Raw genomic sequence first — 144,179 nt, 5'->3', positions numbered from 1 at the left:
ACTCGACCCAGGAACTGCGGACGACAGGCTCTCGACTCGACCCAGGAACTGCGGACGACAGGCTCTCAACTCGACTCATTCTCGGCGGCCCAGAACAAGCATAGCCTACTGCTGAGGTGACGTACCAGCAGTGAGTAGATGAAAGCCAGAGTTTTTATGCTGCCGGCTCGAATGAGGTTCAGGTGCCCTAATCAAAGAGCCCAGTGGAACACGGGGAAAAGGAAATTAACTGAAATGAGGAGTCAACGGACCGGACCATGACAGGACGTGTGTGATTGGAGTGCCAGTGGGCAAAAATTAACCAACATGTCCAGGTGCCATTGGGACCTTTTTGATGTCCCTGAGTGACCATTTGACCATGTCAATGTGGACCTTGCTGGTCTTCTCCCCCCTCCCCCCACCCCCCCCCCCACGGGGATTCAAGCACCTTCTTACCTTGGTGGCCCATACCAGCAGGTGGCCAGAGGTCATCCCTCTAGCATCAATGACGGCCGCAAAGTGTTCACCAGCACCTGCGTTGTCTGGTTTGGCATTTCCTCTGACCGTGGTCCCCAACTTATATCAGATCTCTGGGCTGTGATGGCCCAGAACCTCTGCATTATGCTACATCACACCACGGCGTATCACCAATCACCAACAGTTCAATGGCCTATGTGAGTGGCTTCACCGCTTCTTAAAGGCTGCTCTGAGGGCTTCCCTGATGGATGAGAGTTAGCATGGTCATCTCCCGTGTGTTCTGCTGGGGCTCAGAACAACTCTGAAAGAGGACCTGCAGTCGTCCGTGGCTGAGTTTGTATACCAGCAACTATTGTGAGTGCAAGCTGATTTTATTCTTGATGCCACGACTGACTGGTCGATTTCTCAACAGCATTCCACCCTCTGTGGTAAATTCAGTTCCTTCGCACCTGTTGCCTCCTCCCATCATGGCGGACAGCTCGCCTGGGTTCCTATTGACCTACACTCCACCACGTTTGTTTCTGCTGCTATGACGCACATCAACAGACTCTTTGGCCCCCCTACAATAGCCCATTTCACATTTTGGAATGGGGAGAAAAGACTCTTATCAAAGATAAGAGGGTAAACCTGAACATATTTTGGTAGATCTTTACCTTGCCCTGCTGTCACAGCATCACCATGAGCGTGTCAATGTACCTCGGGACGAGCCAGAGGCCTCTGCTGTTCCTCCACCTATGGGACGTAGGACCTGAGCCAGGTGTCTCGTCCGAGTTTCAGACAGGCTCACAATGCCGGTTTTAGTGAATTCTGGGGGGACCTGTGTCAGGTAGTGTAATCGGTGGAAATGTACATAATTCACAACCACCAACATTGAGTTGTGGTTTCACTTTAAGAGGCAGGTCTGATGATATAATGTAATTATGTGAAGTTTTTGTTAACCGTGCTTTGTGTTCAGTATCTGGAGTACAATAAATGAGTTGTTACAGTTTCCCTTAAACATAAAATACTTCTGCTGTTTTTATTTGCGAAAACCTACAGTGGCAAGAGGAGAGCTCATGCTCTCTTCTCACTTCTACCATTGGGCAAGAGATACAGGAGCCTTAGGTTCCACACCACTAGGTTCAGGAGCAGTTGTTATCCTACAACCATCAAGCTCCTGAACCAGTGTTATAACTTCACACACTTCTAGGCTGAACTGACTCCACAACCCAGAAACTAACTTTTAAGTACTTAATTGTTTGTTTCTATTTTGTTAATTATTTACTCAATTTGTCTTCTTTTTCACTTTGGGGGTGTTTTTCTGTCTTTGTTATTTATAGTTTGTCATAAATTCAGTGGTATCCCTTTATTTTCCTGTAAATGCCTATGTCCACCATGGTAAGGAGATGCGTGAAACCACGGAAGGTGGGGGGGGGGGGCGGTGGAGGAGACCAACAAGGTCCACATTGACGTGGTCAAGTTAGTACTTGGAGAGATATTTGTACTATGATTAGACAAGGCACTGACTTCAAGAGTCAGGAACGTTATGTTGCAGCTTCAAAAACACAAGCTAGGTGGCAGCTGGAGTATTACATTCAATTCTTGGAGTTCCATTACGGGGAAAGATGCAGAGGCTTTGGAAAGAGTGTAGGAGAGGTTTACCAGGATGCTGCCTGGGTTTGTGTGCATGTGGTTATAGAGTTATAGAGAAGTACAGTACATATGCCCTTGGGCCCATCTAGTTCATGCTGAAACTATTTAACTGCTTACACCCATTGACCTGCTCCAGTACCATACCCCTCAATACCCCTACCATCCTTGTACTGTACCTGGCCAAACTTCTCCTAAACATTGAAATCGAGCTGGCATGCACCACTTGTCCTGGCAGCTCATTTCACACTCTCACAGCTCTCTGAGTGAAGAATTTTACTCTCACATTCCCTTTAAACTTTCCATAACCCATAACCTCTGGTTGTAGTCCCACCCAAACTCAGTGGGGAAAGCTTGCTTGCACTTACCCTATCTATACCCCTATCAAATCTCCTCTCTATCTTCCATGTTCTATAGAATGAAGTTCCTATCCTATTCAATCTTTCCTTTTAACTCAGGTCCTCCAGACCTGACAACATCCTTGTAAATTTTCTCTGTACTCTTTCAACCTTGTTTACATCTTTCCTGTAGGTAGGTGACCAAAATTGCACACAATACTCCAAAATAGGTTCACCAACATCTTACACAACTTGAACATAACATCCCATCTTCTGTACTCAATACATTGATTAATGAAGGCCAACGTGCCAAAAGCTTTCTTTACGATCCTACCTACATGTGATGCCACTTTCAATGAATTATGTACCTGTATTCCCACATCCCTTTATTCTACAACACTCCTCAGTGCCCTATTGTTCACTATGTAAGACCTACCCTGGTTGGTCCTGCCAAAGTGCAAAATCTTGCACTTGTCTGTATTAATTTTCATTTGCCATTTTTCAGCTCATTTTTCCAACTGATGCAGATCCCTCTGCAAGACATGATAGTCTTCCTTGCTGTTCACTACACACCCAATCTTGGTGTCATCCACAAATTTGTTGATCCAGTTAACCACATTGATATAGATGTCAAGAAACAATGGACCCAGCTCCAATCCCTCCGGCACACCACTAGTCACAGGCCTCCAGTCAGAGAAGCAACCATCTACTACCACTTGGCTTCTCCCACAAAGCCAATGTCTAATCCAATTTACTACCTCATCCAGAATGCTGAGTGTCTGGACTTTCCTGACCAGCCTTCCATGTGGGACTTTGTCAGATGCCTTACTAAAGTCCATGTAGACAACACCTACTGCCTTGCCTTCATCCACTTTCCTGGTAAATTCCTCAAAAAAGGAAAGCGATCTAAGGAGAGGTTAGACGAACTTGGTTTGTTTCCTCTGAAATGGATTAGGCTGAAGAGAAACCTGATTGAAGTTTATAAAATTATGAGAAGCATAGAGCAGGCAGTCAGAATCTTATTCCCAGGGTCAAAAAATAAGGAAGCGTGTAGGATTGGGGATGAGTTCAAAGGATATGAGCAGGGCATTTTTTTATGCAAAGAATATTAGGTGCCTGGAATGTGCTGCCAGAGGTTGTGGTGGAGGCAGATATGATATATGTATTTAAGAGGGTCTTAAATAGACATGTGAATAGGCAGAGATATGGAGCATGTTCAGCTAGAGGTGACTGGTTTGGCACAACATTGTGGGCCAAAGGGCCATACTGTTCTATGTTTGATGTGCATAAGTCATATTTGTTTTTGCCATCAGTTCAGGCACAAACTGCACCAACAATTTTAGTGTTAAGAAATTTATCCCCTTGTATTTCTGTTTATATTTATGGTTGAATATCAAATCTATATTGAAACTCCAATACCAGATTATTATCATATTTTTGTTTTTAAATTTGTTCTTTAATATGATTCAGCATGGTAATCTGATGACAATAGACATTTTAAATAGAGTTTCCAGTCATTATTGATTAATAACCTACTTATTAAAAACTAAACCATTTTAATAAGTTATTGATTAATTTACTTTTGCCACTATTACTTCCTTGATAACTAAAGCATATGTACCTTTAAAACAAGTTCATTAATATCCTGGAAAATAAAAATAGTTTGATTTTTTTGAGCTTCCGTGTGCAGTTAATAAAAATGCTTCACCCTACCATCCCTTTTCTGCCTCAGTGGAACAAACCAATGCAGAACACAATGCAAGTGTTGCCTAAACAACCTCCACATTGTACACTGTACATGCCCCTGAAAACATTGGTTCCGAATTTATGCTCCCAAGTTCATACCAAATAACATTATAATTAGCTATGTCTATAAAATAAGTGAACAGAATTAGGCCATTTTGCCCATCATGTCTGCTCTGACATTTCATCATGGCTGATCCATTTTTTCCCCAATATATCAACCTCTGCCTTAAATATATCCAACGACGGCCTCCACAGCTGGCTGTGGCAATAAATTCCACAGATTCACCACTCTCTGGCTAAAGAAATTCCTCCTCATCTCCATTCTAAAAGGACACCCCTCTATTCTGAGACTGTGTCCTCTGGTCTTAGACTCTCCCACCATATGAAACATCCTCTCCACATCAACTCTATCAAGGCCTTTCACCATTCGATAGGTTTCAATGAGGTCACACCTCATTCTTCTGAATTCTAGTGAATACAGGCCAAGAGCCATCAAACACACTTCATATGTCATCATCGTCATGGCTATCCCTCAAGGTCGAGGATGATGGTCTTTGTTCTGAAGAAGTGGCCCACAGAGTGAAGACGCCTGTGTGTGTATTTGTTTAACGGGTACTTAATGTTGCATTCCAACAAGCACGCGATACTTCACAAATCAACCAAGTGATTCCAATGGCATGGAAACCACAACGATTGGAGCTGATGGATTTGTTGCAGCCTTCATCAGTCTTCACAGCCATTGAGTTCGAAGTAACTTTGTCCACCTGTTCCATCGTTGAGGTCTTGGTTGGATTGTTCTTTGTCAGGGACCTCACCCTCAACCTTACCGCCATGGGTGACCATACCAGGAGCATAGCTCCAGACAGCATTGCTCTCGGGATCACAGGACCACACAAGCTTCTCCACCACAACAAGGTGACAATCTACGGAGAAGACTTCATATGACAAGCCATTCAATTCTGGAATCATTTTCGTGAACCTCCTTTGAACCTTCTCCAGTGTCAACACATCTTTTCTAACAACACACACAAAATGCTGGTGGAACGCAGCAGGCCAGTCAGCATCCATAGGAAGAAGCACAGAAACATTTTGGGCCGAGACCCTTCGTCAAGACTAACTGAAAGAAGAAATAGTAAGAGATTTGAAAGTGGGAGGGGTAGGGGGAGATCTGAAATGATAGGAGAAAACAGAAGGGGGAGGTATGGAGCTAAGAGCTGCAAAGTTGATTGGCAAAAGGGATACAAGGCTGGAGAAGGGAGAGGATCATGGGATGGGAGGCCTAGGGAGAAAGAAAGAGGGAGGGGACCCCAGAGGGGGAGGGAGGAGGGGGAAAGAAAGATGAAGGGCCCAAAACTGCTCACAATTCTCCATGAGGCCTCATCAGTCCTTTATATTACTCCCTTGTTTTTAAATTCTAGTCCCCTTGAAATAAATGCTGACATTGCATTTGCCTTCCTCACCACAGACTCAATCTGCAAATTAAACTTCAGGGAATCCTGCACCAGGACCCTCAAGTCTCTTTGCACCTTGGGTTCTCTCCATTTAGAAAATATTCAACCCTTTCATTTCTTCTACTAAAGTGCATGACCATACACTTCCTGACACTATGTTCCATCCTCCATTTCTTTGCTCATTGACCTAATCTGTTTAAGTCCTTATGAAGCCTCCCTACTTCCACAAAACTACCTGCCCCTCCACCTATCTTCGTATCATCTGCAGTCTTTGCAGAAAAGCCATCCATTCTGCCAGCCAAATCATTAACATATAATGTAAAAGGAATCGGTCCTAACACAGACCCCTGTGGAACACCACCAGTCACTGGCAGCCAACCAGAAAAGGCTCCCTTTATTCCCTCTCTTTGCCTCCTGCCAATCAGCCACTGTTTTATCCAAGCTAGGAAGAGAGATGATGACTTCTGCTCATCAACACTGGTATCACCATACCAGGCAGTGCATTCCAGGAGCTTGCCTCTCACATCTCCTTTCAACTTGCTCCTCTCACCTTGAATGCATGTCCTCTGGGATTACACATTTCAACCCCAAGAAAAAGATACTGTGTGTCCACTCTATCTCTGCCTCTCAGAATATTATAAACCTCTATCAGATCTCACCTCAGCCTCTGTTGCTCCAGAGAAAACAACCTGAGTTTGTCCCACTTCTTGTTATAGATTAGATTAGATTCAACTTTATTGTCATTGTGCCGAGTACAGACACAAAGCCAATGAAATGCAGTTAGCATCTAACCAGAAATGCAAAGAATAGTGTTATTTACAAAATACTGTGAATAAAAAGTAAGTGCTACAGCACACAAATATAAAAGTACTGAGACAGTACAATACGGATGCAATACTGCTTAGTGCTGTGATGTGAGGTTCAGCAGGGTCACAGCCTCAGGGAAGAAACTCTTCCTGTGCCTGCTGGTGCGGGAGCAGAGGCTCCTGTAGCGTCTACCGGATGGGAGGGGAGTAAAAAGTCCATGGTTGGGGTGAGATGCATCCTTGATAATGCTTTTCACCCTGCCCAGGCAGCATTTATGGCAGATTTTCTCAATGGTGGGAAATTGAGTGCCGATAATCCACTGGGCAGTTTTCACCACACGCTGTAGGGCTTTGTGGTCCAATACAGGACAATTGCCATACCACACTGAGATGCAGTTGGTGAGTATGCTCTTAATGGTACAGTGGTAAAAGTCAGACAGTATCCTGGGACAGAGGTGAGCTTTCTTGATGCTCCGCAGGAAATAAAGGCACTGTTGTGCCTTTTTGATCAGGATGGAGGAGTTCAGGGACCAGGTGAGATCCTCAGAAATGTGGACACCAAGGAATTTGAAGCTTGATACACGCTCCACTACAGCTCTGTTGATGTAGATGGGGACGTGAGTGTGGCTCCTAGCATGCCTGAAGTCCACAGTGATCTCCTTGGTCTTCTGGGTGTTAAGGGCCAGGTTGTTGTCGGCACACCACACAGCCAGGTGCTGGAGCCCGTCCCTGTAGGCCGTCTCGTCATCCCCTCTGAGCACATAGCACATGGCCTCTAATCCAGGCATCATGCTGGTAAACCATTTTTGCACCCTCTCCAAAGCCTCAAAATCCTTCCTATAATAGGGCAACCAGAAGTGATTGCAATACTCCAGATGTGGCCTAACGAGAGTTTTATAAAGCTGCAACATAACTTCCTGACTTTTGAACTCAATGGCTCAACTAATAATACCTTCTTAACCACTCTATCACCTGTGCAACCACTTTCAGGGAGCGATGAACTTAGACCTCTGCTCTTCAACACTGGTAAGGGTCTTGCCCTTAACAGTGTATTGGCTCTTTACTTTTGAATGTCCAAGGTGTAACATTTCACATTTGGTAGGGTTAAACTCCACCTGCCACTTCATTGCCCATATCTGCAAATGATCAATATCCTGTTGTGTTCTTTGCCAGTCTTATACACTATCCACAACTTCACCAATCTTGGTTTCTACAAAATTACTAACCCATCCATTTCCATTTTCATCCAGATCATTTACATGCAATACATCACAAACAGCAGAGGTCCCAGCACAGATCCCTGCAGAATATCATCAAACACATACCACCAGTTAGAATAAGTCCCTTCAACCACTACCCTCTATCTTCTATGGGCAAGCCAATTCTGAATCCTAATGGCCAATTCACCATGGGTCCCATACAGATTAATCTTCTGGATGACCCTCCCAGGAGGGACCTTGTTAAACACCTTAATAAAATCCAAGTAGACAATATCCACAGCTCTACCTCTACCTCATCAAAAATCTGAAATCAAGTTTGTAAGACACAACTTGCCCTGTACAAAGCCATGCTGGCTCTCCCTAATCAGGCCATGATGTTCCAAATGCTCATAAATCATATTCTGAATAACCTTCTCCAGTAACTTTCCTTAGACTAACATGAGACTCACTGGTCTATAGTTTCCAGGATTATTCCTGGTCCCTTTGGTGAATAATGGAACTCACCATTTCTTCAGGACCTCACCTGTTGTTAGAGAGGACACAAAGATATTGATCGAGGCCCCTGCAATCTCATCTCTTGCCTCTCTCAATAATCTGGGGCATGTACCATCAGGTCCTGGTGACTTAGCCACTTTAATGCTCTTTAATAGACCCAACGCTACCTCCTTCCTTTACCTCGAAATGCCCTAATGTATTAATATGTTTGGCACTGATCTCCCTATCCTCCAGGTCCTTATCTTTGGTAAATACTGACGTATAATCCTCATTTAGGACTTCACTCACATTCTCCTCGTCCAAGTAAATATTCCCTCTTTATCCGTGTGTGGTCCTACCCACACCACCCACTCCCTAGTTGTCCTCTTGCTCATTATATTAATATAGAATGCCTTGGGATTCTCTTTAATCCTACTTGCCAAGGACTTTTCATGGCCCCTTTTGGCTTTCCTAATTCCCTTCTTAATTTCCTTTCTTGTTTCTTTATAATCCTCATGGGCCCTGTTTGATTCTAGCTTCTTAAGCTTTACATACTTTTCCCTTTTCTTCGTGACTAAATTCATCACCTGCCTCAACATCTAAGGTTCTCTTACCTTGTCATCTTTGTCCTTCCTTCTGACTGGAACATACCTGTCCCGTACTTTGTGCAGTTGGTCTTTAAACACGTTCTACATGTCAGATGTGGACTTGTCCCAAAACAGTTGTTCCCAATTAACTCTCCCTAGTTTCTACCTAATGCTCTCACAACTTGCCCTGCACCAGTTTAATTCTTATCCTTATCTATAGCTATCTTAAAACTTATGAGCTGTGGTCACGGATCACTTACTGAAAGGTAGGTCACCTAGCCAGGCCCACAACCCAAGACTAGGTCCAGTACAGCCCTTCCTTTTGTTGGACTATCTGCATATTGATTTAAGAAACCCTTTTGGATGCACCTGACAAAATCTGTGTCATCTAAACCTCTTGCACTAAGAATGTCCCAGTTTATTACAGAAGCTGAAATCCCCCATGACAAGAACCCTATTGATTATACGTCGTTCCTTAATCTACCTGCATATCTGTTCCTCAATGTGCCAGTGGCTATCTGGAGGCCTGCAGTACAATCCCATCAATGTAAACGCACCCTTCTAGTTTTTGAATTCTACCCATATAGACTCAGTGGACAAGCTCTCCAATATGTTCCCTCTAAATGCAGCTGTGATTTTGCCCCTGTTAGTAGCGCAACTCCCACCCCTCTTTTACCTCCCTCTCTGTCTTTTCTAAAACATCGAAACTAGGGACATTAAGCACTCTTTCTAGTCCCTCCCTCAATGAAGTCTCTGTAAATGGACACAACATCATAGTTCCATGTTGTTGTGTTTTTAGTATTTCATTAATATTTGAGTAACATTGTAAATATATTGTTTGATTAAGCATCCTTGTTCATTTAAATAATTCATTACGGGTTATATGTAAAAATCAGTGAACTGCATACGTCATCACAGCACCACGTGTTACATGTACAACTCATTTAAAGTAAATACTATGTTAGATACTGTACATTATTCTGTACTCCCTTGTTTTTTTATTTTGATGGTTTGGAGTTACAAAACATAGCAGATATCCTGATCTATGCTCTAAATTCATCACCTTTACCCATAATACTCCTAGCATTAAAATACACACTATCAATCAATAGACAATAGGGGCAGGAGTAGGCCATTCGGCCCTTCGAGCCAGCACCGCCATTCACTGTGATCATGGCTGATCATCCACAATCAGTATCCAGTTCCTGCCTTATCCCCATAACCTTTGATTCCGCTATCTTTAAGAGCTCTATCCATCTCTTTCTTGAAAGCATCCAGAGACTTGGCCTCCACAGCCTTCTGGGGCAGAGCATTCCATATATCCACCACTCTCTGGGTGAAAAAGTTTTTCCTCAACTCTGTTCTAAATGGTCTACCCCTTATTCTCAAACTGTGGCCTCTGGTTCTGGACTCACCCATCAGCGGAAACATGCTTCCTGCCTCCAGCATGTCCAATCCCTTAATAATCTTATATGTTTCAATAAGATCCTCTCTCAGCCTTCTAATCTATTACTTTTCTCTTGTCTGTTTTTATTAGCTTTAGCATCCACCTCCCTCTCCATCCCATCAGAGTAAATGCACCTTTCTGATTTCTGACCTAGTGCTCTTGTTCCCATCCCTCTACCAAACTAGTTTAAACCCTCTTGAGTAGCACTAGTGAACCTCCCGACCAGGATATTGGTTCCCCTCTAGTTTAGATACAACCTATCCCTCTTGTACAGGTCACTCCTGCCCCAGAAGAGTTTCCAATGGTCCACATATCTGAAATCCTGCCCCTGCAGCAGTTCATCAGCCAACCGTTCATCTGTAGTATCATCCTATTCCTGCCCCAACTAGAGATTACTACCTTCAGCCTCTTTCCTAACTCCTTATTCTCACTGCATTCTTCTGGACTTCTTTCCCTATGTTTTCTATGTCATTGGTGCCAATATTCTCCATGACCTCTGGCTTCTCAGCCTCCCCCTTGAGAATATTCTGTAACTGCTCGGTGAAATCCTGCCCCTGAGGATCCGGGAGGCAACACATTATCTTGGCAGCCACAGAATCTCCTAACTGTTGAGTCTCCTATCACTATTGCACTTCCTGACTTTACCCTTCCCAGCTGAGCCTCAGGGCCGGCCACAGTGTCACTGGTCTGGCTGTTACTGCTGAGCTTGGATAGGATATCCACACCCATCCCAGAAGCATCCAAAGAGATATACTTGCGGCTGAGGGAACTCTGCACTGACTGCTTACTCCCGTTACTTCTCCTGCTGGTCGCACATCTACTATCTGAAGCTTGCAGTCTGGGTTTGACCAGCTCAGTAAAAGTTTCATCTGTGAGGTCTTCAGCCTCATGGGTGGCTCTGAATACATCCAGCTCCCGATCAGTTTCTTGGCCTGGTCAGTCAGGAGCTGAAGTCAGGCACATTTCCCACTGATGTAGTCACCAGGGAGACTGTTATGTCTCCTGAAATCACCACCTTATCTACCATCCTACCTATAACAAGGGTTTACAGACAACAAAAAAAAGCTTATCTGTTCTTTCCTGTGCCTCCTCTGTGAAACCTTTGAGTTTTATATTCATTTACAAAGTCTCTTCTCACCAAGTTTGGCTATAATTTCTCAAGCCCAATTTCTGCAATCAAATACTGTAAATAATTCCAAATGATTCAAGATCTTTAGCCTGTTCTTGACAAAGCCTGATGAGCCAAAGCCTGACCACTTTAACACTGTCCCACTCCAACAGTGACCACTCTCTCAATAGCCACTCCACTTACACCTCACTTCTTTTTATTGGCTTCTGCCAAGTGCCAAATAAACCCCAATGATTGAAGACTGCCAGAGAGTCTCATAAAGGCCTCATAATGTTTTAATCCTCACATCACCTCTCCCACAAGCAAGTACTCACAATGATTAAAGGCTGCTGAAAGCTCCCCAAAAAATCCTGAGCTGTTTTTAAAACTTGCACCACCTCTCCTACACGTGAGTGCTCACAATGATTGAAGGCTGCTGAGAAAAACAGTGAGCTTCCAGCACCCACACTCCCTGTATAAAGCAAAAACTTTTTCTAACATCTGCCCCAAAATTTCCTCTGCTCACCTTAAATGGATGTCCTCTGTTATTGCCCATTGCCACCTGGGAAAGAAGTACTGCTGTCCTCTATGCCTCTCATAATCTTATCAACCTCTATTAAGTTACCTTTCATTCTTCATCACTCCAAAGAGAAAAGCCCTAGCTCACTCAACCTTTCCTCATAAAGCATGTTCTGTAACTCAGGGAGCATTCTGGCAAATCTCTAAAGCTTCCACATCTTTCCTATAAAGAGGCAACACATCAAATTGACAAATGTAGTCCTGAGGCTGAGTTTACGGTGTGTGAACAGGTGAGAGAAAAGATGTCAATTACCTTGACAACCTTTGATGAGCCCGTAGCGATATCACCATTGCGCATGTCCGATCAGCCTTCCTAAGAGTGAAACCATGGAAGGCATTTGGCTCAGGCGCAGCACCCAGCCATGTCCTCAGATCCTATGTGGATCAGCTGATGGGGCTATTCACAACTTTTCCCGATTCCAGTCTGAGGTTCCCAGCTACATTAGGAAGACCATTACTATCCCAGTGCCAAAGAGAAACAAAGTAACATGCCATTACAAATGCCGGCCAGTGGCCTTGACATCCATCAACATGAGATCTTCAAGTGACTGGTCATGGCGGATATCAACTCCTGCTGACCTCGACAACTACAATTCAGGTACCACCTGGTGGATGCTATCTTCCTGGCATTACACTCATCTTGAGAATATCTGGATAACAATATTCATTTCACACTCCTACTAAATAGCCCCATCTTAGCAACATAACTCCAAACAAACATAAACTCTCAGACTTAGGACGCTGTTGCAAAAGCATTCTTCATTTCCTGACCAATAGACCAGAATCAGTAAGTATAGGTGACAACATCTCCTCCATGATTATCTTCAATATCAGTACTCCACAAGGCTGCATTTTTAGCCGCTTACTTTACTCCCCATACACACTTGGGAGGTTAAAAAGTTTTGATTTGTCACTGAACACACCGACAAACTTCCACAGATGTGCTGTTGAAAGCATCTGTAATGCCCTGGTTCAGACTTGTGCTGCTATGCTGTAGGTATTTCATTTTAGCAGTTCTGTAAGAACAGTCTGTTCTGCTTTTAGCATGTTTGTTTTTTTTTGCTGAGTTAAGGGGCTTTGTTGTTCAACTTCAGCATGCATTGTCAGCCAATCAGGATAGTGGAATTGGGAGAAGGTTCTAGAGAACGCTGGGCAGAGAGTTTTTTTTTTGTAACAGAAGTCCAGGTACAACATATGAAGGGCTGACTTAAGAACAAAAAAGCAATTCTGGATGAAGGGACAGAATTAAATGCACACCAGCTCTGGCAGGGCTGTAGACTATTACTTTCCACAAAGCAAAACCTAGCATCAAAAATTACTGTGATGCTTCACTCCAGATGAGCTCCATGCATTTTATGCACACTTTGAGAGGGAGAATAAAATTAAGCTTGTGCAAATCCCTGCAGCATCTGGCAACCCTGTGATATCTGTCTCAGAAACTGCCATCAGAGCACTTTTCAAGAGGGTGAACCCTTGCAGGGCGGTAGGGCACTGAAAATTTTTGCCAACCAACTGGTTGGAGTATTCAAGGACATCTTCAATCTCTCACTGCTGCATCTGGAGATTCCTACCTGCCTCAAAAGGCCATCAATCATACCAGTGCCCAAGAAGAGCAGGGTGAGCTGACTATTGCCCAGTAGCATTCACATGGACTGTGAAGAAGTTGGTCATGGCTAGAATTAACTCCTACCTGAGCACGGGCCTGGAGCCACTGCAATTTGCCTGTTGCCAGAATAAGTCTACAGCTCACTGATTCTTCACACAACCTTGGACTATCTCGACAATAGCAATGCCTACATCAGGCTTCTGTTTATCGATTACAGCTCAGCATTCAACACCATCATACCCTCAGCACTAATCAACAAGCTGAGCTCCTGTACCTCCCTCTGCAACTGGATCTTTGACTTCCTTATTAGGAGATTACAGTCAGTCTGGATTGGTAATAATATCTCTTCCTCACTGACAACCAACACAGGCAGACCTCAAGGATGCATGCTTAGTCCACTACTCTACTTTCTCTACACCCATGACTGTGTGGGTAGGCACAGCTCAAATGGAGATGACACAACTGTAGTTTGAGAATGTCAGATGGTAACATGGTTGTGTATAGGAGTGACATAGATCAGAAGGGTGAGTGGTGTCACAAGAACATCAGTAAGAGTAAGAAACAGATTGGGGACTTCAGGAAGAGGAAGTCAGGAGAACAATTGCCATCCTTACTGAGGGGTCAGAAATGGAATGGGTGAGCAGTTTCAAGTTCCTAGCCATCCACATTTCTGAAATGGCTATTTATCATTCAGATTTTGAGGAGATTTGGTACATGACCAAAAAATTGGGCAAATTTCTACAGTTGTACTGTGGAGTGTATTCTGATGGGCGAATCACAGTCTGGTGTGGAGGGGCCACTGCACAGGATCAGAAAAAGCTGCAGGTGTTGTAAACTCAGCCAGCTCCATTGTAGCCACTAGCTTCCCCGCCATCCAGCACATCTTCCAAAGGTGATGTCTCAAAAAGGCAGCATCCATCATTAAGGACTCCTAACAACCTGGACAAGTCCTTTTCTCCTCGCTACTGTCAGGGGAGAGATAAAGGAGCCCGAAAATACGCATTCAATGTTTTAGGAACTGCTTCTTCCCCTCCCTCGTCAGATTTCTGAACGGTACCTGAACACCACCTCACTTTCTGTTCTCGTACTTTACTTATTGATCTTTGTATATTTCTCAGGGTGTGACTTACAGTAATTTTTATACATTGAACTGTACTGTTGCCGCAAAACAACAAATTTCATGGCATATGTCGATGATAATAAATGTGATCCTGATTCTGGTGCCAGCTTTTTGTAGCTACCATTGGACAGGAGGTACAGAATCCAATATTAGCTACTTTCCTTCAGCCATTTGGTTCTCCAACAAACCTGATCTACAGAGTTTAACGACAATGCAACTATTTTGATCACTTAGCATTCAAATCGGTCTTTTGTTCTCATTTTGTCTCTTCCAGTAAAGATTAGGTACAGTGGATGCTTAGAGTCATAGAACAGTACAGCACAGAAACAGGCCTTTTGGCCCATCTACTCTGTGCTGAAACATCAATCAGCCTAGTCCACTCAACCAGATCTTAGCCCTCCATACCCCTCTCATCCATGTACCGATCCAAATGTCTCTTAAATGTTGAGATCAATCCCACATATACCACTTGCTCTGGCAGCTTGTTTCACACTCTCACCACTTTCCGAGTGAAGAAATTCCCTTCATATTCCCATTTCACCCTTAACCTATGACCTTTAGTTCAAGTCTCATCCAACCTCAGTGGAAAAAGCCAGCTTGCATTTACCCTATCTATACCCTTCACAATTTTGTATACCTCTATCAAATCTCCCCTTAATCTTCTACATTCTCGAGAATAAAGACCTAACCTTTCCCTATAACTCTGGTCCTCAAGTCCTAGTAAAATACTTGTAAATTTTCTCTGCACTCTTTCAATCTTACTTACATTTTTCCTGTAGGTAGATGACCAAACCTGTTCACAATACTCCAAATTAGGCCTCACCAATGTTTGTATTCTCAAAATTTCACTTTTGAAGGCCTCCCACTTACCAAGTATACATTTGCCAGAAGACAACCTATGCAGACTTTCAAGATCCTTTTTGATACCATCCACATTGGTCTTTCTCCAATTTAGAATCTCAACCCAAGGACTAAACCTATCCTTTTCTGTAGTTACCTAGAAACTAATGGCATTATGATCACTAGATACAAAGTGTTCCCCTATAAAAACTTCAGTCCCCTGCCCTGTCTCGCTCCCTGATAGGAGATCTAGTATCACACGCTCTCTAGTTGAGAGTTCTATGTACTGATGAAGGGCTCCTTCCTGAACACATTTGACAAATTCTATCCCATCTAGTCCTTTTACAGTATGGAAGTTCCAGTGAATATGTGGAAAGTTAAAATCACCTGCTATCACAACCTTATGTTTCCTGCAGCAGTCTGCGACCCTCTACAAATTTGCTCCTCTAAATCTGGCAGATTATTGGGTGGTCTATAATATAATCCCATTAACATGTTCATACCTTTTTTATTCCTCAGTTTTACCCATAAAGCCTCAGTAGATGAGCTCTCCAGTCTGTCCTGATTGAGCACTGCCGTGACATTTTCCCTGACTAGTACTGCCACACCTCCTGCTCTACCATGCCTGAAACAATGGCCAACCCAGCCCCTCCTGCAACCAATTCTCACTAATATCTACAATGTCATAATTCCATGGGCTGATCCATGCCCCAAGTTCATATACAGTTCCTACAATACTCCTAGGATTGAAGCAAACACAACTCAGAGCATTAGTCCCACTTTTGATTCCTAAGCTTGCATGTAGGCTTAACAACCAATTTTTCCACAACCACTGTACTATCTGTTCTGGCACGCTGGTTTAATTTATGTGTTTTTGTAAATGCTACTTATGTGCTTCTGATGTGCTTCTGATGCTGCAGTAAGTCTTTATCGTACCTGTGGAGGCATGCACGTGTGCATATGACAATGAAGTGACCTTATTTTTGATTGTATGGCCGAATTCTCTTCTAACTCCATTGACAATTTGCAAATGACACCACTATAAAGGGCTGAATCTCAAACTATTAGACAGAGACGGTGACGTGAGTCAAGGCAACAACCTCTCCTTCCCTCAATGTCAGCAAAACAATGGACTTTAGACAATGGAGTGGAGTGCACACCCCTGTCTGTTTCAGTGGTGCTGAGGTGATAATGGTTGGGAGCATCAAGTTTCTAGGTGTAAATGTCACCAACAGTTTGTGCAGATCTTCCCCGGTCCAACCATGTAAGTGCCGTGACCAAGAAAGCAAACCAGTGCCTCTACTTCTTCAGAAGCCTAAGGAAATTTAGCATTCCCCCCAACAACTTACCAATTTTTACATGTGCACCATAGGAAGCATCTTATCTGGATGCATTACAGCTTGGTCAAGTAACTGTTCTGCCTAAGACACAAAAAACTGCAGAGAGTTGTGAACACAGCTTAGTTCATCACGGAAATCAGCCTCCCCCCCTCCCCCACCATGGACTCTGACCACACTTCCCGCTGCCTCAGTAAAGCAGCCAACATAATCAAAGATCCCACTCACCCCATCAGACAGATCATAGAACAACCTGATGACATGTATTACCAAACTCAAGCAACAACTTCAATCCCACTGGTTATCACACTCTTAAGCAAAACTCTCAGATTCAGATTTAATCGTCACATGTATAGGCATCCGTTAGTCTCATGAGACCATGGATTTGCACCTTGGAAGGTTTCCAGGGCGCAGGTCTGGGCAAGGTTGTATGGAAGACTGGCAGTTACCCATGCTGCAAGTCTCCCCTCTCCACACCACCGATGTTGTCCAAGGGAAGGGCATACCGCTTGGCACTGGTGTCATCGCAGAGTAATGTGTGGTTAAGTGCTTTGCTCGAGGACACACACGCTGCCTCAGCCAAGGTTCGAACTAGCGACCTTCAACCAGTGACATGTATGTCAAAACATAAATGTGAAATGTGTTGTTTGCATTAACAACCAGCACACCCAAGGATAAATTGGGGACAGGCCGCAAGTATCACTACATATTCCAGCACCAACATAGCATGCTCACAATGTTCATCACAACAGCCCAACAATACATCAACAACAATAACAACACAACACACAACAATGTAACAGCATAACAACACAACACAGCAACACAACACAACAACACAACTCAACAACTCAACAACACAACAATGCAACAGCACAATACAGCAACACAACACAACAACATAATAACACATCACAAAAACACAACACAATAGCACAACATCACAACAACACAACATCACAACAACGCAAAACAACGCAACAACACAATGACACAACATTACAACGGCACAACACAAGACAACAATACAACAACACAAGAACACAACATCACAACACAAGACAACAATACAACAACACAAGAACACAACATCACAACACAAGACAACAATACAACAACACAAGAACACAACATCACAACGCAAGACAACAGCACAACAACACAAGAACACAACATCACAACACAAGACAACAATACAACAACACAAGAACACAACATCACAACACAAGACAACAGCACAACAACACAAGAACACAACATCACAACACAAGACAACAGCACAACAACACAAGAACACAACATCACAACACAAGACAACAGCACAACAACACAACATCACTGCAGCACAAGAACAAAACAATATAACAGCAATTGTCTGGATTGTACTTTGCGTTGCACATTTATAATGGGTAATTTGTCATGTGGGTTGGGGCGTGGTAGAAGCGAATGAGTCTAGTTACATATTGTCACTTTGTCTAGTTCTCTTTAGTCTGGAGCCAGAGATTAGGCCAGAATAATATTTTTTGTCGACTGCTTCAATACACTGAAATACGCTAAGATTGCTGATGCTACCACTTAGCCCACTAATTTCCTTATATTGCTAGTTTTAGTTTCATTAGATTTTTTTATCATTACAAGGTTGTTTATCTTTGCTCATTTCTTAATAAAGGATTAAATGAACTCTTTTGAATTTGGAACTTTGTTATTTTGGAGCAAATCATACAATGTCAACCCCCATGCTTAGTCTCTGAGCGTTTACTATTTGTTTTCAAGTAACCACTACACTTTGTCAACAAAAAAAATAGTTAAACCAAACGAACAGCAGTCTACGACTAAGGATCGCCTCGGACCTGTTGGCGAAAATGGAATTGCAACACTGAGAAAACAGAGCAGCTTGCAGCAAGTAACGGCATTTTGTTGATTCATGGTTTGAATACAGTTTTGAATACTCAGTGCTACCTGTCCACTGGGGACCATTGCTTGATCATGTGGTGTCTGCCTGAGGTTTGTCACTTTGTTTTATTGAACTGAAATATTCCAGTTGCAAATATTTGAATTTAACGCTGCTTGTATGGTCTAGTTTTAGTGCTGTAGGTGCACAGATAGTTTGTTGACTATATTTATTGAATCAAATATCACTGGTGCTCCAGGAGATCAAAGAGTTCACTACGAGTGACGCAGCTAGAATAAGTAACAAGAGTGAATCGAAGTTTGAAACTGATGTCAGTGACCCTCATATTGGGAATGTCAAAAGAGAAATTAAATTTACTGTGAAAGCTTTTACAGGTAGAATTGCAAGTCTTCAAAGGGAATATAAAACTACTGCGAAAAAGAATTAAGGGTTTAATACCATCATTAAGGATCTTATGGGAAATAAGGAAAGTGCCTTACAAGTAATCTTACCTTGAGGACTTGACTAGTCTATCTGAAGCTGTTGCTAAGCAACATCACATGTTGTTGTCACTAATTTCTGAGGTTGAGCAAAATTAAAGTTTCACCAACATTGAATACCTTAGTAGTGCAATCATAGAGAATGTTAAACAATGGTTAACCCAAGCATGCAATGTTGAAGGTCATGTTGTTGAAACAAGTGAAAATGCTTCTCAAGTTCCAAGGCATGTTTTGACTACACATATAGTGGATGATGTGTTGCCAACATTTGAAATGAACACAGGGGCACTGTTTTGTCCTGTGTGTGAGATGTGGAAATTCTGGAGAAGTCCCCACTTCCCAGATAACCACATCTGCATCAGTTGCACCAAGCTGCAGCTCCTCAAAAAACATACTAAGGAAATGAAGCTGTAGCTCAATGACTTTTGGCTCAGACAGTAGACTGAAGAATTGATAGATAGGAGGTAGTCACCCCTAGATTGCAAGAGGCAAATAACTGGGTGACTGTCAGGAGAAGGAAGGGAAATGGGCAGCCCCCCTGTGGCCGTTCCTCTCAATAATAAGTGTACGAATTTAGATACTGTTGAGGGGGGGGGTGACCTACCAGGGGAAGCCTCAGTGATTGGGTCTCTGGCAGTGAGTCTGGCACTGTGGCTCAGAAGAGAAGGGAGGTGAAGAGGACTGCAGTAGTGATAGGAGATTGCATAGTGAGGGGAATAGGAAAAAGGTTCTATGGACATGATAGAGACACCCAGAGGGTATGTTGCCTCCCAGGTGCCGGGGTCAGGGATGTTTTGAATCAGGTTCATGGTATTCTAAAGGGGGACGGTGAGTAGGCAGAAGTCTTGGTATGTATTGGCACCAATGACATAGGTAGGAAAGGAGGGGAGATACTGAGGAGAGATTTTAGGGAGCTAGGTTTAAAGCTGAGAAACAACCACTCCAGGGTAGTAATATCGGGGTTGTGGCCTATGCCATGTGCCAGTGAGGGTAAGAATAGAATAACCTGACAGGTGAATGCATGGCTGAGGAACTGTTGCAGGGGGCAGGAGCTCAGATTTAAGTGTCATTGAGGTCTCCTCTTGGGAAGGTATGGCTTGTGAAATAGAGACAGGTTACACCTGAAACGGAGGGGGACCAATATCCTTGTGGTCAGGTTTGCTAGAGCTGTTCAGGAGGGTTTAAATCAATTTGGCAGAGGGTTGGGAACTGGAGTGATAGGGCTGAGGTTGGTTTACAAACAGAGGCAGTGTGTAGTGAGACTTCAGGAAAGGAGAGGCTGATGATAGGGCAACCTGTGTTCACCCTTTTCAATTTTATTCACCTTTTACTGCAATGTAAAAGGTGAATAAAATTGAAAAGGGTGAACACAGGTTGGAAGGTATTATATTTGAATGTGTGCAGTATATGGAATAAGGTAGGTGAACTTATAGCACAGTTATAGATAGACATTTATGATGTTGTAGGCATCACTGAATTGTGGCTGGGAGCTTAATTGTCCAAGGATACACATTGTTTCAAAAGGACAGCAGATAGACCGACGGCGTGGCATGACTGTTAGTAAAAAATAAAAGCAAATCGTTAGAAAGAGGTGACTTACTATAGGGTCAGAAGGTTTTGAATTGTGGTGGATAGAGCTGAAGAACTGTGAGGGTTAAAAGACCCTGATGAGAGTTATATATAGACCCTAAACAGTAATAAAGAAGTGGTCAACAAATTGCAATAGAAAATGAATGCCAAAAGGACAATGTTACAATAGACATGGGGGATTTCAATATGCAGGTAGATTGGGAAAATCAGATTGGTGCTGGATCCCAAGAGGGGGAGTTTCTAGAATGCTTACAAGATGTCTTTATAGAGCAGCTCATGGTTGAGCTCACTAGGTGATCAGCTATTCTGGATTGGGCATTGTGCAATGAGCTCAAAGTAAAGGAAACCTTAGGGGTAAGTAATCATAATATGATGGAGTTCACCCTGCAATTTGAGAAGGAGAAGCTAAAGTCAGATGTTTCAGTATTACAGTGGACTAAAGAGAATCCAGAGCCATGAGAGAAGAGCTGGCCAAAATTGATCGAAAAAGAACACCGGCAGGGATGATGGCAGAGCAGCAATGGCTGGAATTTCTGGGAGAAATTTGGAAGGCGCAGGATGTATACATTCCAAAGAGTAAGAAGTACTCTAAAGTCAGGATGACACAAATGTAGCTAACAGGAGAAGTCAACACCAACATAAAAACCAAAGAGAGGGAATATAACACAGCAAATATTAGTGGGAAGTTAGAGGATTGGAAGCTATTAAAAACCAACAGAAGACAACTAAAAAGTAATTAAGAAGGAAAAGATGAAAGCTAGCCAATAATATTAAAGAGGATACCAAAAGTTTCTTCAGATACATAAAATGTAAAAGAGAGGCTGGAGAGGTGGTGATGGGTGACAAGGAAATAGTGGATGAACGGAAAAAGTATTTTGCATCAGTCTTCGCTGTGGAAGTTTGAACATGTCGGGGGGCAGAAGAGTATGAAGTTGTCATTACTAGGGTGAAGGTTCTTGGGAAACTGAAAAGTCTGAAGGTAGGTAAGTCCCCTGGTTCAGCTGGTGTACACCCCAGGGTTCTGATGAGGTGGCTGAAAAGATTGTGGAGGCATTAATAATGATCTTTCAAGAACCATTTGATTTTGGTATGATTCCTGAAGAATGGAAAATTGCAAATGTCACTCCACTCTTCAAGAAGAGAGAGAGGCAAAAGAAAGGAAATTATAGGCCAGTTAGTCTGACCTTAGTGGTTGGGAAGATGATGGAGTTGATTGTTAAGGTGTTGTTTCAGGGTACTTGGAGGCTCATGATAAAATAGACTGTAGTCAGCATTTTTTCCTCGAGGGAAAATCTTGCCTAACAAATCTGTTGGAATTCTTTGAAGGAATAACAAGCTCGATAAACAAAGGAGAATTGGTGGAGGTGGTCACAAGGCCTTCGACAAGGTGCCAATCATGAGGCTGCTTAACAAGTTAAGAGCCCATGGTACTACAGGAAATATATTAGCCTGAATAAAGCATTAGCTGATTGGCAGAAAACAAAGAGTGGGAATAAAGAGAGCCTTTTCTGGTTGGCTGCTGGTGACTTGTGCTTTTCCACAGGGTTCTGTGGTGTGACAGCTTCTTTTAACATTATACGTCAATGACTTGGATGATAGAATGGATGGTTTTGTGGAAACGTTTGCAAATGATACTAAGATAGGCGGAGGGGCAGGTAGCTTTGAGGAAGTAGAGAGGCTACAGAAGGATGTAAATGGATTAGGAGAATGGGCAAAGAAGTGGCAGATAGAAATGTGTGTCAGGAAGAATAGTTTCATCCACTTTGGTAGAAGAAATAAAATGGTAGACAATTTTATAAATGGAGAGAAAATTCAAAAATCTGAGATGCAGAGGGATTTGGGAGTCCTTGTGCAGGATTCCCTAAAGGTTAGTTTGCAGGTTGAGTCAGTGCTGAGGAAGGCAAATGTGATGTTATCATTGAGTTCGAGAGGACTAGAATATAAAAGGATGTAATGTTGTGGCTTTATAAAGCACTTGTAAGGCCTCACTCGGAGTATTTTGACCAGTTTTGGGCCCCTTATCTAAGAAAGCATGTGCTGATATTGAAGAGGGTTGAAAGGAGATCCATGAAAATTATTCCAGCATTGAAAGGCTTGTCATATGAAGAGCGTTTGATGGCTCTGTGCCTGTATTCACTGGAATTTAGAAGAATGAGAGGTGAACTGATTGAAACTTTTTGAATGTTGAAAGGTCTCAACTGTGTGGATGTGGAGAGGAAGTTTTCTATGATGGGGGTGTCTAGGATCAGAGGACACAGCCCCAGAATACAGGGGCATCCTTTTACAATAGAGATTAGCCATAGAGTAGTGAATCCGTGGAATTCATTGCCACAGGCAGCTGTGGAGGCCAAGTCATTGGGCGTATTTAAGGCAGAGGTTGATATATTCTTGAGTAGTCAGGGCATGATGGGATACAGGGAGAAGGCAGGAGATTAGGGCTGAGAGGGAAAATAGATCACCATGATGAAATGGCAGAGCAGACTTAGTGGGCCAAATGGCTTAATTCAGCTCCTATATCTTCTGGCCTTATGGTCTTATGATGTAAACACAAGTGAAAGTGCATCAAATATCTGTTCTCTGAGTTCATCTTCTGTACCTACTACCTTCTCTGCATGCATTAAAACAGGCTGATTTTGCTGCATTCATCACACATCAATGATTACTGAAGGACAAACATGCCCTAGGGGAGCAAGAGGAACAGCTGAGGAGAAGGAAGGAGCCACTGTGGAGGAGGAAGGAACAGCTGTGGAGAAGGAAGGAACGGCTGTGGAGAAGGAAGGAACGGCTGTGGAGAAGGAAGGAGCCACTGTGGAGGAGGAAGGAACAGCTGTGGAGAAGGAAGGAGCCACTGTGGAGGAGGAAGGAACAGCTGTGGAGAAGGAAGAAGCCACCGTGGAGAAGGAAGGAACTGTTGTCACTAACAATTGTAGGTCTCCTTTTTTTCAGCTTTCACGGGGACAAGGCAAGGCTGTCCATTAAGTCCTTTGTTGTTTAATTTAATATTAGAACCCCCTGCTATTGCTGTTCGTGAGGCTAAAAATATCCATGAGATTTTTGTGAATGAGACCATGCATAAGGTCTCTCTTTACGCTGATGATTTATTGGTTTATATATCTCACCCTGACGAATCCATTCCTGCCTTGCTAAAATTATTTAATGAATTTGGAGGTTTTTCAGGATATAAAATAAATTTTAGTAAAAGTGAATTGTTTCCTTTAAATGATTCTGTTTCTATATATGATAATACTCCTTTTAAAGTTACAGGCTCTTTTAGATATCTAGGTATTATAATTACTAACAAATATAAGGATCTTTATAAAGCCAATTTTGTTCCCTTACTAGACTCTATGAAGTATTTATTTAGTATATGGAATCCACTTACATTTTCACTTGTTGGTTGTACTCATATAGTTAAAATGATGATTTTACTGAAATTTTTATATTTATTTCAGAATATTCCTGTTTTTTTGACTAGGAAGCTTTTTGATCGGATTGATTCTATTATTTTATCTGTTATTTGGAATAATAAAAGACCAAGAATCAGTAAATGTCATCTACAAAAATTGAAAAAGGATGGAGGTCTTGCTTTGCCTAATCTAAGAATGTATTATTGTGCTGTTAATGTGCGATATATGCCTTTTTGGTTATATTGGGTTGATAAGAGTGATCGGCCAATTTGGGTAGACCTGGAACTGAAAGTTGTAAAACAATTTTATTTAACCTCATTATTGGGAGCTCCTTTACCTATGCAATTAGTTAAAGTTGTTAACTTAACCCTATATCCTGTGATTAAGTATCCTTTACAAATTTGGCTCCAATTCCGCAATTTTTTTAATCTTAAAAAATTTAAACTTTGTAGCTTAATTTACCGAAATTACTTTTTTAAGCCTTCTTTGACTGATCCAATTTTTTTTGCTTTGAAAAAATAAAGGTATTAATTCTTTTTTGGATTTATTTAAAGAAGATAGATTGATGTCTTTTGAACAATTAATTGTTAACAATTAATTGCTCCCACTTTGTCACAATTCTCTTTCATACTCACACTTTCTGCAATACCTTCAAGTTAGACAATTTTTACAAAAATATTTAAGTAATTTTCCTTACATATTGGAGGCTGACCTGTTAGATACTATTATGAGTATGAATCCTTTGATTAAGGGTTCTATTGGAAGAATTTATAATTTACTATTACAATGGGATATGCGTCCTTTATCTAAGATTAAACAGGATTGGGAAAAGGAACTTAATTTGACTTTTATGATGAGGATTGGATGCGGATATTGAAGTTGGTTAACTCTTCTTCAATTTGTGCTAGCCATTCATTGATTCAATTTAAAATTGTACATCGTTATCATTTGACAAAGGAGAGACTTTCTAAAATCTTTTCTAATATTGATAGTCATCGTGATAGGTGTAAAACTGAGATAGCTACACTGACACATATGTTTTGGTCTTGTTCTATATTGGAACAGTTCTGGAAGTGGGTTTTTTCAACAATTTCTAAAGCACTTAAAATTAATTTACAACCTAATAAATTAACTGTGCCTTTTGGAATAATTCCTCAAAATATTCATGGTATTTCTGTGTCTGACCAACATGTTATTGCACTTGTTACATTGATAGCTAGGAGGGCCACTTTGTTGAAGTGAAAGGATACATCAGCTCCCACTTTGTCACAATGGTTCTCTCAAGTAATGCCATGTTTTAATTCAGAGAAAATTAGAAGTCGAACCTTTGAACCTTTATTTGATTTTGAGAAAAGATGGGGCTCATTTGCTCGTTATTATCATTTGAGTTAATTGATATAATTTTTCCACGATCTAATTGTAATTTTTTTAGTATATTTTCTTTTCTTGTTGGTGGTTTGATGTTTATTTTTAGAAGCTTTTTGTATGACGCATGGCTCCGGGGTTGTACACCTAATGGGTTTTTTTTTTCTCACTTTTCTGCTTGGTAGGTTTTTTTTGTTATCACAATTTTTTTTTTCAATCTTTAAGATAATTTTTTTTGAGGCATTATAAGTGTTGTTACTTCAATGTACTCATGTTATTTTTCCTGTAATATATGACAATAAAAAGATTTGAAAAGAAAGAAAGGAAGGAACAGCTGTGTAGAAGGAAGAAGCCACTGTAGAGAAGGAAGGAACAGCTGTGGAGAAGGAAGAAGCCACTGTGGAGAAGGAAGAAGCCACTGTGGAGAAGGAAGAAGCCACTGTGGAGAAGGAAGGAACAGCTGTGGAAAAGGAAGAAGCCACTGTGGAGAAGGAAGAAGCCACTGTGGAGAAGGAAGGAGCCACTGTGGAGAAGGAAGAAGCCACTGTGGAGGAGGAAGAAGCCACTGTGGAGGAGGAAGAAGCCACTGTGGAGGAGGAAGAAGCCACTGTGGAGGAGGAAGGAACAGCTGTGGAGAAGGAAGAAGCCACTGTGGAGAAGGAAGGAACAGCTGTGGAGAAGGAAGAAGCCACTGTGGAGAAGGAAGGAACAGCTGTGGAGAAGGAAGAAGCCACTGTGGAGAAGGAAGGAACAGCTGTGGAAAAGGAAGAAGCCACTGTGGAGAAGGAAGAAACCACTGTGGAGGAGGAAGAAGCCACTGTGGAGGAGGAAGAAGCCACTGTGGAGGAGGAAGAAGCCACTGTGGAGGAGGAAGGAACAGCTGTGGAGAAGGAAGAAGCCACTGTGGAGAAGGAAGAAGCCACTGTGGAGAAGGAAGAAGCCGCTGTGGAGGAGGAAGAAGCCACTGTGGAGAAGGAAGGAACAGCTGATGTTGCAGGAACTGCTGCACAGATGGCTGAAGGTAATGTGCTAAGGGCTTCCAGAGTGGTGAATGCTAAAAGTGCTCCAGCAGGACAGTCCTGTGGTGAGCGTTCCTATATCGAAGTCAGTTTCCATCCCTCATACGGAGTTCATCACTGTTACGATGACAAGCTGTATAGACACAGATTCCCTCATTAATGCACTTCAATGCTTTACAGCAAGATGAGGACAGGTTCATGAACTGTGCTCTGATAATGTAACAAACCTTCCTACAAAGATCCTGCAGGATCTTCATAACACTCCTCAAGGTTTCTGAGGAGTCATAGATGGAGCTAACTGTGGAGAGGATTCCCCTTTCTGGAGAGTAGATTAAATCTAAGGAAGAGGTTTAAGAAGGATTTGTCATTTCACACTGACTACACAGCTTTCATGAAGAATGTCATCTCCAAAGGCTATCTTGGATGGTAATCTTAAACTTGAAAGTATCAGACTGAATGCACCATCACTCTCTGTCAAGTCAAAATCATGAAGCTTCTGGAGCAGTAGCTGCTTAAACCTCTGCCTCTTGGTTATAGGCTTGTCCAGACTCTGTTCTTGGTTTTGATGTGCACCAGCCGTACGAATCCTCTAGATTTTGGCATGTTAACCTCTTTCTTTCTCAAAGGTAAACTAATCTGTAGTGGCCATCCACCAGTTTTGCAGATTTGCAACAAGCTCCATGAACTTGTGGTCTTTTCTTCACACACCAACTTGTTCATCCTGACGGCATTCAGGGAAATCTGCCCTGAAGAGCTGCTGCCTTTTTTCAGCTGAGCTTGAGTTGAGAGAAGCCATTAAGAAGTGGAATTATTCATAAATCAGTGATGTTCTTCTTCAGAAAGAAATGAAGTAGATTTTAACCCCTTCACACTCCCCCCCCCCCCTAAAAGAAAGGCATCTATGCTAGTCGTAAATGGAAGCAGGTCCAGTACATGTCAAACTTGTTCTGGAAACAGTGAATGGGTCAAAGATAGTAAAGATCACTCTGTACTGGCTAAGTGCTGGTAACCTCTGCCCCAGATGATTGTTGCAGGACTTGTATGGAAGAAGAAGAAAGAGGACATCTGTATGAATGTTAAGATTTCATGTCTCCTGTTTTTAGCAGCATATAGTTGTAATTATTATAGTGTAATAATTAGGGGCTGGGATATGGAAACCTTGTATCTATTTTCTACCTGTCTGTGTTGTATTATGGGTAATTTGTCATGTGATAGAACAGAAGAGTATAGTTACGTCTTCACACTTTGTCTAGTTCAGTTTAGTTTAGTTAGAGCCAGGGAGTCAGCCAGGGTGATTTTTTTTGTTGACGGCTTAGATATGCTTCAGAATGCTAAGATCACTAATGCAATCACTAACCCTGCCACTTATTTTGTTATATTGTTAGTCTTAGTATCATTCGTTTTTTGTCATTACAAGATTTTTTGTCTTTGCTGGTTTCTTATTAAAGGATTATAAGTATTCTTTGGAATTTGGTAATTTTGGAGCATACCATACAGTGTCAATCCCCATGTTCAGTCTCAGAGCGGTCTTAGTTTGTTCTCAAGTAACTGCTACAGCAACCATGAAATATAATTACTAGATGTGGCTGTGAAGCAGGATTAATTAATGGTATCTTTCGCTAAGGAAGAATGATTGTATCAAGAAAGTTTATATTCAGTTTGAGTGTGCAAATTGGGCCTAAACTTAAATAAAGATAGTTGAAAATGGGTAGTTGTCTATGAAGAACTTGGAAAATAAGTTAAAAGATAAAAATGCAGATAAGTAGTGGAAGACATATAAGGAGATGTGTTATAATTTCTAATCACAATCTATTTCAGTGATAAATAAAGACCAAGGGAATGATAATCCTTCTATGAAAAACCAAGGAAATTTGGGATAGCATCAAATTAGTATTGGCCAGAAATTTGGAGAAATTACATTAAACCAGTGAAAGACAAGAATGCAGACTGAGCAAGTAAGCTGGCAAGAAATGTAAACACCAACAGGAATGTCTGCTACATGCTGTATATAATGGGGAAGAAGGAAATGTCGGATTCTTTGAGGAAATATGTTACAGTTTTATATATAGTTTGTAAACAAGTAATAGGACGATATTCTGATGGATCATTTGATTTTTCTCCTTTAGGTAAGAGATGTGTTTGGGCAGTTTTTCAGGATTTTTAAGAAAATTGGTGATAAGTATTCATAGGTACAGATGAAAGCAAGAAAAATTTTTATACCAATAATTATGAATATTGTCACTGCTGGTACTTTTCCAGTTGTGGGTATGTTTTTTATATCTGCTTTTAACAAATCTACTGTAACTTCAGGTGTTTGCAAGTCCTCAATAGTGTGAGTGCATTCTGTTTCCTCACTAATCCAGTTTGCTTCTTGATTGTGCATCACTCTGTTTGACTGGATATTAGACCAAAAGTTCATTATCGCTGTGTTTGTTGGTTGTTCTGTGCTAGATTTGGTGACATTTTGGTGTGTCAAATTTATTTTCAAAGACCTATATTAACTAATAATTCTGTTTTCTTCATCTGGCACATTTCATGGTTCTATTTTGCCTGGCTTTGTTTTAGTGTTTCTATAAATTCTGCAATAATTTTGTTAGGTTGATCATATGTTGTGTTTGTATTTCCATAACTATTCCTTAGTTTTTCTCTTAACTTTCTTGCTCAGGTTATCCATTTTATACTCCATTAGGAGAGCTATTTCTACTCTTAAGGTTTTAATTTTTTCTGCTATTTTGGTGTTCTCATTTCATTACTCAGTTTTGAGTTTCTATTAATCAGTGCCTTGACTTTGAAGCCATTGCACTGCACTGCTGTTAATGCTGCACAGTATGTTTTCCTAAATATTGTGGTAATATGATATTGTTGACAGTATTAACAATTTTTGCTTATTAATATTATTATTTTTATTATGGATACATATGATGTTTGTTCCACTGAATTGTCTTCTTTTGACACCAGCTATAATGTGACTGGCTGTATTCTGAATCTGATCTTTTTCCTGTCCCTGTGAAAGTCATTTTGTACACTTTAAGGATCTCTGAAGACCACTTCATTGAATATTATTTGTAGAAATGATTTTCCATAAGCAGGTATATTTTTCTTCAGGAATTTATTTTGCTGTCCACTACACTACACTATCCAACCAATCCTGGCTGTACTTTTCCTGTTCTGCCTGTTGTCTCGTGCCTAACTCTCCTACTGCAAGCCGCTCACCATCTTTCTTTGGCAGTCTATGTGCGAGGAGAGTGTGTCAGCGTCAGAGCCTATGAAAGTCAAAAGAGAGAGGATAAAAGGAGCAGACTCAAGTAAGGCTGATCCTTTTGGGCAGTGCAGGTGTCAGCGTCAGAGGCCTAAACAGCTGCAAGTAAAAGGTAGATAGGCTCAAGTAGAGCGGCCATTGTCAGAGTATGCCAGTGATAGAGCGTGAAGGTTTTAGAATAACAGGCTTTGGTATGAATAGGTGAAGACACAATTAAGTAGAGGCAAGCTTTTTTCTTTTTTAGTATAGAGTGGTCATGATGGAATGCTCCTCCTATCAGATTGTAGGAATTCAAGGTACCTTAGGGTTTTTCTCATGGCTACATCTGCGGGAAGTGCACCTAACTTCAGCTCCTGACTGACCAGGTCAAAGAGCTGGAGCCAGAGTTGGATGTACTCAGGATCATTTGGGAGACCAAAGACTTTTTAAAGAGGTGGTCTCACCCAGCGTACAGGCTTCAGACAGTAGACGGGTGACCACCTAGAGAGGTAAGGGAATTAAGAAGTCAGTGCAGTATTCCTCTGTGGCCATTCCCCTCAGCAACAAGTATTCCTCTTCAGATACTGCTGGGAGGAGATGACCCACCAGATCACGACAGCAGCAGCCAGGCTAGTGGTACTGTGCCTGGCTCTGAGGCTCGACTGAGAAGGGTAAAGCCAGGCAGTGCAGTAGTTATAGGGGATTCTATAGTTAGCAGTTCAGCAAGGAGATTATATGGCCACATTGGACACCAGGATGGTGTGTTGCTTCCCATCATGTATTAGAGCAGCTGAAGGATATTCTCAAGGAGGAGGGTGAACAGCCAGAGGCCACAGTGCATATTGGCACCATTGACACAGGGAGAGCAGGGGCAATGAGTATATAGAGTTAGGAATGAGGCTGAAGTGAAGGACCGCCAAAGTTGCAATCTCTGGATTACTTTCTGTGCAGGTAGGAATGGGGTGACCTGTACAAGAGGGACAGGTTGCATGTGAACTGGAGAGTAAACAATATCCTGGCCAGAAGGTTTGCTAATGCTACTCCAAAGGGTGATAGCGTGGCTGAGGAGATGGAGCTGGGGACAGGGTTTCAAGCTCTTGGATTACAGTATTGGAACACTTTCTGGGGAAGAGGTGACCTCTACAGGAGGGGGGGGGGGGTGGCACCTGAACTGGAGGTGTAACCTATAGCCTGGCCGGGAGGTGTACTAATGCTACTTGGCAGGGTTTAGATTAGTTTTGCAGCGGGCTGAGAACCAGAGCACTGGGTCAGAAAATGAAGGCTCGGACCCGAAGGTAGATGTCAGGGAAAGTATTGAAAGGCAAAATCAAAATAACAAGTATGATGGGTCGGATAGTTTGAAGTGTGTAGTTCAGAGTATTATGGGTAAGGGGTGATGAACTTAGAGCATGGATCAGTACATGGAACTATGATGTTGTGGCCATTACAGTAATGGTTAAGAGAGGGGAAGGAATGGGTGATTAATATACCAGGTTTTTGAATTTTTAGGAAAGATAGAGGAGGAGATAAAGGGGGGCAGTGTGGAGTTGCACTGCTAATCAGGGACAATATCACAGCTGAACTCATGGAGGGGTCAGACTCTGAGACCACTGGGTGGAACTCAGGAATAAGAAGGGTGCAATCACACCGATCGGATTGTTCTACAGCCCCCCTAACCAGGGTTGAAATGTCTAATACCAGAGGACATGCATTGAAGCTGAGAGGGGGTAGGTTCAACAGGAATGTGAGGGGTAAGTTTTTTACTCAGAGTGGTGGGTGCCTGGTATGTTGGTAGAGGCAAATACATTAGAGGCTTTTAAGAGACGTTTGGATCAGCACATGGATGCAGGGAAGATGGAGGGATATGGACATGGTGTAGGTGGGTGGATTAGTGTTTGGGTGTTTTTGATTTGATTTTTAGCTGGTCTGGCACAACACTGTGGGCAAAATGGCCTGTTCCTGTGCTGTACAGCTCCATGTTCTGTCTCTAGCCTCGCTTCAGATAACTCTACCACTTTAAATATCTGTATATACTTTTCCAGAGGTAACTCTCTCTCATATTGTAGCTCATCTCTCAGGGTGGATTCCTGGATTACATATATATTCTGACTTCTGACAATCAAATCTTCCAAAGTACAACTTCACAGACTTTCTAATAAGGAAGTGCCAACAGGGACAGTGCTAAGGTGGTGCTAGCTGGGGCTATAGCACCACCAAAAAATTAACTGAAATTTCACATACAAATTGCAGCTGCTTTGCTTTTTCTGTACAGCTATACAGCTTGTTTCTCCAGTTGATCTAGTGAAACAGCACCCCCAATTACCACAGCACCCACGCAGCAATAAATTTATAAACTCTGTCAGATCCACTCTACACTTCTGCTTATTTGTTCGTTGTCAATGTCTTGCCGTTGCTGTCCTCAGATCCGTTAAGCTGATCTAAGATCACTTAAGGTAGTGATGTCACTCACTCTCACTCACACGAGAGATCGATAGTATACATCCAGGCGCCGATCCGTGGTCTCGCGAGACCAACGGATGCCACGCACAGCTAGTGTCGGCCTGGCACGTGTATTATTTTGGCGGTGTGAAAAATGGATCAATTTTTAGTGAGAAAACTACCTCATCCACAGGAATCAGTGGTGTCACAGCTTGAGCCTGTCTTAATTGAAAGTGACATGCAGAAAGAAGTAAGTGGGGATGAGGGCGACAGCAGTTCGTCAAAGGAGTGTGAGGGCAAAGTGGAGAAACAAGAATTGGAGCGGGATTCGGAAGAGAACGTGGATGAAGCTGTTCTTAGTGCTAGTGGGATTACTGTTAGCGATGTTAGCCAGCAGCCTGAGGAAGGACCCCATCGGTCAGCATTGAAAAAGTACCCTTCGCTGCTCGCAACAGTTTGGCAATCAGCAAAGGAGTTTTATTCGTGGCTGGTTGGACTGACTGGAATATTCGATCACAAAAGATACTATGTTTTGCTTCGCACGCAGGCATTTCCTGTGTGGAGGACATGGGTTCCATTCTGAGTCTACCTTCACTGTCACCGGTTACCACAACTGGCGGAAAGCTACAACAGCTTTCAAAACCCACCATGTAAGTACAGCTCATAAGTTTGCTATGGAGACATGGACCGAAGTCAAATTGAGAAAACAAGATGGTTCAAGATTAGGAAATATGCTTGACAAAGGACATGCAAAGATCATCCAAGACAATCATGAGTATATGCGAACTGTGGTTGAGTCTCCAGCAAGGGCAGACAGCGAATTACACAGTGGAATTTCTAGCTCCAATGAGACCCTACTGCAATGCATTTATAGATTTATACAAACTAATCTGCATATCTCTGACTCTACCTGTGACATCTGCCTCATGCAAACGGAGTTTCTCTTGCCTCAGATGCCTCAAAAACTACCTAAGTAATAGCAGCGGTGATGCTCAGAACAGCAACTTGGCCCTGTTGGCCATAAACAGCCGGAGGATCAAAGCACTTGACATCCAGAAAATCATTGATGCTTTCCCCACCAATCACAACAACAGACGGATTGTGCTTCTCTCAAAACATCAATGGTGAGCGCAGCTGATTTTTTAAAAAATTTGGGCCAAGACTAATGCTGATTGTTATTATTATTTTGTGGTAGATACCCCATAGTCCTTATGTTTCCTGCAAATCCTAAACTATTACATTTACTGCTATTAAACCTACCGGTTTTGCTTAGACTTCCAAGCAGTGATTCTTCAAAGTTGCTAGTGAACGCAGCAGGCCAGGCAGTATCTCTAGGAAGAGGTACAGTCGACGTTTCAGGAGTCCTGACGAAGGGTCTCGGCCTGAAACGTCGACTGTACCTCTTCCTAGAGATGCTGCCTGGCCTGCTGCGTTCACCAGCAACTTTGATGTGTGTTGCTTGAATTTCCAGCATCTGCAGAATTCCTGCTGCAAGCGGTGATTCTGTTGATTTTTGTTTTGAATTCAGTAGCCGATTAATTGAGGTATTGCATGGTCAGAGTACGATTTGTCCAACTCCTGGTAAAGCCTTGCATCTGTTTTTGCCTTATTTGACTTTAATAACAGTGTATCTTTTGGCATTGTCGGTCTATGTAATGCGAATAGCAATAGACATTGCGGGATGGTGTTGTGTTTTTCAGTTGAAAAGCACGCATTTGCTGCTGATTGTGGGATTTGTGCGTGATTCACGTTGTGCGCTGTGGGTCGGATGCTCTGTTGGTTTGTTTGTTTATGCTCTGTGTAGCCCCGGTTGTCTCCTATGCTGTTGACACTGTCACAGTTCACTTCTATATTATATCTATCAATTGCTGTTGCTTGTGAGTCAACAGAGGCATTTATAGTAGGCACATAATGCTTGAAACTGACTTTTGAACGCCACGCGTCTGGCCTTGTGAATACATATTACCATAGGGCAGCAGTCCCCAACCACCGGGCCGCAAAGCACATGCTACCAGGCTGCGAGGAAACGATATGATTTGGCAATATGAAACGATATGAGTCAGCTGCACCTTTCCTCATTCCCTGTCACGTCCACTGTTGAGCTTGAACGCACGCGAGGTCATTACCCACGCGTCATCCATGTCAGCGCGGGAAGAAGATCAACTCCTCGAGCTTGTAAATGACGGTGGGCTGAAAAGTATGTTTGACATAACATTTCTGCCGGCATTCCGGATCAAAGTCAAGGCTAAATATCCTGAGATAGCCACGAAAGCACTGAAAACGTTGCTTCCATTTCCAACATATCTCTGCAAAGCGGGCTTTTCTGCAATGAACACAACGAAAACTAAACTGCGGAATAGACTGGAGATAAGGAACCCCCTTCGTGTATCGTTGTCTCCCATCACCCCTCAATAGGACCGTCTTGTTGTAGGAAAACAAGCCCAGGGCTCCCACTGATTCAGCGATATTGGTGTGTTGCAATGATTTTATATGTTCATACGGGGAAAATATGTGCTGTGTGTTTAATATCCAAACGTTATTTAAAATGTTATGATGCTATTGACTTATAAGTGACTTATAATTGACTTACCACTATATTCATGCGCTGTGTTACATAAAACCTAAAATAACACTAACATATAGTAAAAGCAGGAATGATATGATAAATACACAGCCTATATAAAGTAGAAATAATGTACAAACAGTGCAGCTTCACTGAACAGAATTGCCAAAAACGATTTGTAGAAAACAATCGGCACGTACACGCACGCGCACTGGTGCCTGTGCAAGGCTTCATGGTCATGACAGTCTTTCTCGGGGCAAACACAACGTATTTGACTGCTACTCTTGTCCGTTGGCAACCCTACCACACCCCCCCCCCCCCCACCCGGTCGGACGGTCCGCAAGAATATTGTCAATATTAAACAGGTCCGCAGCGCAAAAAAGGTTGGGGACCCCTACCATAGGGTACATCCCTCAGCACCATCACTGAATAATTCAGCCCCACTGTATCACCAGCAAGAGATAATCTCTGGCACCGCCACTGAATGCCAATGGTTCTCCTTAATTCTAGCTGTGAGTAGTGAACTGGTAAAGTGCCTGTAATGTGAGTAGTGAACTGGTGAGGTGCCTGTAATGTGAGTAGTGAACTAGTAAAGTGCCTGTAATGTGAGTAGTGAACTGGTAAAGTGCCTGTAATGTGAGTAGTGAACTAGTAAAGTGCCTGTAATGTGAGTAGTGAACTGGTAAAGTGCTTGTAATGCATCTAATGCAATCTCCAGATTCCTGATCGACTGTTCTCCCCTTGTGACCAGTCCGGTAAGATAATAACCTTGGCCTGTGCTGCTTAATCCACTATAGACGTATAGTCTAAATAGGGTCCTAGAGCACAGAAGAGGCTGTTCGGCCCAACTGGTCCATGCTGACCGTGATGCCCCATCAAAGCTAGTCTATTTGCCTGCATTTGTCCCGTATCCTTCTAAACCAAGTGTTCCCAACCTGGGCTCCATGCACCACTCCATTAATGGTAGGGGTTCTTGGCATAAAAACTGTTGGGAGCCCCTGTTCTAAACCTTTCCAATCTATGTACTGTCCAAATGTCTTTTAAAAGTTGTATTATATCAGCCTCAACTACTTCCTCTGGCAGTTCATTCTATATAGATTTTGTGCTGTGTTTAAAATAAAAGATACACCTCAAGTTCCTAATAAATCTTTGCCTTTGACTTTTTGCCTACTGCCTCAGGTTCTTCATTCCCCAACCCTGATTTTATGTAAGACCATAAAACATTGGAGTACATTTAGGCCATTCGTCCCATCGAATCTGTTCGGCTTTTCCATCAGGGCCGATTTACTGTCCCTCTCATTCCCATTCTCCTGCCTTCTCCCTGTAACCTTTAACATCCTTACTAATCAAGAACTTATCAACCTCTGCTTTAAATATTCTCAATAACTTGGTCTCCACAGCCATCTGTGGCAAAGAATTTCACAGATTCACCTCCCTCTGGCTAAAGAAATTCCTCCTCCTCTCTGTTCTGAAGGGACAATGTCCTTCTACCCTGAAGCTGTGCCCTTTGGCCCTAGACTCTCCCATGATCAAGTATCTGCTTGTCACAGGAAGCTGTGCCCTTTGGCCCTAAATCCTCCCATGATCAAATATTTGCTTGTCACAGACTGTCGTCAGGGAACAGTAAGTGTTAATTCCATATTCAAAAATGGGAGCTAGGACCAGCATATATCCCTATAAACCCACTTATGTGGACTCACAATGAATAGCGATGGTGTGGACTCTTTCTCCAGTCTCTCTTTTCTTTGGGCAGGTTAATTAGCTGAAACTGCAGCCGCAAGGATTAAGCTTTCTTGGAATTGGAATTGGTTTGTTATTATCACATGCACCGAGATACTATGAAAAGCTTATTTTGCGTACAGATTGTATGGATCAATTTATTATACAGTACATTGAAGTAGAACAAAGTAAAATATTAACAATGTTAAGTAAAGTGCAACAGCTACAGAGAAAGTTCAGGGCAAATAAACAAAAAGGTGGAAGATCATATCAAGGTAGATTGTGAGGTCAAGAGTCCATTATATTGTACTAGGAAAACATTCAATAACCTTATAACAGCAGGTTAGAAGCTGTCCCTGAGACTGCTGGTATGTGCTCACCGGCTTCTTGCACAACCCACTCCTGTTTCCTCAGTGCATCCTATGCGGCCTCAGCCTGCTCAGTCGTTACATATCCTGCAGCACAGCACCAATAGCTTATTGTTTCCTTAAGCAGCATCTCAGTGTTGGCGCGTGGCCAAGTGGTTAAGGCGTTTGTCTAGTGATTTGAAGGTCGCTAGTTCAAGCCTTGGCTGAGGCAGCGTGTTGTGTCGTTGAGCGAGGCACTTAACCACACGTTGCTCTGCGATGTCACCGGTGCCAAGCTGTATGGGTCCTAATACCCTTCCCTTGGACAACATTGGTAGCATGGAGAGGGGAGACTTGCAGCATGGGCAACTGCTGGTCTTCCATACAACCTTGCCTAGGCCTGCGCCCTGAAAACTTTCCAAGGCGCAAATCCATGGTCTCATGAGACTAACGGATGCCTAAAAAAAACTAAAGCAGCATCTCTCATGCTGTAGCAAAACAAACACACGGAACTCGGCAGATCAGGTAGTATCTGCGGAGGAAAGTGGACGGTTGAAGTTTCAGGTCAGGACCCTTCATCTGGTCCAAAAGACGGAGGTAGCCAGTATAAAGGGGTTAGGAGCAAAATGACCAGTGGATTTAGGTGTGGAGGGGTTTATAGGTAGATGAGGAGGGGAGAGTGGACTTGTATGGGGCTCGTAACACTGTCTCCATCTCGGTCTCTTTCTGAGACCAGATATATTACAGAGACACATATGCCTTTCCACAGACTGCATTACTATCCAATGCAACACACACAAAATTCTAAGGGAACTCAGCAAGGCAGGCAGCATCCATGGAAATTAATAAACAGTTGACATTTTGAGCTGAGACCCTTCTTGATGACTGGAGAGGAAGGGGGAAGATACCAGAATAAAAAGGTGGGGAGAGGGTAAGGAGTACTAGCTAGAAGGTGATAGGTGACGCCAGGTGGGTGAGAAAGGTAAATGGTTGGAGAAAAGGGAATCTAATAGCAGAGGAGAATGGACTATGGGAGAATGGGAAGAAAGAAGGCGGGTCACCAGGGCGAGATGATCGGCAGGTGAGGAAAAAGGGTAAGAGGTCAGAGTGTTCAAAGTTCAAAGTAAATGCATTATCAAAGTACATATGTCACCAGAAACAACCCTGAGATTAATTTTCTTGTAGGCATACTCAATAAATTCAATATCTATAATGCATCAAGAGGGCAGACAACCAGTACGCAAAAGACAACAAAAAGAAAGAAAGAAAATAAATAAATAAATAGATCAATAGATAGATAGATAAATAAGCAATAAATATTGAGAACCTGAGATGAAGTGTCCTTGAAAGTGAGTCCATAGGTTGTGGGAACAGTTCAGTGATCAGGCAAGTGAGTGGGGAATAGAAGAGAGAAGGAGGAGAGGAAAAAATTACCAGAAGGAGAAATTGATGTTCATGCCATCTGGTTGAAGGCTACCAAGACGTAATATGAGATGTTGCTCCTTCACTCCATTGTGGCAAAAGAGGAGGCCATGGACCAATATATTAGAATGGGAATGGGAATCGGAATTTACAAACTTAATACCATCATTCCAAATAAACTGATTCCTAAGCTCCGGAACCTGGGCCTTAGCACTCAGATCTGCAGCTGGATCTTCAACTTCCTCACAGACAGGACCCAGGCTGTAAAAATAGGGGACAAGCTCTCCTCTACAATCACCCTGAGCACCGGTGCCCCACAAGGCTGTGTACTCAGCCCCCTGCTGTACTCACTGTACAGCCATGATTGTGTAGCCAAGTTTCCATCAAACTCAATATATAAGTTCGCTGATGACACAACAATTGTGGGCCGTATCTCAGGTAATGGTGAGTTTGAGTACAGAGAGGAAATTAAGAACCTGATGGCATGGTGCGAAGACAATAACCTATCCCTCAACGTCAGCAAGACGAAGGAATTGGTTGTTGACTTCAGAAGGAGTAGTGGACCGCACAACCCAATTTACATCGGTGGTGCGCAAGTGGAACAGGTCAGAAAGCAGAGAGTGAGGGAAGTAAAGATGTGTTTGGTGGTAGGGTTATAGCCAGTAAAGGGGATTCAGTCTCAGTGGGCAAAAATGTCTGTATGGACATGGTGGGCCTGTTCCAGTGTAGTACGACTCCATGCGTAATTGATATTAAGGAAATGAGGGACATGGACGAGTGCAAGGCGGTGCTGAGGTAAAAGATAGACCATGTTTATTGAATGACCGAGAGGGAATGACGGGCCAAATGGCCTGATCCCATTGCTTCCCAGCTCAGCGCAGCCGGCAACGCGCAGCTAGTTTTCCACGGCCTGGACTCGGCCAGACGTTTATCGCGGGCGTGTCCACAGGCTGAGTCGCGCGTTGGATAGAAAAAGGGAAGGCACTCGGCTCCCGCAAAGACTGCCAGGAAAGACCGAGGCTCCAATCCGAATTCCGGGACCAGGCCCACCGCCGATCAGCGACATTCCCGAGGGATCCGCCCCCTCCTTCCGATTGGTCGCTGCCCGGCATTTCATAAATATTGGATAAGGTGGGCGGTATTTGTGGCCAGAGGAGACACGGACCCGGTAAGGGGATCGAGAGGGGTCGGTACCGGGGTTTACATCAGCGATTAGACCTGTCGGTACCGGGAGTTTACATCAGCGATTAGACCTGTCGGTACCGGGGGTTTACATCAGCGATTAGACCTGTCGGTACCGGGGAGTTACGTACATCAGCGATTAGACCTGTCGGTACCGGGGAGTTACGTACATCAGCGATTAGACCTGTCGGTACCGGGGGTTTACATCAGCGATTAGACCTGTCGGTACCGGGGAGTTACGTACATCAGCGATTAGACCTGTCGGTACCGGGGGTTTACATCAGCGATTAGACCTGTCGGTACCGGGGAGTTACGTACATCAGCGATTAGACCTGTCGGTACCGGGGGTTTACATCAGCGATTAGACCTGTCGGTACCGGGGAGTTACGTACATCAGCGATTAGACCTGTCGGTACCAGGGGTTTACATCAGCGATTAGACCTGGCGGTACCGGGGAGTTACGTACATCAGCGATTAGACCTGTCGGTACCAGGGGTTTACATCAGCGATTAGACCTGGTGGTACCGGGGTTTACATCAGCGATTAGACCTGTCGGTACCGGGGGTTTACATCATCAGCGATTAGACCTGGCGGTACCGGGGAGTTTACATCAGCGATTAGACCTGGCGGTACCGGGGAGTTTACATCAGCGATTAGACCTGTCGGTACCGGGGTTTACATCAGCGATTAGACCTGTCGGTACCGGGGTTTACATCAGCGATTAGACCTGGCGGTACCGGGAGTTACGTACATCAGCGATTAGACCTGGCGGTACCGGGGAGTTTACATCAGCGATTAGACCTGGCGGTACCGGGGAGTTACATACATCAGCGATTAGACCTGTCGGTACCTGGGGTTTACATCAGCGATTAGACCTGGCGGTACCGGGGAGTTTACATCAGCGATTAGACCTGGCGGTACCGGGTACCGGAACCGTGGGTGGGAAGCAATGAAACCGGATAAGTACCGGTGTACCAGGTATACCTGTGGTCGGTAGACTGGGTGGAGGATAGTAGTACTGTCATTTTAGGGAGAAGTTGCATGGTTAAATGGGTGAAAACTATCCCAGAGTGTTCATAGCCAGAGGTATGTTATTGGGGAAAGAACCTTTTTTGCTTGGATCAAAGTGAGCCACTGAATTTGTGAAAGGTGGCTGATGCTCAATGAACCTGCTCCAGTGGTTTTGAAGAGGTGACTAAAGTATTCCCAGAGGAAGGTCCATGGACCTCCCTTTCATTGGCAGGTGAAACCCCTCAGTGACTGTGCTGCTTAAAGCTGTAAGGTAGAATGGAAGGGCTGCCTATGTAGCTGGCCAGGCAGCTGAAGTGGTGTGACAGTGAGCAGTGTTCATGTTTACCCAAGTTGCCATGTCACAAAGATGGGCAGATTTGAAAGGAATTTACATTATGAAGAATTGTGAATACATTAAATTTCAAAACTTTAATGTAAGTAAATATGCAATCAGTTATTTTGGATTGACCAGCAGAGATTTAAATGCTAAATATGGTAGTTACAGAATCCAGACAGGCTTGGGCATCATGCAAAAACAGCACTAAACACTATGGAGAGTACTGGAGCAGTAGGAGTAGGCTGCTCTCATGGGTGGAACCGATGACCTGTGGACTATCAGCCATCCCTGTTTGCCAGCAGGTCCTAGAAATCCTCTAGGGAATCCCAGCTCCCTAAAAAGAGTGGCCCATGATGCAAGGGGAAACACACTCAAGGACCAAGGAAGCTAGCGTTTAGGCCCCAGTCTTCTGCGCTCCCCCACCCCACGTGCTATGTCTTCATTGCCAGACTCAAGGCAATGCTTGAGGCTTATTGGGGCTGGGATTGCTTCTGTCCAATTCAATAGTGGAAGATGAAGGCAAGTCTTTCTAAGGCTAACAATGAGAAGGGGGCAGGCATCTCCTTGAGGGTCATTGATGATGGATGCCACCTTTTGAAATTGTCCTCGATGGCTGGGAGGCCAGTGCCTGTGATGGAGTTGGCTGAGCGTACAGCTCTCTCTGTACCTGGAATCATGCACGATTCACAGTCGACTGGTATGCAGAAATTAGGAAAGCTCACAGGGTTGATAGTTTATTGTGTGAACTGGATACTGGATAGGGGTTGTATTGGAACTTCTAATTAAACCACAACAGAGGACCTTATACAGAATATGATTGTGAGAAATGTTAGGAATAGTCACGCTTGTTCCGCTGAAGTTTATATCTAAAAAGGGATTTAATTGAACCATATAATGTATTGACAGTGAGTGCAGAGAGGATGTGGGAGAATGCAGAACCAAGAGTGAAGAAAATGATACATCTTCCCTTTAAGGCAGAAATGAGGGGAAATTCTTACTTATGCTAGTGAGCTTTTGTTACTCTCTTCCTCAAAGCCAAGTATTTGAATAGTGTTAAAGAGTGTTAGATGCTTGATAAGAAGGAGACAGGAATGCAGATCGGAAGTGGCAAACAGATCAGCTACAATTTTATTGAATGGTGGAACAGAATTGAGAGGCGAGTTGTCTTCTCCTGCCTCAGCTCACATATTTGTAAATGCTCGTAGTGTAATTAAATGCTCTGGTGATTACAATGATTTTACTCAAAGTGTAACTAAGTATTTTTACAGTGAAAATACTCGCAATGTAACTAGGGCATTTACTTGAAACATGATCTATCTTTTTCTTTCTATAGACACTGTCTGGCCTGCTGAGTAACCCCTGCATTTTGTGTTTTTTTTATTTCAGATCTCAGCATTTGCATTTTTTTTGCTTCTCAAAACACCTCTGTTTATCAGGCATGTTATTTTACAGGCTGGCTAGGCTGTTCTTTAGTTGAATGGTGACATTCTGTACAATGGGACAAGGCTGCTATTGTTTTTTATGGAAGGGTTCCACGTGGGCCCGGAATCGCCCTGCGTTTTAGGTGAGATCAGATGACCTGACCTCTGTGCCATGTTTAAGTGGTGAAATGTCATATTGTATTTGTTCTGAACTGGGTCACTGCCGATTTTCACAATAGCAGGCAGGGTAACTCGGTTAGTTTTCTGGCGAGGTTAACTGCTGATGTAATTGATTTGCCATGGGATTACTGGCAAGGTGATTGGTGATGGAGCGAGTACTTTATGGTCAATGGCAAAAGCCTTGGAGCCTCCTTTGATACTGGTCAATGGTCCATTCAGTAGGTGAGCAAAAGCCTTGGTGACTCCCCGTCTCCTCCGATACTCCCATTTGCCAAGAAGCTCCCTCCTGCCACTTTTGGTCAGGGGTCCTTCTCCTGTGCTCCACTTTTGTGTCAGAAATTACCCATCTCCGCTGCTTCCCCCCCCCCCTCTCTTTTCTTCTCCAGCCTGGTGGTTCTCCTCACTCTTTCAGATTCCATCAGCTGTCTCCCCTCGATGCCTCCACCTATCACGTCTGTTTCTGTCACTGTTTCCCCGTCTGCCCATCACTTTGAACCACCTTTCACCTGTCAGCTCATGCTCCGCCCCTTCCCTCCAATGTTTTATACAGTCTGTCTCCTCTCTATCTTTCAGTCCAGATGAAGGGTTGTGGCCATTTCCTCCCTCCAATGCTGCCTGACCTGCTGAGTTCCTCCAGCATCCGCCGTCTCCTCTGTTCCTCAGACACGAGCTTACCTCACCTGGAACAGCTGCACCCTCTCCGCTCATCCTTCCCACCTCTGCCTCTCTCCCCACCTGGAGCTTTCTCCTCTTTCCACCAGTCCCTCTACCTGTTGTTGTTGGCCCTGCCCACTGATGCCCCGTCTGCACGAGTTGCACTTTACCCAGCCGTGACATAGAGGTTGGTTTGAGCTGTGAGCAGGCATTGTATGTTCACAGTGGGCAATATCCTTTCAGTGGAACTGAAAAGGGGGTGGGGTGGGAGAGCTGGAATGGGATGGGACATCAGGGAATTCAGGAGGCCGGTTGGTGGTCCAGCGGAGCTGCTCAGGCAGAGGGCGGTGTCTGATGCTGAACTTATGTCACAGCAGCAGTGATGTGAAGCCGGCTACACGCAGTTGTGAACCGCTGGGACAGCGACTGAGCAGGGGCTTCGACTCTGTCGCACGAAGGTCTATCTATGTTTCAGTCTCTCCCTCACAGCACCCTCCCCTTTGTATTTCTGTCAGCTTGTCGTTTGTCTTTCTTCTTCTCACTCCTCCCCCTCGCCTCCCTGTCCCTCCACCTCCGGCCCCCCTCCGACTAACCCCCCCATCCCTCCCCCTCACATCCTCTCCCACCATTTTCTTTTTCTCTCCTCCACTCTTCTACTCTTCCCCTTCCCCCTCTCCAACAGTTTTCTCTTCCTTCCCCTTCTCTCCACCCTTCCTGACTCTTTCGCTTTCTGCAGCTCTCCCTCTCACCCCTCCCCCACCCGTTCTCTTTCTCTCTCTTCTCCCCTCCCCACCTCTGTCCCTCCCTCTCTTTCCCTCCTCCTGGCACTCGGACATCCAGTGGATTTGTGTGCGTTCTGTTGATGTCTCTATTCCTGTCTGCCAGGCACCCGATAATTTTCCAACATACCCCGTTCCTGTCTGACGTGGATTGGTTTCCTTCATTGATTTCACTCTTATTTCGAGGCTGAGATCAAGCTAACTGATGGTGGTTACCATGATATTTTCCTTCCCTTGGTGAGCCACTTCTGTTTAAAAGAGGAAACACGTTTTGAGCTTCCTGTTGTAGTTGCTGAGAGTATCGTATCGGTGAGCCTTCACCTCATCTGCAAAGAGCAATCGTGCTTTCAGCCCAGTGATGGAAATTTAGCTTTGGTATGTCCGATTTGTTCTGTGAATGGCAGACCTAAAAGGCATTTTCTGTGCTTTTGAATTACAGGCAGAAACAGTGACTAATTCCGGAGAGAGGGAGAGAGAAAGAGAACAAAGTGTTTGTCAACTCCGTCACTGTGCTCTAATTTTCCATTGATGCAAAGAAAAACTTTGTGCCGAGCCTGAGTCCAAAGCCTTTGGTAAGTGTCTGTGCTTTTGTTTTCGCTTGGCTGAGCCAGAGGCTGTGCCCTGCTGCCTGACTTTTCACCTACTTTCTGAGGCAAGTAATGATGACATTGGCTGGGTGGAGCAGTAAGGACTTTGCTGGCCTGAGTTGAGCTGTGCAGCAATAAACAACACTCAGTTCAGATTACAGCAAATCCAGTCACCTTTGTTGTTTGTTGTTCACCTTTAAATTTGCCACTTTCTGTGTAAAATCACAAACTGCGTTGGAGCTGGAACCTGTTCCTCCAGTCCCGATCTTGTTAATGAAAGAAACAGAAGGTTAATAGGCCATTTGGCTCCTTGCTGCTGCCCCATTATTCAGACTGATGGGGTTGATTCCCAAAATTAGAAGTTAATAATAATTTGTTCGGGTGCCAATGACACACCGGTCATTTCAGAGGGGACCTGCATAAGATATGTTGCTAACGGGATGGCGGGAGAATTTTGAGTTGCAAGAGAGTAATTGTGAAATGATTGCATTTGGTTGTCATGAAGACAGGGCAGGGGCAGCCAGGGAGCATGTGCACAGAGTTTCATTGGGAGCAGGTAGGAAATGCAAGGAGGAGAACTAGGCAGCTAGAATTAGCACTCAGACACACTTTCCTCCGCTAGTTCTATCCCTTCGATTCCTTTAACAAGCCAAAATTTTCAATCTTCAATTGTAGGGTGAAGAATTCTGGGTGAGGAACTTGCATCTCATCTTTGTCCTAAATGGGTGACACTTTATTTTGAGGCTTCCCCCTGATCTAGCTACTCCAACCAGCAGAAGCATCCGCTCTGCCAATGCTGTAAAAGTGCTGTATGTTTCATCTGAAACGAGGGGAAGATGAGAAAATACTGGAGAAACTCAGCAGGACAGGCAGCATCTCTGGAGGGAACTGAACTGTCAACCTTTTGGCCATCAGGACTGGAAGGCAAAGGGGCAGAAGCCAGATTAAGAAGGTTGGGGGAGAGGAAGCAGCACTATTCCCCTCCACAGATGTTGCCTGACTTGCTGAGCTCCTTCAGCATTTTGTATGTATAGTTCAAGATTTCCAGCATCTACAGAATCTCTTCTTGTGAAAGATGAGAAAAATGTTTAATTTAACATTTTGCTAAATTCTGGAATGCATAGCCAAAAACAGAGGAGGAAGCAAATCCATAAGTAGAGTTCAGAACAGAATTCTATAAATAGGCACAGAAAGACAGAGAAATTACACAGCTTGAGAATTTGCACAGAACTGGTTGTCCACCACAGGAAAGATGTGATTGCGCAATATAATCCTGGAAAATTGTAGTCGTGAGGAACAATAGAATAAGCTGGGCATATTTTAGCAATGATTAAGAGGCACTTAGTCAGAACATGAACAGGGCATAGACCATGTGTGGTTTGAATTGGCATCATGGTTGTCACAGACATTGGGCCGAAGGGCCTTTTCCTGTGCTATAATCTGTGTTCTATCTTCTCTAGAAGAGCGGGGGCTGGGGAAGAGAAGTGGAACGAATCAGATTCAGGTTTATTATCACTGACATTTATCGTGAAATTTGTTTTATTTTGTGTGGCAGCGAGTATAGTACAAGACCAAAATCACTACATATTACAAAATATGAATAGTGCATAAGATTATCGCAGAATTGTTGGACAGAGTCAAAAGGAAACCACCTCACAGAGGAGTGAAATTTAAAACAATATGGAAGGGTTGTGGGGAAGATGAGGTAGAGTGCTTCTCACCCAGAGAGTCACATTTGAACTCTACTGGGTGGGTGCCTGAAGGGTCATGACCTGAAGAACTGAGGACCCTGCACTAGGAGGTCAGGATAGGCTGGGGAGCTCTTTGTCAACCAACACTACAAAGGAAAATGTGCTATGCAAACTGAAAGGTCTTGAGGTGTTTAAGTCATCTAGGCCAGATGGACTACATCCCAGAGTCTTGAGAGAGGCTGCTGAAGAGATAACAGATGCATTGGTCATGATTTTTCCAGAATCACTTGAGTCTGGCATGGTGCCAGAGGACTGAAAAATTGCAAATGTCATCCACCCTTTAAGAAGGGAGGAAGGCAAAAGAAAGGAAATTATAGGCCTAACCTCAGTGGTTGGGAAAGTGTTGGAGTCTATTATTGAGGACAAGGTTTTGGGGTACTTGGAGACTAATAATAAAATAGGTCAAAGTCAGCATAGTTTTTGTGAAGGGAAATCTTGCCTGACAAATCTGTTGGAGTTCTTTGAGAAAGTAACAAGCAGGGTGGACAAAGGAGAGGCAATGGATGTCATTTACTGGGATTTTCAGAAGGCGTTTGATAAGGTGCCACGCATGAGGCTGCTTAACAAGGTAAAATCCTATGGCGTTATAAGAAAGATACTGGCATGGATAACAGAATGGCTGACGGCAGGAGACAGTGAATGGGAATGAAGGAGACCTTTTCTGGTTGGCTGCCAGTGACTAGTGGTGTTCCTCAGGGGTCAGTATTGGGACCACTGCTTTTCACATTGTTTTGTCAGTGATGTGGATAATGGGATTGATGGCTTTGTGGCAAAGTTTGCGAATGATATGAAGATAGGTGGAGGGGTAGGTAGTGCTGAGGAAGCAATGTGATTGCAGCAGGACTTGGACAAATTGGAAGAATAGGAAAAAAGTGGCAGATGGAATAGTGTTCAGAAATGTATGATAATGCATTTTGGCAAAAGGAACAATAGTGAGAACTATTATCTAAATGAGGAGAAGGTTCAAACAACAGAGGTACAGAGGGACTTGGGATTCCTTGCGCCAGATTCCCAGAAGGTTAATTCACAAGTTGAATCTGTGGTAAAGAAGGCAAATATAATGTTGACATTTATTTCAAAGGGAATGGAATAATCATATAATGACCATATAACAATTACAGCATAGAAACAGGCCATCTTGGCCCTTCTAGTCCGTGCCAAATACCTAGTCCCATCGACCTGCACTCAGCCCATAACCCTCCATTCCTTTCCTGTCCATATAGCTATAAAAGCGATATAAAATATAAAAGCAGGGAGATAATGCTGAGCTTTTATAAAACACTAGTCAGGCCGTACTTGGAGTATTGTCAACAGTTTTGGGCCCCGTATCTCAGAAAGGATGTGTTGTCATTGGAGAGAGTCCAGAGGAGGTTCACGAGGATGATTCTGGGAATGAAGGGGTTAACATATGAGGAGCGTTTGGCAGCTTTGGGCCTGTACTCACTGGAATTTAGAAGAATGCAAGGGGACCTCATTGAAATCTACCATATGTTGAAAGGATGAGATAGGGTGGATGTGGAGAGGATGTTTCCTGTTGTGGGGGTATCTAGAACTGGAGGGCATAGCCTCGAAAATGGAGGGGGGGGGGTGACCTTTCAGAACAAAGGTAAGGAGCAATTGTTTTAGCCCGAGAGTAGTGAATCTGTGGAATGCTCTGCCACAGACTGCAGTGGAGGCCAAGTCCCGGTGTGTATTTAAGACGGAAGTTGATCATTTCCTGATCGGTCAGGGCATCAAAGGGATATGGTGAGAAGGCAGGTGTATGGGATTGAGTGGGATCCGGGATCAGCCACGATGGAATGGTGGAGCAGACTCGATGGGATGAATGGCCTAATTCTGCTCCTGCGTCATATGGTCTAACATGGATAAGTTGGGCTGAAAAGTTGTGAAGTTTTAATAGTCATGTCAAAGGCCCATCTCTTCGCCGCATGGGAACAGCAACTCGGCACTGCAATAGTGGGCTTTGAAATTCCATTGCAGCACATGCAGGATTTCACTATGATCACACTGACAGGATCTGCTTTAGGTGGGGCAGTTTATGATGGGCTCCTGGCTAGCAGCAGGTGGTATATAATTCTCCACGCAGAGAGGAAGAGGCTTCAGCCTAATTAATCTCATTGTCTTAAGTTACCCTCCCCACCGGCTTTCCATAACTGCTATTGAATCAGCCCCCCACTCTTCTTCAACCCATCTGGCAAACTGTGGACAGAACTGCACCACAGAAGCCCCCTGGTTCTGCACTTCCACAACTTACAGTCAGTCCTGACTTCATGGGTGTTGAATGAGAGCATTCCACGTTCACTTCTATGGCTCCTCTCTCAGCTCAGATCCCCCTCTCCCATCCATCAGCAAAGGTTCTCTCCAAGCTAGCTGCCTTTTGGCCTTGGGTTCCCACTTGCTACCGGTTCTTTATCACTTCTCTATGATTAGAGAATCAGCCCCAAGGGCCCGGACTGACTGACTCACCACAGCCTCAGCAAGTAAAGCTAAGGGAATCTTTCTGGTTTATCCCCCAGTTTGACTCTGTGAAAGTTTTATTTGTCTCTGCTCGATGAGATAATCTCTGAGGGGAGAGATCATGGTTACAGGCTGCATGTGAGTTATTGGCTGCAACAAACCAGTTGCACAATTTTCATCTTTTCAGTACAAGTGTAGCGAGAGACTTTAGTCACTGGTTGGAGGATGGTGACATGGTGTAGGGCAAGCGAGTACACAGGCAGGTTGCTTCCATACATCCAACACACCATGGACTTTGGAACTGATAAACAACAGGAAATCCAGCAGTAAATTCAGATAGTTGCCAAGCAGAACAGAGTTCATAGTCTGAAGAGCATGGGCCAAAGACAAGTCTCACCCAGAAAATGGTTCCAGATAAATGGAAGTTAGACTTGCATCTTTGAGGTACAATAACTGATTCTATATGGGCATGTTCTCTTCTTGAAAGGGCCAGCCCCTCAGACTGAACAGTGTTTTGGTAGCATTGCTGTTCAAGGTGATGGGGGGACTGTTGGTCAGAGAAATGAAAACAAAATCCTGCAGGTACTGAAAATGTTGAAGAAAACAAAAAGCTAGAAACATCCAACAAGTCAGCAAGAGAGAAACTGTTAATGTTTGTTGTAGGGGTCATGAACCTGAAGTTAACTCTTTCTCTTTCAGCAGATGCTAGCTGAGCTGCTGGGTATTTCTAGCATTTTCTGTTTTTTTTTTAATCTTTTTATTTATTTCATGCAGAGAGAAAAATGATCCTGCACCAAAAAAGGAAACTACTCTGGGAAAGTCTTATATTGGTGAGAGAGATGGTCAGTTACAGAGGGAGCTCCCCTGAGCATGCTGTGCAATGGGATATAATCTTTGCACAAGGTTTTTGATCCAGCTGGGTTGATGGCTTCTAAATATCGGATTTGTGAAGAATGGTTCATGCTCTATTCAGTGGTTGTTGATGAATAGATTCTCCGGTATTGTTATAGTTAGGTTTTACCCACTTGCCTACAGCTGCCATTTCCAGTGGCTGCAGCCTGCTTCCTCCTGTCTCCAGCCTCGGTGACTGATACGAAGCCTTCTGTAAATGTACTGGTACATGATGGTGGAGTTGATGGTGTCTACATGGGCTCTGAAGGAGGGTAATTGGGTTTCCCATTTTGGGCAAAGAACAAAGATGGTAAGGTGTTGGGTCACTAGTGTGGAAAGGACAAGGGGAACAACTTTTGGTATCCTTTTTTAATGTTCTTATCAGGACCTAATGGGTTTTAAAGAAGAATGCTACAGAGATAGTGGTACTGTTGGTTGCTCTTGGCCTCAGTTATTGACTGTTTACATCAATGATCTGAATGTATGTATTTCCAAATTTGCCAATGATAGATGGAATGGCATGTTGTGATGAGCACATTGTGACTTTGTAAATAGGGTATATATAGATCAGGTGAGTTGGTGAAAACCTAACAAATAGAATTTAATGAAGTGGGAGATAAGAGGAATCAAAAGGTGGGTTATTACTTGTTTTTTTTTCAGGTTTATTATCAGTGACGTATGTTGTGAAATTTGCTGTTTTGCAGAAGTGATTCACTACAGTACAAAAATTTGCTGTGTTACAGTAAGAATCTAAACAGCGCAAAAAGAGCAAAATAATGAGTTTCCTGAACCCTGGTGGAGACATCCTTACAAAGGAACATAACTAGGATGTACACGGGGACTGTACAGGCTCACTAGATGGCGTGGAAGGAGCTGCAGTCTGGATTTGCTCCAGGTTACAGAAGCACCTCAGGAGGCAGCCGGATGCTCGATGTTTCAGGATGAGACCTTGTATCAGGACTGAGAATATAGAGATGAGGTAGCAAGTATAAAGAGGTGGGGCAGGGGCTGGGGTCAATGGGTGGAACCCAGTAATGAGGGGGGTAATGGAGAAGACGGAGCAGGATGAAGGGGTGGAGGGGTGGAGTTGGGAGACACTGGTTGGTGGATAATGGGTAGACACAGATAAGAGAATGGGGAAATAGATCCAGTGGTGGGGTGGGGAGGTGGAGGCTGGAAAGTGATAAGTAGAGATACAAGAGGCTGCTGGCTAACGGTGATGGGTTGGACCAGATACAATGGGATAGATGGTATATAGATGGAAGCTGCCAACTCCTCCACCTCATCCTTTCCTCTCATCTCTTCAATGCTGGAGGAATTTGCCTGACATGCGAAGGTCGACCCACTTCTTTGCTTTTCAACAGGCTATTGCCTGGATTGGAGAGCTTTAGTTATGAGAAGACACTGGATAGGCTAGCTTGCTTTCCCTGGAACAAAGCAGGCCAGGCGGTGACCTGTTGGAGGTATGTAAGATTTCTGGAAGTCAAAAGTAGAGTAGATAGTCAAACTCTTTCTTGCCCTTGGCTGTAGTATCAAAAAAAAAGGCATAGGCTTAAGCTGAGAGGAAAGGCTTTTAAAGGGGACCTGAAGGGAAAATTTTGTTTCAGGGAGTGGTTAATATCAGGAATTTTCTGCAAGAAGAGGTGGTGGAATCAGATAAAATCACTAAGTTCAAGAGATACAGGCACTTGGTCTCACTTGGCTCAGCTGATCTGCCTCAGACCCAGTACAGCTTTTACTATGGGTCTGGGCACTTCAACTGCAGAAGATTATTTATCCCCCACACACCCCCAAGAATTAACTATACAGCCCTGTACAACGTGGGCAGTGATTCAACAAAGTGAGAAACTGTTCAGGACTGCTCTTTCTGTAAGGAAAAAAAGCAAAACAAATCTCATGTAACCATTTATTGAAACCCAGATAATTGTAGGTGTACAAATCTGGAACTAAAAAAAAAAAAGAAAATGTTGGAGGTACCAGCAGGCCAGGTAGTATCTACAAAGAGGAATAGAGCCAGCATATCATCATAGTTTGGAAGAGCTCCAATTAGTGTGTTTGAGTTCCATCATAGTTTGGAAAAGCTCCAGTCAGTGTGTTTTAAGTTGCAGGGAAGGTAGAGACAATGCAGGTGATATCTGCAATAGGGTTGGGGAACAGGAGAGTTTGTGATGCAAACATTTGAGCCCCATATCTAGAAAAGGATGGGCTGGCATTGGAGAGGATCCAGAGGATAATCCCTGGAATGAAAGGGTTCGAGCATAAGGAACATTTGATGGCTCTGGGCATGTACTCTCTGGAGTTTGGAAGAATGAGGGTATCTCACTGAAACCTGAATATTGAAAGACCAAAACAGTGGATGTGGAGAGGAAATTTCCAATACTGGGACAGTCTAAGACCACAGGGTGAAGTTCAGAGTAAATTTATTATTAAAGTACAACCAGTGGGCATACTTAATAAATCAATAATAGTATAATAACGATAACAGAATCAATGAATGAACTTGGGTGTTTAACTGGTGGCCAAAAGACAATAAACCATGTAAATACACAAAAAAGAAATAATAAATATAGAGAACATGAGATGAAAAGTCCTTGAAAGTGAATCCATAGGTTGTGGGAACATTTCAATGATGGAGCAAGCAACTTTGAGTGAAGTTATCCTCTTTGGTTCAAAAGCCTCATGATTGAGGGGCAATAACTATTCCTGAACCTGGCGTGAGCCCTGTACCACCTTCCTGATGGCAGTAGAGAGAAGAGAGCATGGCCTGGGTGGTGGGGGTCCCTGATGATGGATGCTGCTCTCCTGCAACAGTGGTGATGTGCTCTGTGGTGGGGAGAGCTTTACCCATGATGGACTGGGCTGTATCCACTACTTTCTGTAGGATTTTCTGTTTGAGAGCATTGGTGTTTGCATACCAGGCTGTGATGCAGCCAGTCAATATACTCTCCACTACATTGTCAAGGTTTTAGATGTCATGACTCCTAAGGAAGTAGAGGCACTGCAGTGCTTTCTCCATAATTGAACTTGTGAGCTGGCACAGACTCAGAATGGGAAGTAGAATTGAAATGGATGGCCACCGGGAGATTCCACTACTCCTGCTGGACAGAGTGTAGTGGTCTCCCAGACTACGTCGGGTCTCACCAATACACAGGAGGCCACACTGGGAGCACTGGACGCAGTATGTAACCCCAGCAGACTCGCAGGCGAAGTGCTGCCTCACCTGGAAGGACTGTTTAGGGCCCTGAATGGTAGTGAGGGAGGAGGTGTAGGGGCAGGTGTGGCACTTGTTCTGCTTGCAAGGATAAGTGCCAGGAGGGAGATCAGTGGGGAGGGATGAATGGACAAGGGAGTCGCTTAGGGAGTGATCCCTGTGGAAAGCAGAAAGTGTGGGGGAGAGAAAGATGTGCTTGGTGGTGGGATCCCGTTGCAGATGGTAGATGTTACAGAGAATTGTGTGCTGGACGCGGAGGCTGATGGGGTGGTAGAGGAACCCTATCCCTGGTGTGGCGGCGGGTGGATGGGATGAGGGCAGGTGGGTGTGAGATGGAAGAGATGCGGGTGAGGGTAGCATTGATGGTGGGTGAAGGAAAGGCCCTTCCTTTGAAGAAGGGGGACATCCCATTAGTTCTGGAATGAAAAGCCTCATCAAGAGAGCAGATGTGGCAGGGACAGAGGAATTGAGAGAAGGGGATGGCACTATTACAAGTGATAGGGTGGGAAGAGGTATAGTCCAGGTAGCTGTGAGAGTCAGTGAGTTTATAATAGACATCAGTGTATAAACTGTCTCCAGAGATAGAGACAGAGATCGAGAAGGAGAAGAAGGTGTCGAAAATGGGCCGGGTAAACTTGAGGGCAGGATGTAAGTTGAAGCAAAGTTGATGAAGTCGATGAGCTCAGCATGGGTGCAAGAAGCAGCACCAATGCAGTTGTTGATGTAATGGAGGAAAACTTTGTGAGTGGGCTTGGAACATAGACTGTTCCACGTAGCCGACATAAAGGCAGGCATAGCTGGAACCCATGCAAATGCCCATGGCTATGCCTTTTGTTTGGAGGAAGTAGGAGGAACCAAAGGAGAAATTATTGAGAGTGAGGACTAGTTCTGCCAGACAAAGGAGAGTGCTGGTGCAGGGGAACTGGTTGGGTCTGGTGTCCAGAAAGAAGTGGAGAGTGGTTTCAAGTTCCTGGTTGTCAACACCTTTGAGGATCTACCCTAGGCCCAGCATATTGATGCAGTTACAAAGAAGGCATGATACTGCCTAATTTCATTGGAAATTTGAGAATCGGTGTATAACCTAAGACGTTTGCAAACTTCTACAGATATACCATGGAATGCATCAGCATCACCATCTGGTACAAAGGGGCCACTGCACAGGATCAGAAAAAGCTGCAGAAAGTTGTAAATATGGCCAGCTTCATAATAGGTACCAGCCTCCCTCGCGTCCAGGACACCTTTAAGAGGTGATGCCTGAAAAAGGCAGCATCCATCACTACGGACTCTCACCCAGGACACGCCCTCTTCTCATTGTTACCATCAAGGAGGTGGTACAGGGGCCTGAAGACACACACTCAACATTTCAAGAATAGCTTCTTTCCCTCAGTCGTCAGATTTCTGAATGGACAGTGAGCCCATGAACACTTCCTTAGATGTTTTTTTTACCTCTCTTTTTTCCACTACTTCTTTAATTTATGTATATATCTGTGTGTGTGTGTGTCTGTGTGTGTGTGTATATATATAATTGTTAATGTAATTTAGTCTTTTTTATTATGTATTGCAATATGCTGCTGCCATAAAACAATAAATTTCACAACATATGCTGGTGATATTAAACTTATTCTGAATGGGCTGGTCCTGCTCCTAGGTCATATGGTCATATGATCTTAAGAGTATAGTGGAAAGACATATAACTTGCAAATGATTAGCTTTGGAGGAGCTATAAATAGGAGATGTAAATGGGAAAGGGAAATGAGGAAAAAAAAACTGTGTTGCAACTGTGTGATTTAGAACCCAGCCAATGCTGGAAATCTGAACTAAAGGAGAATGCTGGAAATACCCAGCAGGCCAGGCAGCATCAGTAGAGAGAGAAAAACACTGCTGGCCTCACATTGGAATCAGCCACTTCTGATTATAAGACCTAACTTGAATTCAGTATTCAGCCCTGAGAAGGCTGGGACTCATGGGACCAAACTAAAGGGAGTTCATCAGGCTGAGACTTTGTTCACTAGAGCCTAGGACAATGAGCGGTGGTCATACAGACGTGTGTAAAATCTCAAAGGGCATAGATAGAGCGAATGCCCACAGTATTTTTCCCAGGGCTGAGGAATCAAGATCTAGAGGGGAGGGTCTGGGGTAAGAGGGAGAAATTTAATGGAAACCTGAGGGGCAACATTTTCATCCAGAAGGTGGTCCATATATGAAATGAGCTGCCAAAGGAAGTCGTTAGGGCAGGTACATGGATAGGAGAGGTTTCGAGGATATGGTCAAACATGGGTAAATGAGACTAGCTGGTGTCTTGGTGAGTGTCTTGGGGATAGGGAAATGGGATTGTTCTGAAAGGCGCCACAGACAATGAGCCAAATGACCTATTTTATCAGGAAATCAAAGGGGAAGAAAGATGAAAAACCTGAGGAAAAGATAAGTTAGGGATCTAAATGGTACGATCGGTAGGACAAACTATTGCCTTTTCTGTGCTTGCCTGGGGAAGGGTCTAAGATAAAGGGATTGTGAGCTGTTTCAGGGAGTGTGAAGGAAAAGATCCCTCCAGAAAACCAAGAGGGGATGGGAAGACGTGCCTGTCAGTGGCATCTTGTTAAAGGCAGGTGGATCTGTTGGCTGGTAGGGTAGAAAGTGAGGACGAATGAGGCCATCATCACTCTGGGTGGGAGGAGAGGGAAGGAGAAGAAATGGACTGTTTTTATGGCCACTTGACATTCCACCTGTCAATGCTTAACTGTCTCCACACCAGTGGCAGGAAAAATTGCCAGTGTTGTCAGGCTATATATTCCAATATCCTGCCAAGAACATTGAATGCAGGCCCTGCTGTAACCTGGTTCTGGGTCCTGGAAGAGACATGTTCTATAGGTGAGGTGTGAGTGATTGTCCTTTGCTTCAGAGCAGCATCTGACTGTCACTGCCAGGGGGAGCAGTGGACAACAAGAGATTCTGCAGATGCAGGAAATCTTCCGCAACACCCACAAAATGCTGGCTGGAGGAACTCAGCAGGTCAGGTAACATCTGTCCAGGGAAATAAACAGTCAATATTTCAGGCTGGGACCCTTCATCAGGACTGGAAAGGAAGAGAGCAAAAGCCAGAATAAGGGTGTGAGGGGGAGGCGTACATCTGTCAATTGGTAGGTGAGGGGGAAGGAGGAGGGAGGGAGGGCGATTTGAGTTATGAGGTTACTCCTTACTCCAAGTTAATGCAGTGAAGGGATTTAAAATAGACAGGAGACCTGATAAAGGTTTATAAGATGATGAGAAGCACGAATAGAGTTGATGTCCGGTATGTTTTTCCCAGGATCGAGATGTCTAATACCAGAGGTGTGAGGGGAGCTTTTAGCACAGAGTGCTGGGTGCCTGGAACATTCTGCCTGGGTGCGTCAAGATGCTCTTAGGCACATGAATGAGCAGAGAATGGAGGGATGCGAGCAGAAGGAATTAGCTCTGTTAGGCATTTAACCGCTGGTTTAATTCGTTCAGTACAGCATTGTGGGCTGAATGGCTGTTCCTGGACTCTGCTCTTCTACGTTCTGTCAGCAAGAGAAGTAAAATATTTTGTGAGGTCTGGGAAGGAAGGTGAGGCAGTAAATTTAAGGGGGGAGGTAGAGGAGAGCTGGCTGGGAGGTGAGGGGAAGTGCAGGGCACAGAATGGGCAGTGTGACTTGTGCAAGTTGGTAGCTGACGTGGGTGGGTGTGACTGTTGCCCCATTCTAGAGCTCTGATGAGCATTGCAAAACAGCGTAGAGGTTGAGTATAGTGCAATGCTCTGGCCAGCTCTCTGTGCTCTGTCACTTCCAGGTTCTTTGCTCCCCTTGTTTCCACAATATAATGAATGGCATCTGGATATCTGATCCTGTTGACATGAGAAACAGGAGTAGGAGTCGGCCATCTGGCCCGTCGATCCTGTTCCATCACTCGATAAGATTATGGCTGATTTGACCATGGACTCATTTCCACCCACCTGCCTGCCTTTTCCCCATAACCCTTACTTCCCTGACTATGCAAAAATCTATCCAACTTTGTCTTAAATATGTTTACTGAAGTAGCCTACACTGCTTCATTGGGTAGAGAATTCCACAGATTCACCGCCTTTGGGACAAGCAGCTCCTCCTCAGCTCCATCCTAAATCCACTCTCCTGAATCTTGAGGCTATGTCCCCAGTTCTAGTCTCACCTACCAGTGGAAACAACTTTCCTGTCTCTATCTTATTTATCCCTTTCATAATTTTATATGTTTCTGTAAGATCTCCTCTCATCCTTCTGAATTCCAGAGAGTACAGTCCCAGGCGACTCAATCTGTCTTCATAGGTTAACCCCTTCATCTCTGGAATCAACCTGGTGAACCTCCTCTGCACTGCCTCCAAAGCCAGTATATTCTTCCTCAAGTATGGAGACCAGAACTGCACGCAGTACTCCAGGTGCAGCCTCACCAGTACCCTGTATAGTTGCAGCATGACCTCTCTGCTCTTGAATTCAATCCCTCTAGCAATGAAGGCCAACATTCCGTTTGCCTTCTTAATAGCCTGATGTACCTGCAAGCCAACTTTTTGCTATTCATGAACAAGCACTCCCAAGCCCCTCTGCACAACAGCATGCTGTAATCTTTCACTATTTAAATAATAATCTGCTCTTTTATTATTCCTTCCAAAGTGGATGATCTCGCATTTACCAACATTGCCATATGACTCTGCCATAGTTGGATGCATCAGCAAGGGAGATGAGACTGAGTACAGGGCTACGGTAGGAAACTTTGTCACATGATGTGACCAGAATTATCTGTAGCTTAATGTGAAAAAGACTAGGGAGCTGGTGGTAGACCTGAGGAGAGCTAAGGGTACCGATGACCCCTGTTTCCATCCAGGGGGTCAATGTGGACATGGTGGAGGATTACAAATACCTGGGGATACGAATTGACAATAAACTGGACTGGTCAAAGAACACTGAGGCTGTCTACAAGAAGGGTCAGAGCCGTCTCTATTTCCTGAGGAGACTGAGGTCCTTTAACATCTGCCGGACAATGCTGAGGATGTTTTACGAGTCTGTGGTGGCCAGTGCTATCATGTTTGCTGTTGTGTGCTGGGGCAGCAGGCTGAGGGTGACAGGCACCAACAGAATCAACAAACTCATTCGTAAGGCCAGTGATGTTGTGGGGATGGAACTGGACTCTCTGACGGTGGTGTCTGAAAAGAGGATGCTGTCCAAGTTGCATGCCATCTTGGACAATGTCTCCTATCCACTACATAATGTACTGGTTGGGCACAGGAGTACATTCAGCCAGAGACTCATTCCACCGAGATGTGACACAGAGCGCCATAGGAAGTCATTCCTGCATGTGGCCATCAAACTTTACAACTCCTCCTTTGGAGGGTCAGTCACTCTGAGCCAATAGGCTGGTCCTGGACTTATTTCATAATTTACTGGCATAATTTACATATTACTATTTAACTATTTATGGTTTTATTACTATTTAATTATTTATGGTGCAACTGTAACGAAAACCAATTTCCCCCGGGGTCAATAAAGTATGACTATGACTATATATTTCATCTGCCAGACCTTGGCCCACTCACTTAACCTATCTATATCCCTCTGCAGACTCTCCACATCTCTGTACAATGTGCTTTTCCACTCAGTTTAGTGTCATCAGCAAATTTTGCTATGCTACACCTAGTCCCCTCTTCCAAGTCATCAATGGAAATGATAAACAGCTGTGGGCCCAGCACTAACCCCTACAGCACTCCACTCACCACCACCGACTGCCAACCGGAGAAACACCCATTTATACCAACTCTCTGCCTTCTATTGGTTAACCCATCCATTATCCATCCAATACACTTCCTCTGATTCCATGCATCCGTATCTTATTCATAAGTCTCTTGCACTGCACCTTATCGAACTCCTTCTGGAAATCCAAGTATACGACATCCACCTGTTCCCCTCTATCCACTGCACTCATTATGTTCTCAAAGAACTCCAGTAAGTTTGTCAAACAGGACCTGCCCTTTCTGAATCCATGCTGCATCTGTCTAATGGAACCCCTCCTTTCTAAATGTTTGGCTATTTCTTTCTTAATGACAGCTTCAAGCATTTTCCCGACTACAGATGTTAAGCTAACTGGTCTATAGTTGCCCGTCTTTTGCCTACATCCTTTTGTAAAAAGTGGCGTGACATTTGCTGTCTTCCAACCTGCCGGGACCTGCCCAGAGTCTAGAGAGTTTTGGTAAATGATTACCAACGCACCTACTCTAACCTCCGCCAATTCCCTCAGCACCCTGGGATGCATCCCATCAGGACCAGGGGACTTATCTACCTTCAGGCCCTCTAGTTTGCTCATTACTATCTCTTTAGTAGCAGTGATTTTATCGAGGTCCTCACCTCTCATTTCGGCGAACGTCATTCTTTGGCATATTAGACAGATGTTAAACTAACTGGCCTATAGTTAGCTGCCTTTTGCCTACATCCTTCTTGGAACAGTGACGTGACATTTGCCTTCTTCCAATCTGCCGGGACTTGCCTAGAGTCCAGAGAATTTTGGTAAGTTCCAAAGCCTCGACTATAACCTTTGCTATTTCTTTCAGTACCCTGGGATGCATTCTGTTGGGACCAGAGGATTTGCCTAACTTTAGGCCCACAAGTTTGATCAGCATTACCTCTTTAGTGATAGCTATTGTATTGGGGTCCTCACCTCCCATCGCATCCATATCATCTCCTCTCTTTGGCATGTTAGACGTGTTCTCCATTATGAAGACCAACACAAAATAGTGATTCAAAGCCTTGGCCATTTCCTCATCACCCAACTATCCACTTTTATATTTTGTGCTAGTTTATTTTCATAATCTATCATCCCTTTCTTTACTGCTGATACTTTGCTGCTTTTTAAAGTTTTCCTGATCTTCTAATTTCCCACTACTCTTGGCGACTTTGTATGCATGAGCTTTTAGTTTGATGCCTTCTTTTATTTCCTTAGTTATCCATGGCTGGCTCTCCCCACCCTTATTGTCCTTGCTTTTAACTGGAATATACTTTTGTTGAGCACTGTGAAAAATTTCTTTGAAAGTCTTCCACTGTTCCTCAACCATCCCACCTGTGTTCCCAGACTACCCTATGCAACTCCTTCCTCATCCCACTGTAGTCTCCCAAGTTTAAGCATAATACATTAGTTTTAGATTGAACTATTGCACCCTTCATTTGTATGAGAAATTCAGTCATACCATGATCCCTCTTTCCAAGAGGATCCCGAACTACAAGATTGCTAATTTTACCTGTCTCATTGCACAGGACCAGATCTAAGATAACACGTTCCCTTGTAGGTTCAGTAACATGTTGTTCAAGAAATCTACCATGTATGCATTCTATGAAGGCCTCCTCAAGACTCCCTCAATGAACTTGATTCACCCAAACTGTGCGCAAATTAAAATTCCCCACAAAAAATGCTGCTCCATTCTTTCTTGCCTCAGATATTTCTTGGATTATTGCCTGTACCATTGTAATGTTATTATTTGGTGGCCTATAGTTGACTCCCACCTGCGATTTCTTTGCCCCTTTTCTATTCCTAATCTCTACCCAGATGGATTCAACTTTCTGTTCCCTAGAACTTATATCGTCTCTCACTATCGACCTGATCTCATCCTTAATTAACAGCGCTACCCCATCTCCCTTACCTTCCTGCCTATCCTTCCGTATTACCTGATATCCTGCAACCATGTTTCTGTAATGGCCACTAAATCATACCCCTTTATACTAATTTATGCCACAAGTTCACTGGCCTTGTTACGAATGCTACGGGCATTCAGATAAAGAGCCCTTACACTCATTGTGCCTTTAAAATCTAGTCATTTTTATCTCTTATGCACTCGATTTTTCTGTACTCACCCTTGCTTTTCTCTTTTTTAACTTTTGCTTTTATCTTTATCCACGTGTTTCTCTTTTACTTTATCCATGTCTCCAATCTGTTGGAACCCCACCCCCCGCCAGCACTATTTAGTTTAAAGCCCTATCCACAGCCCTAGTTATGTGATTCACCAGGATCCAGGCCCCATCACATTTCAGGTAGAGCCTATCCCAATGGAACAGTTCCCTCCTTCCCCAATAATGGTGCCAATTTCCCATGAACTCAAGCCCATTTCTCCCACACCAATCCTTGAGCTACACATTTAAACTCTCTAATCTTCTTGACCCTGTGCCAATTTGCATGTGGCTCAGGTAGTAATCCAGAGATTACCACATTTTTGGTTCTGCTTTTTGATAGCTGCTCAAATTCCGTCAACAGAACCTCTTTCCTTATTCTACCTACGTCGTTGATACCCACATGGACCACGATAACTGGAACTTTCCCTTCCCATTGCAAATTCCTCTGCAGGTCAGATAAGATGTCCTGAACCCGGGCACCAGGCAGGCAGCACAGCCTTTGGGGTACTCTATCCTTGTGACAAAGAACTTTGTCTGTTTCCTTGACTATACTATGCCAACTACCGCTACAGCAGTACCTTGTGTCCCACTGCTGAGCTCCTGGCTGCTTGTGTTTGCAAGCATTGGAGAAGGACCGGAGACCACTGTTTACTCTTGCCTCTTCGGCACCCCCTACCCTGCCTTCTCCAAATCAGAATTATGCCTATTATCATTGATATGTCTCGTGAAATGTGTTGTGCGGCAACAGTGCAGTGTGATATTGTGGAGGTATTGGATTATTATTGCACTGAAAAGCCTGTTGTGTTCTGTTCATACAGATCAGATCATTGCACAGCACATTGAGGTGAAAACAAGGTAAAACAATAACAGTAACAGCTACAGAGAGAGTGAAGTTGTGTAGGTATTCATTACAGTGTAGGTTATCAATAAGGTGCAAGATCATAAGGTAGATTGTGGGGTCAAGGGACTATCTTATTGTACTAAAGACCCATTTAATAGTCTTCTTACAGTGATTTAGAAACTGTCCTTGAGCCTTCTAGAATATGCTTTTGAATCTTGTGCCTGATGGAAGGTGGAGAAGAGAGAATGTTCAGGTGGTAGGGTCGGCAGTTTTCACGAGGTGGGTTGGAGTTTGAGGACGGGTGGTTCCTCTGACATGCTAAGCTGAGCTCACAACCCTTTGCAGTTTTGTGTGCTGACGGACAGAGTAGTTGCCACACCAAACCATTGTGCATCCAGATAGGATGCTTTCCAAGGTCAGTAAAACCTACGGTAAGTTACCAATGTCAATAAATAGTGCAATATAGGAGAGAGTGTTTGTGGGTTCTTGAACCCGTGCAGGGGTGATTCCAAGAAGTGGCTGGCTGCTGCCTCTTACTGTTTGTCCAAGGGATGGGAGAGCCTATTCACCAGACGTCTGTGTCTCCTTCAGGGCTGACAACTCCAGATGGCAGAGGCTCACCAGGCTGTAGCATTTCAGTTCACCGTCACCCCGGATGGCATTGACTTGCAGCTGAGCCATGAGGCGCTGAAACAAGTCTACTTGTCCGGTCTGCGCTCGTGGAAGAAACGACTCCGACGGTACAAAGTAAGATCTCCTACAATCATGTATCCAGGGAAGGCAAAGCTAGTGTGTGTGTGTCTGCCTGTCTGTCTGTCTGTCTGTCTGTCTGTCTGCCTGTCTGTCTGTCTGTCTGTCTGTGTGTGTAGGTGTGTGGGATAGGGGGTGGTAGGGGGTGTGTGTTTGGAGTAGGGATGGTTACTTATACTGCTCTGGAGGCACCAGTTACTTACACCTCTCAATGGCACAAGTTATCTACACCACAGTGAGTTACTGGTAACCTATACCACACTAGAGCACTGGTTATTTACACCCCTGACTGCTCTCCCAGTGATGCAGGAACTGTTTGGGGTGTAGAGTGTGTGAGCTGGGAGATTAGGGCACATCTTTATGACACTTTAGATCACTGTATGCAGTTCTGGCCACTACAGGAAGGGCATAAATGCACTGGGGAGAGTCCAAGGAGATTTGATCCCAGGACCTTACCCCTCAATGGCATCGATGGCTGGTGATGATCTGGCCAGAGTCAGACATGCTGTGTTCACGATGTTGCTGCAGTACCAGGAACACTCAAATAATCAAGTTGTCTGTAAAATAAGCTGAGAGGTCCTGGGACCACGAGAGGCCTTGGTTAGTGTGCGGTCCACCTTTTGCTGAATTATCTGTTGATCCTTCTCCGTAGAATGGGATCCTGACAGGGGTTTATCCCGCCAGCCCCTCCAGCTGGATCTTCGTGGTGGTGGCTGTGATCGCAACGATGTACGCCCGCGTCGACCCGTCTCTGGGAATGATCGAGAAGATCCGGGGCCACCTGCCTACCAAGTAGGTGCTAGAGCAGCTCAGCTTACCGCTGGAGGTTTCTGGGTATCATCTGTTGCTATATTAACCTTTCCTCTCTGGCAGTGGTTACCTGTCCAACCAGAGTGAGAGCATCCTGAGCGGTCTGCTCTTCGGGACGGGACTCTGGATCACCTTGGTCTTCACCATGCGCCAGACACTAAAGCTGCTGCTTTCCTATCATGGCTGGATGTACATCCCGCACGGCAAAACCCCAGGCCACATCAAGCTCTGGATGGTAAGTTAATAGCACCCACACCCTACCCTTCATGCCGAAGACCCTGATGTCATTCCAGAACCGTGGGAAAGGAAGGTGTTAGTTTCCCTGTATCTACACAACAGTTCAAGGTCTGCACCATAGCCCCCTAGCACCAGGGATGCCTCTCTGGGATCTGGAGAGGTTACTGGGAGATGCAACCAAGCAGTGGGGAAGGAAATGTCTCCAGAGGTTCTTGATTAGATGCTCAGGATGCTCAGGGACATGGGAGGAAAAAAGATTCATGTTGGGTATGTACTAGGACTATTCTCAGCTATTTGGCAGACACACAATCCTTTAATTAAAGTCTCTGTAAGGGAAGCCAGAAGCATAAGATGTTACCTTCTCATGTTGGGATGGGCTAGAATAGATTGGGGTCTCGTTCAGAATGGAATGGATTGATCGTGTGTCTGAGTCTGGCATAAGATAGATTATGCTTGGGTCTGTGGTGGAATAAATTCGGTTTGGATTTGGGTATAGAATGGGATTATTTCGGTTTGGGTCCAGGTGGGATTGATTGGGCCTGAGTCTGGGACGAGATGGATTGTCTCAGGGTGTGGGGCGAGAAGGATTGGGTTGGGGATGGGGATGGATTAGATGTGGGTCTGGGGTGAGAAGGATTGGGTTGGGAATGGGGATAGATTGGGTGTGGTCAGGGGTGGGATGGATAGGGTTGGGAATGGGGGTGGATTGGGTGTGGGTCAGGGGTGGGATAGATAGGGTTGGGAATGGGGATGGATTGGGTGTGGGTCTGGGGCGGGAAAGATTGGGTTGAGAATGGGAATGGATTGGGTCTGGGTCTGGGGTGAGGTGGATTGGGTCAGGAATAGGGATGCATTGGGTGTGGGTCTGGGGCGGGAAGGATTGGTCCAGGTTTGGGGTGGGATGGATTGGGTTGGGAATGGGGATGGATTGGGTTGGGAATGGGGATGGATTGGGTGTGGGTATGGGGCAAGATGGATAGGGTTGGGAACGGGGTTGGGAATGGGGATGGATTGAGTGTGGTTCTGGGACAAGAGATTGGGTTGGGAATGGGGATGGATTGGGTGTGGGTCAGGGGTGGGATGGGTTGGATCTGGTATTTGGGTCAGGATAGATTGGTCCGGGTCTGGGATGGTATGGATTATGTCTTGAGCAGGATGGATTAGGTTGGGAATGGGGTTGGGTCTTTGTTTGAGTCACTCAGTTGTTGCCCCTTTCCCTGTTGAGTTGCTTTAAGCTTGGGGTTGAGTTGTGTCTGGTACAGTTCTCCTTAATGAGATTGAGTGAATTTATTTCTGGATCTTCATTGTCATGTCTCCTCACAGCTGATGGTGAAGATCTTCTCTGGCCGTAAGCCTCTGACATACAGTTTCCAGACTTCCCTTCCCCGACTTCCCGTGCCAGCTGTCAAGGACACCATGAGAAAGGTGAGTGGATCACAGTTACTAATCCATTTAGAGTGAATAATGGTCCCAGGAGTTGTCTTCAGCTTGTCACAGTCTGGACAATCAGACATAACTGCTCCCAGCCACCGTAAACACTTTGTGGGCTCAGTATTTTTCTGACTTTGTTTCAAGCTTGTTATCAACACTGAATTTTCTAAAGCGGTATTCAGCTGAGACAACCTTGAAGGAGCTTTGTTGTTATGTAACTGTGCTGTAGGCAATGTGGGATAGTTTGCAGAGTTTTATGTTCTATGTGTTCAATGGGACTGGAGTAAGCTTTACCTACGTAGGAAAGTTTTGAGAGTTGATCCTCTTACTGTGCATTAAAGCCTCTGAGCTATATTCAGAATTGTAATAAATAGCTAAGTCTCTTGTCTATCTCTGCTTTGGCGCATTCTCAACCTTATCAACTGAACTATTAACCTGGTGGGCATTTGCATGTGGGAGGGCAAAAGTGGAAGGGAGACCTCCAGGGTTTTGGGCCTTCATGAATGTCCAGAAACGGAGTGGGATAAAACCAAGAAGGGAAGCCTGTGAGAAGTATGAAGAGCTTGAACAGTAGGAAAGGCCATGGGGTGTGGAAGGTGTAGAGTGGGAAGGGATGAAAAAGTAACATTGACGAGAAATATAAAGGAAAACTCCTTTATGAGCTTGTAAAAGGGAAGGGTACACAAAAATGACAGCTCTAAATGAACACTTTGCGTCTGTCTTTAGAAAATAGAGAATTGCAGGCATTGATGTTAAAGAGGAAGAAAGTGACTTTCACAAAGACAAAGAAATTGAGGGGTCAATCAACTTTAAAAATAGATAATTCTCCACCTTGGGTAAAACGTATCACAGGCTCTTCAGAAAAGCAGGGGTGGAGCTGGCATAAGGTGAGATTTTGAGCCTGTTTAGATACAAGCATAGCACTCAGCTGACTGCTAATGTGGTTTAAAAAGGGAGACGAGTAAGCACAACTTTGACATTGGTCATGGGAAATCGCTGGACGTCACTGATAGGAAGGTTGTGTGTGGTAGGGTTCTGCAGGTTTCAGCACTCTTTCCCTTGCTTTTTACAAATGATTTGGAGAAACATGGGGGCTAGATTAAGAAGTGTGCAGATGGCCCTGATACTGAAGTTAGGAGTGATATTGATAATGAGGAAGGTAGTGGCAGCTGAGGGAGGAAGAAACAAGTTAATTTGTTGGCTGGTCATTTTAGGTATCTATAGAGAGCAGAACACTTGCGGCAGTGGCAGCAGGAATGTAAGATCAGGCAGAGTCTAGTGGAACTGTATGAAACACCCGGCCCTGTCAGAGTGGTAAAACCACAATCGCTTCTGACCACATGAAGTATATGCAGTATCACGTGCGTGCAAGGATGTAGAGGAGATTTACAAAAGTGTTGTTGAGCCCAGGGAATTATTGTTTTTGAGTTGGATGGACCAGGACTGAGGAAACACAAGAATGCTGGAATCTGGAGCAACATGCATTCTGCTGGAGGATCTCAACCCGAAACATCAATGATTCCTTCCCCCTGCGAATACTGCTTGACCTGCCGAGTTGCTCCAGCAGGTTGCGTGTTGGACCAGTCCAGAGTTGTTTCCTATTCTACAGATAAGATAGTTGGGTTAATAAATTAAAGGGCCATATAAAATTGCTGAACAGCCCCGAGAGGGTGAACAGGAAAGGTCAGGTTTGTTTTCACCCACTGGGTGGTTGCAATCAGGAACACACTGTCTGAGGGGGTGGTGACAGCAAAGAGCCTACAACCTCTATAAAACATCTAGACAAATACCTGGGTCACCAAGACAGAGAAGGCTGGCAAATGTGGATAGGTATGTAATGGTTGGAATGAACATGATGGCCTGAAGGCCTGTTTTTGTGCTGTGGAGCTCTGACTAATAGCATCAACAATCTCAGTGTTGTGTGTGAACTTGGTGAGGGGAGAGAGAATAAAATACTGGGCGCTAGAGGGGGATAGAAGGAGAAGAGGAGTGGAGTGATGGAGCTTTGTGCCAGGATCTATCATGGGGACGATAAGCCTGTGGCCCCCTGTCTCGTACCAAGTAATTTAGAATTAGAGTTAGGTTATTATAACAGACATAGTTGTGAAACTTGTTGTTCTGTAGCAGCAGTAGAGTGCAATGCATAAAGAATACCCAAGTTCCAATAAAAAATAAAATAATTAAATAGTGCAAAAGAGGAAAAGTGAAGTAGTGTTCATGAGTTTATGGGAGGTTAGAAATCTGATGGCAGAGGTTCCTACTGTGTTGAGTATGCATCTTCAGGCTCCTGCACCACCCACCATTCAGAAGCAGCATCTCCCTGATACTGAGTGATGGAATAGTTCTTGAGGCACTGCTGTTTGAAGATGATCTCAGTGGTGCATAAGGTTGTGCCTATGGTGGAGATGAATTTGAATTATTGCATAGCTGAAACTCTCCTGTGTTATCAAACCCTTCCAGTAATATGGGACAAGAATTTGATACATTGATTGTGACTGTAATGTGACATTACAAACTTCAGCAGTAGAGTTCACCGGTAATCCCAGTGACTCCCCATCTCTTGGTGGTATGTCTGTCTATGCTACCTATGGTCTGTGATGGAGTGATGTGCTCTTGTTGTGTCCAGTACTTGGAGTCTGTCCGTCCACTCCTGACTGACGAGAATTTCAAGCGGATGCAGGCGCTGGCTCGGGATTTTGAGCTGAAGGAGGGACCAAGGCTTCAATGGTATCTGAAGCTCAAATCCTGGTGGGCCACCAACTATGTAAGTAATGTCTCTGCAGGTGAGATCCTGTCTTGTTTGATTTTAACTGGAACCTGGTTTTTGCGCAACCAGGGACTATGCTTACTGGGACCGCCCACACACTGGATGATATAATGTCCAGTCACTGGCAATTACTTACAGTCGATGTCCCTAGTGTATAGGTGAGTTTTAGATTGTGGGGGGGATTGATGGGAATTTGGGGAGGATAAAATGTAGTCCATGGGACCTGATGACTAGAGTGGACCTGTACTGAATGACTCTGACTGTGACTGGTATCCCTCCCTGGAGCTGAACAGTCTTTCACTCTTCTTGCTCGTTCTCTCTTCCCCTTTTCCTGCTCATGGTTTTCACATTCACTGGTGGATCCACAGAGCACTTCAGCCAAGCTGGCCCATACTGACTAAGATGCTACACTATCTAAGCCCATATCCTCTAAGCCTTTCCTATCCACGTACCTTTCTAAATTTTTTTGAAATGCTGTAATGGTACCTGTCTCTACCACTCCCTCTGGCAGCTCATTCCATATACCCACCACCCTCTGTGTGGAAAAAGTTGCTCCTCGGGTCCATTTTGAATCTTGCCCCTCTCACCTCACACATGTGCTCTCACGTTTTAGACTCGCTTACCCTGGGAAAACGACTGTGACCATTCACCTTATCTACACCCCTCTTGATTTTACCAATCTCTATAAAACCATCCAATCCCCACCCACCCAACCCCAACTGCAACTTCCTTTGCTTCAGGAAAGCCCTTCAGTTGTGGCAACATCCTCGTGAATCTTTTCTGTAGCTGCTCCAGGTTAATCGCAGACCTTCACGAAGTACTGCAAGTTCAGCCTAACATATGGTATAATTGTAATATGATGTCCCCACTCGATTCCAAAGGTACTAAAGGCAAGCATTCTTCACCACCATGTCTAAACGCGTTGCCACTCACTTCCATGTCCAGGTCTCCCCAGCGCCCTGCCATTTACTTGGTAAGTCCTGTCCTGGTTTAACTTCCCACAGTGCATCCCTGTACACTTAACTGAATTAAATTTGATTTGCCATCCCTTTGATCACTTTCCCAGTTGAACTAAATCCTGTTGTAACCTAGGTTGATCTTCTTCACTCTCCAATTCTGCTGTCACATTTATTAAATTCATTGCCACAGGTGGCTGTGGAGGCCAAGTCATTGGGTATATTTAAAGCAGAGGTTGATTAGACTGGTTACGGTGAGAAGGTAAGAATGAGGGGTTGAGAGGGATGATAAATTAACCATTATGAAATGATGGAGCAGACTCAATGGTCTAATTCTTCTCCTCTGTCATATGGCCTCAAAAGCATACAAATTATACCACCTGCAAACCCATCAAAATCATTAATATATATGCTAACAGGGATCTTAATCTTTCCCTTTCCTTCATTTCTCCAACCTAGCACCATGAATCAAATGCTCCATCACATTAATTGAGGTTTACTAGGAATATCCAGTTGTGTTTTTACTCCAGGGCTGGGGAATTGTATTCAGACTCCTTCCTGGCAATATGCTGACAGATGGCATCTGCGGAAGGGTTCTAAGATGGTCACAATGGACTTGTGGTTGGATAGCTGTCAAAATTAGATCTTGGTCAGGTCAGAACAGCTGACGTTTGGCCATGTGTGGAACTGTCGACAGTCCCCACTGTGTGTTCGATCCTTGTAGACAATGACCTCTGTGGCCAGCAGTGTACCATTAGCCTTTGAGCAACTGCTCTGTCCCTTCGAGGCTGGCAATGAACAAAACTGTTGTATGTCAATGCGTGCGTCTGGAATGCCCGGTTTGACTGTAATCTGATAAACAGGTCAGCGACTGGTGGGAGGAGTACATCTATCTGCGAGGACGTGGGCCCATCATGGTGAACAGCAATTACTATGCAATGGTGAGTGGGTGTGCACTTCTGATGAGAGGTGGCACTGGTGATAGCGGGGAAGATGGTTTGATGAACAGTGGCTATGTGGGGATCTGGGACTTAGTCTGGGAGAGGGAGCAGGTGAGGATTGTGTGCAGTTTTGGATTTTGGGTCAGAAAAGGAGTAGTTGAGTTGAACGTCTGGATCCTTTGCACTGTGTAAATTATCTGATCTGTATGAGCAATGATTAAGTCAAGTTTTTCTCAGTACATGGGATAAAAACAAACCAATTCCAATTCCATCTAAAGAAGGTTAAATAGAAAGTGGGCATTTGAATGAGGAGGCGGAGAGATCTGAGAGCGGATTATTTTTCATTCTTTTGAGGATGAGTCAGCATCTAGTTGACCCTCTCTCGCTGCCCTTAAGAAGGCGGTGGTGAGCTAGCATCTTGAATTGCTGTAGTTCTGGAGGTGTGGGTGTATTCACACTGTTGTAGTTCCGGAGGTGTGGGTGTATTCACACTGTTGTAGTTCCGGAGGTGTGGGTGTATTCGCACTGCTGTAGTTCCGGAGCTGTGGGTGTATTCACACTGCTGTATTTCCAGAGGTGTGGGTGTATTCACACTGCTGTATTTCCGGAGGTGTGGGTGTATTCACTGTAGTAGTTCTGGAGGTGTGGGTCTATTCACACTGTTGTATTTCCGGAGGTGTGGGTGTATTCGCACTGTTGTAGTCCCGGAGCTGTGGGTGTATTCGCACTGCTGTAGTTCCGGAGCTGTGGGTGTATTCGCACTGCTGTAGTTCCGGAGCTGTGGGTGTATTCGCACTGTCGTAGTTCTGGAGGTGTGGGTGTATTAACACTGTTGTAGTCCCGGAGCTGTGGGTGTATTCAAACTGTTGTAGTTCCGGAGCTGTGGGTGTATTCACACTGTTGTAGTTCCGGAGGTGTGGGTGTATTCACACTGTTGTAGTTCCAGAGGTGTGGGTCGATTCACACTGTTGTAGTTCCGGAGGTGTGGTTCTATTCACACTGCTGTAGTTCCGGAGGTGTGGGTGTATTCTCACTGTAGTAGTTCTGAGGGGTGTGGGTCTATTCACACTATTGTACTTCCGGAGGTGTGGGTGTATTCGCACTGTTGTAGTTCCAGAAGTGTGGGTCTATTCACACTGTTGTATTTCCAAGGTGTGGATGTATTCACACTGTTGTATTTCCGGAGGTATGGGTGTATTCGCACTGCTGTAGTTCCAGAGCTGTGGGTGTATTCACACTGTTGTAGTTCCGGGGGTGTGGGTGTCTTCGCACTGTTGTAGTTCCGGAGGTGTGGGTGTATTCGCACTGCTGTAGTTCTAGAGGTGTGGGTGTATTCACACTGTCGTAGTTCAGTAGGTGTGGGTGTATTCGCACTGCTGTAGTTCCGGAAGTGTGGGTGTATTCACACTGTTGTAGTTCCGGAGGTGTGGGTGTATTCACACTGCTGTAGTTCCAAAGCTGTGGATGTATTCACACTGTTGTGGTTCCGGAGGTGTGGGTGTATTCACACTGCTGTAGTTCCAGAGGTGTGGGTGTATTCGCACTGTTGTAGTTCCGGAAGTGTGGGTGTATTCACACTGTTGTAGTTCCAGTGGTGTGGGTGTATTCACACTGCTGTAGTTCCAGAGGTGTGGGTGTATTCACACTGCTGTAGTTCCAGAACTGTGGGTGTATTCACACTGCTGTCGTTCCAGAGGTGTGGGTGTATTCACACTGCTGTCGTTCCGGAGGTGTGGGTGTATTCACACTGCTGTCGTTCCAGAGGTGTGGGTGTATTCACACTGTTGTAGTTCCAGAGGTGTGGGTGTATTCACACTGCTGTCGTTCCGGAGGTGTGGGTGTATTCACACTGGTGTAGTTCCGGAGGTGTGGGTGTATTCACACTGCTGTAGTTCCGGAGGTGTGGGTGTATTCGCACTGCTGTCGTTCCGGAGGTGTGGGTGTATTCGCACTGCTGTCGTTCCGGAGGTGTGGGTGTATTCGCACTGCTGTCGTTCCGGAGGTGTGGGTGTATTCGCACTGCTGTAATTCTGGAGGTGTGGGTGTATTCACACTGCTGTCGTTCCGGAGGTGTGGGTGTATTCACACTGGTGTAGTTCCGGAGGTGTGGGTGTATTCACACTGCTGTAGTTCCGGGATTATGACGCAGGATGTTTTGTGGATTTTTGGGCAACTCCCAGGTGGTGAGTTCAGAAGGTGCTGTCTGCGCAGTCTTGGTGAGTTACTGCACTGCATCCTGTAGGTAGTACAAATACTGCCGCGTGTCGGCGGTGGACTGAGCAAATGGTGTTGGTTTAGATGCCCATTAGATGGGCTACCATGTCCTGTGTGGTGTCCAGCTTCTTGAGTGCATCTGAGTGGGCAGCTTATGCCCAAGCTCTCCATCTGCTCTGAAGTTCGGTTAATACAGAGAGAAGATTGAGTCAAGATTCACTCTGAATAACACACGTGACTGGTGGCGAGTGGTGGCTTCACATACCATCGCAGGCTTCAAAGCCAAACATATGGTGCCGCCAACATCGCGGTCTCTCTCCCAGATGAGCTCAATCGCTTTTACACTCAGTTCGATGTCGCTAACTCTGTGCCTCCAAAGAAAGCCACGGCCACACGCTGCAACCTGTCATCTCTGAGGCTGAGGTATGTAGATGCTTCCAGCAAGTGGACAGTCGCAAGGCTGCAGGACCAGGCGGCATCCCAAGGAAAGTACTCAGGATGTGCACAGCACAACTGGCAGGTGTGTTAACAGACATCTATATACTACTAAAACTCTCATGCTCTGTCTGTCTGTTTGTGAACTCCAGTTAGCGCAAACGGTGCATTACAGCGGCACTTTTTTTTGGCTAAATTGAATTAAAATGCGCTAACTTACAGAATGCAGGCAAAGTTCAGCGTTATATGGTCATATAAAATTGCTCATTTGCCAAAAATCAACAGGTTGCCTTTCACCCGAGACCCGATCGGCCATCATGGAAATCGGGACGCGACAGCCCGACGCATGCACACGGCCAGTCTCAGCAGCGACACCTACCGGAGCAAAAGGGCAGGGCAGCTCTATTTCGTGGGGTCACGTTCTGCTAATCACCATCAGCATGTGCAGGATTGGGACAGATCTAACTGCCACCTATCAATAAGAGATAATTTATCTTATTGTAATGACGTACTCCGAGACACCTATAAAACCCTTTGCTACAGTCAAAGGACAGCGGTGACTATATCACGTCCATTTAGGAGAGCGCCAACCACATCATCAAGAATAATCAGCATCCTTTGGTGTTACTGCTTCCTATCTTCTATCCAGCAATAGGGTAAAAAAAAACGGTCAGCCTAATTATGCTGTGTGGCAAGGGGAGGGGAACATTATGGTCAAGAGATGATGCCAAAATTCGTCGGGAAGCAGCAAGGAGAGGGAGAGAACAAGAATCAGATGAGGCCAGGGCCGCATGACTCCAGGATCAAAGAGTCAGGACAAAAAAAGATGAGAGAAGAAGAGACAGAGGAGGAGAGGCATGCACATCTCCAGGATCAGAGACAAACAACAAACAGCAGAAGAGATGGAGAGACGGCGGATGAAAGGACTGCACGACTCCAGAATGAGAACAAGAGGCACAAGGCTGGCAGATAAACCAGAAATGATGCTATCAAAAGTGTCCTTCGTTAAACGAGGAGGAGCTATATTTGCTTTGCTATGCGTCATTCTTCTTTAATAAACTGTTTTCTACTTCAGTTTCCAAAGTAAAGCGATACCAATAGCATCTAGGAAAATTTAATGTTCATTCTGGTCACATCAGACTGCACTACCCTTCTCTCAAAGGGTGCCCCAATGGGTCACCCCATTGTCTAGTTTTTAATCTCTCCTTCTCCCAGTGTAGAGTGCCCTCCTGCTTCAAATTATCCACCATTGTCCCTGTACCAAAAAAGTCCAAGGTAACATGCCTGAATGACTGGCGACCTGTCGTACTCACCTCAATAATAAGCAAATGCTTTAAGAAGCTGGTCAAGGACTACATCTGCAGCTTGCTACCACCAAAACTGGACCACCTACAATTCGCCTGCTGACACAACTGATCAACTGATGACGCAATAGCCACAGCTCCCCACACCATCCTTACACACTTGGAGAAGAAGAATGCTTATGTGAGAATGCTGTTCTTGGACTACAGTTCAGCATTCAACACCATAATTCCCTCTAGGCTCAATAAGAAGCTCAGAGACCTCAGCCTTCACCCTGTCTTGTGCAGCTGGATCCTGGACTTCCTGTCGGAGTGCTGGCAGGTGGTAAAAGTGGGCTCCCTCACCTCCACCCCTCTGACTCTCAACACAGGAGCCCCTCAGGTCTGCGTACTGAGTCCCCTCTTTCACTCTCTGTACACCCATGACTGTGTCGCCACCCACAGCTCCAATCTGCTAATTAAATTTGTTGACGGCACTACATTGATTGGCCTAATCTCAAATAATAATGAGGTGGCCTACAGTGAGGAAGTTATCACCCTGACACAGTGGTGTCAAGAAAACAACTTCTCCCTCAATGTCGCAAAAACAAAGGAGCTGGTTGTGGACTATAGGAGGAATGGAGACAGGCTAACCCCTGTTGACATCAATGGATCTGGGGTTAGGGGGTGAACAGCTTTAAGTTCCTCGGCATACACATCACCGATGGAGAGGATGATGAGATCAACCTAATCAAAACATTCAGGCAGCTGGAGAAGAGCCAAGGATGATAAAGTCAGCAGAATCGGGGTTAACATCACTGGCATATGTTGTGAAATTTGTTGTTTTGTGATATCAGTAACTAAATAGGAATATTTGATGAGCCCTGTTGAACCTGCACACAGAGTTGCCACATATCTAATTCTTTTAGTGGCATGGTTAGAACATTGGCTGATTGGTAGGATGCAGCCTGTGGGAATAAAAGGGTCCTTTTCTGGTTGGCTGCCAGTGACTAGTGATGTTCCGTAGAGGTCAGTTTTGGGACCACCTCTTTTTATGCTGTATAACAATGATCTAGATGATGAAATACTGACTATCACAGCTATCTGGACTATTCCTCTTCTCACCCTGTCTCTTGCAAAAATGCCATCCCCTTCTCGCAATTCCTCCGTCTCCGCCGCATCTGCTCTCAGGATGAGGCTTTTCATTCTAGGACGAGGGAGATGTCCTCCTTTTTTAAAGAAAGGGGCTTCCCTTCCTCCACTATCAACTCTGCTCTTAAACGCATCTCCCTCATTTCACGTACATCTGCTCTCACTCCATCCTCCCGCCACCCCACTAGGAATAGGGTTCCCCTGGTCCTCACCTACCACCCCACCAGCCTCCGGGTCCAACATATTATTCTCCATAACTTCCGCCACCTCCAACGGGATCCCACCACTAAGCACATCTTTCCCTCCCCGCCTCTCTCTGCATTCCGCAGGGATCGCTCCCTACACAGCTCCCTTGTCCATTCGTCCCCCCATCCCTCCCCACTGATCTCCCTCCTGGCACTTATCCGTGTAAGCGGAACAAGTGCTACACATGCCCTTACACTTCCTCCCTTACCACCATTCAGGGCCCCAAACAGTCCTTCCAGGTGAGGCAACACTTCACCTGTGAGTGGACTGGGGTGATATACTGCGTCCGGTGCTCCCGATGTGGCCTTTTATATATTGGCGAGACCCGACGCAGACTGGGAGACCGCTTTGCTGAACATCTACGCTCTGTCCGCCAGAGAAAGCAGGATCTCCCAGTGGCCACACATTTTAATTCCACATCCCATTCCCATTCTGACATGTCTATCCACGGCCTCCTCTACTGTAAAGATGAAGCCACACTCAGGTTGGAGGAACAACACCTTATATTCCATCTGGGTAGTCTCCAACCTGATGGCATGAACATCGACTTCTCTAACTTCCGCTAAGGCCCCACCTCCCCCTCGTACCCCATCTGTTACTCATTTTTATGCACACATTCTTTCTCTCACTCTCCTTTTTCTCCCTCTGTCCCTCTGAATATACCTCTTGCCCATCCTCTGGGTCCCCCCCCCACTTGTCTTTCTTCCCAGACCTCCTGTCCCATGATCCTCTCATATCCCTTTTGCCTATCACCTGTCCAGCTCTTGGCTCCATCCCTCCCCCTCCTATCTTCTCCTATCATTTTGGATCTCCCCCTCCCCCTCCAACTTTCAAATCCCTTACTCACTCTTCTTTCAGTTAGTCCTGACGAAGGGTCTCAGCCTGAAACGTCGACTGCACCTCTTCCTACAGATGCTGCTTGGCCTGCTGCGTTCACCAGCAACTTTGATGTGTGTTGCTTGAATTTCCAGCATCTGCAGAATTCCTGTTGTTTAGATGATGAAATAGATGTCTTTGTTGCCAAGTTTGCAGATGATACAAAGTTTGGTGGAGGGGCAGGTAGTGTTGAGGAAACAGGTAGGCTGCAGAAGGACTTACAGGTTAGGAGAATGGGCAAGAGAGTGGCAAATGAAATACAATGTTGGAAAGTACATGGTCATGCACTGGTAGTAGAAGTAAATGTGCAGACTATTTTCTAAATGGGGAGAAAATCCAAAATTCTGAGATGTAAAGGGAGTTGGGAGTCTTTGTGCAGAACCCGCTAAAGGTTAACTTGCAGGTAGAGTTGGTGGTGAGGAAGGCAATTGCAATGCTGGCATTCATTTCAAGTGGTCTTGAATACAAGTGCAGGGATGTGAAGCTGATAATTTATAAGGCACTGGTGAGGCCTCACCTTGAGTATTATGAACAGTTTTGAGCTCCTCATCTCAGAAAAGTTGTGCTGGCATTGGAGGGGTTTTAGAGGAGCTTCATAAGGATGATTCTGGGAATGAAAAGGTTATCATACAAGGAACATTTGATAGCTTTGGGTCTGTACTTGCTGGAATTTAGAAGGATGGGGGTGATCTCATTGAAATCTTTTGAACGTTGAAAGGCCTAGACAGTAGGTGTAGAAAGGATGTTTCCCGTGGTGGTGGAGTCTAGGACAAGAGGGCACAGCCTCAGGATAGAGGGGCGTCCATTCAAAACAGGGATTCAGAGAAATTTCTTTGTGGTGAATTTGTGGAATTTATTACCACAGGCAGCTGTGGAGGCCAAGTCATTAGATGTATTTAAGGCAGAGCTTGATAGGTTTTTGACTGGATGGAGCATCAGAGATAACGGGGAGAAGGCCGGGGAGTGGGGCTGAGGAGGGGAAAAAGGATCGGCCATGGTCGAATGGTGGAGCAGACTTGATGGGCCAAATGGCCTAATTTTTCTCCTATGTCTTTAAGAAAAAATTGGTGTTACCTTAGAAAATGGTTACCAGTACACTTGATGTCATTTCCATTCCCTTGTCAAAGAGCCAAGGTTTGATGGGCCGAGATGATCAGGAAGGATTTGTTATTGTTTATTATTGTCACATGTACAGTGAAAAGTTTTTCAAAAAATCAAATTGTTCGGCAGTGCACTGAGGCAGAACAAGGTGCAACAATAACAATGCAGAATAAAGTGTAACAGCTACAGAGAACACGCAGAGTAAGTAAATAGTAAAGTGCAAAGTTATAACAAAGTAGATTATGAGATCAAGGGTCCATCATATCGTACAAGAGCTCCCTTCAAGAGGCTGATAATAGCAGGGTCGAAGGGTCTTTGATTTTGGTGGTAGGTGCTTTAAGGCTTTTGCATCTTCTGCCTGATGGGAGAGGGAAGAAGAGAGAATGTCCAGTGTGGGTGGGGTATTTGATTATGGTGAAGCAGTGGGAAGTGGGGACACCAGGTGTCCAATGCCATTGGAACTGGAGTTTTGAGTCAATTTGGTCTGTGTCTCTGGGACACGGAGACAGCAGTGCCCTGCCTTGCTTCCATTCAACTGGTGAGCAAATGTCTGCCTCTTTTTCAGGATTACCTGTACGTTGTTCCAACACAGTTACAGGCGGCTCGAGCAGGCAACACCATCCATGCCATGTTGCTTTATCGCCGTAAACTTGACCGTGAGGAAATCCGCCCCGTATGTATGCTTGAAGACTCTCGGGTATCACAGTCCTTCCCACCCTGACCGTGACCCTCACCCTCACCCCTGTCGGTGCTTCACTACTCTGTCTGCCTCTTCTCCCTAAGCCCTTCTCCCCCTCACACCATATCCTTCCCCAGCCTGGCTCCTGCCCCTTTCTCTTCCTCGTGCTCTCCCCGTCTCTCACCTTGTCTTTTCCTCCTCCGTCAACCTCTTTGCCCTCGTGCCCACAGTCACCCTTGTTTAGTGTGGAGACTGGGGAAAGAGTCAGGGTCAGCAACAGGAAGCTTAAATATACACAGAAACTGGGGCTGAACATTCCTCATCTCCACTGGCGTTAAGCCTGGAAGAGAAATGGACAGCTGGCATTTCAGGTCAACACCCTTCATCTGGACCGAAGAAACAGAGAGGAGATAGCCTGTGTAAAAAGACGAAGGGAGTGGATGGAGCGAGAGCTGGCAGGTAGATGAGTAGGGAGTGCCTCCCTGCCTCCCTCCCTCCACCTTCCTCTCCAGTCACATCATCTTCAGCTATTTGTTGTCTTTGCCCATCACTTCCCAGCTTCTGACATCAATCCCACTCCCCTGCCTATAATCCTCTTCCGCACATGGACCACCTTTCCCCTGCCAGATCTTCCTCATCCCTTCCCCTCACCTTATAAGGACCTGTCTTTTTAATTCAGCTGAAGGGTCTTCACCCAGATCTTCGACTGCCCATTCTCCACTTCCCAGAGATGCTGCCTGACCCGCAGAGTTCCTCTGGTGTCTTGTGTTTTGTTCCAGGTTCTGCAGTCTCTCTTTTGTCTCCCTCACACTATCACTCACTCTACCCTTATTGTCTGTGACTGCCTTTCCCCCTCTCCCCCCCGTCACTCTTTCTCTCTCCCCGTCACACACACTCTCTCTCTGTCACAATCTCTCTCTGTCACAATCTCTCTCTGTCACACACTCGCTCTCTGTCACACACTCTCTCTCTGTCACACTCTCTCTCCCTGTCACACTCTCTCTCTCTGTCACACTCTCTGCCCATCACACTCTCTCTCACACACTCTCTCTCCCTGTCACAATCTCTCTCTTCCTGTCACAATCTCTCTCTCCCTGTCACAATCTCTCTCTCTGTCACACACTCTCTCTCTCACACACACTCTCACTCTCTCTCTCTCTCTCTCACACACTCTCTCTGTCACTCTTTCTCTCTCCCCATCACACTCTCTCTCAAACACACTCTCTCTGTCACAATCTCTCTCTCTCTGCCACACTCCCTCTCTCTCTGCCACACTCCCTCTCTCTCTCTGCCACACTCCCTCTCTCTCTCTCAGCCGCACTCCCTCTCTCTCTCTGCCACACTCTCTTTCTCTGCCACACTCTCTCTCTCGCCACACTCTCTCTCTCTCGCCACACTCTCTCTCTCTCTCTCCGCCACTCTCTCTCTCTCCCTGTCACACACACTCTCTCCGCCACTCTCTCTCGCTCTCCCCACCATACTCTCTCTGTCTGTCGGTACATGATGAGCTATAGAGGAAACCCTCCTCACACTGTCCCAGGTCAGTTAATTATGTATAAAAGTATTTAACTTTCCACGGATGCGTAATGTTTCAATCCTTTCTGATTTTGCTGTCTCTTTGTTCTGTGTTTCTTCCTCTTGCTCCTCTTCTCCACCCCTTCCTGTCTGAAATTGGAGTTTCTCTCCCCCCTCCCTGCCTCCCCCACTGACCTGACCCAACCCCAATGCCCACTGTCCTCCCCCGTGTGACTGTGGGGCACTCTTGGCCTGACACAGATTTGCCTGCAGGACACTGCGGTTCCTCTCTGCTCCGCGCAGTTTGAGTGGATGTTTAATACGACACGCATCCCTGGCCAGCATTCAGGTAAGATGAACTAGTATTCAGCTAACACCAGGTGACCGGAGTGGGGCAAAGATCCCTGCCCCCCTCAGCCCCCCACATGCTGAGGGCATTTCCAGCCAATGTGTGCTGCTGGAGTAGAGCTCAGCTTAAAGCGTGTTTTTTTTCTTTTCTCTCATTTGAGGATTCTCCATCACTAAGAGGAGCTGGGTGCACCATCACTGTGCATCACCATCACAGGTCCCGCTTCTGCGAGGACTGGTGTGCGGTGTTTATGGGCAGCTTGTTTGGTTTTACTGTCTGTGTATCTGTTTATGTGGCTGTGTAGAACCTCCCCGCCTTCTTGCTTTCCTCCGTCTCTTCCCCACACAACCTCTCTATGAAGTGAATTCCCAGGGCATATCCGCTCCATTTCATTCCACTCTGTCCTGCCTAAATTATATATATTTTAATTTACTCTGTGTTTTTTGACTTTTACTTTTCAGCTTATGGGTCAAAGTTCAATCCCCATGTGCTCCTCCCAGTACGAGCGTATGTACAATACCTGCCGTATTCCTGGGTTAGAGACAGGTACAGTTACATCCTCACCGATCTCTCCAGCTCTGTCATGCCCTCTAATGCTTGCTGCCTTTTGCTTCGTGCTAGAACTCTGAAGATTAGGTGAAGTGGAGTGGTAACCGTGGAATGGCAGGTGGATCGGGGAGCTATAACTGAAGGAATGTGACATCCCCATTATTCATTGTGGTTTGAGTGACAGTATTCATCTGCTGGTCTGACCCTGGAGTTCCCATGCGGCCATGCATTGTACCTCGAACTGTTTCTGATTAGCTGCTGAAGATCCATGGATGACCTTCAGATATTCCCCTCTGCTCCAGGAGATGGGGAGGACTTCTGGCTGTGGCCCCTGAGGTTGTTCTGGGAACAACTTCCTGTGTCCGGTGGGGGCTGGCCCCTATTTCCTATTGACTCCCTTGGTTGGAGAGGACCCAAGGAAAGGTTGTTCAGTGCACAATCTCTGCCTCTGCTTGGCAACAAGGTGCTTGGCTGGGAAACCTTTGATGGGATTGTGCACTGAGTAAGCTGTACTTAAGGCAGATGAATCTCTTGCTAAGGTTTTTGAAAGAAGTCTCCACAAGCGCATTGTCCGGGGAACTCTGAGAGGATAAGCTCCCTGCAGAGGTTATTGCACCCACCAATCCCTGCATGCCACCTTAGCCTTACTGCACCCCCTGATCCCCCCACCCATGTGTCTCTGCTAGCCCTCACCCTCCCCTCTCCATTTGTATGACTCCCACCCCTCACATGCCCAACCAGTCTGGTTGCTCCTTCTCGTGTACCATTCCTGTCTCTCTGGCTGCCCCCAGTCTCACTCACCTTAACCCCCACCATTTGCCCAATGGCAACCCTTCACCCCACCGTCTGCCTGTCTGTCTGCCGCTCCTTGTGCACCCTCTGTCTGTCTGCTGCCCCTCCTTCCTCCCCCCCCCACCCATCAGGCCGCTCGCTTGGTGTTTTGGAAACCCATTCTCCCGCGAGTGGGCAGGAGACAAATGCTGTCTGTGTCTGACTGTTCGAAACAGGGAAAGAGGGTGGGGCTACTGAGATCATGGGCGACCTCCCTCGATGTCTTCCCTGACTCTCCCTCACTCCCTACCCCCTCTCCTCCCTCTCTCCCTATCCCCTCTCCTCCCTCTCTCCCTACCCCCCTCCTCCCTCATTCCTTCCTCCTTCACTCCTTCCCCACTTCCCCCTCACTCCTTCCCCCCTCCACTCCTCCCACTGCAGCCCCGTTGCTCCAGCACCACCCCCTCTCTGACGGGTTTTTCTTCTCCCTCAGACACCCTGCAGCACCTGAAGGATAGCAAGCATATTGTGGTCTTCCACAGGGGTCGGTACTTCAAGGTCTGGCTCTACCACAGTGGCCGGCTGCTCAAGCCTTGTGAGATCCAGGTGCAGATGCAGAAGATCCTGGACGACGTATCGGACCCTCAGCCTGGGGAGGAGAAGCTGGCGGCTCTCACCGCTGGTGACAGGTGAGTGCACTTGGTGACCAGCCCCAGGGGCTGGTTGGATAACATTTGCTTGTCATAACCACAGAGACAAGACAGGAGGGGTTCTAGAGGATTGGAGGGTTTCGGATGTTATAAAATTATAGACCAGTGAGTCTTACTTCAGTGGTTGGTAAGTTGATGGAGAAGATACTGAGTGGCAGGGTTTATGAACATTTGGAGAGGCATAATATGATTAGGAATAGTCAGCATGGCTTTGTCAAAGGCAGGTCGTGCCTTACGAGCCTGATTGAATTTTTTGAGGATGTGACTAAACACGTTGATGAAGGTAGAGCAGTAGATGCAGGGTATATGGATTTCAGCAAGGCATTTGACAAGGTACCCCATGCAAGGCTTATTGAGAAAGTGAGGAGGCATGGGATCCAAGGGGACCTTGCTTTGTGGATCCAGAACTGGCTTGCCCACAGAAGGCAAAGAGTGGTTGTAGACAGGTCATATTCTGCATGGAGGCCAGTGACCAGTGGTGTGCCTCAGGGATCTGTTCTGGGACCCCTACTCTTTGTGATTCTTATAAATGACCTGGTTGAGGAAGTGGAGGGATAGGTTAGTTAATTTGCTGATGACACAAAGGTTGTGGGTGTTGTGGATAGTATGGAGGGCTGTCAGAGGTTACAATGGGACATTGATAGGATGCAAAACTGGTCTGAGAAGTGGCAGGTGGAGTTCAACCCAGATAAGTGTGAGGTGGTTCATTTTTTTTAGATTAGATTATGAGGATGCATAGTCTTTGTTTATTGTCATTTAGAAATGCATGCATTAAAAAATGATACAATGTTCCTGCAGAAAGATATCACAGAACCACAGGACAAATCAAGTCTAAAACTGACAAAACCACATAATTATAACATATAGTTACAACAGTGCAAAGCAATACCATAATTTGATAAAGAGCAGACCATGGGCATGGTAAAAAGAAAAGTCTCAAGTCCTGATAGCCTCATCATCTCACGCAGATGGTAGAAGGGAGAAACTCTCCCTGCCATGAACCTCCAAGTGCCGCAAACTTGCTGATCAGCACCATTGGAAGCACCCGACCGCAGCGGACTCTGAGTCCATCCGAAAACCTCGAGCCTCCGACCAGCCCTCCGACACTGAGCACTGAGCACCATCCTCTGCGAAGTGCTTCGACGCCCCCCCCCCCCCCGGCTACCCAGCAACAAGCAAAGCCGAGGACTCGGGGCCTTCCCCTCCAGAGATTCTGGATCACACAGTAGCAGCGGCAGCGAAGTGGGCATTTCAGAAGTTTCACCAATGTTCCTCCGTGCTCTCATGTCTGTCTCCATCAAATCAGGATTGTGCACGGCACCCTATTTGGTAGGTCAAATATGATGGCAGAATATAGTATTAATGGTAAGACTCTTGGCAGTGTGGAGGATCAGAGGGATCCGAGTACATAGGACACTCAAAGCTGCTACGCAGGTTGACTCTGTGGTTACGAAGGCATACGGTGTATTGGCCTTCATCAACCATGGGATTGAGTTTAAGAGCTGAGAGGTATTGTTGCAGCTATGTAGGACCCTGGTCAGACCCCACTTGGAGTACTGTGCTCAATTCTGGTTGCCTCACTACAGGAAGGACGTGGAAACCATTGAAAGGGTGCAGAGGAGATTTACAAGGATGTTGCCTGGATTGGGGAGTGTACCTTACGAGAATAGGTTGAGTGAACTCGGCCTTTTCTCCTTGGAACGACGGAGGATGAGAGGTGACCTGATAGAGGTGTACAAGATAATGAGAGGCATTGATCATGTGGATAGTCAGAGGCTTTTTCCCAGAGCTGAAATGGTTAACATGAGAGTGCACAGTTTTAAGGTGCTTGGAAGCAGGTACAGAGGAGATGTCAGGGGTAAGTTTTTTACGCAGAGAGTGGTGAGTGCGTGGAATGGGCTGCCAGCGACTGTGGTGGAGGCGGATACGACAGGATCTTTTAAGAGGCTCCTGGATAGGTACATGGAGCTTAAAAAATAGAGGGCTATGTGTAATTCGAGGTAACTTCTAAAGTAAGTACATGTTTGTTACAGCAGTGTGAGCCGAAGGGCCTGTATTGTGCTGTAGGTTTTCTATGTTTCTATAACCCCTGACTACCATGCAATCTGAATTCCCAAGGGCCAGGGATCTTGGGGCAGTCAGTTGAATTGGCCAGGATTGATAAACTTACTCAAAGTTGCTGCATTAAAAACAGAAAATGCTTGCAACATTCAAAGTTCAAGTAAATGTTATTATCAGTCATACACCACATACAACCCTGAGATTCTTTTTTCTGTGGGCATACTCAGCAAATCTAGAGAATAGTAACTATAACAGAATCAATGAAAGATCAACCAGAGTGCTCTTGATAGGTACACTATAACGTCACAGTATTGTCATGAATGGCATCAATAGCAGATAAGATTGATAAGAAAGAACAATTCCTAAAAGTGGAGTGAGAGAGTGCAGAAACCAGTGCTGCTGCTGGCAGGAACAAACAGTATATAAATAAATCAGACTTGTGATTTTGTTTATATGTGCAGGTGTCCTTAAGTCAGGCTTCTATAGCCTGGAGACAGCCCAGGTGGAGTGTTGTGAGCTTTATGGTTATTCTTTGAATCTGGCTGCTGTTCACTTGTATACCTCAACTGTTCCTGGCAGCTGTCTGCTTAAATAATTCTTAAATCCATTCACCTTTTGGCTCAGTGTGTTTGCTTGAATTGGTGTCATTCTGCCTGAGTTTTTCCCACCTGCCTGAGTCCACAGATGTCTCTTGGTAAGCTTTCTCTTCAGTCTGTGCTGCACACTGTTCCACCTGACTTTGTTGTATCACAACTTTAGCAAGGCATTTGACAAGGTTCCGCTTGAGACATTGGTCAATAGACAATAGACAATAGGTGCAGGAGTAGGCCATTTGGCCCTTCGAGCCAGCACCGCCATTCACTGTGATCATGGCTGATCATCCACAATCAGTATCCAGTTCCTACCTTATCCCCATAACCTCTGGTCAAGAAGAGTCAGTGGCTTGACATTCACAGTGGGGTAGTAAATTGGATTTGACATTGGCTTTGTGGGAGAAGCCAGAGAGTGACAGTAGACAATTGCCTCTCTGACTGGAGGCCTGTGACTAGTGAAGTGCTGCAGGGATTGGTGCTGGGACTGTTGCTGTTTGTCATTTATATCAATGATCCTGATGATAATAGAACATAGAACATAGAACAGTACCGCACATTACAGGCCCTTCAGCCCACAAAGTTGTGCCAACCCTCAAACCCTGCCTCCCATATAACCCCCCACCTTAAATTCCTCCATATACCTGTCTAGTAGTCTCTTAAACTTCACGAGTATATCTGCCTCCACCACTGACTCAGGCAGTGCATTCCACACACCAGCCACTCTCTGAGTAAAAAACCTTCCTCTAATATCCCCCTTGAACTTCCCACCCCTTACCTTAAAGTCACGTCCTCTTGTATTGAGCAGTGGTGCCCTGGGGAAGAGCTGCTGGCTATCAACTCTATCTATTCCTCTTATTATCTTATACACCTCTATCATGTCTCCTCTCATCCTCCTTCTCTCCAAAGAGTAAAGCCCTAGCTCCCTTAATCTCTGATCATAATCCATACCCTCTAAACCAGGCAGCATCCTGGTATATCTCCTCTGTACCCTTTCCAATGCTTCTACATCCTTCCTATAGTGAGGCGACCAGAACTGGACACAATACTCCATGTGTGGCCTAACCAGAGTTTTATAGAGCTGCATCATTACATCACGACTCTTAAACACTATCCCTCGACTTATGAAAGTTAATACCCCTTAAGCTTTCTTAACTGCCCTATCTACCTGTGAGGCAACTTTCAGGGACCTGTGGACACGTACCCCCAGATCCCTCTGCTCCTCCACACTACCGAGTATCCTGCCATTTACTTTGTACTCTGCCTTGGAGTCTGTCCTTCCAAAGTGTACCACCTCACACTTCTCCGGGTTGAACTCCGTCTGCCACTTCTCAGTCCACTTCTGCATCCTATCAATGTCTCTCTGCAATCTTCGACAATCCTCTACACTATCTACAACACCACCAACCTTTGTGTCGTCTGTAAACTCGCCAACCTACCCTTCTACCCACACATCCAGGTCGTTAATAAAAATCACGAAAAGTAGAGGTCCCAGAACAGATCCTTGTGGGACATCACTAGTCATAATCCAATCCGAATGTACTCCCTCCACCACAACCCTCTGCCTTCTGCAGGCAAGCCAATTCTGAATCCACCTGGCCAAACTTCCCCGAATGCCATGCCTTCTGACTTTCTGAAACATAGAAACATAGAAAATAGGTGCAGGAGTAGGCCATTCGGCCCTTCAAGCCTGCACTGCCATTCAGTATGATCATGGCTGATCATCCAACTCAGAACCCTGTACCTGCCTTCCCTCCATAACCCCTGATCCCTTTAGCCACAGGGGCCATATCTAATTCCCTCTTAAATATAGCCAATGAACTGGCCTCAACCATTTCCCGTGGCAGAGAATTCCACAGATTCACCACTCTCTGTGTGAAGAAGTTTTTCCTAATCTCGGTCCTAAAATGCTTCCCCTTTATCCTCAAACTGTGACACGCCCCCCCCCCCCCCCTCCCCGTTCTGGACTTCCCCAACATCGGGAACAATCTTCCTGCATCTAGCCTGTTCAATTCCTTTAGGATTTTATACGTTTCAAAAAGATCCCCCCTCAATCTTCTAAATTCCGCGAGTATAAGCCTAGTCGATCCAGTCTTTCTTCATATGAAAGTCCTGCCGTCCCAGGAATCAATCTGGTGAACATTCTTTGGACTCCCTCTATGGCAAGAATGTCTTTCCTCAGATTAGGGGACCAAAACTGCACACAATACTCCAGGTGTGGTCTCACCAAGGCCTTGTACAACTGCAGTAGTACCTCCCTGCTCCTGTACTCAAATCCTCTCGCTATAAATGCCAGCATGCCATTTGCCTTTTTCACCACCTGCTGTACCTGCATGCCCACTTTCAATGACTGGTGTATAATGACACCCAGGTCTCGTTGCACCTCCCCTTTTCCTAATCGGCCACCACTCACATAATAATCTGTTTTCCTGTTTTTGCCACCAAAGTGGATAACCTCACATTTATCCACATTAAATTGCATCTGCCATGAATTTGCCCACTCACCTAACCTATCCAAGTCACCCTGCATCCTCTTAGCATCCTGCTCACAGCTAACAGTGCCGCCCAGCTTCGTGTCATCTGCAAACTTGGAGATGCTGCATTTAATTCCCTCATCTAAGTCATTAATATATATTGTCCTCATCTAAGTCATTAATATATATTGTAAACAACTGGGGTCCCAGCACTGAGCCTTGCGGTACTCCACTAGTCACTGCCTGCCATTCTGAATAAGCCTACCATGTGGAACCTTGTCAAATGCCTTACTAAGATCCATATAGATCACATCCACTGCACTATCCTCATCTATATACCTGGTCACCTCCTCAAAGAACTCTATCAGGCTTGTTAGACACGATCTGCCCTTCACAAAGCCATGCTGACTGTCCCTGATCAGACCATGATTCTCTAAATGCCCATAGATCCTATCTCTAAGAATCTTTTCCAACAGCTTTCCCACCACAGACGTAAGGCTCACTGGTCTATAATTACCTGGACTATCCCTACTACCTCTTTTGAACAAGGGGACAACATTCGCCTCCCTCCAATCCTCCGGTACCATTCCATTCCCGTGGACAACGAGGACATAAAGATCCTAGCCAGAGGCTCAGCAATCTCTTCTCTCGCCTCAGGAACAGCCTGGGGAATATTCTGTCAGGTCCCAGGGACTTACCTGTCCTAATGTATTTTAACAACTCCAACACCTCCTCTCCCTTAATATCAACATGCTCCAGAACATCAACTTCACTCATATTGTCCTCACCATCATCAAGTTCCCTCTCATTGGTGAATACCGAAGAGAAGTATTCACTGAGGAACTCGCTCACTTCCACAGCCTCCAGGCACATCTTCCCACCTTTATCTCTAATCAGTCCTACCTTCACTCCTGTCATCCTTTTGTTCTTCACATAATTGAAGAATGCCTTGGGGTTTTCCTTTACCCTACTCGCCAAGGCCTTCTCATGCCCCCTTCTTGCTCTTCTCAGCCCCTTCTTAAGCTCCTTTCTTGCTTCCCTATACTCCTCAATAGACCCATCTGATCCTTGCTTCCTAAACCTCGTGTATGCTGCCTTCTTCCACCTGACTAGATTTTCCACCTCACTTGTCACCCATGGTTCCTTCACCTTACCATTCTTTATCTTCCTCACCAGGACAAATTTATCCCTAATATCCTGCAAGAGATCTCTAAACATCGACCACATGCCCATTGTACACTTCCTTGCAAAAACATCATCCCAATTCACACCCGCAAGTTCTAGCCTTATAGCCTTATAATTTGCCCTTCCGCAGTTAAAAATTTTCCTGTCCTCTCTGATTCTATCCTATTCCATGATAATGCTAAAGGCCAGGGAATGGTGGTCAGTGTCCCCCAGATAGTCACCCACTGAGAGATCTGTGACCTGACCCGGTTCATTACCTAGTACTAGATCTAGTATGGCATTCCCCCTGGTCGGCCTGTCAACATACTGTGACAGGAATCCGTCCTGGACACACTTAACAAACTCTGCCCAATTTAAACCCCTGGAACTAATCAGGTGCCAATCAATATTAGGGAAGTTAAATTCACCCATGATAGCAACTCTGTTATTTTTGCACCTTTCCAAAATCTGCCTCCCAATCTGCTCCTCTGTATCTCTGCTGCTACCAGGGAGCCTATAGAATACTCCCAATAGAGTAACTGCTCCTTTCCTGTTCCTGACTTACACCCATACTGACTCAAAAGAGGATCCTGCTACATTACCCACCCTTTCTGTAGCTGTAATAGTATCCCTGACCAGTAATGCCACCCCTCCTCCCCTCCCCCCCATCCCTTTTAAAGCACTGAAATCCAGGAATATTGAGAATCCATTCCTGCCCTGGTGCCAGCCAAGTCTCTGTAATGGCCACTACTTCATAATTCCATGTATGTATCCAAGCTCTCAGTTCATCACCTTTGTTCCTGATGCTTCTTGCATTGAGGTACGCACACTTTAGCCATTCTACCTTACTGTCTTTACACCGTTTATTCTGCTTCTCTTTCCTCAAAGCCTCTCTATAATGTGGTTAACTGGATCAGCAAATTTGTAGGTGACACCAAGATTGTAGTGGACGGTGAGGAAGACTACCTTGGCTTGCAGCAGAATCTGGTCCAGCTGAAACAATGGGCTGGAAAATGGCAGATGGAATTTAATGCAGACAAGTGCCAGGTTTTGCACTTCAGTAGGACCAGCCAGGGTGGGTCTTACACAGTGGTGGCAGAGCCTGATTTGGAGTATTGTGGTTAGTCCTAATAGGTTAGGACTGTATTCTTTAGAACTTACAAGATTGAGAGGAGACTTAATAGAGGTATACAAGATTATGAGGGTTTTGTCTTTTTCTATTGAGGGTTGGGTGGCACTACAACTAGAGGTCATTGGTTAAAGATGAATGGTGAAAAGTTTAATTGGAACATCTGGGGAAACTTCTTCACTCAGAGGGTCATGGGACTGTGGAGTGAGCTGCACAGATGTGAGCTCGATTTCAACGTTTAAGAGAAGTTTGTTTCGGGGTGGTAGAGGTATGGAGGGCTCAGGTCCCGGTGCAGGTCACTGGGAGTGAGCAGTTTAAATGGTTTGGCATGGACTAGACAGGCTGAAGGGCCTGTTTCTATGCTGTACTTCTCTGAATCTATGATATTTTGTCTGCCAATTGGAAGAATTGCCCAACACTTCATCACTTATATTGGAATTGTTTTATTATTGCCACAAGTACCCAGATACAGTGAAAAGCCAGTCTTGCATATTGTTCAAACAGATCAAATTGGTGCAGTATATTGAAGTAGAACAAAGTAAAACAGTAACAAAGTGTAACAGCTACAGAGGAAGTGCAGCACAAGTAAACAAAGTGTAGATCGTAACAAGGTAGATTGTGAGGTCAAGAGCCCGATTTAGAGAAGGTGCTTGGGAAGCTGAAGGTAGATAAGTCACCTGGAACAGACGGGCTACACCCAGGGTTCTGAAAGAGGTAGCTGAAGGGATTGTAGAGGCATTAGTAGCGATCTTTCAAGAATCACTAAATTCTGCAATGCTTTTTGAGGGCTGGAGAATTACAAATCTCACCCCACTCTTTAAGAAGGGCAGGAGCAAACAAAAGGAAATTATCACCTAGTTAGCCTGATTTTAGTGGTTGGGAAGATGTTGGAGTTCATTATTAAGGATGAGGTATCAGGGTACTTGGAGGCACATGATAAATTAGGCCAAAGTCAGCATGGTTTTCTAATGGGGAAATCTTACCTGACAAATCTGTTGGAATTCTTTGAGGAAGTAATGGGCAAGACAGACAAAGGAGAGCCAGTGGATGTTATGTACTTGGATTTTCAGAAGGCCTTTGACAAGATGCCACACATAAGGCTACTTAACAAGTTAAGAGCCCTTGGTATTATAGGGAACACACTAGCATGGATAGAAGATTGGCTGATTGGCAGCAGGCGAAGAGTGGGAATAAGGGGGGCCTTTTCTGGTTAACTGCCAGCGACTAGTGGTGTTCCTCAGGGGTCAGTATTGTATCTGCTTTTTAAGTTAGATGTCAATGATTTGGATGAAGGAATCGATGGCTTTGTGGCCAGGTTTGCAAATGATACAAAGATAAGTGAAAGGGCGGGGAGTATTGAGGAAACAGGGTGTTTGTAGAAGGACTTAAACAGATTGGGAAAATGGGAAAAGAAGAAGCAGATGGAATATAATGTAGGGAAGTGCATGGTCATGCACGTTAGCAGAAGGAATGAAGGTGCAGACTATTATCTAAATGGAATGACCAGATGTGCAGTGGGTCTTGGGAAGCCTTATGCATGATTCCCTAAAGGTTAACTTGCAGATTGGATCAGTGGCAAGGAAGACAAATGCAATTCATTTCCAAAAGACTAGAATATTAAAACAGGGATGTGGTGCTGAGGCTTTAATAAGGCATTGGTCAGACTGCATTTGGGGTGTTGTGAGCAGCTTTGGGCCCCTTAACTAAGAAAAGATGTGCTGGCATTGACCATAAGACAAAGGAGCAGAAGTCGGCCATTCGGCCCATTGAGCCTGCTCTGCCATTTTATCATGAGCTGATCCATTCTCCCATTTAGTCCCACTCCCCCACCTTCTCACCATAATCTTTGATGCCCTGGCTACTCAGATACCTATCAATCTCTGCCTTAAATACACCCAATGACTTGGCCTCCACTGCCGCCCATGGCAACAAATTCCATAGATTCACCACCCTCTGGCTAAAAAATTTTCTTTGCATTTCTGTTCTGAACGGGCGCCCTTCAATCGTTAAGTCATGCCCTCTCGTACTAGACTCCCCCATCATGGCCACATCCACTCTGTCCATGCCTTTCAACATTTGAAATGTTTCTATGAGGTCTCCCCTCATTCTTCTAAACTCCAAGGAATACAGTCCAAGAGCTGACAAACGTTCCTCATATATTAACCCTCTCATTCCCGGAATCATTCTAGTGAATCTTCTCTGTACCCGCTCCAACGTAGGCACATCCTTTCTTAAATAAGGAGACCAAAACTGCCCACAGTACTCCAAGTGAGGTCTCACCAGCGCCTTATAGAGCCTCAACATCACATCCCTGCTCCTACACTCTATTCCTCTGGAAACGAATGCCAACATTGCATTCGCCTTCTTCAACACCGACTCAACCTGGAGGTTAACCTTAAGGGTATCCTGTACGAGGACTCCCAAGTCCCGTTGCATCTCAGAACTTTGAATTCTTTTTCCACTTAAATAATAGTCTGCCCATTTATTTCTTCTGCCAAAGTGCATAACCATACACTTTCCAACATTGTATTTCATTTGCCACTTCCTTGCCCATTCTTCCAATCTATCCAAGTCTCTCTGCAGACTCTCCGTTACCTCAGCACTACTGGCCCTTCCACCTATCTTCGTATCGTCAGCAAACTTAGCCACAAAGCCATCTATTCCATAATCCAAATTGTTGATGTACAATGTAAAAAGAAGTGGCCCCAACACGGACCCCTGTGGAATACCACTGGTAACCGGCAGCCAATCAGAATAGGATCCCTTTATTCCCACTCTCTGTTTCCTGCCAATCAGCCAACACTCTATCCACGTATGTAACTTTCCCATAATTCCATGGGCTCTTATCTTGTTAAGTAGCCTCATGTGTGGCACCTTGTCAAAGGCCTTCTGAAAATCCAAATATACAACATCCACTGCATCTCCCTTGTCTAGCCTACTGGTAATTTCCTCAAAAAATTGTAATAGGTTTGTCAGGCAGGATTTTCCTTTAAGGAACCATGCTGAGTTCTGCCTATCTTGTCATACGCCTCCAGTTACTCTGTAACCTCATGAGTTCTGCCTATCTTGTCATACGCCTCCAGTTACTCTGTAACCTCATCCTTGACAATCGACTCCAACAACTTCCCAACCACCGATATCAAGCTAACAGGTCTATAATTTCCTTGTTGCTTCCTTGCCCCCTTCTTAAATAGCGGAGTGACATTTGCAATCTTCCAGTCTTCCGGAACCATGCCAGAATCTATCGACTTTTGAAAGATCATCACTAATGCCTCCGCAATCTCCACAGCTACTTCCTTGGGTGCATTCCATCTGGTCCGGGAGATTTATCTACCTTTAGGCTATTCAGCTTCCTGAGAACTTTCTCTGTCGTAACTGTGACTGTGCACACTTCTCTTCCCTGCCACCCTTGAGTGTCAGGTATACTGCTGATGTCTTCCTCAGTGAAGACTGATGCAAAATACTCGTTCAGTTCCTCTGCCATCTCCTTATCTCCCATTACAATTTCTCCAGCATCATATTCTATCGGTCATATATCTACTCTCACCTGTCTTTTACTCTTTATATACTTGAAAAAGCTTTTATTATCCTCTTTGATATTATTTGCTAGCTTCCTTTCATAGTTAATCTTTTCCCTCTTAATGACCTTCTTAGTTTCCTTTTGTAAGGTTTTAAAAACTTCCCAATCCTCTGTCTTCCCACTAATTTTTGCTTCCTTGTATGCCCTCTCCTTTGCTTTAACTTTGGCTTTGACTTCTCTTGTCAACCATGGTTGCATCCTTTTTCCATTCGAAAATTTCTTTTTTTTTTTGGAATATACCTGTCTTGCACCTTCCTCACTTCTCGCATAAACTCCAGCCACTGCTGCTCTGCCGTCTTTCCCGCCAGTGTCCCTTTCCAGTCAACTTTGGCCAGTTCCTCTCTCATGCCACTGTAATTTCATTTACTCCACTGAAATACCGACACATCAGATTTTGGCTTCTCTTTTTAAAAGTTCACAGTGAACTCAATCATGTTTTGATCACTGCCTCCTAAGGGTTCCTTCACCTCAATCTCTCTAATCACCTCCGGTTCATTACACAATACCCAATCCAGTACAGCCAATCCCCTAGTGGGCTCAACAACAAGCTGTTCTAAAAAGCTATCTCGCAGACATTCTACAAATTCTCTCTCTTGAGATCCAGTGCCGACCTGATTTTTCCAATCTACTTGCATGTTAAAATCCCCCACAATTATCATAACACTGCCCTTCTGACAAGCCTTTTCTATTTCCTGTTGTAATTTGTAGTCCACATCCCTGCAGCTGTTTGGAGGCCTATAAATAACTGCCATCAGGGTCCTTTTACCCCTGCTATTCCTTAGCTCAACCCATAAAGATTCTGCACCTTCTGATTCTATATCACCTCTTTCTAATGATTTAATATCATTTCTTACCAATAAAGCCACGCCTGCCCCTCTGCCTACCTTCCTATCCTTCTGATACACCGTGTATCCTTGGACGTTCAGCTCCCAGAGACATGCATCCTTTAGCCAGGACTCAGTGATGGCCACAATATCATCCCTGCCAATCTGTAGCTGTACGACAAGATCATCCACCTTATTCCTTATGCTGCGTGCATTTAAGTATAACACCTTAAGACCAGTATTTGGTACTTTTGGCTTTGATTTCACTGCAACTTTATCACACTGCAACTCATCCCAATGGCTACAAATTTGCCCCATCAGCTGCCTGTCTTTCCTGACATCTTTACTGCTCACTATCTTAGATTTATTTCTGTTTTACCCTTCCTCCGCTCTGTCATTCCGGTTCCCATCCCCCTGCCAAATTAGCTTAAACCCTCCCTAACAGCTCTATTAAACTTTCCCGCTAGGATATTGGTCCCCTTCGGGTTCAGGTGTAACCTGTTCTTTTTGAACAGGTCATACTTCCCCCAGAAGAGATCCCAATTATCCAAGAATCTGAAGCCCTGCCCCCTATGCCAGTCTCTCAGCCACACATTCATTTGCCTGATCCAACTACTCTTGCCCACACTAGCACGTGGCACAGGTAGCAATCCCGAGATTACTACCCTGGAGGTCCTGCTTCTCAGCTTCCTTCCTAACTCCCAGAAATCTCTCTTCAGGACCTCCTCCTTTGTCCTATCTATGCCATTGGTACCAACATGTACCAAGACAACTGGCTGCTCACCCTCCCCCTTTAGAATATTCAGGACCCGATCCGAGACATCCCGTACCCTGGCACCTGGGAGGCAACACACCATGCGGGTATCTCTATCAGGCTCACAGAATCTCCTGCCCGTTGCCCTGACTATGGAATCTCTTATGACTACCGCATTCCTCTTCTCCCTCCTTCCCTCCTGCACAACAGCGCCAGGCTCAGTGCCAGAGACCCAGTCACCGTGGGTGTCCCCTGTCAGGTCATCCTCCTCAACAGCATCCAGAACAAGACATTTGTTGCTGAGGGGGTCCAGAGGAGGTTAACGAGAATGATCCCATGAGTGAGGAGCGTTTGATGGCTCTGGGCCTGTACTTGCTGGTGTTCAGAAGAATGAGAGGAATCTCATTGTATCTTATCGAATATTGAAAGGTCTGGATAAATATTGTAAGATCTGGAGAAAGAGAAGGTTTCCTGTAGTAGGAGAGTCTAGGACCAGAGGGCACAGCCTCAGAAATGAGGAACTTCCATTTAGTACAGAAATGAGGAAATATTTCTTTAGCTTAGCAGTTGTGAATCTGTGGAATTCGTTGCTATACATGGAGGTGCAGGCGAAGTCATTGGGTAGATTCAAGGTGAGGGTTGGTAGGTTCTAGTTTAATCAGGGCCTCAAAGGTTATGGGGAGACAGCAGGAGAATGGGATTAAGACGGATAATAAATCAGCCATGATGGAATGGCGGAGCAGGCAAAGGGCCAAATGGTCTAATTCTGCTCCTATGTCTTATGGTTATGGTCTTATGACCATTCAGCAGCCTTATAACAGCAGGGTAGAAGCTGTCCCTGAGCCTGGTCGTAGTCTCTTGTTGTCACTTGCAGAACAGTTGTCATATACAGCCACCATGCATCCAGATAGGATGATTCCTATTGCAATGTATTAAGTGGCTAGCTGTGGAATGTCCAGTACTTTAAACAGGGTTGATTGCATCTTGTACAGTGGGATTATTGGTTTGAAGGTGGGTGAGTGACACAGACAGAGGGAGAGGCAGGCAGTCAGACTCAGACGTGTTGACAGACAGAGATGGACAGACTCAGGTGCACAGACAGAGGTGGACGTGCAGGCAGACAGAGACACATGCACAGAGGAACAGATATGTGGACACAGTCTCAGACGGAAATGGACAGATACAGAGATGCGGACAGACGGACAGGGACAGAGACAGGCAGATGCAGACAGACTGACACAGGCAGAGGCAGACGCAGATCGGACAAACATAGACAGACTGACACAGTTGGGCAGAGATGGACAGACTTACAGGCAGAGAGAGACGCAGACTTGGGATCCATCTGGGTGGACTGACACAGGCAGAGACAGACAGACTGAGAGACACAGACAGATGCATAGACAGATAGGAACAGGCAGGTTCATGGACAGGGACAGACACATATGGACAGATGCGCAGAGAGGCAGGCAGACACAGACTGAGGTAGATACACACACATGCGCGCACACACACATGCCAGCCCATTTGCCATCCCTTACTGCTCACTGAATATTCACAGTCTGGTTTATCTCCTGGCACTCTAGGGTGCCCTGGGCCAAAGCCCGCCTTTCCTTCTTCAGCCGGGGGAGGAATAAGGTGTCATTGGAGGCCATCGAGAAGGCAGCTTTCTTTGTGACGCTGGATGATACTGAACAGGGGTTCAGCAAGGAGGACCCGATAGCATCGCTGGATAACTATGCAAAATCCCTGCTGCATGGCAAGTGTTATGACAGGTGAGTGGTCAGACTGTGGGTAATGGGGTCAGACTGTGGGGTGGATGGTCAAACCATGGGTAAAAGCGTCAGACTCTGGAATTGGACTGTGGAGTGTGGGTTAGGATGAGGTGGTCAGATTGGCAGGGGCAGTCTTACTGTGGTGTGGAAAGGTGCCCACACAGGAGGTGTCCTTATAGTACTCAGCGTTTCAGGAGCCAAGCTGTAGTGGATTTCTGGAGACCCACTGTGAGGGAGAATACTGTTCTCAGGACACCTCAACCTCACAGGGCAAGCTCCAGTGTGTATCCAATGCCATGATAAAGAGTCCAACTCCAGGCCACTGTCAATCCCTTCTCCTGGACCCAACAAGAGAATGTTGAGCCTGCCCTGCTGCTCCGTTGCCTTTCACTGGGGTATCACCCCCATCCCTGCTGCTCCACTGCCTTTCACTGGGGTATCACCCCCATCCCTGCTGCTCCACTGCCTTTCACTGGGTATCACCCCCATCCCTGCTGCTCCACTGCCTTTCACTGGGGTATCACCCCCATCTCTGCTGTACCACTGCATTTCACTGGGTATCAGCCCTATCCCTGCTGTACCACTGCCTTTCACTGGGTATCACCACCATCCCTGCTGCTCCACTGCCTTTCACTGGGGTATCACCCCCATCCCTGCTGCTCCACTGCCTTTCACTGGGGTATCACCCCCATCCCTGCTGCTCCACTGCCTTTCACTGGGGCATCACCCCCATCCCTGCTGCTCCACTGCCTTTCACTGGGGTATCACCCCCATCTCTGCTGTACCACTGCATTTCACTGGGTATCAGCCCTATCCCTGCTGCTCCACTGCCTTTCACTGGGTATCACCCCCATCCCTGCTGCTCCACTGCCTTTCACTGGGGTATCACCCCCATCCCTGCTGCTCCACTGCCTTTCACTGGGGCATCACCCCCATCCCTGCTGCTCCACTGCCTTTCACTGGGGTATCACCCCCATCTCTGCTGTACCACTGCATTTCACTGGGTATCAGCCCTATCCCTGCTGCTCCACTGCCTTTCACTGGGGTATCACCCCCATCCCTGCTGTACCACTGCCTTTCACTGGGTATCACCACCATCCCTGCTGTACCACTGCCTTTCACTGGGTATCACCACCATCCCTGCTGTACCACTGCCTTTCACTGGGGTATCACCCCCATCCCTGCTGCTCCACTGCCTTTCACTGGGGTATCACCCCCATCCCTGCTGCTCCACTGCCTTTCACTGGGGTATCACCCCCATCTCTGCTCTACCACTGCATTTCACTGGGTATCAGCCCTATCCCTGCTGCTCCACTGCCTTTCACTGGGTATCACCACCATCCCTGCTGTACCACTGCCTTTCACTGGGTATCACCCTCATCCCTGCTGCTCCACTGCCTTTCACTGGGGTATCACCCCCATCCCTGCTGTACCACTGCCTTTCACTGGGTATCACCACCATCCCTGCTGTACCACTGCCTTTCACTGGGTATCACCACCATCCCTGCTGTACCACTGCCTTTCACTGGGTATCACCCCAATCCATGCTGCTCCGCTGCCTTTCACTGGGTATCACCACCATGCCTGCTGTACCACTGCCTTTCACTGGGTATCACCCCCATCCCTGCTGCTCCACTGCCTTTCACTGGGGTATCACCACCATCCCTGCTGTACCACTGCCTTTCACTGGGTATCACCCCCATCACTGCTGCTCCACTGCCTTTCACTGGGTATCACCACCATCCCTGCTGCTCCACTGCCTTTCACTGGGTATCACCACCATCCCTGCTGCTCCACTGCCTTTCACTGGGGTATCACCCCCATCCCTACTGCTCCACTGCCTTTCACTGGGGTATCACCCCCATCCGTGCTGCTCCATTGCCTTTCACTGGGGTATCACCCCCATCCCTGCTGTACCACTGCCTGTCACTGGGGCATCACCACCATCCCTGCTGTACCACTGCCTTTCACTGGGTATCACCCTCATCCCTGCTGCTCCACTGCCTTTCACTGGGGTATCACCCCCATCTCTGCTGTACCACTGCCTTTCACTGGGGTATCTCCCCCATCCCTGCTGCTCCACTGCCTTTCACTGGGTATCACCCCCATCCCTGCTGTACCACTGCCTTTCATTGGGGTATCACCCCCATCTCTGCTGTACCACTCCCTTTCACTGGGGTATCTCCCCCATCTCTGCTGCTCCACTGCCTTTCACTGGGTATCACCACCATCCCTGCTGCTCCACTGCCTTTCACTAGGTATCAGCCCCCATCCCTGCTGCTCCACTGCCTGTCACTGGGTATCACCACCATCCCTGCTGTACCACTGCCTTTCACTGGGTATCACCCCCATCCCTGCTGCTCCACTGCCTTTCACTGGGTATCACCCCCATCACTGCTGTACCACTGCCTTTCACTGGGTATCGCCCCCATCCCTGCTGTACCACTGCCTTTCACTGGGTATCACCCCCATCCCTGCTGCTCCACTGCCTTTCACTGGGGTATCACCCCCATCTCTGCTGTACCACTGCCTTTCACTGGGTATCAGCCCCATCCCTGCTGCTCCACTGCCTTCAACTGGGGTATCACCCCCATCCCTGCTGTACCACTGCCTTTCACTGGGTATCACCCTCATCCCTGCTGCTCCACTGCCTTTCACTGGGTATCACCACCATCCCTGCTGTACCACTGCCTTTCACTGGTTATCAGCCCCCATCCCTGCTGCTCCACTGCCTTTCACTGGGTATCACCCCCATCCCTGCTGCTCCACTGCCTTTCACTGGGGTATCACCACCATCCCTGCTGCTCCACTGCCTTTCACTGGGTATCACCACCATCCCTGCTGCTCCACTGCCTTTCACTGGGTATCACCACCATCCCTGCTGCTCCACTGCCTTTCACTGGGGTATCACCCCCATTCCTGCTGTACCACTGCCTTTCACTGGGTATCACCACCATCCCTGCTGCTCCACTGCCTTTCACTGGGAATCACCACCATCCCTGCTGCTCCACTGCCTTTCACTGGGTATCACCACCATCCCTGCTGCTCCACTGCCTTTCACTGGGTATCACCACCATCCCTGCTGTCCCACTGCCTTTCACTGGGTATCAGCCCCCATCCCTGCTGCTCCATTGCCTTTCACTGGGTATCACCACCATTCCTGCTGTACCACTGCCTTTCACTGGGTATCACCAACATCCCTGCTGTACCACTGCCTTTCACTGGGTATCACCCCCATCCCTGCTGCTCCACTGCCTTTCACTGGGGTATCACCCCCATCTCTGCTGTACCACTGCCTTTCACTGGGTATCACCACCATCCCTGCTGTACCACTGCCTTTCACTGGGTATCACCCCCATCACTGCTGCTCCACTGCCTTTCACTGGGTATCACCCCCATCACTGCTGCTCCACTGCCTTTCACTGGGTATCACCCCCATCTCTGCTGCTCCACTGCCTTTCACTGGGTATCACCCCCATCCCTGCTGCTCCATTGCCTTCAACTGGGGTATCACCCCCATCCCTGCTGTACCACTGCCTTTCACTGGGTATCACCCCCATCCCTGCTGCTCCACTGCCTTTCACTGGGGTATCACCTCCATCTCTGTTGTACCACTGCCTGTCACTGGGGTATCACCACCATCGCTGCTGATATCTGCCTTTCACTGGGGTATCACCCCCATCCCTGCTGTGCCACTGCCTTTCACTGGGTATCAGCCCCCATCCCTGCTGCTCCACTGCCTTTCACTGGGGTATCACCACCATCCCTGCTGATCCACTGCCTTTCACTGGGTATCACCCCCATCCCTGCTGCTCCACTGCCTTTCACTGGGGTATCACCCCCATCCCTGCTGTACCACTGCCTTTCACTGGGTATCAGCCCCATCCCTGCTGCTCCACTGCCTTTCACTGGGTATCAGCCCCCATCCCTGCTGTACCACTGCCTTTCACTGGGTATCACCCCCATCCCTGCTGCTCCACTGCCTTTCACTGGGTATCACCACCATCCCTACTGCTCCACTGCCTTTCACTGGGGTATCACCCCGATCCCTGCTGATCCACTGCCTTTCACTGGGTATCGCCCCCATCCCTGCTGTACCACTGCCTTTCACTGGGTATCACCCCCATCCCTACTGCTCCACTGCCTTTCACTGGGGTATCACCCCCATCCCGGCTGATCCACTGCCTTTCACTGGGTATCACCCCCATCCCTGCTGTACCACTGCCTTTCACTGGGTATCACCCCCATCCCTGCTGCTCCACTGCCTTTCACTGGGTATCAGCCCCCATCCCTGCTGCTCCACTGCCTTTCACTGGGTATCAGCCCCCTTCCCCTCATATCCCAAACACTGGCTCTTGGCAAATCCGATGTGGATGGTGAAGTCCATTGCTTCCTTCCCATGGCCAGGAGATGCTTGCTTGCTGGCTGACTGAGGAGATAAAAACCAAGACATGAAACCTGGCACTAGCTTACCCTCACTGAACAGGTTATCCCCTGGTCCTGTACGGTGATGTGGTGTCACATCTGGTAGTACCGCTGCCTTGCAACTCTAGCAATCCAGGTTTGATCCTGAGCTCTACCACCGTCTGTGTGGAGTTTGTGTGTTCTTCTGTTATTGCTCTACGTTCCTTGTTGTGGAGTTTGTGTACGTTCTTCCTTGACTAGGGTCCCCCGCCCCCCCACTTTCAGGGCACTCTCCTTTCTTCTCGCATCCCAAAGGTGTGTGAGATAGAGTAACTAGCCGCTGTAAATTGTCTCAAGTGTTTGCGTGGTAGAAGAGTCTGGAGGGAATGAATGGGAAATGGGTGTCAGTTAAGTAAGTGGAGGAATGGTATAAATGGAAATGCGCTGAGGGCTGGCATAGATTGAATGGGCTGAATGGTTTCCTTGCTGCTCCTGAAATGGAGTGCTACCCACTGTGAACAGGGCCGGTGTACAAGAGGATGCTCTTCTTTGTGTTTCGGAGAGCGCACTTTGCTTGCAGGTGGTTTGACAAATGCTTGAGTTTTGCCATTTTCCTAATGATCTGAGTCGTGAGCCTCTTACAGAGGCACTTGAAGACTTGTCTCTGCAGCATCCTTCAAAGCTCTTAGATGCATTAGCAAACCTCTCTCAGTCCAACAACCCCAACGCAGTGTTGGCTCTATCATGGATGCTGAATCACTCACCTACCCGACATTAAATGCTGACCCAGCTGAGACAGAGAGAAAGATTCCACTTCCCAACCAGTCACCGGCCCTTTCATCAGGACCCTCTGGGCTGACCTGCCATTTCTGCATTGGCTTCGTTAGTTGCATCAGAACACAGAGAACTGCTGTGGAGGAGGGTCACCCCAACCACAAGGGAATGAGGAGAGGACCACTCTCTCTCATCAGACAGTGCAGTTGCAGATGCTTCACATGGTTTTTTTCAGAGTGCGCCTCTTTGCTTGCAGGTGGTTTGACAAGTCCCTGAGTTTTATCATCTTCAAGAACGGTAAAGTGGGCCTGAATGCCGAACACTCCTGGGCGGACGCTCCCATCATCGGCCACTTGTGGGAGGTGGGTTTAGCATCTGGCTTCCTCTGGAAGATTAAAACAGCATTAAGTGTCCGTTCTTTAGAAGTTGTGTTAAAGGGGGTGTTGATGAGCTGAGAGGGGAATCCTACTTTCCAATTTCTCATGAAGGGAATGAGAAGTTTTGGGGAGGCTGTCTTCACACAGTGACTTGTCCTCGAGGACTGAGTTAAGTGGGGACCATTGGATCTTTCTAGGAAAATTTCAACCAGAGGGCAGGCACTCAAGCCAAGGGAAATAAGTTTTAGTTTGATTTGGAAATGATGTCCACCTGTCTCTTAAACATGGGCAGTGCCTTAACTGTGGTGTCTGCAGTACTCACAAACTGCTGGCAGATGGCAGCCTCTTGCAGGATTGGGATGTGTAGACTATTTAAAGAACTAACACGATAACATGATTAGCGATCGTGTTGTCATGACCCAGGCTCAAGTGCATTTGCCATGGGTCTCAGTGTTGGACTCCCGTGGTCGAGTGGGTCACCATGGAGATGGAGAGTGTGTTGTTAGGAGCCACGGGGGTCACTGCATTGCTGTGACCCTTGCCCTACCATTGCCGGGAGACAGTGCATTGCCGATGGGAGCCAGGGAAAATGTTGGGTTAAACCGATCATGTTTGCTGGGCCTGTACTGGGCAAATGATGGCCCATCGGTGGAGAGGCTAGCCTTCTCTGGCTGAGCTGATGTTTTTGTTTCCTGTGCAAAACTAATTGATTGTGGGATTTTGGGTTTTTATTTTTGTGACCCTGGGTCTGCCTGAGCACCAAGTCCATAAGGCAGATGGCACAGCTACAGTTGCACTGAGCTGTTGAAACCAGTAATTCTAATCGGGCCTTCTTCACATTCCCTGCTCCTCTCCTCGATGAGTCTAATAATAGCTGGGACTGTGCGATCAGCTGATGGGTGTTCTTGCTCGTGTTTCTGCTGCGTGGGAAGGTTCTGTCTCAGCTATGGCTGGCGCTCAGGCAGTGAGCGACATGCATTCCTAACGTCTTCATATGTCTCCTGCAGTACTTGTTGGCCACTGACCAGTTTCAGCTTGGATACACAGAGGAGGGGAACTGCAAGGGAGTGCCTAATCCCAGGATCTCTGCACCCCAGCGGCTGCAGTGGGAGATTGAAGAACCGGTGAGTTGTGTCAGTGCTGGTTAAAACCACACCCCCAGCTTATTGACATCCTAGAGTCGTGGAATTGTTAAATCATGCAAGTGGGCCATTCAGCCCATTGAGTCTGTACTAGCACTTTGTAGAGCAAAGTGGTCTCATCCCAATTGCTCCATAACTGCCATCATTCTGCCTGTCTCCTCTTGAAATCTAAGCCAGGCTCCAAGCTAATTCAAAACTTGCAGGTGACACAAAATTTATCCTGTTCTTCCTTGTCAAAGCTATTGATACTTATTAGGAAAGCAGTTCTCCCAGTTCCAGAAAACACTGCTGTCTATCTCCCAGAGAAACATCTGTCTAGCATTACCTTGCTGTTTTTTTAAATCCATGCCCCTCAATGTTCCCACCTGCCCTTGCGTATGACTTTTATCAAGGGCTGTCTTAAAATCCATATATACATAGACTGACAGAATTACAGCATAACAATTTCCTTTTAGCACTCCACGTCTCTGCTGACTCTTTTGCCCAGCTATCCTAAACATTTGCTGAAAAATAAGAAGAAAGCATAGATGTTGGAAGTATATAATAAAAGCAGAAACTGTGATATTCAACAGGTCAGGCAGCACCTGTGGAGGAACTAACAGAGTCAATGTTTTGGATCAGTGATCTTTGGCCATTTGCTATCTTCCGGTGCTTTGGTCCCTTTTGTATCCAGGGAGAACTGAAAAATTCTTGCAATCACTTTTCAGTTTCTACCTCTCCTCCCTCACCACTGTGTCTTAAGTCTGCTTAGTCATTTTAATACCAGCTTACAAGCTTTATCTTTTCTACCAAATCTTTTACTGAGGCCTTGGCAGTATCTGCTTTCTTGTAATGACTATTACAAAGTGTTCATCAGTATTCCAGTAATGCCTGTCTCTTTGTAGGTCGCCTTCTTTCTCCTGAATAGGTCCACAACATCTCCCCCACAATCTCCAACAGCATAGGTGCACCACAAGGTTGTGTGCTTAGCCCCCAGCTCTACTCACTTTACACTGATGTCTGTGTAGCTGAACACAGCTCCAATGTCACACTTAAGTTTGCAGATAACACCACTGTTGATGGCCGAGTCAAAGATGGTGACGAATCAGCATATAGCAGGAAGATTGAAAATCTGGCTGAGTGGTGCCAAAACAACAACCTCTTTCAATGTTGGCAAGACCAAGGGGCTGATTATTGACTTCAGGAGGAGGTAGTATTGAGCATGTCTACACAGAGCATTGTCACAGGAAAGCAGCATCCATCACCACCTCCCAGGCCATGCTGTCTTCTCAGGACCCACACCACCAGGTTCAGGAACAATTATTACACCTCAACCATCAGGCAGGTGGTACAGGATCCTCAGGACCCACACCACCAGGTTCAGGAACAATTATTACACCTCAACCATCAGGCAGGTGGTACAGGAGCCTCAGGACCCACACCACCAGGTTCAGGAACAGTTATTACCCCTCAACCATCAGGCAGGTGGTACAGGAGCCTCAGGATCCACACCATCAGGTTCAGGAACAATTATTACCCCTCAACCATCAGGCAGGTGGTACAGGAGCCTCAGGACCCACACCACCAAGTTCAGGAACAGTTATTACCCCTCAACCATCAGGCAGGTGGTACAGGAGCCTCAGGACCCACACCACCAAGTTCAGGAACAGTTATTACCCCTCAACCATCAGGCAGGTGGTACAGGAGCCTCAGGACCCACACCACCAGGTTCAGGAACAGTTATTACCCCTCAACCATCAGGCAGGTGGTACAGGAGCCTCAGGACCCACACCACCAGGTTCAGGAACAATTATTACACCTCAACCATCAGGCAGGTGGTACAGGAGCCTCAGGACCCACACCACCAGGTTCAGGAACAGTTATTACCCCTCAACATCAGGCTCTTGAACCAAAGGGGCTTCACTCAACTTCACTTGCACCATCACTGGCATAAGCTCGCAACTATGGACTTGCTTTCAAGGACTTTTCATCTCATATTCTCAATATTTATTGCTTATTTATTTTTTATTATTATTTTGATTTTTTTTTTGTATTTGCAGTTTGTTGTCTTTTGCATACTGGTTGAATGCCCAAGTTGCTGCTGTTTTTCATTTGTTCTATAATGGTTATTATTCTATTATGGATTTATTGAGTATGCTGGCAAGAAAATGAATCTCGGGGTTATATATGGTGACATATATGTACTTTGATAATAAATTTACTTTGAATAGGTCCCACCCTCCATTAGGTCCCACCCTCCATTAGCATCCCTTCAATATTTGCATGCTTATCAAAGACCTTTGCATTTCCTTTGGGTTACCCACGGGTCTCTTCTCATATTCTCTACTTTGTGTTTCTTACTCCCTTTTGGAACACCCTCATGATCAGTATTCCATCTTGTCCTACCTTGTATTGCCAGCCTTGTGTGTCTGATGCTCTTTTTTTCTTTCATTATTCAGAGAAGGTCTGCCTTTGTTACCCAGTTCTTCCCCTATTGCACAATGTGCACAGGCTGCATCCCAGTCAACTGCCCATGAACAGCCACCTTCTCTTTACAGTCACCAATACACAGGAGGCCACACTGGGAGCACCGGGCACAGTATATCACCCCAGCCGACTCACAGGTGAAGTGTTGCCTCACCCGGAAGGACCGTTTGGGGCCCTGAATGGTAGTGTGGGAGGAGGTGTAGGGGCAGGGTGGCACTTGTTCCACTTGCAAGGTTAAGTACCAGGAGGGAGATCAGTGGGGAGGGACGAATGGATGAATTTACAATCACCCTCATCTGCTGACTGTCTCCCCTCAGTAAGAAGTTCTGCCCCAGCCAGCTCCTTGCCCTGTTCCATTACCAAACCAAACGTACTGATGCTGTATGAAGACATGAGCTTTAATTTCCACCCCCAACAGGTGCTTGACTGACTGAGTTGCTCCAGCAGTTCGCCTTTGGCTTTTGATGCTGTACCACTCTTCCCAAAATGTTCTCGCATTGGGTCAACTGTCCGACTGAGTCAATGTTAGCCTTCCTGCAGTTCCTCTTCAGTTGCCATTGGAATCGACTCAGCCCAACTACCTAGAGCCTTTCCTTTGGTATAGACTGAGGAGTTTCTCCACTATGCTGCTCGTCTCACTGTTACACAGTTGGGCTTTGGACCACAGTGCCAGAAAGCAGCCGACAATTTGCAGCAGCTCCCTACTGCAACTCAGAACTCCAATTTCCCTTATTTTCCACTTTTCGCAAGGATTTCTCCTTACGTGACTCCCTTGTCCATTTGTCCTTCCCCACTGATCTCCCTCCTGGTACTTAACCTTGAAAGCAGAACAAATGCCACATCCCTACCTCTCTCACCACCATTCAGGGCCCCAAACAGTCCTTCCAGGTTAGGCAACATTTCACCTGTGAATCTGCTGGGGTCATCTACTGTATCCGGTGCTCCCAATGTGACCTCTTGTATGTCGGTGAGACCCGAAATAGATCGGGAGACCACTTCACCAACCACCTATCAGGAAAAATGGACTGTCCCAGTCACCACTCATTTCAATTCTACTTCGGATTCCCATTTGGACATGGAAGTCCATGGCCTCCTCTGCTGCCGGAATGAGGCCACACTCAGGTTGGAGGAGCAACACCATATATTCTGTCTGGGTAGCCTCCGACCTGATGGCATGAACGTTAATTTTTCAAACTTCCAGTAACTTGCCCCCCGTCACCACTCCTCATTCCTGTTTGCCTCTCTCACCTCATCTCCTTACGTGCCCATCACCTCCGTCTGGTGCTCCTCCTCCTTCCCTTTCTCCTATGGTTTTCTGTCCTCTCCTATCAGATTCTCCCTTCTCCAGCCCTGTATCTCTTTCACCAATCAACTTTCCAGCTTCTTATTTCAACCCTCCCCCCTCCTGGTTTCACCTATCATCTACCACCTTGTACTTCTTCCTCTCCTCGCCCCCCCCACCTTCTTTCTCTGACTTGTTATATTTTTTCCTCCAGTTCTGATAAAGTGTCTCAGCCCAAAATGGCAACTGTTTACTCTTCTCCATAGATACTGCCTAACCTGCTGAGTTCCTCCAGCATTTTGTCTGTGTTGCTGTGGATTTCCGGCATCTGCAGATTTCCTCATTTTTCTGATCTCTCTAAACTAGTTCAGGGTGATGAAGAATGTACATTGACCTTCATCAGTCAGGACACTGAGTATAGAAGCTGGATGTTACGTTACAGTTTTATGAGATCTTGGCAAGGCTGCATTTGCAAAATTGTGTTCACTTTGGTCACCTTGCTATAGGAAAGATGCTAATAGTCTGGATTGGGCTCAGAGTGGATGTAGAGAAAGGTTACCAAAATTCGGGGGAATGAGTTATAGAGTTGAACTGGCTAGGATTTATTCTTTGGAGCATAAAAGAATGTGGGGTGATTTTACAGTGGTGTATAGAATCATAAGAACCATACAAAGGATGGATGCACACAGCTTTATCCCAGGATTAGGGATTCTAGAACTAGAGGCTCTAGGTTTAATAGGGGAAACTTTTGGTTGTGGGTATATGGAACATGCTGCCAGAGGAGGTACACTAACAACATAGAACTGTACAGCGAAGTAACAGGTCCTATGGCCCACAATGTTGTGCTGAACCAATTAAATTAGCAATCAGATGGCCAACTAAATGAAACCTTTCTGCTTACACAATCCCTCCATTCTCTGTACCTAACCCATCTGCCCCCCACCACCACCCCAGACAGTGCATTCCAGGCACTCACCATTTTCAATGTAAAGACATTTTCCCTACCCGTCTTTAAACTTGCCCCTTCTCACCTTAAATGCATGCTCTCTGGTATTGGACATTTCAACCCCAGGAAAAGATCCTGGCTCTCTACTCGGTCTATGTGCCTCATGGACAGATTCATGGGAAGAGATACGAACCAAATGCAGGCAAATTGGACCAGCTGCAATTGGAATTCTGGTAGCATGGATGAGTTGAGCCTATTTGTATTCATCCACTGTTGCTTTTGGAGTAATTGAGTGTCCTGGAGTGTGTGCGAGATGTATCGTCTGACTGTGTGAAGGTGCTTGATGTGAATGATCATACTTGTTTCATCCAGCACTGTGTTCGACTTAAACCAGGTTCCTGCTGACTTGTCTAACTTATTCTCCTTCTCCCTGCAGTGCCAGGAAGTCATCAGTCAGTCCCTGAGTGTTGCCCAGCAGCTTGCCAATGACGTGGACTTCCACTCTTTCCCCTTTGAAAAGTTTGGGAAGGGGCTAATCAAGCAGTGCCGGATCAGTCCTGACGCCTTTGTCCAAATGGCACTACAACTGGCCCATTACCGGGTAGCGTCTCAATTTATCGAGGGACCTCACCATGATGGGAAGTAGACTTTGGAGTCATAGTAAAGAGCATTTAGTCTAGGGTACTGCTGCTTCTGTGGTGAATAAAGCCAGAGAGAATGCCAGTGAACTTTTGTTCTTGATGTTTCATTTGGGTAATCATTTTGCCACAGCTTGGGTTTGAGTGTGGCATGTCACAGGAAAAGTCACAACCTGGAACAATGTCAAAGATTATGGATCAAAGAGCAGCTTGTGGGAAATAATTAACTCCTATACCTCTGTGGCAACTAGGAAGTAGGAAGAATTCTAAGAAAGCTGAATTTTTTTTTGCTGATTGGTAAATTGATTTATTATTGTCACGTGTACTGAGGTGCAGTGAAAAACTATTTTGCATGACAGCTGAACAGATTGTTTTATCCCTAGTGCACTGATTTGGTGGTGGGGAAAATCATAATAAAGTGTTAGTTACAGAGAAAGTGCAGTGCGGGCAGGCAGTGCAAAGGTATAACCAGTTAAATTATAAAGTTTAGAGTCTATCTTATCGCACTATGGGACCATTCAGTGGGATAGATGCGATTGTGCAAAAGTCTTAGGCACCCTAGATATTTTATATAACTTTTATTTGTCCTCTGCATTAGGGTCCAGTAGAAAAGAACAAATTTTAGATTTCCAAGTATTCATTTCCAAAAATTTTAAAGTTACAGAAAATTTTTTACTTTGTTAAAGAAAGTAACATTCAGTAATAGACCGCTTTTCAAATGAAACTTTGATTACTTTGTAGGTAAAGTATATAGCCCAGTGCATGATTAAACAAAGATAACAAACAGGTGCTAATGATCAATGACACTGAGTTAAATGAACTAAGCTGATTAACTGAAACTAGAATGAATCAAACTGGGTGAAGGACAACCAAACGAAAAGGCAAAGATGTGGCAGATGTGCCAGTTTAATCTTCAAATCACCAATTCTTACACCATGGCAAGAGTGAGCATAGTAACAAGACCTTGTGGTTATCATCGTACATCAGCAAGGTCTCTCCCAAGCAGAAATTTTGTGGCAGACAGTGGCTTTAATTATTGCTGTTGTGAAGAAGCACAAAAAAAACGGGCAAGGTTGAGGACTGGAAACACAGTGGTCAGCCATGGAGACTGACCGCAGCAGACACGAGATGCATCAAACTGACATTCCTACTAAATCAGAAGTTCAGCATGGCTATCAGCTCTGAACTCACAGACACCACTGGAATCCAAGTACACCCCTCTACAGTCCGGCGAAGTCTTGTTAGAAGTGGTCTTCATGAAAGAGTTACTGCCAAAAAGCCATTCCTCCGAAGTGAAAACAAAGCCAAGAGACTCATCTATGCCCAAAAACACAAGGACGGGGGTGCTGAACCATGGCAGCAAGAGCTCTGTACTGAAGAGTTAAAATTTGAAATTGTTGGCTTAAACAGAGGCAGTTTGCAGCCAACAGTGAAGCCGGTGGTTCCCCGCGAATTGAGTTTGTGTTCTGGTCAGAATTAATGGAATCCTCAATGCTGAGAAGTCCAAGCAGATTCCCATCCATCACGCAATACCGTCAGGGAGGTGTCTCATCGGTCCCAACTTCATTCTACAGCAGGACACTGACCCCAAACACACGGCCACTGTCATAAAGAACTATCTTCAGTGAAAAGAACAAGAGTTCAACATGGCCTCCATAGAGCCCCAATCTTAACACCGGGGCTGCCTGTGATTCCCTAAAGAAACAGAAGTGAGACAGGCAAATTTAACTGTTCTCCAAGATGCTTGGAACAACCTATCCTTATAAAGCTGCATGACGGTGTCCCTAAGTTTTAAAGTCAAAGTGTGGTCACACCAAATATTGATTACTGCACTTTATAGAAACTTTTTTGATAGAAACCTTTCATTATTTATGAAAACATCAGAATTGTTTTTTTACATGTGCCTAAGACTTTCGCACAGTAATGTATCTTATCATTCAGTAGTCTTATAACAGTGGGTTCGACACTGTCTTTGAGCCTGCTGGTCCATGCTTCCAGGATTTTGTATTTTTGCTTGGTGGGAGGGAGTGTGTGCGAAGGGTGGAGTTTTTGATTATGTTGGCTGTTTTAGTAATTTGGCATGTAATCACAGAGTGGCCTTGAGAAGCACTTGCTGGATCCACTTAGTGTGTGATCTCTGGGGCCCCTCAGTAATGCCAGAAACATGTTGATTCTCTAAATTTTTTTTGTGTTTTGATTCTAGGATAAAGGTAAATTCTGTCTAACGTACGAGGCCTCGATGACCCGCCTGTTCAGAGAGGGTCGCACAGAGACCGTCCGATCCTGCACCAGTCAGTCCACAGAGTTTGTGTTGGCCATGATGGACCCCACTCAGACGGTAGAGACCTTGTGCAGTCTGCGCTAATCCGGTCTGGGAGGTGGAAATTCTGGGAAGTGGATATGTGGGGTGATCAGGAGGGTTTGGGACTGGTCAGTCAATGCTGGGGGATGTTGGGGGCATGCTGTAAATTAGGAGGTAGCTAGAAAACCGAAGCCTCAGTGTCCTAATATTTGCTGAATAATGATGTGGGGCAAGCATAAGTGATGTCATGGGGAAATTCACATTGTTTTTCTTCTGTCTCTCCAAATACCAGAGTGAAGAGAAGTTGAAGTTGTTTAAACTGGCAGCAGAGAAGCACCAGAACATGTACCGTCTGGCTATGACCGGGGGAGGCATCGACCGCCACCTCTTCTGCCTTTACGTGGTGTCCAAGTACCTGGGGCTCGACTCCCCATTCCTGAAAGAGGCAGGTGTTGTGAAGGCTCGTGCATTCCTATATCCCAGCGCTGTGGAAAGGGGCAGGTGTTGTGAGGGTCATTTAGCCCACTGACTCTACTCTGCATTTTAATAATGGCTTTTTACTTTAAAACCTTTCTCCCACCTTCTCCCCATAACCCTTAACCCCATTACCATCGAAGAACCTATCAACCTCTCTGCCTCAAACCCTGTCATTGGCTTGGCCTACACAGCCTGACATGGTAACAGATTCCACAGATTCACCACTCTCTGGCTGAAGAAATTCCTGCTCATCTCAGATCTAAAGAGATGTACCTTTTATCTTCTGAGGCTATTCTAGCGAAATTTGGGCCTAGAACTGTTCTATCGTTGTTAATATAGCATTAGCAATCTTGCCAGTGCAGTCTTGAAAATCTTAGAGAACATTCCCAAATCCATTGACCTCTGTTGAATAGTGTGAACAAATGCTGTTTAGAGTCGGGCTGATGACACTGTGCTTGTCCCAGTGATCATATTAGATTAGATTATGAGGACACGCAGTCCTCTTATTGTCATTTAGTAATGCATGCATTAAGAAATGATACAATGTTCCTCCGGTGTGTTATCACAGAGACAGACCAAGACTGAAAAACTGACAAATACCACATAATTATAACATATAGTTACAACAGTGCAAGCAATACCGTAACTTGATGAAGAACAGGCCATGAAAAAAAGTCTCAAAGTCTCTCGAAAGTCCCATCATCTCACGCAGACGGTAGAAGGAAGAGAAGCTCTCTTCCTTCCATGAGCTTCCAGCGCCACAAACTTGCCAATGCAGCACCTTGGAAGCACCCGACCGCAGTCCGACTCTGAGTCGTCTGAAAACTTCAAGCCTCCGATACCGAGTACCAAGCACCATCTCTATCCGAACGCTTCGACCCCAGCCTCGGTTGCCAGCAGCAGGCAAAGCCGAGGATTTGGGGCCTTCCCTCCAGAGATTCTCGATTGCACAGTAGCAGCGGCTGTGAACCGGGCATTTCAGAAGTTTCTCCAGACGTTCCTCTGTGCTTCTCACGTCTGTCTCCATCAAATCAGAATTGTGCACAGCCCCTATTTAACAACTACGATATCATTTCACTGGAGAGGCCGCACACACTGCGTCACGCGGCCATCTTCTCCCGCACCTCCCCTGATGGGAGCAATGGTGGAAGGGGTTCTTGAATCGGTTTCTGGAGGGCAATTTGCATAGAGGGCATCCCCTTTGCAAGGCATTCCTGGGAGAAAGTAAGTACATTTCCGGCTCTGAAGGCCTGCACTTTGGTAAACCCTACACTGCAGCCAAACACCCCTGACTGCTGGGGATGTAAGTCACTTTACGCATAAGTTGAAGGCTCCAATTTGATATAGGCATAACAGACTGCAGGTGCTGAAATCTGGAGCAACCAACAATCTGCTGCAAGAGCTCAACATTACACTTAGCATTTTTGGAGGCAAAAGTCATTTTGTCCTCAAAATGCTGCATTGGGACTGAGAGTGGAGATTGGAGTTAGCCAGTTTAAGGAGGGGAGAGGGAGGAATGAACGGGGGTCAGTGGCTAATCATGTATTGAGGAGTGATCTGTGACTGTAGTAGTGAGTCTTGACCAAACCTTGCTGCTACAGCCATATATTCTTCCACAGTACTTGATCAACCAAAAGCCACTCTCTCATCACTCTCTCAGCAGAAAGGAAGGAGAATGGAAGTCTGGCTGAGTAGTGCCACATCAACAACCTCTCAATCAGTGTCAGTAGGACCAAGGAGCTGATTATTGACCTCAGGAGGAGAAAACAGGAGGTCTATGAACCAGCCTCATCGGGGGAACCAGAGGTGAAGAGGGTCAGCATCTTTAGATTCCTCTGTATTATCATTTCAGAACATCAGTCCAGGTGCAGCATGCAGGTGCCATTATGAAGAAAGCATGGCGGCACTTCTACTTCCTTAGAAGTTTATGAAGATTTGGTATGTAATTTAAACAGGCAAACTTCTATTTATGTGTGGTAGAGAGTATTTTGACTGGTTAAATTGTGGTCTGGTACGAAAACAGCAATGCATTGGATAGAAAAGCCTACAGAAAATAGTAGATGGAGTCCAGTCCATCACAGGTAAAGCCCTCTCCACCATTCAGAACATCTACATGGAAGACTGTTGCAGGAAAGCAACATGCATCATCAAGGACCTCTGTCATCCAGGCATGCTCTCCTCTCACTGCTACAGAAGGTATAGGAGCCTCAGGACCTCAACCATCACACTCTTAAATCAGAGGAGATAACTTCACTCGCCCCAAACTTAACATCTTATGGACTCACTTTCAAGGACCCTTCATCTCATGTTCTTGATATTTATTAATAATTTATTTTTATTATTTCTTTTCTCTTTTTTGTATTTGCTGTTTGTTGTCTTTTGTACGTTGGTTGTTTGTCCGTACTGCTGCGTGCTGTCTTTCATTGATTCTATTGCGCTTCTTGTATTTACTGTGAATGCCCACAAGAAAATGAATTTCAGGGTTGTATATGGTGACATATATATATGTACTTCGATGATAAATTTACTTTGAACTCTCTCTTTAAACTGGCCATCTTTCTTCTCCACTCACTAACACTGAAGCAAGGTCTCAGCCCAAACCGTTGGCATTTTCTGTCCCCCCTGATGTACTCAGCCTGCGGAGTTCCTCCAGCAGATTACAATGTTTACTTGCCTTGATGGTTGAATTTTTTTTTTTGCTTTGACCTGTAACTCAGCTATGAGTAATGAGGTGTTGGGTGTGGCATTAATCAGCCAAGGCAGCTTGGGATAGGGCTGAGTTGTTTGAGAGTGAGTGGGGGGGGAGGCAGGGCTTGAGTTAGACTCTCAGAGCGAAGCAGGAATATGTTTGTTCTTGGAGGTTCTTCAGAGACTTTGTGTCCAAAGAAGAGAATTGTGCAGAGATGTTACAGCTATGGGAAGGATGGATAAGAGGGCAATTCGAGTGGAAAAATTGTAGGAGCCACCTCTACTGTTGGATGTTTTCATCAGGTCTCCTCTGATGAAGGTGGCAACACTTCTGCAGGCATTCCTCTGGCAGTTCAGGCTCAGGAGTTTTGGAGATCTGGTATTAAGTGACTTGGATGATGGCTGGGGTGGTCACGGAGATTTGGTTAAGAGTCGTTTTCAGGGCCCTGCCTGTGACGATGGAAACTGCTGTGGTGCCTTCAGTGTTGGTAGAATCTGATTGTCTTGTGTGTACGCGGTACCAGTTGCAACTCGGAATAACGAGGTTGAAGATTCTTCAGGTAGTAAAGCAGTTTTGAGGTCACTTGGGTGAGCTGGATTCCAGAATAAGTTCCAGGGTACACAAAAGTTCCCAAAGACAAGATCGAGTGCAATCCCCTCCCTGGTAGAACTTTCCACGTACTGCTCAGTAAACATCCATGAAATCATTTTACAAATTCCACCCGACCTAAGCATCTTGTACTAGTCGGGGCATGGAAGTTAAAGGCGATGTGAGGGGCAAGTGTTTTGCACAGAGTGGTAGGTGCAACAATTGTTCATCCCAATTTGGCAAAAGAATAAATCAAGGAAGGTAGTGCATCCGTGGCTGACAAGGGAAATTAGGGATAGTATCAATTCCAAAGAAGAAGCATACAAATTAGCCAGAGAAAGTGGCTCACCTGAGGACTGGGAGAAATTCAGAGTCCAGCAGAGGAGGACAAAGGGCTTAATTAGGAAGGGGAAAAAAGATTATGAGAGAAAACTGGCAGGGAACATAAAAACTGACTGTAAAAGCTTTTATAGATATGTGAAAAGAAAAAGATTGGTTAAGACAAATGTTGGTCCCCTACAGACAGAAACAGGTGAATTGATTACGGGGAACAAGGACATGGCAGACCAATTGAATAACTACTTTGGTTTTGTCTTCACTAAGGAGGACATAAATAATGTTCCGGAAATAGTAGGGGACAGAGGGTCCAGTGAGATGGAGGAACTGAGGGAAATACATGTTAGTAAGGAAGTGGTGTTAGGTAAATTGAAGGGATTAAAGGCAGATAAATCCCCAGGGCCAGATGGTCTGCATCCCAGGGTGCTAAAGGAAGTAGTCCAAGAAATAGTGGATGCATTAGTGATAATTTTTCAAAACTCTTTAGATTCTGGACTAGTTCCTGAGGATTGGAGGGTGGCTAATGTAACCCTGCTTTCTAAAAAAGGAGTGGGAGAGAAACCGGGGAATTATAGACTGGTTAGCCTGACATCAGTGGTGGGGAAAATACTAGAGTCAGTTATCAAAGATGTGATAACAGCACATTTGGAAAGCGGTGATATCATCGGACAAAGTCAGCATGGATTTGTGAAAGGAAAATCATGTCTGACGAATCTCATAGAATTTTCTGAGGATGTAACTAGTAGAGTGGATAGGGGAGAACCAGTGGATGTGGTATATTTGGATTTTCAGAAGACTTTTGACAAGGTCCCACACAGGAGATTGGTGTGCAAACTTAAAGCACACGGTATTGGGGGTAAGGTATTGATGTGGATAGAGAATTGGTTGGCAGACAGGAAGCAAAGAGTGGGAATAAACGGGACCTTTTCAGAATGGCAGGCAGTGACTAGTGGGGTACTGCAAGGCTCAGTGCTGGGACCCCAGTTGTTTACAATATATATTAATGACTTGGATGAGGGAATTAAATGCAGCATCTCCAAGTTTGCGGATGACACGAAGCTGGGCGGCAGTGTTAGCTGTGAGGAGGATGCTAAGAGGATGCAGGGTGACTTGGATAGGTTAGGTGAGTTGACAAATTCATGGCAGATGCAATTTAATGTGGATAAATGTGAGGTTATCCACTTTGGTAGCAAAAACAGGAAAACAGATTATTATGTGAGTGGTGGCCGATTAGGAAAAGGGGAGGTGCAACGAGACCTGGGTGTCATTATACACCAGTCATTGAAAGTGGGCATGCAGGTGGTGAAAAAGGCAAATGGTATACTGGCATTCATAACAAGAGGATTCGAGTACCGGAGCAGGGAGGTACTACTGCAGTTGTACAAGGCCTTGGTGAGACCACACCTGGAGTACTGTGTGCAGTTTTGGTCCCCTAATCTGAGGAAAGACATCCTTGCCATAGAGGGAGTACAAAGAAGGTTCACCAGATTGATTCATGGGATGGCAGGACTTTCATATGAAGAAAGACTGGATCGACTAGGCTTATACTCGTTGGAATTTAGAAGATTGATGGGGGATCTTATTGAAACGTATAAAATTCTAAAGGGATCGGACAGGCTAGATGCAGGAAGATTGTTCCCAATGTTGGGGAAGCCCAGAACGAGGGTTCACAGTTTGAGGATAAAAAGGAAGCCTTTTAGGACCAAGATTAGGAAAAACTTCTTCACACAGAGAGTGGTGAATCTGTGGAATTCTCTGCCACAGGAAACAGTTGAAGCCAGTTCATTGGCTATATTTAAAAGGGAGTTAGATATGGCCCTTGTAGCTAAAGGGATCAGGGGGTATGGAGGGAAGGCTGGTACAGGGTTCTGAGTTGGATGATCAGCCATGATCATAATAAATGGCGGTGCAGGCTTGAAGGGCCAAATGGCCTACTCCTGCACCTATTTTCTATGTTTTCTATGTGCCTGGGATGGGTTACCGGGTAGTGTAGAAACAGGTAGTACATTTTGGTGCAGTTTGTACGTGTCTCCTGTCACCCCAGACACCGTGGTGTGTCTCCCGTCACCGTGTGTGTCTCCTGTCACCCCGGACACAGTGTGTGTCTCCTGTTACCGTGTGTGTCTCCTGTCGCCCCGGACACCGTGTGTCTCTCCTGTCACCCCCGTCACCGTGTGTGTCTCCTGTCACCCCCGTCACCGTGTGTGTCTCCTGTCGCCCCGGACACAGTGTGTGTCTCCTGTCGCCCCGGACACCGTGTGTCTCTCCTGTCACCCCCGTCATCGTGTGTGTCTCCTGTCACCCCCGTCACCGTGTGTGTCTCCTGTCGCCCCGGACACAGTGTGTGTCTCCTGTCGTCCCGGACACCGTGTGTCTCTCCTGTCACCCCCGTCACCGTGTGTCTCTCCTGTCACCCCCGTCACCGTGTGTGTCTCCTGTCGCCCCGGACACAGTGTGTGTCTCCTGTCGCCCCGGACACCGTGTGTCTCTCCTGTCACCCCCGTCATCCTGTGTGTTTGCTGTCACCCCCGTCACCGTGTGTGTCTCCTGTCACCGTGTGTGTCTCCTGTCGCCCCAGACACAGTGTGTGTCTCCTGTCGCCCCGGACACCGTGTGTGTCTCCTGTCACCGTGTGTGTCTCCTGTCGCCCCGGACACCGCGTGTGTCTCCTGTCATCGTGTGTGTCTCCTGTCGCCCCGGTCGCCCTGTGTGTCTCCTGTTACCGTATGTGTCTCCTGTCAACCCCATCACCGTGTGTGTCTCCTGTCGTCCCGGACACCGTGTGTGTCTCCTGTCGCCCCGGTCGCCCTGTGTGTCTCCTGTTACCGTATGTGTCTCCTGTCAACCCCATCACCGTGTGTGTACCCTGTCACCGTGTGTGTCTCCTGTCACTGTGTGTGTCTTCTGTCACCCCGGACACCGCGTGTGTCTCCTGTCACCGTGTATCACCTGTCGCCCCGGTCACCGAGTGTATCTCCTGTCACCACGGACACCACATGTGTCTTCTGTCACCGTGTGTGTCTCCTGTTACCACGTTTATCTCGTGTCACCGTGTGTGTTTCCTGTCGTCCCAGTCACCGTGTATGTCTCCTGTCACTGTGTGTGTCTGCCGTCACCCCGGTAACCGTGTGTGTCTCCTGTCGTCCCGGACACCGTGTGTGTCTCCTGTTATCGTGTGTGTCTCCTGTTGCCCCGGACACCGTGTGTGTCTCCTGTCACCGTGTGTGTCTCCTGTCGCCCCGGTCACCTTGTGTGTCTCCTGTCGCCCCAGTCACCGTGTGTGTCTCCTGTCGTCCCGGACACCGTGTGTGTCTCCTGTTACTGTGTGTGTCTCCTGTCACCGTGTGTGTCTACTGTCACCCCGGACAAAGCGTGTGTCTTCTGTCACCATGTGTGTCTCCTGTCGCCCCGGACACTGTCTGTGTCTCCCGTCACCCCGGACACCGTGTGTGTCTCCTGTCACCCCGGACACCGTGTGTGTCTCCTGTCACCGAGTGTGTCTCCTGTCGCCCCGGACACCATGTGTGTCTGCAGTCATCCCGGACACCGTGTGTGTCTTCTGTCACCATGTGTGTCTCCTGTCGCCCCGGTCACCGTGTGTGTCTCCTGTCGCCCCGGACACCGTGTGTGTCTCCTGTTATCGTGTGTGTCTCCTGTTGCCCCGGACACCGTGTGTGTCTCCTGTCACCGTGTGTGTCTCCTGTCGCCCCGGTCACCTTGTGTGTCTCCTGTCACCGTGTGTGTCTCCTGTCGCCCCAGTCACCGTGTGTGTCTCCTGTCGTCCCGGACACCGTGTGTGTCTCCTGTTACTGTGTGTGTCTCCTGTCACCGTGTGTGTCTACTGTCACCCCGGACAAAGCGTGTGTCTTCTGTCACCATGTGTGTCTCCTGTCGCCCCGGACACTGTCTGTGTCTCCTGTCACCCCGGACACTGTGTGTGTCTCCTGTCACCCCGGACACCGTGTGTGTCTCCTGTCACCGTGTGTGTCACCTGTCGCCCCAGTCACCTTGTGTGTCTCCTGTCACCGTGTGTGTCTCCTGTCGCCCCAGTCACCGTGTGTGTCTCCTGTCACCGTGTGTGTGTCTCCTGTCGCCCCGGTCACCTTGTGTGTCTCCTGTCACCGTGTGTGTTTCCTGTCGCCCCAGTCACCGTATGTGTCTCCCGTCACCGTGTGTGTCTCCTGTCGCCCTGGACACCGTGTGTGTCTCCTGTCACCGTGCGTGTCTACTGTCACCCCGGACACCGTGTGTATTTCCTGTCACCGTGTGTCTCTTGTCGCCCCGGTCACCGTGTGTATCTCCTGTCACCCCGGACACCGCATGTGTCTTCTGTCACCGTGCGTGTCTCCTGTCGCCACGATCACCGTGTGTGTTTCCTGTCACCCCGGACACTGTGTGTGTCTCCTGTTATCATGTTTGTCTCCTGTCACCCCGGTCACCGTGTGTGTCTCCTGTCACCGTGTGTGTCTCCTGTCGACCCGGTCACCGTGTGTGTCTCCTGTCACCGTGTGTGTCTCCTGTCGCCGCGGACACCATGTGTATCTCCTGTCACCCCAGACACCGTGTGTGTCTCCTGTCACCGAGAGTGTCTCCTGTCGCCCCGGACACCATGTGTGTCTGCTGTCACCCCGGACACAGTGTGTGTCTTCTGTCACCTTGTGTGTCTCCTGTCATCGTGTGTGTCTCCTGTTGCCCCGGAATCCGTGTGTGTCTCCTGTCGCCCCGGTAACCTTGTGTGTCTCCTGTCACCGTGTGTGTCTCCTGTCGCCCCGGACACCATGTGTGTCTGCTGTCACCCCGGACACCGTGTGTGTCTTCTGTCACCGTGTGTGTCTCCTGTCGCCCCGGACACCACGTGTGTCTCCTGTCATCGTGTGTGTCTCCTGTTGCCCCGGACACCGTGTGTGTCTCCTGTCACTGTGTGTGTCTCCTGTCGCCCCGGTCACCGTGTGTAACTCCTGTCACCCCGGTCACCGTGTGTGTCTCCTGTCACCCCGGTCACCGTGTGTGTCTCCTGTCATCCCGGACACCGTGTGTGTCTCCTGTTACTGTGTGTGTCTCCTGTCACCGTGTGTGTCTACTGTCACCCCGGACAAAGCATGTGTCTTCTGTCACCATGTGTGTCTCTTGTCGCCCCGGACACTGTCTGTGTCTCCCGTCACCCTGGACACCGTGTGTGTCTGCTGTCATCCCGGACACCGTGTGTGTCCTCTGTCACCGTGTGTGTCTCCTGTCGCCCCGGTCACCGTGTGTGTCTCCTGTCGCCCCGGTAACCGTGTGTGTCTCCTGTCGCCCCGGACACTGTGTGTGTCTCCTGTTACGTGTGTGTCTCCGGTCGCCCCGGTCACCGTGTGTGTTTCCTGTCATCGTCTGTGCCTCCTGTCACCGTGTGTGTCTACTGTCACCCCGGACACCGTGTGTATTTCCTGTCAGCCCGGACACCACGTGTCTTCTGTCACCCCGGTCACCGCGTGTTTCTCCTGTCACCATGTGTCTCTTGTCGCCCCGGTCACCGTGTGTATCTCCTGTCATCCCGGACACCGCATGTGTCTTCTGTCACCGTGTGTGTCTCCTGTCGCCACGGTCACCGTGTGTGTTTCCTGTCGCCCCGGACACCGTGTGTGTCTCCTGTTATCGTGTGTGTCTCCTGTTGCCCCGGACACCGTGTGTGTCTCCTGTCGCCCCGGTCACCTTGTGTGTCTCCTGTCACCGTGTGTGTCTCCTGTCGCCCCAGTCACTGTGTGTGTCTCCTGTCACCGTGTGTGTGTCTCCTGTCATCGTCTGTGTCTCCTGTCGCCCCGGTCACCTTGTGTGTCTCCTGTCACCGTGTGTGTTTCCTGTCGCCCCAGTCACCGTATGTGTCTCCTGTCACCGTGTGTGTCTCCTGTCGCCCTGGACACCGTGTGTGTCTCCTGTCACCGTGTGTGTCTACTGTCACCCCGGACACCGTGTGTATTTCCTGTCAGCCCGGACACCACGTGTCTTCTGTCACCCCAGTCACCGCGTGTTTCTCCTGTCACCATGTGTCTCTTGTCGCCCCGGTCACCGTGTGTATCTCCTGTCACCCCGGACACCGCATGTGTCTTCTGTCACCGTGTGCGTCTCCTGTCGCCACGGTCACCGTGTGTGTTTCCTGTCGCCCCGGACACTGTGTGTGTCTCCTGTTATCGTGTGTGTCTCCTGTCACCCCGGTCACCGTGTGTGTCTCCTGTCACCGTGTGTGTCTACTGTCACCTCAGACGCCATGTGTGTCTCCTGTCACCCCGGACACCGTGTGTGTCTCCTATCGCCGTGTGAGTCTCCTGTCACCCCAGTCGCCGTGTGTGTCGCCTGTCTCCCCGGTCACTATTTGTGTCTCCTGTCACCCCGGACACCGTGTGTGTCTCCTGTCGCCCCGGACACCATGTGTGTCTGCTGTCACCCCGGTCACCGTATGTGTCTCCTGTCACCGTGTGTGTCTTCTGTCACCATGTGTGTCTCCTGTCACCCCGGTGACCGTGTGTGTCTGCTGTCACCGTGTGTGTCTCCTGTCGCCCCAGACACCGTGTGTGTCTCCTGTCGCCCCGGACACCTTGTGTGTCTCCTGTCACTGTGTGTGTTTCCTGTCGCCCCAGTCACCGTATGTGTCTCCTGTCACCGTGTGGGTCTCCTGTCACCCCGGTCACCGCGTATGTCTCTTGTCACCATGTGTCTCCTGTCGCCCCGGTCACCGCGTGTGTCTTCTGTCACCGTGTGTGTCTCCTGTCGCCCCGGTCACCGTGTGTGTCTCCTGTCGCCCCAGACACCGTGTGTGTCTCCTGTCGCCCCGGTCACCTTCTGTGTCTCCTGTCACCGTGTGTGTCTCCTGTCATCCCGGACACCGTGTGTGTCTCCTGTCATCCCGGACACCGCATGTGTCTTCTGTCACCATGTGTGTCTCCTGTCACCGTGTGTGTCTCCTGTTATCATGTGTGTCTCCTGTCGCCCCCGTCACCGTGTGTGTCTCCTGTCGCCCCGGACACCGTGTGTATCTCCTGTCTCCCCGCTCACTGTATGTGTCTCCTGTTGCCCCGGACACCGTGTGTGTCTCCTGTCAGCCCGGACACCGTGTGTGTCTCCTGTCACCGTGTATGTTTCCTGTCACCCCGGACACAGTGTGTGTCTCCTGTCACCGTGTGTGTCTCCTGTCACCCCGGTCACCGCGTGTGTCTCCTGTCGCCCCGGTCACTGTGTGTAGCTTCTGTCACCCCGGACAACGCGTGTGTCTCCTATCGCCCCGGTCACCGTGTGTGTCTCCTGTCGCCCCGGTCACCGTGTGTGTCTCCTGTCGTCCCGGACACCGTGTGTGTCTCCTGTTATCATGTGTCTCCTGTCAATGTGTGTGTCTACTGTCACCCCGGACACCGTGTGTGTCTCCTGTTGCCCCGGACACCGTGTGTGTCTCTGGTCGCCCCAGTCACCGTGTGTGTCTGCTGTCACCCCGGACACCGTGTGTGTCTCCTGTCACCGTGTGTGTCTCCTGTCGCCCCAGACACCGCGTGTGTCTCCTGTCACCGTGTGTGTATCCTGGAACCCCGGACACCGTGTGTGTCTCCTGTCAACGTGTGTGTCCCCTGTCACCCCAGTCACCGTGTGTGTCCCCTGTCAGCCCGGTCACTGTGTGTATCTCCTGTCAATGTGTGTGTCTCCTGTCGCCCCAGACACAGTGTGTGTCTCCTGTCACCCCGGACACAGTGTGTGTCTCCTGTCGCCCCGGTCACCGTGTGTGTCTCCTGTCATCCCGGACACCGTGTGTGTCTCCTGTCACCGTGTGTGTTTCATGTCACCCCGGACACCGTGTGTGTCTCCTGTCGCCCCGGTCACCGTGTGTGTCTCCTGTCACCGTGTGTGTTTCCTGTCACCCTGGACACCGTATGTGTCTCCTGTCACCGTGTATGTCTCCTGTCGCACCGGTTACCGTGTGTGTCTCCTGTCACTGTGTGTGTCTCCTGTCGCCCTGGACACCGTGTGTGTCTACTGTCACCCCGCTCACTGTATGTGTCTCCTGTCGCCCCGGACACCGTGTGTGTCTCCTGTCATCCCGCTCACTGTATGTGTCTCCTGTCGCCCCAGTAACCGTGTGTGTAGCTCCTGTCACCCCGGACACCGCGTGTCTTCTGTCACCGTGTGTGTCTCCTGTTGCCCCGGTCACCGTGTGTGTCTCCTGTTACCGTGTGTCTCCTGTCAATGTGTGTGTCTACTGTCACCCCTCCTGTCGCCCCGGTCACCGTGTGTGTCTCCTGTCACCGTGTGTGTCTCCTGTTGCCCCGGACACCGTGTGTGCCTCTGGTCACCCCAGTCACCGTGTGTGTATCCTGGAACCCCGGACACCGTGTGTGTCTCCTGTCAACGTGTGTGTCCCCTGTCACCCCAGTCACCGTGTGTGTCACCTGTCAGCCCGGTCACTGTGTGTATCTCCTGTCAATGTGTGTGTCTCCTGTCGCCCCGGACACAGTGTGTGTCTCCTGTCACCCCGGACACAGTGTGTGTCTCCCGTCGCCCCGGTCACCGTGTGTGTCTCCTGTCATCCCGGACACTGTGTGTGTCTCCTGTCGCCCCGGTCACCGTGTGTGTCTCCTGTCATCCCGGACACCGTATGTGTCTCCTGTCGCCCCGGTCACCGTGTGTGTCTCCTGTCGCCCCGGTCACCGTGTGTGTCTCCTGTCGCTGCGTGTGTCTCCTGTCGCCCTGGACACCGTGTATGTCTCCTGTCACCGTGTGTGTCTCCGGTCGCCCCGGTCACCATGTGTGTCTCCTGTCACCGTGTGTGTCTCCTGTCGCACCGGTCACCGTGTGTGTCTCCTGTCACTGTGTGTGTCTCCTGTTGCCCTGGACACCGTGTGTGTCTACTGTCACCCCGCTCACTGTATGTGTCTCCTGTCGCCCCGGACACCGTGTGTGTCTCCTGTCACCCCGCTCACTGTATGTGTCTCCTGTTGCCCCGGTAACCGTGTGTGTCTCCTGTCGCCCCGGTCACCGTGTGTGTCTGCTGTCGCCCCGGACACCATGTGTGTCTGCTGTCACCCTGGACACCGTGTGTGTCTCCTGTCTCCCCGGTCACCGTGTGTGTCTCCTGTCACCCCGGATACTGTGTGTGTCTCCTGTCACCGTGTGTGTCTCATCTCGCCCCAGACACCATGTTTGTCTCCTGTCACCCCAGTCACCGCGTGTGTCTCTTGTCATCGTGTGTCTCCTGTTGCCCCGGTCACCGTGTGTATGTCCTGTCACCCTGGACACCGCGTGTGTCTTCTGTCACTGTGTGTGTCTCCTGTCGCTCCGGACACCGTGTGTGTCTCCTGTCGCCCCGGACACCTTGTGTGTCTCCTGTCACTGTGTGTGTTTCCTGTCGCCCCAGTCACCGTATGTGTCTCCTGTCACCGTGTGGGTCTCCTGTCACCCCGGTCACCGCGTATGTCTCTTGTCACCATGTGTCTCCTGTCGCCCCGGTCACCGCGTGTGTCTTCTGTCACCGTGTGTGTCTCCTGTCGCCCCGGTCACCGTGTGTGTCTCCTGTCACCGTGTGTGTCTCCTGTCGCCCCAGACACCGTGTGTGTCTCCTGTCGCCCCGGTCACCTTCTGTGTCTCCTGTCACCGTGTGTGTCTCCTGTCATCCCGGACACCGTGTGTGTCTCCTGTCATCCCGGACACCGCATGTGTCTTCTGTCACCATGTGTGTCTCCTGTCACCGTGTGTGTCTCCTGTTATCATGTGTGTCTCCTGTCGCCCCCGTCACCGTGTGTGTCTCCTGTCGCCCCGGACACCGTGTGTATCTCCTGTCTCCCCGCTCACTGTATGTGTCTCCTGTTGCCCCGGACACCGTGTGTGTCTCCTGTCAGCCCGGACACCGTGTGTGTCTCCTGTCACCGTGTATGTTTCCTGTCACCCCGGACACAGTGTGTGTCTCCTGTCACCGTGTGTGTCTCCTGTCACCCCGGTCACCGCGTGTGTCTCCTGTCGCCCCGGTCACTGTGTGTAGCTTCTGTCACCCCGGACAACGCGTGTGTCTCCTATCGCCCCGGTCACCGTGTGTGTCTCCTGTCGCCCCGGTCACCGTGTGTGTCTCCTGTCGTCCCGGACACCGTGTGTGTCTCCTGTTATCATGTGTCTCCTGTCAATGTGTGTGTCTACTGTCACCCCGGACACCGTGTGTGTCTCCTGTTGCCCCGGACACCGTGTGTGTCTCTGGTCGCCCCAGTCACCGTGTGTGTCTGCTGTCACCCCGGACACCGTGTGTGTCTCCTGTCACCGTGTGTGTCTCCTGTCGCCCCAGACACCGCGTGTGTCTCCTGTCACCGTGTGTGTATCCTGGAACCCCGGACACCGTGTGTGTCTCCTGTCAACGTGTGTGTCCCCTGTCACCCCAGTCACCGTGTGTGTCCCCTGTCAGCCCGGTCACTGTGTGTATCTCCTGTCAATGTGTGTGTCTCCTGTCGCCCCAGACACAGTGTGTGTCTCCTGTCACCCCGGACACAGTGTGTGTCTCCTGTCGCCCCGGTCACCGTGTGTGTCTCCTGTCATCCCGGACACCGTGTGTGTCTCCTGTCACCGTGTGTGTTTCATGTCACCCCGGACACCGTGTGTGTCTCCTGTCACCGTGTGTGTTTCCTGTCACCCTGGACACCGTATGTGTCTCCTGTCACCGTGTGTGTCTCCTGTCGCACCGGTTACCGTGTGTGTCTCCTGTCACTGTGTGTGTCTCCTGTCGCCCTGGACACCGTGTGTGTCTACTGTCACCCCGCTCACTGTATGTGTCTCCTGTCGCCCCGGACACCGTGTGTGTCTCCTGTCACCCCGCTCACTGTATGTGTCTCCTGTCGCCCCAGTAACCGTGTGTGTAGCTCCTGTCACCCCGGACACCGCGTGTCTTCTGTCACCGTGTGTGTCTCCTGTTGCCCCGGTCACCGTGTGTGTCTCCTGTTACCGTGTGTCTCCTGTCAATGTGTGTGTCTACTGTCACCCCTCCTGTCGCCCCGGTCACCGTGTGTGTCTCCTGTCACCGTGTGTGTCTCCTGTTGCCCCGGACACCGTGTGTGCCTCTGGTCACCCCAGTCACCGTGTGTGTATCCTGGAACCCCGGACACCGTGTGTGTCTCCTGTCAACGTGTGTGTCACCTGTCAGCCCGGTCACTGTGTGTATCTCCTGTCAATGTGTGTGTCTCCTGTCGCCCCGGACACAGTGTGTGTCTCCTGTCACCCCGGACACAGTGTGTGTCTCCCGTCGCCCCGGTCACCGTGTGTGTCTCCTGTCATCCCGGACACTGTGTGTGTCTCCTGTCGCCCCGGTCACCGTGTGTGTCTCCTGTCATCCCGGACACCGTATGTGTCTCCTGTCGCCCCGGTCACCGTGTGTGTCTCCTGTCGCCCCGGTCACCGTGTGTGTCTCCTGTCGCTGCGTGTGTCTCCTGTCGCCCTGGACACCGTGTATGTCTCCTGTCACCGTGTGTGTCTCCGGTCGCCCCGGTCACCATGTGTGTCTCCTGTCACCGTGTGTGTCTCCTGTCGCACCGGTCACCGTGTGTGTCTCCTGTCACTGTGTGTGTCTCCTGTTGCCCTGGACACCGTGTGTGTCTACTGTCACCCCGCTCACTGTATGTGTCTCCTGTCGCCCCGGACACCGTGTGTGTCTCCTGTCACCCCGCTCACTGTATGTGTCTCCTGTCGCCCCGGTAACCGTGTGTGTCTCCTGTCGCCCCGGTCACCGTGTGTGTCTGCTGTCGCCCCGGACACCATGTGTGTCTGCTGTCACCCCGGACACCGTGTGTGTCTCCTGTCTCCCCGGTCACCGTGTGTGTCTCCTGTCACCCCGGATACTGTGTGTGTCTCCTGTCACCGTGTGTGTCTCATCTCGCCCCAGACACCATGTTTGTCTCCTGTCACCCCAGTCACCGCGTGTGTCTCTTGTCATCGTGTGTCTCCTGTTGCCCCGGTCACCGTGTGTATGTCCTGTCACCCTGGACACCGCGTGTGTCTTCTGTCACTGTGTGTGTCTCCTGTCGCTCCGGACACCGTGTGTGTCTCCTGTCACCCCAGATACCGTGTGTGTCTCCTGTCACCATGTGTGTCTCATCTCGCCCCAGACACCATGTTTGTCTGCTGTTACCCCGGACACCGTGTGTGTCTCCTGTCACCCCGCTCACTGTATGTGTCTCCTGTCGCCCCGGTAACTGTGTGTGTCTCCTGTCACCGTGTGTGTCTCCTGTCGCCCCGGACACCATGTGTGTCTCCTGTCGCCCCGGACACTGTGTGTATCTCCTGTCTCCCTGCTCACTGTATGTGTCTCCTGTCGCCCCGGTAACCGTGTGTGTCTCCTGTCGCCCCGGTCATAGTGTGTGTCTCCTGTCACACCGGACACCATGTGTGTCTGCTGTCACTCCGGACACCGTGTGTGTCTTCTGTCACCGTGTGTGTCTCCTGTCGCACCGGACACCATGTGTGTCTGCTGTCACTCCGGACACCGTGTGTGTCTTCTGTCACCGTGTGTGTCTCCTCTCGCCCCAGACACCATGTTTGTCTGCTGTCACCCCAGACACCGTATGTGTCTCCTGTCACCCCGGACACCGTGTGTGTCTCCTGTCACCGTGTATGTTTCCTGTCACCCCGGACACAGTGTGTGTCTCCTGTCACCGTGTGTGTCTCCTGTCACCCCGGACACCGTGTGTGTCTCCTGTTACCATGTGTCTCCTGTCAATGTGTGTGTCTACTGTCAACCCTCCTGTCGCCCCGGTCACCGTGTGTGTCTCCTGTCACCGTGTGTATCTCCTGTTGCCCCGGACACCGTGTGTGTCTCTGGTCGCCCCAGTCACCGTGTGTGTCTCCTGTCGCCCCAGACACCACGTGTGTCTCCTGTCACCGTGTGTGTATCCTGGAACCACGGACACCGTGTGTGTCTCCTGTCAACGTGTGTGTCCCCTGTCACCCCAGTCACCGTGTGTGTCACCTGTCGCTGTGTGTGTCTCCTGTCGCCCTGGACACCGTGTAAGTCTCCTGTCACCGTGTGTGTCTCCGGTCGCCCCGGTCACCGTGTGTGTCTCCTGTCACCGTGTGTGTCTTCTGTCGCACCGGTCACCGTGTGTGTCTCCTGTCACAGTGTGTGTCTCCTGTCGCCCTGGACACCGTGTGTGTCTCCTGTCACCCCGCTCACTTTATGTGTCTCCTGTCGCCCCGGTCACCGTGTGTGTCTCCTGTCGCCCCGGACACCATGTGTGTCTGCTGTCACCCCGGACACCGTGTGTGTCTCCTGTCACCCCGGTCACCGTGTGTGTCTCCTGTCACCCCGGATACTGTGTGTGTCTCCTGTCACCGTGTGTGTCTCATCTTGCCCCAGACACCATGTTTGTCTGCTGTCACGCCGGACACCGTATGTGTCTCCTGTCGTCCCGGACACCGTGTGTGTCTCCTGTCACCGGGTGTACTTCCTGTCACCGTGTGTGTCTCATCTCACCCCAGACACCATGTTTGTCTGCTGTCACCCCGGACACCGTATGTGTCTCCTGTCACCCCGGATACTGTGTGTGTCTCCTGTCACCGTGTATGTTTCCTGTCACCCCGGACACCGTGTGTGTCTGCTGTCACCGTGTGTGTCTCCTGTCGCCCCGGACACCATGTGTGTCTGCTGTCACCCTGGACACCGTATGTGTCTTCTGTCACCGTGTGTGTCTCCTGTCGCCCCGGACACCATGTGTGTCTGCTGTCACCCTGGACACCGTATGTGTCTTCTATCACCGTGTGTGTCTCCTGTCGCCCCAGACACCATGTGTGTCTACTGTCGCCCCGGTCACCTTGTGTGTCTCCTGTCATCGTGTGTGCTTCCTGACGCCCCAGTCACCGTATGTGTCTCCTGTCACCGTGTGTGTCTCCTGTCACCCCAGTCACCGCGTGTGTCTCTTGTCACCGTGTGTCTCCTGTTGCCCCGGTCACCGTGTGTATCTCCTGTCACCCTGGACACCGCATGTGTCTTCTGTCACCGTGTGTGTCTCCTGTCGCTCCGGACACCGTGTGTGTCTCCTGTCACCCCAGATACCGTGTGTGTCTCCTGTCACCATGTGTGTCTCATCTCGCCCCAGACACCATGTTTGTCTGCTGTTACCCCGGACACCGTGTGTGTCTCCTGTCGCCCCGGTCACCTTCTGTGTCTCCTGTCACCGTGTGTGTCTCCTGTCGCCCCGGACACCGTGTGTGTCTCCTGTCATCCCGGACACCGCATGTGTCTTCTGTCACCGTGTGTGTCTCCTGTCACCGTGTGTGTCTCCTGTTATCATGTGTGTCTCCTGTCGCCCCCGTCACCGTGTGTGTCTCCTGTCGCCCCAGACACCGTGTGTGTCTCCTGTCGCCCCGGTCACCTTCTGTGTCTCCTGTCACCGTGTGTGTCTCCTGTCGCCCCGGACACCGTGTGTGTCTCCTGTCATCCCGGACACCGCATGTGTCTTCTGTCACCGTGTGTGTCTCCTGTCACCGTGTGTGTCTCCTGTTATCATGTGTGTCTCCTGTCGCCCCCGTCACCGTGTGTGTCTCCTGTCGCCCCGGACACCGTGTGTATCTCCTGTCTCCCCGCTCACTGTATGTGTCTCCTGTCGCCCCGGTAACCGTGTGTGTCTCTTGTCGCCCCGGTCATCGTGTGTGTCTCCTGTCGCACCGGACACCATGTGTGTCTGCTGTCACTCCGGACACCGTGTGTGTCTCCTGTCGCCCCGGTCACCGTGTGTGTCTCCTGTCACCGTGTGTGTCTTCTGTCACCGTGTGTGTCTCCTCTCGCCCCAGACACCATGTTTGTCTGTTGTCACCCCAGACACCGCGTGTGTCTCCTGTCACCGTGTGTGTATCCTGGAACCCCGGACACCGTGTGTGTCTCCTGTCAATGTGTGTGTCCCCTGTCACCCCGGACACAGTGTGTGTCTCCTGTCGCCCCGGTCACCGTGTGTGTCTCCTGTCATCCCGGACACCGTGTGTGTCTCCTGTCACCATGTGTGTTTCATGTCACCCCGGACACCGTGTGTGTCTCCTGTCGCCCCAGTCACCGTGTGTGTCTCCTGTCGCTGTGTGTGTCTGCTGTCGCCCTGGATACCGTCTGTGTCTCCTGTCACCGTGTGTGTTTCCTGTCGCCCCGGACACCGTATGTGTCTCCTGTCACCGTGTGTGTCTCCTGTCACCGTGTGTGTCTCCTGTCGCCCCGGTCACCGTGTGTGTCTCCTGTCACCCCGCTCACTGTATGTGTCTCCTGTCGCCCCGGACACCGTGTGTGTCTCCTGTCACCCCGCTCACTGTATGTGTCTCCTGTCGCCCCGGTAACTGTGTGTGTCTCCTGTCGCCCCGGACACCGTGTGTGTCTCCTGTCACCCCGCTCACTGTATGTGTCTCCTGTCGCCCCGGTCACCCGCTGTGTCTCCTGTCACCGTGTGTGTCTCCTGTCGCCCCGGACACCGTGTGTGTCTCCTGTCGTCCCGGACACCGTGTGTGTCTCCTGTCACCGGGTGTACTTCCTGTCACCGTGTGTGTCTCATCTCGCCCCAGACACCATGTTTGTCTGCTGTCACCCCGGACACCGTATGTGTCTCCTGTCACCCCGGATACTGTGTGTGTCTCCTGTCACCGTGTATGTTTCCTGTCACCCCGGACACCGTGTGTGTCTCCTGTCGCCCCAGTCACCGCGTTTGTCTCTTGTCACCGTGTGTCTCCTGTTGCCCCGGTCACCGTGTGTATCTCCTGTCACCCTGGACACCGCATGTGTCTTCTGTCACCGTGTGTGTCTCCTGTCGCTCCGGACACCGTGTGTGTCTCCTGTCACCCCAGATACCGTGTGTGTCTCCTGTCACCATGTGTTTCTCATCTCGCCCCAGACACCATGTTTGTCTGCTGTTACCCCGGACACCGTGTGTGTCTCCTGTCGCCCCAGACACCGTGTGTGTCTCCTGTCGCCCCGGTCACCTTCTGTGTCTCCTGTCACCGTGTGTGTCTCCTGTCGCCCCGGACACCGTGTGTGTCTCCTGTCATCCCGGACACCGCATGTGTCTTCTGTCACCGTGTGTGTCTCCTGTCACCGTGTGTGTCTCCTGTTATCATGTGTGTCTCCTGTCGCCCCGGACACCGTGTGTATCTCCTGTCTCCCCGCTCACTGTATGTGTCTCCTGTCGCCCCGGTAACCGTGTGTGTCTCTTGTCGCCCCGGTCACCGTGTGTGTCTCCTGTCGCACCGGGCACCATGTGTGTCTGCTGTCACTCCGGACACCGTGTGTGTCTCCTGTCACCGTGTGTGTCTTCTGTCACCGTGTGTGTCTCCTCTCGCCCCAGACACCATGTTTGTCTGTTGTCACCCCAGACACCGCGTGTGTCTCCTGTCACCGTGTGTGTATCCTGGAACCCCGGACACCGTGTGTGTCTCCTGTCAATGTGTGTGTCCCCTGTCACCCCAGTCACCGTGTGTGTCCCATGTCAGCCCGGTCACTGTGTGTATCTCCTGTCAATGTGTGTGTCTCCTGTCACCCCGGACACAGTGTGTGTCTCCTGTCGCCCCGGTCACCGTGTGTGTCTCCTGTCATCCCGGACACCGTGTGTGTCTCCTGTCACCATGTGTGTTTCATGTCACCCCAGACACCGTGTGTGTCTCCTGTCGCCCCGGTCACCGTGTGTGTCTCCTGTCGCTGTGTGTGTCTGCTGTCGCCCTGGATACCGTCTGTGTCTCCTGTCACCGTGTGTGTTTCCTGTCGCCCCGGACACCGTATGTGTCTCCTGTCACCGTGTGTGTCTCCTGTCACCGTGTGTGTCTCCTGTCGCCCCGGTCACCGTGTGTGTCTCCTGTCACCCCGCTCACTGTATGTGTCTCCTGTCGCCCCGGACACCGTGTGTGTCTCCTGTCACCCCGCTCACTGTATGTGTCTCCTGTCGCCCCGGTAACTGTGTGTGTCTCCTGTCACCCCGCTCACTGTATGTGTCTCCTGTCGCCCCGGACACCGTGTGTGTCTCCTGTCACCCTGCTCACTGTATGTGTCTCCTGTCGCCCCGGTAACCGTGTGTGTCTCCTGTCGCCCCGGACACCGTGTGTGTCTCCTGTCACCCCGCTCACTGTATGTGTCTCCTGTCGTCCTGGCCACCGTGTGTGTCTCCGGTCACCGTGTGTATTTCCTGTCACTGTGTGTGTCTCATGTCGCCCCGGACACCGTATGTGTCTCCTGTCACCGTGTGTGTTCCCTGTCGTCCCAGTCACCGTGTGTGTCTCCTGTCACCGTGTGTGACTCCTGTCACCCCAGTCACCGTGTGTGTCTCCTGTCACCCCGGACACCGCGTGTGTCTTCTGTCACCGTGTGTGTCTCCTGTCGCCCCGGACACCGTGTGTGTCTCATGTCACCCCGCTCACTGTGTGTGTCTCCTGTCACCCCGGACACCATGTGTGTCTCCTGTCACCGTGTGTGTCTCCTGTCACCCCGCTCACTGTATGTGTCTCCTGTCTCCGTATGTGTCTCCTGTTGCCCCGGTCACCGTGTGTGTCTCTTGTCACCTCAGACACCGTGTGTGTCTTCTGTCACCGTGTGTGTCTGCTGTCACCTCAGACACCCTGTGTGTCTCCTGTCGCCCCGGACACCATGTGTGTCTGCTGTCACCCCGGGTACCGTGTGTGTCTCCTGTCACCGTGTGTGTCTCCTGTCGCCCCGAACACTGAGTTGTCCAGCTCGACCCGTCCTTAAGCCATGCCTCCATAACTGCAACGTTATTGCAATGCCACGTGTTGATTTGCACTCGTCTTTCTGACTTCTCAGGGTCCTTGCATCCAACGTCCCCTGCCTCTGTCTGCTCTGCCTACTGGACTTGCGTCTCTTCTTGCTGTGCTCTCATTCTGCATCCTAACCTCTGCCTCCCAGGCGACACCAGTAAACCAACCGCCTTGATATTGCAACCTCCCCCGAGTCAAGATGCACCTGGGCCAGGTCACCTCTGTCCCAGACGAGATCCCAATAATCAAAAACCCTCCCTCTTGTCCCAGCACTTCAGCCATATTCATTTACTGTCTTCCTATGTTATACTCACTGCACCCGTCTGACCTCCCTCCCTCTGACAGCTGCCTTCATTCCTAACGTGCCTTCCCAGACAAAACTCAGCAGGTCAGGCAGCATCTATGGAGGAGAATAAACAGTCAATATTTTGAGCCAAGACCCTTCATCAGGACTGGAAAGGAAGGGAGCAGAAGGTGGGGAGGGGAAGAATTACAAGTTAACAGGTGATAGGTGACACTAGTTCATGGTGAGAATGAGAGGTGGGATGATGTGAGAAGATGAGTGATAGATGGAAGAGGTAAAATATTGAAGGAAGAATTATAATAGGAGATGACAATAGGCCAAGATTTGTGATTATCATTATCATTCAATGATCTGTCCCCCCTGTCTCTCCACTTCCCTGCAGTCCAGTCTCTGTTCTCCCTTTCTTCCATACCTAGGCTCTGTGCTCCCCTCTCCAGTCTTAGCCTCTTCCTCGTTCCAACTTCACCCAATACCCACAAACTGGTAGCTCCATTTCACCCCCTCTGTAATTTATTCTGTGCCTTTCCTGTCTTGCAGGTCTTATCCGAGCCGTGGAAACTCTCCACCAGCCAGACTCCACACCAGCAAGTTGACCTCTTTGACTTGAACCGGTACCCTGAGTACGTGTCCAGTGGCGGAGGCTTTGGACCGGTGAGTCTTGTCTAGGTGTGAAGTTAGCCTGGCTCCCTGCCCCGCACTGCGCTGTTATAGGACCCAGACACAGTGGCAGTAGTCTCAGTGTGTCGGGCAGCAGGGACGGATATTTGAACTAGCTCTGTTGTCACTGTCCTGAACCGGGAGGGGCTGTGATCAGTGAGATGCGAGGGTCTATGGGAACGAATGTGTGGTGCTAAGCGGGCTCTACCTGGCAGTGGGTGAAGGGCTGACCAAACAGGGTTACAGCAGATGGAGCAGGATGGGGTTGGGTGAGCTGGAGGGTATGGGGAGGTTGGAACTGTGTGAGAGGCGTGGACAGTGCAAAAATAAAAAGGACAGGAGAGACGAGACTCAGGCAACAAAGGTGATGGTGGAGCTGTTAGAGGATACCGAGAGATCGATGACGGACAGAGGGAAAGGGGATGTTGGGGTTTTGCTGATAGCGGGGAGAGGCTGTGACAGGAAGAGAAGTATTTGTGGGATTTGGTAGAGTGGGGAAATGAGAACACTGGCGAGCATGAGGTGTTTCTAGGTTGGTGGAAGTGGAGCCTGTGGTAACTGAGGTAAAGCACTCTGTGATATATTGTCTATCTGTGTGTTCTCAGGTTGCTGATGATGGCTATGGTGTTTCTTACATCATGGTCGGAGAAAATCTCATCAACATGCACATTTCAAGTAAATTCTCCAGCCCTGAGACAGTAAGTGTCCCCTCATTGGGAAGGTGAATGCTTGATATGGTGGTGGGGTTGGTGTGTCAAGGGGTAGATCATGGTGAAGTTAATTAATGTTAATATTGAGGTGTGAGTGCCCATCAGATTGGGGCATGGACTTGATTGTGGGCAGTGTCTGTGAAGGTGGGTGTGAAGAAAAATCCAGCAATGTGTAGATGGAGATATCAGTGGGATGGAAGCACTGAGCAAAGTATTGAAACAAGTGTGGGAGCCTTACTCATCCAGGCAAATTTACAATATTCCTCCTGCTCCGTGTCTTCTACAGAGGCTTTTGGGGTGTCAGGTGAGACACCCACCCAGAACCCAGAGTCTCTGACCTAACCTTGTATTTGGCTGGTCTAGCTGTGTTCCTTCTAAACATGGGACTTTAATACTGAATGCAGTGGGAGGTGGGCATTACCACAATACTCATCAGCCGGTCATAAACTTGCTCTGTGTGGGCATGGACGGCTTCAATAGCTGAAGAGTTGTGAACTAGGTCCAGTCTTCAGCAAGCACCCTGTTTGTTCAGGCACCTGTGAGGTTCTGTGTCACTGCCTTGTTCTTGTCCCACCCACCAGCAGCTGCTGCCTTTCACTGTGCAGGGCCAACTCTGCTGGTGAAGTGTACGTGAGACACAAGAGACTGTGAAATGTTATAACCTGAAGCACAAAAAAAACCTAGGAACTCCGGTCTTCAACCAATTCTCTGCTTCCACAGATGCTCACCCAACCCCTGAATTCCTCCAGTAGCTTGTTTTATCTCCACAGCTGCTTGATGCCACACTTTATAAAACATTGACTTGATGTCAAGGGCAGGCAGTCTCCCCTCCCTTCTGGAATTCAGATCTTCTTTTTGTCCACACCTGTACCAAGGATTTGATATGGATCACTCTGGGGTCAAGAGACGTGGTAAAGTCCAAACTGCATCAACAAACTGTTTGACAGTAAACTGAAAATGTGAGCAACACTCAGGTCAGGCAGCGTCTGGGGAGAGAGAAACAGAGTCAACCCGTAAGGTCAATGACCTTTCATCAGAACTGGTAAAGTGAGCACTCAAACGTGTTTTAAGTTGTAGGGGATGGAGATTAAAAAGCGAATGTCTGTGATAGAATGGAGACCAAGACGGACTAAGGCAGTGGAGCTAGCTGAAAGAGGAGAGTGATGGATCATTAATCTGCAGGTCCAAAGCAACACACACAAAGTGCTGGAGGAGCTCAGCATATCGGGCTGCATCTATGGAAAAGAGTGAACTATTGACATTTAGGGTTGAGACCCTTTTTCAGGATCTGAAGAAGTGTCTTGGCCTGAAATGATGACTGTTTACTCTTTTCCATAGATACTGCCTGGTCTGCTGAGCTCCTCCAGCACTTTGATGGATCATTAATCCCAGTTGATTTGTCCAGAAGAGGTATAAACAGGAGAAAAAGAACGAGGACAGAGCAGATGAGAAATCTGAAATGAAAATACTGTGAATACTTTGCAGATCAGGTAGCATCAGTGGAGAAATAAAGACTGTTTGTCAATGACTTTCATCACAGCTGGCTGGCTCTGGTTATCTGAGATTATTGAAGTGAGTGCTAAATTCCAATGAGAGATGGTGGGCTGCTTACAGTGCACTTAATAGAACAATGTCTGAGGTGTCAGACAGGTTAGAGTGGATGAATTAAGTTGACAGGTGATTAGTAGCCTTACTGGCAGATTGTAGGTGATCCACAAAATGGTCATGCCATCAGTAACGTGGAGAAGTGTACACTGAGCACTGAATATAGTAGTCTATGAAACACCCTAGCTTCCTTGGCTGCGTAAGTCTACACTCTCAAGTCTCGGCAAACTCATGAGATTGAGACAGCTCGTACCACCCAAAGCCTGGTTTGTGTGGATACTGTGTAATTTGCTACCCTGTTATAAATTAGTGCCAGGAAATAACAGATAGTACACTGCATACGATTAAAGGAATTATATTTATGAACCTTAACTAAGGGGTTAGTAGAGAACAACAAAAAGAAAAGGGCCCATTTTAATTAAACAGTCAAATATGCACAAGTTGGAGCTCATCTTGAACTTCTCTGTCTCTCACGTGTTGGGCCCTCGGTCAGTGTGAAAGCACACACCACCTTCCGGACGTCGCTCGTAATCCATCTCAAACAAACGGGTCTCCCACTGGATCATATGCTCCCCAGCGTCTTCTCTCTTCCTCTCCTCTCGAACAAAAGCCCAAGACCAACCTTATTGTCCCTCAGCAAGAAAGCTTCCTGCTGATTGGACGGCACACATTCCACATCAACAATAACCCAAACAGGCTGAAAGTGGAACAGCAGCTCCTACAGCATAACAGTAAAGATGTGAACCAGGGCATTCCATCTAGATTGGAAGAACTACAAGTGAATTACTTCACTGGATAGAGAGTTTGGGTCCAGGGACACTGGGATAGTAAGAGTTAAGAGGCAGGTGTTGCTTGTGCTCTTGTTGCTTGCTGTGAGGAGAGTGGTTATGGAAATGGAAGAGTGAACGAGAAAGTCATGAAAGGAATGGTCCCTTGGGATTGCTGAAAGAGGGAGAAGAATTTGATGTGTCTAGTAGTGGGACCATTTTAAAGGTGGCAGAAGTTACACTTACTGTGTTACTAGTGGGTTGGAAGGAGATGACCAGGGAAGCTCTGCCCTTGTGCTTGGTGAGGAAGAGGTTGATAGCTCTCAAATGCATCTAACCCACTCTTGGACCAAAGGTGGGTTAGGTGCAGTTGAGAGCTCTGCCTAACATGCCAAAGACAAAGAAACACTTGTTGGAAAGTCTCATCATCTGATCAAAAGCAATGGAGAAACTGGGAGGATAGAATGGAGCTCCTATCCCCACATGCAGATTCCCTTCCCTTCTCCCCTGGCTGGAATTCAGCCCAGGCAGTGGTGTAGCAGATGGAACCACTGACTCTCAGCTGCAAGTTCACCAGTTCAATCCTGACCTCCAGTCCTGTTGTTTTCCCTGTGATCATGTGGGTCTTCCCTATAAGATGTGCTAGTTGGCATGCTAATTGGTGCCTGCAAATTGTGGGCGAATCCAGAGTCTGAGGGAAGTCGATGGGAGTGTACAGTGGCTTGTGAAATGTGACGTTGTCTTTCTCACACAGGATTCTCACCGGTTTGGAAAACATTTCCAACAAGCCATGCTCGATATCCTTGCCCTGTTCGAGCCGGACAAGAGGACCAGCAAGTAGAGGCAGACCTGGTGTCAGAGCTCAGAGGACCAGACCCCGACCCTGGGGCAGATTGTTTTTTGGTTGATGCTGGCACATGGTGTGGAACCATAGAATCATTTTGAACACTGACGCATTCATTGGCTCCTGGAGCCCTGTGTTGTTATGTGGGTGTGTCAACATGTTCCCTGCGACAGCTCAGGCCAGGCAGGAGCCTCCAGACGGAGGTCACTGAGCAGCTCCTTTTAGGAGCTTGTTATACCACTACAAACTGCACCCCCAACTCTTGGTCTTAGGGTTACTGCACGAGATCAGGTAGATAACTTCCTCTCTCTGCTCCATCATGATCATTACATGGAGCTTTTATTTTGATTGTCTGTCTCTGAACAGTGCTTGATCATAATTCTCAGGATTGTTCATGTATCAATGCAGGTCCTAGCCTGTGTGGGGAGGCATTATATTACAGCTTCTTCGCTGTTTCTATTAGAAAGTTGTCTGACGGGAACAAGGGAATCACATCCCTCCCTAAGACCCTATGTGGAAGTTTGTTGATTTGGTGTGAATATCGTGTACAGAACCAATGAATGTATTGCAGGTGATCTTGGCTATGAAGTAAATAAAGAGCTGGGGACCATTGCTCACTGCCCACTGTGTGTCGAATTTCCTGGAGCACTGTGCATGAATACATCTCAGCTTGAATGCCCTTTGGAAACTGAAGGCTAATTAAAGCTCATGATGACAACTCCAGAAATCTGTTTTTACTGGAGCGGCTGATTGGCGAGGAAGGCTTCTCACGAAACTTCAGAAATAGGAGCAGCAGTGAGTGGCTGAGAACTAGCGCAGGGGACTGGGCTTCAGATTAATGGTTTATTGGGATCTCTTCTGGGGAAGGTATGACATAAACAAAAAGGATGGGTTACACTTGAACTCGAGGGGAATCAATATCCTTGCGGGCAAGGTTGCTTGAGCTGCTGGGGAGGATTTAAACTAATTTGGCAGGAGGATGGGAACCAGATGATAGGCTGAGGATGGAGCAGTTGGTTTACAAACAGAGGCACTGTGTAGTGAGATTGTCAGGAAGGACAGGCAGATGATAGGGCACAATTGCAGTCAGTGGAATAAGTTGCAGTGTAACATGGGGACAAAATCAAAAAGGGTCATGAATACAGGATTGAAGGTGTTATTTGTATGCACACAGTATATAGAATAAACAGAGATCTTTTGTAGCACAGACATTGGTAGATATGACGTTCTGAGCATCCGTGAGTTGTGGCTGAAAGATCATAGTTGGGAGTTTAACATGCAAGGATACACATTGTATCAAAAGGACAAGCAGAAGTAGTGGAGTGGCTCTGTTGGTTAAAAAAAATGAAATCAAATTCTTAGAGGAGACACAGCATTAAAAGATGCAGAATCCTTGTGGGTAGAGTTAAGAAACTGCAAGGGTAAAAATACCCTGGTGGGAGGTATATATAGGCCTTCAAACAATAACCAGGAGTTACAAATTACAACAGGAGATAGAAAACACATGTCAAAAAGGCAATGTTACAAATGTCATGGGAGATTTCAATATGTTGTTAGATTGGGAAAATCTAGTTGGCTCTGGACCACAAGAGAGAGCATTTGTAGAATGCCTATGAGATGACTTTCCTCTAGGGGAAGGATATTCCGAATTGGGTGTTGTGTAATGAGCCGCATTTGATTGGGGAGCTTAAGGTAAATAAACACAGTGGAAGCAGTAATCATAAGGCATTTGATAAGGTTCCCCATGCGAGGCTTATTCAGATCAGTGAGATCTTGAGGTAGGGTGGTGTCAGTCCAGGCTCTGGGTGTTGAGGGTTCTGATGGCTTGGGGGAAGAAACTGTTGCATAGTCCGATCGTGAGAGTCCGAATGCTTCGGTGCCTTTTGCCAGATGGCAGGAGGGAGAAGAGTTTGTATGAGGGGTGCGTGGGGTCCTTCATAATGCTGTTTGCTTTATGGATGCAGCGTGTGGTGTAAATATCTGTGATGGCGGGAAAAGAGACCCCGATGATCTTCTCAGCTGACCTCACTATCCGCTGCAGGGTCTTGCGATCTGAGATGGTACAATTTCTGAACCAGGCACTGATGCAGCTGCTCGGGATGCTCTCAATACAACCTCTGTAGAATGTGGTGAGGATGGGGGGTGGGAGATGGACTTTTCTCAGACTTCGCAGAAAGTAGAGACGCTGCTGGGCTTTCTTTGCTATGGAGCTGCTGTTGAGGGACCAGGTGAGATTCTCCGCCAGCTGAACACCAAGAAATTTTGTGCTCTTCAAAGATCTCTATGGAGGAGTTGTCGATGTTCAGCGGAGAGTGGTCGTTCCGTGCCCTCCTGAAGTCAACAAACATCTCTTGTTTTGTTCACATTCAGAGACAGGTTGTTGGCTCTTCACCAGTCCATTAGCCGCTGCACCTCCTCTCTGTATGCTGACTCATCGTTCTTGCTGATGAGACCCACCACGGTCGTGTCATCGGCGAACTTGATGATGTGGTTCGAGCTGTGTGTTGCAGCACAGTCGTGGGTCAGCAGAGTGAACAGCAGTGGACTGAGCACACAACCCTGGGGGGCCCCTGTGCTCAGTGTGATGGTGTCGGAGATGCTGTTTCCAATCCGGACTGACTGAGGTCTCCCAGTCAGGAAGTCTAGGATCCAGTTGCAGAGGGAGGTGTTCAGGCCCAGTAGGCTCAGCTTTCCAATCAGTTTCTGAGGAATGATTGTGTTGAATGCTGAACTGAGGTCTATGAACAGCATTCGAACGTGTGTATCTTTTTTGTCCGGGTGGGTTAAGGCCAGGTGGAGGGTGATGGCAATGACTTCGTATGTTGAACAGTTGGGATGGTATGCGAACTGCATGGGGGCCAGTGAGGGGGGCAGCAGGGTCTTGATGTGCCTCATGACGAGCCTCTCGAAATACTTCATGATGATGGATGTGAGTGCAACGGGACGGTAGTCGTTGAGGCAGGACACTGAAGACTTCTTCGGCACGGGAACAATGGTGGTGGCCTTGAAGCACATAGGAACGACGGCGCTGCTCAGGGAGATGTTGAAGATGTCAGTGAGAATATCTGCTAGCTGGTCTGCACATCCTCTAAGCACTCTACCAGGAATATTGTCTGGTCCAGCAGCCTTGCACGGGTTGACGCTGCACAAGGTTCTCCTCACATCGGCCACGGTAAGACACAGCACCTGGTCATTGGGAGGAGGAGTGGTCTTCCTCGCCACCACATCATTGTCCGCCTCAAACCGAGCATAGAAGTTGTTCAGCGCATCTGGGAGGGAGGCCATCTGCACAGTCAGGTGACGTTGTCCTGTAGTTGGTGATGTCCTGAATGCCCTTCCATATGCGCCGCATGTCTCCGCTGTCCTGGAAGTGGCTGTGGATTCGCTGGGCATGTGCACGCTCTGATGACCCAGGACAATTTGGCCCTCACTGTTGTTAGGGCTGCCTTGTCGCCTACTCTGAAGGCGGAGTCACGGGTCCTCAGCAGCGCACGCACCTCAGCTTTCACATCCTTTGAATAGTGAGGCGACCAGAACTGAGCGCAGTACTCCAAATGGGGTCTGACCAGGGTCCTATATATCTGCAACATTACCTGTTTGCTCCTAAACTCATGATTGATGAAGGCCAATGCACCATATGCTTTCTTAACCACACAGTCAACCTGCGCAGCTGCTTTGAGCGTCCTATGGATTCGGATCCCAAGATCCCTCTGATCCTCCACACTGCCAAGTCTTACCATTAATACTATATTCTGCCATCATATTTGACCTACCAAAATGAACCACCTCACACTTATTTGGGTTGAACTCCATCTGCCACTTCTCAGCCCAGTTTTGCATCCTATTGATGTCCCACTGTAACCTCTGACAGCCCTCCACACTATCCACAACACCCCAACCTTTGTCTCATCAGCAAATTTACTAACCCATCTCTCCTCCACTTCCTTATCTAGATTATTTATAAAAATCACAAAAAGAAAGGGTCCCAGAACAGATCTCTGAGGCACACAACTGGTCACCGACCTCCATGCGGAATATGACCCGCCTACAACCACTCTTTGCCTTCTGTGGGCAAGCCAGTTCCAGATCCACAAAGCAATGTCCCCTTGGATCCCACGCCTCCTTACTTTCTCAATGAGCCTTGCATGGGGTACCTTATCAAGTGCCTTGCTAATATCCATATGCACTACATCTACTGCTCTACCTTCATCAATGTGCTTAGTCACACCCTCAAAAAATTCAATCAGGCTCGTAAGGCACGACCTGCCTTTGACAAAGCCGTGCTGACTATTCCTAATCATTTTATGCCTCTCCAAATATTCATAAATCCTGCCTCTCAGGATCTTCTCCATCATCTTACCAACCACTGAAGTAAGATTCACTGTTCCATAATTTCCTGGGCTATATCTACTCCCTTTCTTGAATAATGGAACAACATCTGTAACTCTCTAATCCTCCGGAACCTCTCCCGTCCCCACTGATGATGCAAAGATCATCGCCAGAGGCTCAGCAATCTCCTCCCTCGCCTCCCACAGTAGCCTGGGGTACATCTCGTCCGGTCCCCGCGACTTATCCAACAGAAGGCAACTAAAAAAATGACAAGATGAGATATGAAGGTAAGTTAGCCAGTGATATCAATGAGTATTCCAACAGTTTTTATTCAGAAATATAAAGTGGAAAAGAGATGCAAGAGTAGAAATTGGATTGCTGAAAAATGATGCTGGTGGTAGTAATGGGGAGCAAGGAAATGGTGGACGAACTAATTAAGTATTTTGCATCCATCAGTCCCAGCAATCTCAAGACTATTCCAGTTGCGACTGATCCCTGCTGCTTCTCACAGTTTTCTGTCACAACAGCCTTCCTGAGGAAAGAAGGATCCATTTGCTTTTCCCTCAGCCCACAGAAAGCAGGGTGGACACAGGGATTTGCCACCATTCCAGGCATATACAGATCACCTCTGCTCAGTTTCACTCCTTACAAGAAATACTGGCAACATCTTCCCAGAACCATTTACAGCCCTAAAAGGTCTCCGTGGGCAACTCCTCAAACTCCCTGTTAAGAGGCTATGCCACCCATGGTCAATATTCTCCACTGGTCTCTCACCCTGTTTTTGTGGCTGTTTGCGAAGGGAAAGTATTTCAGGATGTATATTGTATACATTTCTCTGACAGTAAATGTACCTTTCGAAACCTATTGCTGCAGCCCATCCCAACCTGTCCCATCACTGCAACTGTTCTTGAGACAGCACTGCTTGTGTCCTGCCTGTCAGCTGCACAATATTTAGACAACGGAAGTATTTAGCAAGTGCTGATGGAAGAACAACATATTTTTACACCAGTAAACTAATATAGGGGGCTCAAATGGACCAAACCCTTTGAACTTAGTGAAGTTCTCAGTGAGGGCAGGTGCTTGGATGCTGCCTATGCTGGGCACAGAGGCTTTTAATCAGGATTTAATCCCAGGGGAAGTTTTATCTAGAGTATGCAGAAAGCCAGATTGGTACATTAAAGTTACCTCCTTCATCTACATTGCTCCCTTCCTATTTTATGCCTATCTGGATGTTTTCTTACCTCAGTCTATATTAACATAATTACTCTCTGGCCTGATTACTCTAGGGCTCAGATTGAACCAGTGCAAGAGAAGGGACAGTTTGTTTCCTGTGGGCCGGTTCTCACTCTCAGCACTGTGTAGGTGACTCAACTTTAAGAACACTCTTCTGAACTCAATGCACTCATCACTTGCATCACTGATGCTTGAGTGAATCTTCTCTTCCAGCCAAAGAATGTTGGAAGCAAGAGTCATAGTTCCTGTCCAGAGTAGAAAAGGGTCAATCAGCCCCTCAAATTTACTCCAACATTTGATAAAATCATAGCTGATTCAGCCGTGACCTCAACACAGGCTCCCTGGCTACAGAATTCCAAGGATTTAAGTCCCCCTACCCCATCATCATCTTAAATATATGACTATTTATTTGAAACTATGTCCCTAGTTCTAGATACCATGACCAGGAGGAACATTCTCTCAAAATCTACCTACCAATCTCCCTCAGATGTTTTAATAAAACTACTTCAGTAGTCTCAACTCAAATATCTATAGATCCAGTGTATCCTAATGACACAGAGGGAGATTATTTGGTCCATCAGCTCCATGTTGATTCTTAGGGAGCATTGTCCCATTTCCACCTCAATACATCCCCATGCACTTCTTGATATTGTCTCATAAATGCTCAACAGCCATGGATTCTTCTTATGGTACATCTACACTGTGATTTACGGTGACCAAGAATGTCATCAAAATGTTGGAGGTGCTGGAATTCCAAGAGAAGTCCCTGCAGTCTCAAGGACAACATGTAGGCAATATCTGCAGTCAGGATGAACTAGTTAAGCTTCTAAGCTTCTCTTCCAAAGTCAACACCTTCATCCTGGGAATCAACCTGCTGTAACTTCTTTGCACTGAGTCGTGTGTGTGTGTGTGTGTGTGTGTGTGTACGCGCGCATCAAACCTTGCCAGCTTTAGAACATAAAGATCATAAAATATCGGAGCAGAATTGGGCCTGCTCAGCTGACCAATTTTCAGTCTCAGCCCTATTCTACTGCCTTCTTCTTGTAACCTTTCATCCCCTGACTAATCAAGAACGTATCAACTTATATTTATACTCATAACCCATGCAATAAAGACCAACATGCCAATAACCTACCTAATTACTTGCATACCAGCATGCTAACCTTGTTTCATTTACTAGGACCCCCGGATTCCTTTATAACACATTTTCAGTCTCACTTTATTTAAATAATAATTGCTACATTCATCCTTCTAGTGGATAATATCCAAATTTCCCACATTATAGTTGTGTTTGCCAGCTTTCTGTACTACATTCATTAAACCTATCTGTATCCCATTGCTGAATCTTTCTGTACTAATGACTGGCTAATGCAAATGTATTGCAGTACACCCAGTTTTAGAGTTGTAGACTTACATAGCACATAAACATGCCCCAATGCTCAATTCATCCATGTCAACCACAGAGCTTCCCTGAACTAGCCTCATTTTCCTGTGTTTCGCTCCTATCCCTTTTTATCTACATACCTACGAAATATTTAATGTGGATAAATGTGAAGTTATCCACTTTGGTGGCAAAAATAGGAAAACAGATTATTATCTGAATGGTGGCCGATTAGGAAAAGGGGAGGTGCAACGTGACCTGGGTGTCATTATACACCAGTCATTGAAAGTGGGCATGCAGGTACAGCAGGCGGTGAAAAAGGCGAATGGTATGCTGGCATTTATAGCGAGAGGATTTGAGTACAGGAGCAGGGAGGTACTACTGCAGTTGTACAAGGCCTTGGTGAGACCGCACCTGGAGTATTGTGTGCAGTTTTGGTCCCCTAATCTGAGGAAAGACATCCTTGCCATAGAGGGAGTACAGAGAAGGTTCACCAGATTGATTCCTGGGATGGCAGGACTTTCATATGAAGAAAGAATGGATGAACTGGGTTTGTACTCGTTGGAATTTAGAAGATTGAGGGGGGATCTGATTGAAACGTATAAGATCCTAAAGGGATTGGACAGGCTAGATG

At 47.2% G+C, this 144,179-nt stretch overlaps 1 protein-coding gene across 5 annotated transcripts; it reads left to right on the top strand.

The window, feature by feature from the left end:
* The first annotated feature begins 39,335 nt into the window (after positions 1 to 39,335).
* cpt1ab (carnitine palmitoyltransferase 1Ab (liver)) lies at positions 39,336 to 137,214 on the top strand. Of its 5 annotated transcripts, XM_072272132.1 has the most exons (21): positions 43,636 to 44,045; positions 44,248 to 44,380; positions 62,051 to 62,206; positions 62,862 to 63,001; positions 63,083 to 63,254; positions 64,580 to 64,681; positions 67,314 to 67,451; positions 69,274 to 69,351; positions 77,221 to 77,332; positions 77,565 to 77,572; positions 79,123 to 79,198; positions 81,012 to 81,207; positions 95,388 to 95,576; positions 101,011 to 101,116; positions 102,139 to 102,255; positions 107,404 to 107,568; positions 109,809 to 109,943; positions 110,200 to 110,352; positions 132,557 to 132,670; positions 133,282 to 133,374; positions 136,513 to 137,214. In XM_072272132.1, the coding sequence occupies exons 3-21, from the start codon at positions 62,066 to 62,068 to the stop codon at positions 136,597 to 136,599; spliced, it is 2,322 nt and encodes a 773-aa protein (XP_072128233.1). In that variant the 5' UTR covers positions 43,636 to 44,045; positions 44,248 to 44,380; positions 62,051 to 62,065; the 3' UTR covers positions 136,600 to 137,214. The 5 variants fall into 5 exon arrangements, with proteins under 5 accessions (XP_072128230.1, XP_072128229.1, XP_072128233.1 ...); XM_072272129.1 differs by lacking the exons at positions 43,636 to 44,045; positions 77,565 to 77,572; positions 79,123 to 79,198 and adding exons at positions 39,336 to 39,412; positions 79,660 to 79,744 and having other exon boundaries at positions 77,221 to 77,328; XM_072272128.1 differs by lacking the exons at positions 43,636 to 44,045; positions 77,565 to 77,572; positions 79,123 to 79,198 and adding exons at positions 43,391 to 43,487; positions 79,660 to 79,744 and having other exon boundaries at positions 77,221 to 77,328.
* Positions 137,215 to 144,179: the final 6,965 nt, after the last annotated feature.

The sequence above is a fragment of the Mobula birostris genome, chromosome 11, assembly GCF_030028105.1.
Source record: "Mobula birostris isolate sMobBir1 chromosome 11, sMobBir1.hap1, whole genome shotgun sequence".
In the NCBI taxonomy this organism is placed as follows: domain Eukaryota; kingdom Metazoa; phylum Chordata; class Chondrichthyes; order Myliobatiformes; family Myliobatidae; genus Mobula; species Mobula birostris.
This window is presented reverse-complemented; position numbering and strand designations above follow the sequence as displayed.

What these genes read in the sequence shown, in the direction of transcription:
- cpt1ab (XM_072272132.1), top strand. Translation starts at nt 62,066, where the DNA reads ATGGCAGAGGCTCACCAGGCTGTAGCATTTCAGTTCACCGTCACCCCG. An exon ending in CGGGGCCACCTGCCTACCAA is followed by an intron (nt 63,002 to 63,082) that starts GTAGGTGCTAGA and finishes CCTCTCTGGCAG; the next exon opens with TGGTTACCTGTCCAACCAGA. An exon ending in CATGGCAAGTGTTATGACAG is followed by an intron (nt 95,577 to 101,010) that starts GTGAGTGGTCAG and finishes CTTTGCTTGCAG; the next exon opens with GTGGTTTGACAAGTCCCTGA.